Source organism: Mizuhopecten yessoensis, unplaced genomic scaffold (assembly GCF_002113885.1).
Source record: "Mizuhopecten yessoensis strain PY_sf001 unplaced genomic scaffold, ASM211388v2 scaffold9651, whole genome shotgun sequence".
In the NCBI taxonomy this organism is placed as follows: Eukaryota; Metazoa; Mollusca; class Bivalvia; order Pectinida; family Pectinidae; genus Mizuhopecten; species Mizuhopecten yessoensis.
The window spans coordinates 1,108,463-1,252,641 of NW_018408154.1; the positions used below are offsets into that span (position 1 = coordinate 1,108,463).

The window sequence follows — 144,179 nt, forward strand, 5'->3', positions numbered from 1 at the left end:
TTGAACTGATCGATAGCAAATGTAAATTTTACTATTTATTGCTCTTTTGTAATGATGTAAGCAATGTGATGTCTAATAGCAAACGTGTTAACAAATAACTGGCATAATTCATACATCCTTCATACATCCGACATACATCCTTCATACATCCGACATACATCCTTCATACATCCGACATACATCCTTCATACATTCATCATACATCATTCAAACAACCGTCATACATCCGACATACATTCTTTATACCTTCATACATCCTTCATACCTTCATACATCCGACATACATCCGTCATACCTTCATACATCCTTCATACCTTCATACATCCTTACTACCTTCATACATCCTTCATACCTTCATACATCCTTCATACATCCTTCATACCTTGCTACATCCTTCATACATCCTTCATACCTTTATACATCCTTCATACATCCTTCATACATCATTCATACCTTCATACATCCTTCATACCTTCATACATCCTTCATACCTTCAAACATCCTTCAAACCTTCATACATCCTTCATACATCCTTCATACCTTCCTTCATCCTTCATACCTTCCTACATCCTTCCTAAATCCTTCATACATCCTTCATACCTTCGAACATCCTTCATACCTTCCTACATCATTCATACATCTTTCATACCTTCATACATCCTTCATACATCCTCCATACCTGCATACCTTCATACATCCTTCATACATCCTGCATACCTTCATACATCCTTCATACATCCTTCATACCTTCATACATCCGACATACATCCTTCATACCTTCATACATCCTTCATACCTTCATACATCCTTCAAACCTTCATACATCCTTCAAACATCCTTCAAACATCCTTCATACATCTTTCATATATCCTTCATACATCGTCATACATCCGACATACATCCTTCATATATCTTTCATACATCAGTCATAAATCCTTCATACATCCTTCATACATCCGACATACATCCTTCATACATCCTTCATACATCTCATATATCCTTCATACATCCGTCATACATCCTACATATATCCTTCATACATCCTTCATACATCTTTCATACATAACTCATACATCCTTCATACATCCTTCATTCATTGTTCATTCATCCTTCATACATCCGTCATACATCCGTCATACATCCTTCATACATCCTTCATACATCCGACATACATCCGACATACATCCTTCATACATTGTTCATACATCCTTCATACATCCTTCATACATTGTTCATACATCCGACATTCATCCTTCATACATCCTTCATACATACGACATACATCTTTCATACATTGTTCATACATCCTTCATACATCCTTCATACATCTTTCATGCATAATTCATACATCCTTCATAAATCCTTCATACATCTTTCATACATAATTTATACATCCTTCATACATCCTTCATTCATTGTTCATACATCCTTCATACATCCGTCATACATCCGACATACATCCTTCATACATTGTTCATTCATCCGACATACATCTTTCATACATTGTTCATACATCCTTCATAAATCTTTCATACATAATTCATACATCCTTCATACATCCTTCATTCATTGTTCATACATCCTTCATACATCCGTCATACATCCGACATACATCCTTCATACATCTCATATTTCCTTCATACATCCTTCATTCATCCTTCATACATTGTTCATACATCCTTCATACATTGTTCATACATCCTTCATATATCCTTCATACATCCGACATACATCCTTCATACATACTTCATACATTGTTCATACATCCGTCATACATCCGACATACATCCTTCATACATCCTTCATACATCATTCATACATCCTTCATACATCCGTCATACATCCTTCATACATTTTTCATAATCCTTCATACATTGTTCATACATCTTTCATACATTCTTCATACATTGTTCATACATCCTTCATACATCCGACATACATCCTTCATACATCCGTCATACATCCGTCATACATCCTTCATACATTGTTCATAATCCTTCATACATCCTTCATACATTCTTCATACATCCTTCATATCTCCTTCATAAATCCTTCATACATCCGTCATACATCCGACATACATCCTTCATACATCCGTCATACATCCGACATACATCCTTCATACATCCGTCATACATCCGACATACATCCTTCATACATCCTTCATACATCCTTCATACATTGTTCATACATCTTTCATACATTCTTCATATATTGTTCATACATCCTTCATACATCCGACATACATCCGACATACATCCTTCATACATCCTTCATACATCCTTTATACAACATTTATACAACCATTATACATCCTTCATACATCCGTCATACCTCCGACATACATCCTTCATACATTGTTCATACATCCGTCATACATCTGACATACATCCGACATACATCCTTCATACCTCCTTTATACATCCTTCATACATTGTTCATACATCCTTCATACATCCTTCATACATTCTTCATACATTCTTCATACATCCGACATACATCCGACATACATCCTTCATACCTCCTTTATACATCCTTCATACATTGTTCATACATCCTTCATACATTGTTCATACATCCTTCATACATCCTTCATACATTGTTCATACATCCTTCATACATCCGACATACATCCTTCATACATTGTTCATACATCCTTCATACATCCGTCATACATCCTTCATACATTGTTTATAATCCTTCATACATTGTTCATACATCTTTCGTACATCCTTCATACATTGTTCATACATCCTTCATACATCCGTCATACATCCTTCATACATTGTTCATAATCCTTCATACATTGTTCATACATCTTTCGTACATCCTTCATACATTGTTCATACATCCTTCATACATCCGACATACATCCTTCATACATTGTTCATACATCCTTCATACATCCGTCATACATCCTTCATACATTGTTTATAATCCTTCATACATTGTTCATACATCTTTCGTACATCCTTCATACATTGTTCATACATCCTTCATACATCCGTCATACATCCTTCATACATTGTTCATAATCCTTCATACATTGTTCATACATCTTTCGTACATTCTTCATACATTGTTCATACATCCTTCATACATCCGACATACATCCTTCATACATCCGTCATACATCCTTTATACATCCGTCATACATCCTTCATACATTGTTCATAATCCTTCATACATCCTTCATACATTGTTCATACATCCTTCATACATCCTTCATACATTGTTCATACATCCGTCATACATCCGACATACATCCTTCATACCTCCTTCATAAATCCTTCGTACATCCGTCATACATCCGACATACATCCTTCATACCTCCTTAATACAACCTTTATACAACCTTTATACATCCTTCATACATCCGTCATACATCCGACATGCATCCTTCATACATTGTTCATACATCCGTCATACATCTGACATACATCCGACATAAATCCTTCATACCTCCTTTATACAACCTTTATACAACCTTTATACATCCTTCATACATCCGTCATACATCTGACATACATCCGACATACATCCTTCATACATCCGTCATACATCCTTTATACATTGTTCATAATCCTTCATACATTGTTCATACATCTTTCGTACATTCTTCATACATTGTTCATACATCCTTCATACATCTGACATACATCCTTCATACATCCGTCATACATCCTTTATACATCCGTCATACATCCTTCATACATTGTTCATAATCCTTCATACATCCTTCATACATTGTTCATACATCCTTCATACATCCTTCATACATTGTTCATACATCCGTCATACATCCGACATACCTCCTTCATACCTCCTTCATAAATCCTTCGTACATCCGTCATACATCCGACATACATCCTTCATACCTCCTTAATACAACCTTTATACAACCTTTATACATCCTTCATACATCCGTCATACATCCGACATGCATCCTTCATACATTGTTCATACATCCGTCATACATCTGACATACATCCGACATAAATCCTTCATACCTCCTTTATACAACCTTTATACAACCTTTATACATCCTTCATACATCCGTCATACATCTGACATACATCCGACATACATCCTTCATACATCCGTCATACATCCTTTATACATTGTTCATAATCCTTCATACATTGTTCATACATCTTTCATACATTCTTCATACATTGTTCATACATCCTTCATACATCTGACATACATCCTTCATACATCCGTCATACATCCTTCATACATCCGTCATACATCCTTCATACATTGTTCATAATCCTTCATACATCCTTCATACATTGTTCATACATCCTTCATACATCCTTCATACATTGTTCATACATCCGTCATACATCCGACATACTTCCTTCATACCTCCTTCATAAATCCTTCATACATCCGTCATACATCCGACATACATCCTTCATACCTCCTTTATACAACCTTTATACAACCTTTATACATCCTTCATACATCCGTCATACATCCGACATACATCCTTCACACATTGTTCATACATCCGTCATACATCTGACATACATCCGTCATACATTCTTCATGCATCCTTTATACAACCTTTATACAACCTTTATACATCCTTCATACATCCGTCATACATCTGACATACATCCGTCATACATCCTTCATGCATCCTTATACAACCTTTATACAACCTTTATACATCCTTCATACATCCTTCATGCATCCTTCATACATTTCATACATCCTTCATACATCCGAAGCAGTGTTGAATCCTCAGCTCATACTGTGAGCGAGCTAATTCATTGTACATGATAATTTAAAGCTATCAGAAAGTGTTCTCTGCTAATCGAAAAATATTGTCTTTTGTTTGAAAGTATTTTTCTTTCATTAACTTCTTTCATATTTTGATAACGGTTGTTCATGATTTAAGAATGAAGTACTGTGTTCATTGTTTACTTTATAGATATAGATATACCAATACTAACTAAGAGTCCCGTGTAATATTTATTGAAAGAGTCTCACACATTGATAACGATTATTTCTTTATTGTAATGGTATTATAGATAGTGCCCTGATCGTATATTGCCTTTGTTTCAATAGACTATTATGCTATATCTGTACCGGTGTCTATACGACTATTATGCTATATCTGTACCGGTGTCTATACGAACTGCTCTCACTCTCCTAAACTGCGTACAAAACTTCAGGAAAATTACGGGTCAATGATTATTTGCCGTTTAAAAGAAAATTCATCAAATGTATTATTTTTATATATGTGATTTTTTTAGCATTTAAACACTTTCGTTATAGGTCCTTATACAAAGTTATAAAATAGGCTTACTAAGTCAAATAGTCTTATAACATCTCATTCAATGCTGGACCTGTAGAAAATGTCCTCTAGTTTTAGTATATCTATTAAAGTTAAAACATTAAATCTTTTGTTCATGGATGATGATAGTTTACAGCTGAGCTGAACAACCTACCGCTTCATTTCTATTGCTTGAGTCTTTGCGTGATATCAATTCCATTGGCATAATCATTGTGAAGTCTATCATAACATGAAGCCTGAAAACGAATAATTAAATTGTATTAGGATTAAAAGAAACATGTATTGCAGTATGAAAGTGAATTATTTGATAAAGCTGATATTCATTCAGTTTCACTGGATTTAAAGGGCCAACCAACGATAAATCTTATAAATCATTCATGCGTAGATTAACTAGAGTGGCACTTCAACACATTCCCTGACTTTCGTTCCCGTAGTGATATCGAATTTTTGCCATAATTGCTTAGATATCCAGGTGAGCGATACAGGCCCTCTGGGCCTCTTGTTATATTTACAGGCATGTGTTGCTATTTATGATATTTACAGGCATGTGTTGCTATTCATTATATTTACAGGCATGTGTTGCTATTTATTATATTTACAGGTAGAACTTGGTGTCAGCTGACTGGATACTATTCTAACCGATGTCAAAAACTGTTGACATTCCAAGAAGAACAATCAACGTCACAGTCAGAAGGGCAACCCTCAGATTTGGATGATTTGTTAACGGATAGGTCTATAGGATATACAGATGGTAAATAAAACCGGATTATCTCCCTTTACCAAATTACTACCTGTATTCATACAGATTTGATGGTGTTTTCATTCATTCACATTCAAATTGAATTATCCTGAATAAAAGTCTCATAGCACTGGTACAGCTTTTGTATGAATGTTTCAGATATTCCACTTTTCATATTTAAATTAACCAAATCATTTTTGATTCATAGCAACAAGAAAGATTTGAGGATAATGTTTAAAATAGTAATATTCACTCAATGGAAACCCATCTTTAACAAAATTGTCTTTGAAATTGTGTTCCATGTACAACTTCATTATCTAACAATAAAATATCAAATTCTTTATTTTTCTTAATTTGAAGAAACACAACAAGCAAAACTGAAGTTGAATCCTGACCAGCCAGTAAACCCGCACTTGTTGAGGGTGGCCATCATAGGGACCTACAACAGTGGAAAGTCTACCCTCACCAACAGGCTCATGGGCTGGAAAGTAAGCTGTAATCTACAGTTCAGAGCAAACTTAACTTGGTAGCCTAGTGCACTGGAGTTAACAAGAAAAGTGAACTCCAGGTCACTAGCTTGTGCACTGGAGTTAGCACTGAAGTGAACTGGAGTTCACATCAATGTGCACTGGCATTAACACTGAAGTGAACAGGAGTTAACATTGTAGTGAACTGGAGTGCACTTCAATGTTTTGTCAAGTGCACTTCCTTGTTCACTACATGTGCACTATGAAGTGCACTAGATACCAAGTTAAGTTTGCTCCCAACTGCACTCACCTTTCTCATACATTCATATTTGATACTTTTAGCTCACCACACCTGCAATTAGCAGAGTGAACTGTCTATTTTTAGCTCACCTTGTCCATACCGCAGCGTCCGTCGTCCGTCCTTCCGTCAACTTTTCCTTTAAAACGCTACTTGTCCTGAACGGCCAAGCAGATTTTGACTAAATTTGGTCTGGCGCATCCTTAGGCCAAGGGGACTTTGTATAAATGGTGGGTGTGGCCCCCCCCCTGGGGGCAGAGGGGTGGGGCCCAATAGGGGAAATAGAGGTAAAACCTTTAAAATCCTTCTTCTACCGTAGGGATTAAGAGATTTTATCCTAATTTAGTCTGGGGCATCCNGGGGGGGGCAATAGGGGGAATATAGCAAATTCTTTAAAATCCTTCTACTTCTGTAGAAATGAAAGGATTTGTTCCATATTTGGTCAGAACCATCCTTGGGGGAAGGGGAACCAATTTTGTCAGGGCTCAATAGGGGAAACATAGCAAATTATTCTTTAAAATCCTTCTTCTTCTGTAGGAATGAAAGGATTTGTTCTATATTTGGTGTAGAGCATCCTCGGGTAAAGGGGAACCAATTTTGTATAAACAGTAGGTCTGGCCCTCCTGGGGGCTGAGGGGCGGGGCCCAAAAGGCCAAGGTAACTTCTATCGTAAGATTTTTAAGATTGCAAATGAGATTATGGTAAAATAATGTCTATTAGGACACGTGAAAATATTCAGTTATAATATATTTTCTATGAATGACAAACATCATTTGAACAGTATCGTAGGTATATGGGAGTCATCTTTCACAGCTCCGATAGTAATGCACATGTGATTGGTTTAATAATAAACTTATATTTTGTTTACAGTTTTTCAAAAGCTCCCTAATTTGGTTGTAACGTACTCACTCGAAATTACATGGATGCATAGATGATATTACTTAATTCTCCAAGGTATGAATACCGTGGATACTATCCCCTTGTTAAACACTTCCCTTCTGGTTCTACCATATACTACGATATCATGTTTTACTAGTAAGACAGGTTTATGAATATTAATGCAACATTTGTACAGTTACAAAATTATTAGACTTGTAATTTTACTGGTCATGGTGCACTGCTAGTTTACCTTCATTAATAATTTTGTATATTATTAGATAAAAAAGGAGTGGAGTAATATCTAAGTTAGGAGGTTGTGTATCACAACATCTGCCGACTGTGGATCAGGTACAAATGCAAAACACCCGACACACCATTTTAAATCAGTTCCTTACCAGACGGTAACAACCAACGCGTATTTGTCATAATCATACCATTGAGCTAAAACATATTTTTTTAATACATTAATTCTTTTTTTCTTTAAGTATTAAATATCTGAATTTCTTTTGCTGTAACAGCGCGGTGAAGCTAGCTTTACTTTAATTAGATGTTCCCTTGGTTTATAAGTTGATGGTTGGCTAGCTTTGTTAGCTTTATCCATTTAGAGCTGTTTAAGAGTATCTTTTATGTATCACTAATATATGTATCAACTATACATACTATATCAAGGTATTCATCTGAAGCCACAGACCGTAGTAGGAAACCGTGTACATTTTAATTTCTCACTTTTAAACAACATTAACAAGACGTTAAGCTAGCCAGTGTTGTAATGTGTAGACTTGTGTACTTAGGTAAGTCCACCCCGTGCAGACAGTCTATCGCCTCGGTTACTCTCGTCATTATTCTATTTGTCATATACGGATATGTTTAAAGCTTATCGATTAAAAGTTTGCTTGTTATCTATTTTTAATGTCTTACGAAACACAATACTGATTTGTTAGTCACAATGCGTGTTATAAATAGTAGCAGGCGATTTATTCATCGATGTGATTGACGCTGATCTTGTTAGCTTGTCCTCAGTTCATTGTGTTGAAGCAGATACTGATATACAGTTTGGTGTATGATAATGTTTGTGTATAAACTGACCTGAACTACCCGTTACTTATATAGAATAGGTACGGTTGTCAGTTGCAGGAAAGTGTGCCACAATGTCCCTCTCCTGCTGAACAGCAACTGTGGACCCCTTGTCACTCCCCCGGGCCGTATGTTTCTATTATCACGTGTCATCGTTGTGTCCGCACGCGCATCGCCTCTAGACTGTTTATGTTTTGGACTTCTGGGAAGGCAGCTAGGTAACCAGTACAAAGCGACCTACCCGTGACGTAAGGCCGTGTTTGTGTATATATACCAGGACCACGTGGCTTTGTTATCGTCCCGCCAATGACTCGCTCTGTCGATTGTTTTGGGATTTTCCAGTTGAGATTTGAGTTTACGTGTATTAGCTGTAAAGCCGGCTATCACAACTCTGGTGACTTTTACCGATGACTGAGGTGAGAGGGACAAATGTGACCTCCTACATTGATGATGGCGGCTAACGAGGCTATACGGGTGTGTGGGGAGAGGCTGAGATACATAGGGGACAGTATGCACACGGAGTATGGCCAGGCGAATGATCGCTGGACCAAAGGTACGTGTCGCATGGCAAGGGTCTCTCTAATCATCCTCTCCCTTCTCATCAAAATCGCCTCTCATACGGAACACCTCTGAATGGGGACAAAAGGTAACTAATGTAGTAAACTAACTAGACAGATATTACAGCTGTTAACTAGTGTCATACGACATAAACAATACAATACTTATCTCGATCCCTCTATGTTGTAACTACATACTAACTCGCACATAATAAACACCTCCAACTGGAGTTCTCTGTTATTGTTAAAACAAAACCTCATCATAGAGAATTGAAACAAAGGCTATCCTTCATTGAAGGCTTCACAATTATATTATCACATTAATTAATTCTTAAAATGTTTTCATTCAAATATTTGAAACTACCCGCTTTATAATACATTCATTTATGACATGCTATACAATGATGAAGGAGTAAATTTGCATAAAAATGGTAATGAACAAAATTACGATCAACCATTAAGCAACAGGGTAATTGTATTGTATTACACCGTAACACATGATACAATAAGCAGCTATATATAGACGGCACTCCACCCGGTAGCATTACTACGCAGTACGTGTGTAATACGTCCGTGTCGGCCGGTCTTGTTGATCAACATTAGAAATTCTTCACTCGGTAGAGCAAATACAGGTGTTAATATCGATACGAAATACAAAGTCTACTGCAGCGTAATACATTCTTAACTCACCAGCGAGTATTTCGCAATACTGACCCACAGCTAAAGCTCACCTGTCGTGATATTCATGTAACATAACACACATATGGTTTTAGTTCCAGTTTGACAACAGTTATGTCAGAAATAGGTTATCTCTTATGATATTATTCATACGTTATCGTATTGTATACAACCACTCATAACAATAATTGGATACAATCTGGCTCTGGTGGCACAGGAGCTAGACTTATCAACACACAAAAGATTAAATTCAATATCGTATCGCTCGTTTGTAATTACAGTATTTTGATGGCAAACTGAAAACGATTAAACATAGCAGGCTGTATCAAACAAGTTTAAAAGTAATCTTGGATACACATACATCTGATTAAAAATGTCATGTTGGATAACCGATCAACACATCAATCAAGCTTAGTGCCCTTTGACTATGACCATACAGCTTATGATTTGTATTCAGAATAGGTTTGTATTGTGAATAGGTTTACAAACAAACATGACAAGATAATGATATATAACACGTATGTTATACTATCAGTCATCCCTACATTACAGACAGAATGGGTTCACTATATATCAAGAAACACTTTTGTGTTTACTACCAGATTTACTCTCCCAAGATGTTGTTGATTTTAACATAACCGTATTTTATATTATACTTGATGGATTCCGTTATACTAATGTAATGCTTTTTGCCTTGCAGAATTGTCTGTCTACCTCGTCAAAGTCTGTGGAGCCATTCGAGTAAATGTGTACCTGTTTAACAGGCTCCTAGTACTGGCCCTGACCGCCAGTCGTACCAGGTGAGGAGTACTACTGTAGGAACGTCCTTACAATAGCCGTCCATGCAGGCCAGGAGGCGTGTCTGGTGATTCCTCAAAAACAATGAAATATGAGGTGTGCTTTTCTTATGTACGTTTTACAAATTGTATTAATGGATTTGCTTACTTTAACAAATATCTGTCTGCCCGGTCTATAATAAATATCAGATAATGTGACTCGTTACAGAGGGATTATATGTAGAAGTTCAATAACTAAAACTGTTTGGACCGGAAGTATAACCACCGCTAACTATGAAAGGAGTTCGTGATACTAGCACTGTTATACGAATCAAAGGCTTGCAGAGGAGAACGATACAAATAGTAATTGAATAAGGATCTTGTTAAACCTCTGACGGAGAGCAATATGCACGCAGAAAGCCAAAGATTGGAAACAGTTGTTCGTACCTGACTTTCGAGAAACCAGTGTGATTTGATTGGTGTATCAATGTGATTTTGACAACGTAGTAACTTGTGTACAAAACATTATTGTACGGGCACAAGATGAAGGCATTACCTGTACAACGTTTATGTGACGGTTCCAAATGAAGTTAATATGAAGTTACTGCTATACAATTATATAAGTGGCAAGTTGAGGTTAGTGTGTTTGATAGTGACAATATGTGACATAACATAACAACATGAAAGGAATATATACAAAAGTGCTAGTGACAGGATGGAGACACTGTTTGACATTGTGCAAGGTACTGCAGAGGCAATTGTACCCATGACACGATGAAGGTACTGTTTGACAGTTGTACCTGTTGGATGATGAAGGTACTGATGTGACAATTGTACCTGTGGGATGATGAAGGTACCGTTTCACAATTGTACCTGTGCAGCGATGAAGGTACCGTTTGACATTTGTACCTGTGGGATGATGAAGGTACTGATGTGACAATTGTACCTGTGCCGCGATGAAGGTACTGTTTGACAATTGTACCTGTGCTGCGATGAAGGTACTGTTTGACAATTGTACCTGTGGGATGATGAAGGTACCGTTTGACAATTGTACCTGTGCCGTGATGAAGGTACTGTTTGACAATTGTACCTGTGGGATGATGAAGGTACCATTTGACAATTGTACCTGTGGGATGATGAAGGTACCGTTTGACAATTGTACCTGTGCCGTGATGAAGGTACTGTTTGACAATTGTACCTGTGCCGCGATGAAGGTACCGTTTGACAATTGTACCTGTGCCGTGATGAAGGTACCGTTTGACAATTGTACCTGTGCCATGATGAAGGTACCGTTTGACAATTGTACCTGTGCCGTGATGAAGGAACCGTTTGACAATTGTACCTGTGGGATGATGAAGGTACCGTTTGACAATTGTACCTGTGCCGTGCTGAAGGTACCGTTTGACAATTGTACCTGTGCCGTGATGAAGGTACCGTTATGGAATGTTGTCTGTACCAATAACACTTTGAGGCATTACAAACAAATATTTTCAGGAAGGAACTTATATTCGGTAGACTGCATTCAATGCGTCTAACTGAAGTGCGTATTTCCCCAGTCTGGGGTATTCAGGATGTGTTCAGAGAGGTGTTCGTAACGACTTGTTGTCAGGCTGGGTTTTCAGCATTGAGATATTGTATTGGCTTTACATTAAGACAGGCATTTTTTGTTTTTGTTCTTTTGTTTATTTTTTGTTATTTTTTTTAATGTATTTTTTGCTTTAATAACTTTTAGATAGGTACCCCCCTGAATCCGATCCACTTTGATAGGGTAAATCATCGGGCAATACTACCAAATTCAGGGTAAAATCATCACCGGACAATATAATTGTCGACCAAGTTAACCCACAGTCGAAATGTAAATCATCGAACGATACTTCATACATCATATTCACTAATGCGTAATCTAAGTCATATATATTTTTCTACATGACGTATCTACCAATTCAACATCCTGATTCTCTCAATTGTCCAAGGTAACAGAAATCGTTTTGGTGCCAATGTAATAAAGACGTTGTTTACTTGGGTTTGGTACTGCATACAAAGAATACGTACAGACCTCCAAATACCGACAGAGGTAAGGCAGACCTCCAATAAGGCAGACCTCAAAATACCGACAGTGGTATTATAACAGGGACGTATTAAGACAGACCTCCAAATACCGACAGAGGTATTATAACAGGGACGTATTAAGACAGCCCTCCAAATACCGACAGAGGTATTATAACAGGGACGTATTAAGACAGACCTCCAAATACCGACAGAGGTATTATAACAGTGACTTATTAATGCAGACCTCCAAATACCGACAGAGGTATTATAACAGGGACGTATTAAGCCAGACCTCCAAATACCGACAGAGGTAAGGCAGACCTCCAATAAGACAGACCTCAAAATACCGACAGTGGTATTATAACAGGGGCGTAGGAAGACAGACCTCCAAATACCGACAGAGGTAAGGCAGACCTCCAATAAGGCAGACCTCAAAATACCGACAGTGGTATTATAACAGGGACGTATTAAGGCAGACCTCCAAATACCGAAAGAGGTATTATAACAGTGACTTATTAATGCAGACCTCCGAATACCGACAGAGGTATTATAACAGGGAGACCTCCAAATACCGACAGAGGTAAGGCAGACCTCCAATAAGGCAGACCTCAAAATACCGACAGTGGTATTATAACAGGGGCGTAGGAAGACAGACCTCCAAATACCGACAGAGGGATTATAACAGGGACGTATTAAGACAGACCACAAAATACCGACAGAGGTATTATAACAGGGAGACCTACAAATACCGACAGAGGTATTATAACGGGGACGTATTAAGGCAGACCTCCAAATCCCGACAGAGGTATTATAACAGTGACTTATTAATGCAGACCTACAAATACCGACAGAGGAATTATAACAGGGACTTATTAAGACAGACCTCCAAATACCGACAGAAGTAGTACAACAGTGACTTATTAAGGTTATCCACACTTCCAACCTAGGTAACAGTTATCAGGGTCTGACTGTATTCTGTATGTATGTGATACCCACGTTTCTGAATCTCAGCATGGATTTTAGGTTAGAGATTAATGATCGAAGACTGTGAGATGATGCGTAAACAATGATAGAGGTTAGTCATGCTTTGTGAGTGAGGTTATGAGCGGCGGGTGATTCGCGGAAGCTATTGACTGTGATATGTGGTTTGTGATAGATTTTTGGTATGGCAGTATACATGGAAGGTTGTGTTTATACATGCAATGGCGATCGGATAATAAAATAAATTCAAAGGACTTGTGAAGCGTTTGTTTTCTTCTCTTCAGAATTGACCTATCTGCTGTTGATATAAAACTAGTGTTGGTACACAGCGAGTTCCTTCTGCCAGAGACCTATATATATATATTGTATAGATACCTATATATATATATTGTATAGATACCTATATATATATTGTATAGAGACCTATATATATATATTGTATAGAGACCTATATATATATATTGTATAGAGATCTATATATATATATTGTAAGGGTCAAAGAAGTAATATAGACGGTAAAATCCCATATAACACTGGATCCTAATGGAGGTAACCTAAACTTGTCCACACTGTTGGAATTACTTCTTTGCCCCATATATATATTGTAATATATAGGTCTCTGATCCTGTGTCAGTTGTATGGTGGTGCTGAATACGTACTATATACATATCACCAATGTTAAGTTCTATAATTAAGCAATTTACATGAACATATTACCTATGTGTAGTTCATGGTGAAGAAATTCAAAAATATTGAAAGTAACCTATTTTAAACAAATTGGCGGTATTGGTTTGGAGACAATACCTGTATTTTAAGGCTTTGCTTAAAGCGGGTCTGAAAGGTAGGGTATTTAATGTAAATATGGTATTGAGCATATTTATTGATTAATAAAAGGCATTAATTAATCAGGGAACTGCTTAAGTTAGTTTTGAAGCACTCTTTGCTCTTTACACACAATAGTAGGTCAAATGTGTTACCTTGTATCTTACAAACGTTTGTTTCCATATGCATAGTTATCTTGACAATCAGGTCAACGTTTGAGTCTATTCAATTAAAATACTACACGATATAAGATTTATTGATGCTTATGTATGTAAGTTCACATAGATCAGGGTTTACAATAACGTCAACACATAAATAGTATCGGCAAAAATACGAAGAGACATCCACAAAAAAACACCAGAGGAAAGGCACACTTGTTCGTACAAAAAATACGACGGTTATGTAAGCTGCTCCGGGATAAGCATTTTTCTAATTAAAAACATATATCACTTAAACGTTGATTAAATCAACAGCCAAACCGGGTTTCACTTCCGGTTTTAAACAATGGACGCAGGCATTAAGACAAATAGGCCTTAGTATTTTGCTCAATGGATCATATTGATCTGCATTTATACAGAAGCAATTACCATTTATTTTCTAATCTTCTCAATCACGTTTGATCGTTTGTCGACAGCGCGGCTGTTTATTCAAAAATGACCATCGCTACTGATATGGTGAATAAATCGAACATGAAAATTAATAAAATCAGTTTTGTATGCATGTGTAGCATGTAACTAAACGGAGTAAGGAGTTACATGTTAGACATCTGTGTGGATCAAATCGACGATCGAAGTGTCTCGCCATACACAGATCGTGTCAGCAAGGCCTGGTCTGGTGCAGTGTCATTTAACGCTTGGTGAAATCGGATAGGCCAATACAGACATTATTGTTACAAACACAACAGCAACGTTAGGAGGCGACTGTCAATGGACGGTATGTAAATAAACCAAAAGGGCTTACGTCATCACTGTGAATGGTTAGTTTATTACCAATTTATATAGGCCACTCTTTGTTCATGTAATATTTATGATACACATCATATCACTTTACGGGGTTCCACATAGGTTGGATTTAAAAATGTACGGTATTCTTGCTGAAATATGACAGCATTTAAATGTTTTTTATATGCTGTGCATGTCTTTATTTTGGAATAAGATTAATGTTCAGTCGAGTAAACTCAATCAATTAATTTGTTTCGCTCATATTAATTTCATGGACAAGTATTATCAATATTGAAATAACGTTCTTTCATCTCAAATCAAAATGTTCAAGACTGAAAGCTAGACATAGTTCGTTAAAAAACCCACATGGGAAATAAAGGATTTGTTCAACTTCCATACTCGATGGTTGAATGTCAAACATGTACTACTTTTCGTACCAAGGACTATTTTGTAATTATTTATGAACGATTACTGAAACAATCTCTTTTCGTCATTTTGAGTATTACGAAATCAGACATGACGTCTTTTGTGTTGCATCAGACTATCAATGTTCGAATTATATATAGGACCAAATTTAAATAACAAATCTACATACACGTTTGAATGTCTATATATGGCCAGATATATATAAGTAGTACATATGATCATTTGTATATAACATTTTTTTACGTCTGTCACCGCAGCAGTTGTTAACCACTTGCCCACTTTCAAAAACATTTTGACGCACGTTCCTTAACAATAGACTGTTCTGTGCACTGACGTAAAACTGGGAATTGACAACAATATGACAATAATTTAAAAATAGCTTTTCAAAACTGATTCAATTTGGCCTGCATCCATAACACCATATGTTAATCTGTATATATTTGGCGTTGTATCTATATATAGTACAAATGGTCATATTTTTTTAGATATAACAGTCGTTAACAGATTGTCCACTTACAATACAAATTTGACGCAGATAATATTTCCTTAACAATAGAATGTCACCTCTTCTGAACACTGACGTAAAACTAGGCTTTCATCCGGAAATAAATTAACTTACAACAATATGACAATAACTTAAAAAAATATATTTCAAAACTGATTGAATTTTGCCTGCATCCGTAACACCTTATGATAATACGTATATATTTGACAATGTATATCTATATACAGTACATATGATAAAATGTATATAAACATATCTTTGACTGCCACCGTTACAGTCATTAACCTGTTTTCCGCTTACAATACAAAGTTGATGCAGGTAATACGTCCGCATCGTGAGAATGTAAAGTCTTCTGTACACTTACGTAAACATAGATTTTGATCAGGAAATAAATTTATTGACATTTAATTAAAAGTGAATTCCAAAACTGATTTATTTTGACCTGTATCTGTGACACCTGGAATAAGGGATAAATATGAGTATAAGTCACCTTTTGAAGTATAAACATTCAAGTGGACAAGTCTGTTTCGTTCTCATCTCAAGGAAGTTAGTCTTTGCCTTGTTGTTATTAACCCACCCTCGATATCCAGGGGTTAAGCTCACTTTCGCCCTCTACACCGCTGGAATATGTCATATCAAAATTGAAAGTTCGGTGTGCGCCACCTTGTTGATGAGACGATGAGACTAGTTCGATCCTTTGATATACATCAAAAGAATCTCGCGGTCACGTAACGGTAAAGGTTGGCAGGCTTTGAAGTCGGGCGACTCTCCTTTGTAATCTTCAAAGGACATGCATCAGCCTAGCGATTGGTCAATTTTTTCTTTACCTGAGACCAATCAAACATCTGTCTTAATGCCTTCAATTTTGCTATGACATATTCCAGGGGTGTAGAGAGCGAAAGTGAACGTAACCCCTGGATATCGAGGATGTTATTACCCCAATTCTCGCAACGAGGACATGACAGTATTTGGATCTTTCCTTGAAACAGAATACGCTTACCATTGTGGAACTCCTGGTCTTATTTTCCTTCCCACTTTTTCAAAAATATCTCTTTATATATTTCCTTTGTTAATATTATGCCCTAGTTTTATCGTTTTTAAACTCGAATTAAAGTTTTGATGACATTTCGGTATTATCTTGTTGTTTTTCTCTAGGTTCTTAACATTCAAAGGATATCAGCAATTCAAACAACCCCAATCACGAGAGTTTAGGAACAGTCTAAGATATAATCCCCTCAATTACCCCCATATGTGTGCGTACGTGTATGCTGGATGTTGTATACTCTATTTGTTATTGGTTCGAAAGTATAACGGTTCAATTATAATGCTTTTACAGCACAGATACCATAATACCCTACCCGGACTATACTGTGCAACACAGGTGAGGTGTTTTGCTGAAGGTCACAATCACACCCTGCGGTCCGTGTGATACGAACCAACGACCTAGAGTAACGGCTTATATCCTTTTTCACTTTAATACCATTCAGGACGAGTGTACCTTTTTATTACCTTTCTGTATTCAATGGTGCTCCTTTTACACGTATCGTAAGTTGTGCAGACTGTTAGTATGGCTGGTAATTATACACAAAACGTTCATAAGTATACCCCTTAGGTTATAGGTCAATGTCTGCTCATGTTTAGTGGTGAACCGCTGACCACTAACTAGTCCCCTCCACCTTTGCAAATGTATTGAGTCTTATCAACTTAAGTTCAGAATAAAATGTGAATCTCATATGTGTAAACATGACAACTTGACGTCAAATTGTAAATAATTGATGTTTTAAAATGATAACTTGAGGTCAAGATGATAAACACTTATTTAATGATATGACGTTGTGAGGTCAAAGTGTGAATAATTCATGTTTAAATATGACAATTTGAGTTCAAAGTGTGGATCACTTAATATGTTAAAACATGACAATATCAGATCAAAGTGTGAATCCCTTATGTTAAAAAGTGACAACTTGAGGTCACGATGTGAATCACTTATGTTTTTAAGACGCAACTTGAGGTCAAAGTGTGAATATTTTACGTTAAAACATGACAATTTAACGTCAAAGTGTTAATCATACACTTTTGTTAAAAAGTGACAACTTGAGGTCAAGATAAGTATCAATTATGTTCAAAAATGACAAAATCAACGTGTGAATATCTTATGTTTAAAAGTTACAACTTGAGGTCAAAGTGTGAATCACATATAATATTTCAGACTTACACGTTGTATGTTAATAACGACCAGCATGGCAAGAAACGCATGCTTCCATCTTGTAAATATATATATGTGCTATTCATTAACTTATATAAGTAATGGTAAAAGGTCGCTTAAACTTTGTATCACTGAATTTCAGACATTGTCCGTGATTTGGACTGACCTCAGCTGTAAACAAAATCAATACATATTGTTGATATACTGTAAGCAGACTAAGATATAAACGATGGAATAAGCAAGATTCCTATTTTTTAATAGCACTGTGAACTTATTTTTCTATTGCAGTGTCAAGCTGACGAGACAAAGGTGTATCTAAGTACCTGTGGTCAATAGCCGATTTAACGCCTATTAATTACTTCAAATCGTATCTTTATTCAATAAACAAAATAATTATAACAAACATACAATATACGATTAGTAGAGTCTGACTCCTCGAGTAACCCTCATTAACGAGCTTAAGTTCCGATAGAACGACTTACAGCTAAGTTGAATACAATTCCAAAAGTATTATATTAAAATAGATATTGTTCAGCTATTGAATAGGAAATATAAATATTTATCCTGAACGAATGTTTCATTTCCGATTACTCAAAAGGGATTTTTATACATGAATACACATGGAAAAAACAAAAATTGTAGTTTTTAGAAAAGGTGGAAGACTACATAATATTGAAAAATGGTATAACAAAATAAGTAAAGTCGAATGTGTGGATCAATATCCTTAGGTGTTATTCTAAATTACAATAATAAATTCACTTCTATCCAAAAACAATAAGCTATCCAAGGACGAAAAGCTATGTTTGCACTATTTTCAAAGTGTTCATCATTAAACTTAAATGTAAAGACCATGCTCCACCTTTTTGATACATATGTTAGCAGTATCCTTTTTATGCAAGTGAAATTTGGTGCATGTAAATTTACATTTTTTTAAGAAGTTACTAAAAGTGAAGAAATCGGCAAATAACAACATGGTATATCTTGAATTGGGACGATTACCTCTAGTGTGTATGAGAAAAATTAGAATGATAAAATATTGGTTTAAGATCTTAAAATCTTAAAATTGTATCATTTCCACTTCTTATAGATTTTTATTAAAATGTTGTAGTAAAAATGATTTCAACTGGGCTAAAGCAGTAAGAGATGTTTTGAATAATCGAGGTCTTTATGATGTTTGGTTAAATCCATGTATTTCTCAGCAAAATGAGTTATTACCATTGATAAAACAAAGAATTTTTGATCATGGCATACAATCCCTTAGGGCCTCAATGGAAAACTCTCCAAAATGTTAATTGTATAAAAATATCATTGATTTCGGAGAATCATTACAACTTTACCTCACAAAATATACATCTATGAAATATCGTATTTGTTTAACTCGAATCCGTACATCTACACATTCTTTGGCTGTAGAAGTTGGAAGGTATAATAATAAACCTAGAGAACGTAAATATTGTAAACAGTGTGACTCCCCATCTGAAATAGAGGACGAATTTCATTTTTTATTAGTCTGTCCTAAATTCCAAAATCTCAGATCACGTTTTATCAAAAGCTATTATTGGAAAAAACTATCAGTGTTTAAAGCCGTTCAGTTATTGAGTGTCCATAATATTAAAGAATTGTGTATTCTAGGAAAATTCATCTATGAGGCAAACAAATTAAGAGTATGATAATGGAATATGATTGTCTTCATTCTCTGAACATTGTCCATGATTTGTGTATAACATGTATTGTATACTGATGGTCCAATGACCTAAATAAAGTTCGAATAAAACTTGAAAAACTTGAAAAACTTGAAATCAACGCTTTCTGAGGCCAATAATTCCGCCCAGGTCGTTGTTGTCATATCACCTGTGTTTATCATAGACATTTACATATTGGCTGTTAAAAGAGCCACGGCAACACTTCAATTATCATTACTTTCATTTTCAATAATAAACATGACGACTACGGTTTGTTTCCAGTTTTATCATTTTGCCGCTGTATAATTAACTTGAAAGGGTTAGAATTTCCATTATCAGTCGCTTATATATAGTTATATTTAGCAAAATACGAGGCTTACCTCATCTCCTGATAGAACCAAAGGAAGGTCGGCAGTGTGAGCTGTCGATACTGGCAGCACGCCAAACCTACCTTGTTAGGTAGGATATGTGGCAGAGACACACAGCTATAATACTTACTAAATCACATCATGTTATAGGTCCAAGGATCTCACTCATCACAGTGAACATTGGATAACAAAATAACCGATCGTTTTAAAAATTGGAATTAATTATTGATATCACGAATTTGTTTCGGTGGCGTTATCATACAAGCTCATTCAGTTGCTAGTTGTCTTTGTTAAAGCATTCAATAATTAGGATACGGACTAATTCTAATGTCATATTCGGTAGAAATTAGTGTAAAAATGGGCTGCCTGGTGAGCGGCAGAATGACATATAAAATGGGTTCCAAGAATGGAGTAATGTCCTGTGTATAAACCGGAAATTGACAAAAATATTCTTTACTGTAGTTTGACGAAATTGGAGCAATTTTATCTGTGTACATATTGTATGTATGTTGCTCAATAACTCATTTTGTTCAAAATAAAAACGAACTGAATTCCCGGGAATTCACGGTGTTACAACATATTTATACTACTTAGTATTACATCACTTACCATGGAATGAATATTGTTCAAAAGAATAGTTTATGATTTGTTTTAGTTCATTTGCGAATGTCTCAACTTTGACATAGAACTTTTTTTTTTTTTAAATATTGTCAGTTATTTTTAGAAACTGACTGATATTAGTACAATGAGGTGTCCCGTTCTGGTAACCCGCCTTAAACATCCAGGTGAACTTGACTCAAATTAAAACGCTCTATTAATAAATATATTGAAATCTGTAGATCCTAAATTTGTACACGATTCTTCCTTATTCATATAACAATTATTAGAATGAGGAGAGTGGGCTAATAAAAAGTGAAAATAAATAACTCGGTGATACATTTGAATAAACATTAAAATTATGATAATAAAATTGAATACAATTCCATAAGTATTATATGAAAAAAAAAAAATTGTTCAGTTATTGAATAGGAAATATTAATATTTATCGTGAACGAATGTTTCATTTCCGATTACTCAAAAGGGATTTTTATACATGTAAACACCTGGAAACGTTCATGACCTCATGACCTTCACCGAAGCCCTCGTGCAATGTAACACCCGCATCGCGGGTCATATGTTTTGGCTTTACTATAAGGAGGCATTAAATATATGTATACTGTCTTTCTTTCATCATGTATACATTCAGTCTGATAAGTTATAGGCAGTGAGTCATTGGCATCTGTATTTGTCAGTAAAAGGAGGTCAGATTTGTAGAAATCGACGGATATTTCTATACAAATCTCCAAAACTTAAGAAATCATACAGTACGTGGAAAGGACTAAAGTTTAAGTGGTAAATATTATGTTACATAAAACGATATATGTGTAATATATAGAATTCTGGAATAAGTGTGTTTAATTGGAACCTATATAATATTGTTCGATAACATTTGAATAAAAATATTTGATAAATAAAGCACGCAATATATATCACGGCAGTAAATATTGTTTGTACAAAATACACGGTAACGGGACATTTACATGGTTTAAATCAAGTTTATTGTAACTGTGTGAAGTCAACCGGGAGTACGATATTGAATGACTTAGAGCACGGGCAGCGGTCTGAAGTCGGATATTTCCTCTTGTTTCCCCTTCTATTTTTGTATGCTTACGGATACATTCAATGAGTTATGGAGAACAGGACGGAGCCTAAGACAGCAGTATCGGCTGTTCACTGACAGATAATAGATTGTGACGTGATCGCAGTGTCTAGGGAACAGAGATTAGTATTAAAGTGCCAGCAGATTCATCATTAATTACAGGCATATCGTTCACCAACTATAGACAGTTGTAACCAATAGCATACATCATTCACGGTCATAGACATTCTTACACAGAGGAAAAATATATTAATTTTATAACCTACATCGTAGAAAAATATTAAACAAAAAGATGCTAGCATTATAAATGAACGTCTAATACAACTGTTAGTATAATATATAAATATTGTAACACACTTAAACAAAAGGAAGATAACAACATTAAAATTGGGAAAAACAATAGCACAAAAACAAAAGGGAGACAACATAAAAATGGGAAACGACAACCCTAAAACGAAATAGAGACAGTTACATTAAAAAAGGAAACAACAGCACTAAAACAAAGGGGGACAACAACATCCAAATGGGAGACAAAAACATCAAAATGGGAGACAACAACATCAAAATGGGAGACAACAACATCAGAATTGGAGACAAAGACATCAAATGGGAGACAACACCACTAAAAGGATAAAGCAAGAAGGTACATGACACAAAAAGACACCATAACAAAGGGAAAACAGTAGGAGCCGAGGACCCATCAAAACAAACAGATTAATCAACAATAGGAGTCGAGGACCCATCAAAACATTAAAATAAAATACAGACACCGGACCCGAGGAGACATCAAAACAGCAATAGGAACAAACAAAAAACCCAAATCAAATGTAAAAACAAAATCAGGATCAATGATACATCGAAACATAAGGAAAAACAACAACATGAATCAAGGAAACCACGAAACAAAAGAAAAGGCAAGACAGGAAGAGACATCAAAACAAAAGCGAAACAGGAACCAAGAAAACACCAACTCAAAAGGGAAAAGGACATAAAGTAAAGAATCGAGGACAACATCAGAGACTGAGGGCACATCGAAACCAAAATTGATGACAAACGCAGGGACCAATGACACACCGAAACGAAAGACAAGACAACATCAGAGACTGAGGGCACATCGAAACCAAAATTGATGACAAACGCAGGGACCAATGACACACCGAAACGAAAGACAAGACAACATCAGAAACTGAGGACACATCGAAACCAAAATTGATGACAAACGCAGTGACCAAGGAAACACCGAAACGAAAGGCAAGACAACATCAGAAACTGAGGGCACATCGAAACCAAAATTGATGACAAACGCAGGGACCAAGGAGACACCGAAACGAAAGACAAGACAACATCAGAAAATGAGGGCACATCGAAACCAAAATTGAAGTTGAAGACAAAAGCAAGGATCAAGGAGACACCGAAACGAAAGGAAATAAAAAAAAGGAACTAAGGAGACATCTCTAGAAATTATTTAATCAGTTCTTTTCTGAAATCAGATATTTTTTTCCAACGAGATGGCTGAGGTCTCTAGTAAACCGATCTGTCAGCAAAGCACCTCTTATGAACGTCCTATAGTTCGATAGTTATTCATCATTACGACAACGCCTAAGTGTTAACACCCATAAACATAAAAAAAATATGTAATTGGTCGCCGCAGAGAAGCAATTTTAATTTACATCAATATATGCCAAAATTGAAAGGTGAACATGTGACATCCACAGTTAAGACAGAGCCTGTATGACGATTGGGTATCGGTCCTGCTTGTCGCTTTACAGAGGAATATTGGCTAATGTTACCACAATTAATTGTGATTAGGAACTTGATCCAGATGTCTGCCAGATACCCTGATGAAACGGACAGCAACACTTGTTACAATAGGCACGGTGCTACAATTACTGCAATCAACTCATTCTGATGAATAGAGCCAGGAAATGTGACGACAGGTAAGTGGTGTGTCATCCCTATACAATATATACCTTACGGTAGAAGAATAGATCACACTGAAGCCTAGTCATCTTTGACTTTACACAATGAGCTTGAGTATATTAAAAGAGAATATTTAGAGAGAAGATACACCGCACAAGGCCCAATAATGAACCAATGTGAATCGAATACAGCAGAACATGATGACCCCCTCCCCTGGTTTAAGGCGGAGGGAGTCTTGAATAGGTATCATTCGACTTACTATATTAAATCCCTGATAAATACATTTTGACGTTATGTTTTGTTTGCAGCTAGATACATATAAAGAAATATGGATTTCCTGAACCATGGCTCACCTATGTCATGACATAACTGGTATATAATGATCCCTATGAATAGGCGTAGTGCAGTGGTGTGATGTAACTATTGCGTGTGAAGTTCATAGTCGTGAACAACACACCTATTGCAATTATTTGTAAGTGTAAGGCTTAATTAAAAACTTCTAAACATTCGACGATCCTTTAATGTTGAACGTTTGTAAAGCAAAGTCTCTCCTTACTCTTTGATATGCTAACCAAACGTGACACAGGAAACTGATCGAGTGTGTCAAACATTGGCCAGCATTTAATTCCACTAAATTGTAGCATTACTGGCAAATGGAACATGTGCTAAAACAACCTGGATAATTATTACAGATGTCATAACTATAATATTTCTCGAAAGATGCCAGAATCGAAAATGCACGGAAATAACTTGACAAGTAGCGTTTGTCAAGTGTGACACGACTAACATCACCGGAATAGGGTTCTATGATATACGTTCTAATGTTACAGGAAACAGGAGAATGGTTATTGTTCTTATTTCATTTTTCCATTACATTTCATGATGTTTGTATCCGTTCTTTTGACAAGACAATGTACTAACGTATACGTTGCCTTCATTACGGAATCACTTTGACAAGGAAAAGTGGATTTATAAAGAGAATACTAGATGAAGGATGTTTGTAGAAATTCTAGGTAATGTTATTGTAGATCCATATGTTAATATTGAGAGTCGTAGTGCAAGTACAATGGTTGATTTGCTATAATTATCATAATACTTTCAAAACACATCAAACCTTCTATAGCTCATGGTTCATGGTTCACGCGTTCATAATAATGCTTATGTTTAGCTTAGAACATATATGTCAATGATTGAGGTATGCACCTAAACACGAGAAGCCGCTTAGTACCTAGCTTTATCATTAGCACCAGCATGGCCGACTTGTTCAGGGTGTCGTGTATAGTGAGACCCAGCTATATAGACCACCTTATAGAGGGTAAGTAATGTATTAGTAGACAAATTGTGTCTATTAACATGTTATGATTACAAAACTAAACTATTTGGGTACATACTTTATATGGATAGGTGGCCTTTTAAACAAGATTTGATTACATAGAGAAAATATTTGTTATTCTTCGATTAGGCAGGTGGTCGTTATAGACAAGTGATATTTAGGCAGGTTTCAATGCATAAAGGAAAACTTAATGCAATTTCATATTATTTCTTATACGCTGAAATAGATAACTAGTGTGATAATATTTAGTTTTCTTCAGACATAAATTTCTTTTACTGCCGTTGGTAATGTACATATATAAAGCAGATTACGACTTTAAAATAAATAAAGACAAAACCTAAATTCAACACGAGGCCCATCGGCCTTAATGGTCACCTGAGTTCTGATATATTTATACAGAAAGTTGATTTTTGTTTTTAAAATATGAACAGAAATATTATTGAAAGTGACAAAAAAACAATAAAACCACCTAATTCAATGTCTAGCATACAGATTTAAGACTGAAAAGTATTTGAAACTAGTACCTCTGATTCTTAACAAGGAAAATGAAGAAATTTTAGCAAACCGACTCCTTTTGGCCCCGCCCTACAGCCCATGTGGTAAGGGCTGGCTCAAAATTTTCAAAGTATCAAACTGTCAACTCAACAAATGTTGGTTTAAAATGTGATTTCCCTATATATACTTTAGTAAAGTTTACCCCCTCCCCAGGGTCATGAAATTCAGAATTTTGGTAAAGCACCTTAAGACCCTTCCATCTATGAAGAGTATTTGATTGTACAATATCTGGATCTTGAGAAGAAGATTTTTGAAATTTCAGTCAATTTTACCCTTTTTCGCCCCGTCCCGCAGGCCCCTGGGGGCTGGGGACCATATAATTCACAGTTTTGGTTGACCTTTGGCCATGGAAGGTTTCTGCAAAATTTCATTGAAATTTGTTCAGGGGTTTTGGAGAAGAAGTCTAAAATGTAAATTGTTTACGGACGCACGACGGACGACGGACGTCGCACGACGCCGGACAAAAGGCGATCGCAATAGGTCACCTGAGACTCTCAGGTGACCTAAAAATTGAATCAAATATAACATCAGGAACCATGTAAACACAAAACCAAAAGGAAAATATCACGAGCTTCCAAATAAACCGAGGACAAAACTATGTGTCCCGAAAAGGGGACCACCTGCGGCATTTGCAAATGACAAAGGTCAATGCCAGGAAAGTATGACGTTCATTAAAAATCGTATACATATTAAACTATACTGTAATCATGATAGACACTGAAATCGTATCGTTAGATGATGACGTGGACTAAAGCATATCTTTGTTTTGTATTGGTTGAGTAGTTCATTGATAAGTATGTCGCCTCTACAAAATCCTGATACTTACAAGAGGTTGTGGAACTATGACATGTTATCTCCAGAGGCAGGAAAAGCCCGTATGTTACTTCCGAGAAAAGGAAAACTGACGAACATGACATGATGGTCGTCAAGTTTGTTATAGAGTAGGGTTATACAATGCAATACAAACAACAAAAGAATGCCGACATGTCAACAAAAATAAAGTTCGAACTCAAAATCGATAGACTTTAACTTAAACGGAAAGTGGCACAGTATATTTCCAAGCCTACTTATTTACGTTTTGGCCTCTGACATGTTTTTCACAATGTGTGCTCTAAATAGTCTCTAACAATATATTTGTATTATCATTTGCCTTCCTTGGAATAAACAGCTCCTATATCAAGAGAACCAATGCGTTCCTTCGATTTGTGTACAGTAGGGTAAAGAGTGGAAAAGTTAAAAAGCTTTGATTGGAGAAAACATTTTTGAGATGATGCTCATGATTGATCAAAAGATCTCTCGAGTTCTTCAGAATCCACGTTCCATGAATCCAACGTAACGTATGGAGTATACAGTGGCCGAATACGACTGTAACCCAGATGTAATGGTACTAAGGGTGGTAGTGTAGGATTTTCGGATATTGACTTGGTTGAGCAACTACCAGAGCGAGCGAAAAAACTGTTAACTTCATTTGTATAATGATTCTATTACTCTATTTCTTTTACTAGATTGTGTCTAACTGGCTGGCTGGATGTCAATATATTTTAATGCAATTTGTTCAGGTTTTAGCTCACCTGTCCGAAGGGCAAGTGAACTTATGCCGTACCGCGGCGTCCGTCGTCCGTCCGGCGTCTGGCATCAACTTTTCCCTTTTAAAGCCTTTATCTCCTGAACGACTGATTGGATTTTAACTAAAATTTGATATGAAGCATCCTTGGGACCAGGGGCTCAATGGATTTATGAAATAAGGGTGTGGCCCCCTATGGGGTTTTGTTAGGGGCCAAAAAGGGGAAATTTATCTTCTTCTCTTCTTCTCCATTTCCATGAAATTTGTATGAGCCTGACCCCCTAGGGGGCCGAGTTAGGGGCCGAAAAAGGGGGGGGATTTCAATAATTTTGTTCTTTAGTTATAAAAATGCTAGGATCAAATACTACCCATAGCTGTAAAGGCATTTGGATGGTTTATACAATTTGTGATTTTCATGTCTCCCGGGGCCCCCGTTTGCCCCTGAGGAGGGGGTAAAATTTAGTATAGTTTATATAGGAAATAGACATGACGGGCCATATCTTCCATTGTTTTGAAAATAATTTGTTCATATTTGAAATAAATACTTATTAGGGGAGGAGGGTCTGCTGGTATAAATCGTGTGAGCCTGCCCCCCTAGGGGGCTGAGGTTGGGGTGAAAAAGGAGGCGAACTTCAAAAATCTTCTTCTGCAGTTCCAGAAATACTACTCATAGTTATAAAGGCCTTTGAGTGGTTTATATACTTTGTGATTTTCATGTGCCCCAGGTCCCTCGTTTGCCTTTTGGGAGGGGTAAAATTTGGTATTGTTTATATAGACAATTCGACAAATGAACAGCCATCACATACTTTTTATCTCCAACCCAACTAATGTGCTAGTAATAGTAACAACCTTAATTCTTTATGAATTATAAAGTCTCAATAGTAACGCTTCCAAGTTCTTACCCTACATGTCTGAAGTTGTTACAAATTGGCATTACAGAGCAAATGTAAATATTGTGCCATGATTGCTTAAATAACCAGGTGAGTGATATAGGCCCCCTGGGCCTCTTGTTTTATGACTTCTAATGTATTGTGTATACCTGTAATATTGACATGTGACACATGAATAAACTATATTGTATTGTATTCTTGTGAAGTTTCTGAATTCGATACAAACCCATTATGTGGAAAAGTTGCAATACAGAAGCGTGATAAGCTAGCGTAATATAAAGTTAAGAGGTGGAATCTTTAATTTCATGTCCTGGAGGATATACTACCTTAGGACAAAACATCATCATGATATTTGAGATGTTGAACTAAATGACTGGTTCGACATCTATCTCCTTTTGGTAGACCTTGTACGATTTAGGTTCATCAGATCGGCTGGCTAGAAGTGGTACACAAACAGTCCCCATGGGAATACCAAAATATCCCTCTACCAAAGGGGACATTTGGGTTTTTTAAATGTCGACCAAAACATATTGTACAATGAAAATGACTTAGAAAAAATATGAGATAAGGCGATACACTGTAGTTTATCAAACGGTTTTTTGTCGTTAATAATGGCCAATTCTGCAGTTATTTAAAACGAAGAATTCTTTTTAAGATGAGGATATAATTATACAGTAGGAAGTTTAGACGGATTTTATTTTAGAAAAAGAAGGCCATATAATGTAGATACATGTGGTTTAAAATATTATAACTACCAGAAGCAAGAGAGGGAAACACGTTTTACCTGAATAAGGCAAGATTATGTAGTTACAATGGAACTTAATAACGCAACATACTAAAGTTTGTAGATATAAATAAGGTAATTTACTCTTTTTTTCAATTGAGAACAAATTATATCGAAATAATGCAATATAATATAGTTAATTATAACAGTTATATCAAACAAGACATTAAAGTTAAGTAAGTTAAAACAAATTCTGTCAAAATGAAGCAAGACATTGCGTTAAGTACTGACAAATTATATCTAAGTAAGGCAAGATAAAATAGTGCAGTCAAAATAATATCTAAATAAGGTACTACGAAAAACAAATTATATCTAAGTAAGGCAAGATAAAATAATGAAAACAAAAAAATATCTAAATAAGGTACTAAGGAAAACAAATTATATCTTTATAAGACATGATCCTATATAAAACAACACACAGATGTCTAAATGTGAATTAAGGGGTTTTACGTACCTGATCCTATATAGAACACACACAGATGTCTAAATGTGAATTAAGGGGTTTAACGTACCTGATCCTATATAGAACACACATGGATGTCTAAATGTGAATTAAGGGGTTTTACGAACCTGATCCTGTTTCTACAGTAGTTTAGACAATGTTGCTTCCATCTTCCACGAGTCCTAAAAGAACGAAACAGCTGTATGATGTAGTGTAATTCATTTTTGGCATATTGTATATATAACCAACTATTAAATGCACTTATTTGTGTTTTTGTTACGTTAATCTTTAATTGATATCTCTTAAAGAATTCAAGCCACCTTTCCCACAAAGTTAACAATGATACTCACCGTTACACTATTACAGTCCCTCCTCAATAGCCCTCCAGTGCCTTACTCTCTGAATTAGGCTGGTATTGGGTGTTTCCATACTTTAGCATTTACCTGTGCAATTCTGCAAATGTTATCAACAAGAAATTGTTTATATGAGATATAATATTTGCATTTGTGTCACCAGTCAACCATGTATTAATCAGCCTTCTCCATATACAATTTTCTTTGTTTCTATTGTATGGTTCAAACTGGTTTGTTTGTATGCGCTTCCGTATCTCTGTTATTCCGTAATCCAGTGTCACCTTCGACAGTAATACAAAATACATGTCTGAAAAAAGCGAGTATAAGCTTTAAAGATGTTCAGTGATTTCTATGAATATATATATATGTATAATCACTATATATCAAATGTAACCTTTTCACTGTACGAAAGATAGGAAACCACAACCCGAATTGTTTGTCTGAAGAGTATATATAAACAACAATGTCATCATCTGTATGTTCGGGTCAAAAATTGCCCTTCTCTATTCCACTACATGCTCACAAGAGGTGACTTGTGTTGGACCCCTGCATAATCATTGGTTTCATTCATGCCATGTTATTGAGGATACAGAAGACATCAAAACTGATCTGCTGTCTCTATTTCACCGCGTGTTTCCCCTACTCTTTCCCTACCTTGTACTTACGGCAGTTACTCCTTAATCACATCTGGTTAGCCTGTAGCCAAAGTTTCCTCTGATCCTGACACCAGACTTAGATATTTTGACAGATAGATGCCTGTTATGGCCCACACTAGACATATATTTATCAGAATGTCTAAGTTTGGTATCAGGCCCAGAGGAACTCGGGCTAGTTAGCCTGTTTTGTGACCAGACGGGGTGTTATGCTACTGTGACCAGGTGAAGATATATCAGAGGGAAGGTCGAATTGTTGTATGGACCCATCATCTGTGGACACCGTCTGTGTATGATCTCAGCTGTTGTCAGCACGCAAACCCCCTAAATATACTTAAACATTGAGACATAAGACCTCAAACATATAACTAACTATAAATATCAATACATATGATGTACCTTTCGTGTCAGTTATAGGCCTGGCCCGTTGTCAGTATAATATGACCTGGTGGAGTACTGTGCTGAGTGTCTTCGGCTAGATATCTAAGGAAGGTAAAATTCTAAAGTCAGCATCAGTGTCATCGCTAGGAAGCAAATACATCAGCATACCGCCTCAGCACATACGTACACTTGTCACAACTAGGCAGATTCCGTACCTATATCAAACGAGATATTGATGAAGGGTACCGGAATCAGCCGAGGATAGCCGAATGCACATACCAATCAATACACACATCTTAACGGAATGAAAGTAGTTCTTCTGATTATTTACATATTTGAATAAGAAATAAAAGTGTTTGCATTTCAATAAATAATTGATCTCATTTATTGGTGTAAGGCTTAATGAAAAAGACTCACATTCAAAACCGTTTTAAAGTTTCTTTATAAAATGCAGTGTTGACAGACGACTGTTATCAGAATGATACATTAATATAAATGTAATAAATTGACATTCCTAAAACTGGAAAAATGATACATGCATTTCAAATTAGATTATTTTTATTCGTCTCTCACATTTTAATTCATCTGACTAATCAATTATATACAGAGATGAGATAATGCTCGTGTCTAAACGGTGATAACCAGGATGAAGACTTGGGCGCTGTCAAGGGAATGGCAGCCGCGATAATCGATCGCTCGATAGCACACGATTGCGTAAGGTTCTATATATGAAATGATTTCTGTTTTCTACTCCAATTCACACGTTGGAAGGAAATGAAACGGAATTTACGGCAATAAAATGCACAATTGTAATCCTCGCGTTATCATAATGTCGTGAGTCAGGCGGGAATGGATTGTGCCTACAGAGAGGTTTGTGGGGGGTAGGGGGTATTTACCATACACGATGAGCGTTAGCTTGCATTATACAGCGCGTAAAACACGTGAGGGCTATGTATGGTCCATGTCATTCACTCTCGCTTTGATCAGACAATTATGACCCCCGAATACCATGACAACCAAACACCATATGACAACCGAACACTATGACAATCAAACACCATTCGAACCAAACACCATTCCTTCATGAACTTCAACAATTGAAATGGTAAGGAAAAGGAATTTACAAAGGGGCGTTCTTTTCACAAATCGCTCCTCGTTTTGGTAAGACGTGGTTTAGTGTGTACTCCCATCTTGCTCCTCCTTGTCGGCGCCGCTTTCAGCTCCCTCGAGTATTGTCAGATAAGCGTTAACTGGGTAAGATCCTCTTTATTAGGATAGTGACGTCACTGTTGCAGACTGATAGTCTAGACGTCGGAGAGAGAGTTACGTGAAATAAATTTGTGCAACCTTTAAATTCAAAAGTTATAAGTAGATATTTTTTATGTATAAAATTCGGCGAAAGCTTAAAGTTTACGGCACAAGACAAATGCATATTAATTGCATGATTGAATTGTTTTTATTTAGGAAGTTACGATATAGTTTTCAGGATTTTCCCCATTTTTGTAACCTTATATGATGATTGGTCAATAAAAACAGTGCAATTCCAAGAAGCCCTTCAATACGTACATGTGAGTCATTTCATTAAGCCAATGTCAGTTAGGGCAAATAGCACGAAGATAACTAGATGAGTGTGCTCTTAGGTATTGTTCCTGAAATACTATATCGTAATTGTGTTATCCTTTGTTTAATATTCAGGTAGAACTTGACAAGGGTTGAAAAAGTGGAACAGCGATCACTTTTCAACGGTGAAAAATGAAATCCGTTGATAACATTGTTACATAGTATGAAGTAATGGATATTTATTTTGAACTACCTTAACCTTAATTTAGGGTGCTGTGGCACGTACTGTCTATCTGTATATCCGGTAAACAAGCTTTCCCAGAATGCACTACATTCCATACATATTTGTAAATTGAACAGCATTATGTGATTAATTAAGAAAATAGTCTTTTTTCATCTTCCTACATAGAAGGGATAGGATTATTTCCATAAATTTATTACGTCGGATTATATCTGCGGAATATGTTTGTATGCCGACAATAAGTGACACATCTGCTATGCGGGTTTGTTTTCCACATATGGTTTGTTTGTTGACGACCTCTAAAATCACAACGGCAAATGGGTTCTGTTGTATAATATTATAAAGGTTTTTATGTTTCATGATAAAGATGGGCTGTTTTAGGATTAAATTTTACAATTTGCAATTTTAGATGTAAGGAAATCATCTAATGAAGCGCCAACTCCTTCCTAAAGTACTTCGAGATGGCTCGCTTCAATAGTCAGATATTCAAGAATATAACACTGAGGGTTGAGATTCCCTTGACATCCCCGTCGTGGGGGATGATTCTTTTCTCCTATCATTTCCATACCATGTTTGAAAGCAATAGGTTTTCCGCATTTGTAATATCTTCATCCGATCTCTCACAACAAAACTTATTGAGACGTCATATTTTATAGTTCCCGTGACGTCATAATATGGTTACTCCCCACGTGCTATATGTCATGACCAAGGAGGTAACAAAGGAGTTTCCAATTTTTCATTTAAGTGTTTAAGAGTACTAAAAGAAATGAAAACGTCGACATAAGATAATTAAAATGGCCATCATCAGATAGAGAAACAGTAATACCATTCTGCTTTAATTGGGCTCAAACGTCATTGAATCTAAATCAATGTGACATTTACTGATTCGGTGCTTTAGAAAATGGCGAACGGAACAGGTTGTAAAGAGTCTTAGAAGTAATACAGTTTGTACATTTATCAGTATTTGTTTGTGTTAAGTTAGCAATCGACAGACCTTGGAATTAGGTACTATGTACAACATATTGAACGTAAACATCGTCTTTACGCTTGGCACATGCCGTGGGAACAAGAAACCGCAACCTTGATCTGTCTTAGGAACATTGGTCAGTCTTAGGAACTGTTCCAAACAAGTCAGAATCCCACCAGCTTTGTCTCCAGTTCTAGCCAACATGGTCCCGTTTAGTTGGACATTTACCAAACTGTTCCAAAAAAAGCGCGTCTAAACCATGTGGTCACGACTGGCCGGACCTTACCAACACACAGTGACCGGTCTAAGAGGTCAAGATTGATTAGACGTGTGCCACAGCTCGGGCTATACTTGGAACCGGTACCATATGGCGATCGTTGTATCTTCAACGCAAGGATTAGATGATAAAACAACTTAAAGTGGCTAATTAGGAACATGTTTGCGTTATAGAAATCTGCGATTTTTATTTAATCACAATGTATAGTTCCATATGTATACGCCTTGGATACAGTCGAGATCGTAGTGACCGTTAAAATATAAGGTTGTAACAAGGTATGGTGCAAACATATACGGGTTTGGAAAGGCATTCCAGAAGAAAAATAGACATCAAAACCGGAAGTGACATCCCTAGTCTATCCTAACCAGAGTTCGTGATCTCTCCGCGGATCAAACACCTGTCAATAAGAATTATCTGGCCTTTGCCTCGATCCTCTTATGTCTGTGGTTTGTACCACAGCTCTTTGGTCCGACTTATACCTGATTAGCTGGGATTACCTCCCCGGCCGTAACCTTGCTCGGCTGGGATTACCTCCCCGACAGTACCCTTGCTCGGCTGGGATTACCTCCCCGACCGTAACCTTGATCGGCTGCAGTCAATCGAAGTACACAAATGTCTGTTATGAAGCTAGCGAGACGTACCACCAATTAATCACCAGTCTTAAGTCAATGTTATAGTATTCCAGTATATCAACTATCAACAAACTAGCGAGGCGTACCACCAATTAGTCACCAGTCTTTAGTCATTGTTGTAGGAACCCAGTATATCAACTATCAACAAACTAGCGAGACGTACCACCAATTAGTCACCAGTCTTTAGTCAATGTTATAGTAACCCAGTATATCAACTATCAAAAAACTAGCGAGGCGTACCACCAATTAGTCACCAGTCTTCAGTAACTGTTATAGTAACCCAGTATCTCAACTATCAACAAACTAGCGAGACCTACCACCAATTAGTCACCAGTCTTTAGTCAATGTTATAGTAACCCATTATATCAACTATCAACAAACTAGCGAGGCGTACCACCAATTAGTCACAAGTCTTTAGTCATTGTTGTAGGAACCCAGTATATCACCTATCAACAAACTAGCGAGACGTACCACCAATTACTCACCAGTCTTTAGTCAATGTTATAGTAACCCATTATATCAACTATCAACAAACTAGCGAGGCGTACCACCAATAAGTCACCAGTCTTTTGTCAATGTTATAGTAACCCAGTATATCAACTATCAAAAAACTAGCGAGGCGTACCACCAATTAGTCCCCAGTCTTTAGTCATTGTTGTAGGAACCCAGTATATCACCTATCAACAAACTAGCGAGGCGTACCACCAATAAGTCACCAGTCTTTAGTCACTGTTATAGTAACCTAGTATATCAACTATCAACAAACTAGCTAGGCGTACCACCAATTAGTCACCAGTCTTTAGTCACTGTTATAGTAACCTAGTATATCAACTATCAACAAACTAGCGAGGCGTACCACCAATTAGTCACCAGTCTTTAGTAACTCAGTATATCAACTATCAACAACTTTAAAAACTTTCAACCGAAATAAAAGAAGTAGAATTATTACGAAGCCTAATTTTTAATAACTGAACTGATTCAAAATACCACCACAACCACCACCACCAATAAAAGCTACACTTAACTTATACACTTTCCCACATAGGCTTCCATACAAACACTACCGCTCTTTTTGGGGAAAAAACCCATAAACAATATCCTCTTTGACGGCAAAGTGTATTGTATATATAGCGTACTTTTTCTTATTTCATTAACACTTATTCATTTTGTTTAATTCATATACAGTATTTGAACACGAGATGTCACTCATTGGACTAAGTATTCTGAATGTTATAGATGTGTTCGAATATGTGATGTCACTAAACTATATTAGAGTCATACTTCCTACCAATGTAATGTCATTTCATAATGTATTCATTCTGATCCTGTGACGTGCGAGGAAGTCCAGCATAGATGGTGATAAAACGGTCCCCCTACGAGTGTCCTTCACAATTTGAAAATTAACTAACGAGAGTTAGATAAACATGTGAATCAACTATCAGAAGTTTATGGAGCCTTTTCTCTACCAACTTTCTAAAGTTATATATTGAAAATCATGTTTCTTTTGGAATACATTATTCCTATTTCCGTTCGGGGCAACAATTGCCACGAACCTATGACGTCACAATGGAAGATGTCGTCGCAAAACATTGTGACGTCATAGAAGATTGATCAATGAAATAACGTCCACTACTAGTCTAGTGACTAGCCAAAAACATTTACCAACTCCTTGCAAGTTTGTCCAATGAATCGGGAGTGAGGAAACCTTTAATGATTGTTGGAGAAAACAAAAACACCGGCCCATAGAAATCACAGGTTTATAGCTACCACTTGGGGCTTTTTACCTGTTTATTAGCAATCTGACAATAATAATCACTAGAGACATTGGATGTTATAAAATTTCGCTTTTGTAGATAGAGTAATCTCCCCTTTAGTTCTATTTTCTACTATTGAACTGGTAGATCCGTTGGTAAGAGCAACAGTATCATGATCGGGTCCAGGCTTCGACTCTTTGTCTGGTCCGTCATTTATTTTCATTTTTTTTTCATTAAAATTCCGCAAGGTATGTTTCTATTCTTAAACCTTTTATCAAAGTTTTATTCATGCTGGAAAAAAAAATCTTGTATGCATAGTCACAACTTTGTCGTTGGTATGGGAATTCTCAAAGACAATTTTATGGTTTCCCCATTGGAAATTGTCTGCTGAATTCGACTTTTCCACTAGATCTATATCATCCTATATTATTTGTATAAAAAAAAATGAAAAACGTGGTGATTGATGTTGTATAGTGCCATGATAAAACTGTGACGAATATATGATATGTTTGCATATTTCATTGCAACACCAAAGCTTCCTTTTCTGCGGGAATGGCGGTGCAGTAGTTTACACATTCTTACACAGGGCTTTTATAGCGACTGGTCTGAGTACAACCAAGTGACGCCAATACCATTGTGACGTCACAATACAGTCATGGCAACGTTCTGTTTCAAAGACTGTCCGCTGTAACTGCAACATGGCTGATACAGACGAGGGAGATACAGCCAAGACGGAAGATGTGTTTAAGGAGGCCCTGCAGGTGAGCTCTTTGGCACACTACGCACGTATCCAGGCTCACGAGGCAGATCTGAAGGCCCGACATGCCATGGCCCTAGCCGAGCGGGCTATGTGTGAGGCGGCGTCTGTGAAACAAGTTGCCGAGAGTCTCACGCACACTGCGCGCGCTGTGGCCAAGATGGCACTTGAAATTTCACTGGGTCCAAACGGATCGCATAGACTTTTCCCGGACCATCCTTTGTACAACTTCCAGGCAGAGCTGGACCGTCAAGATTCAGAAACCGAACGGCAAAGGAATTATTCCGCCGAGTTTCAAGAAGACATGGAAGATCGTCTATTGGATTCGACAGGGCAGAAAGTCCGGTATTACAAACCGAGGACCTCCAGTTCGTACGGAGTGATCGTGGCCAATACGGCAATACAGCCCCTGGGCACGGTCGGTACAGGGAAAGGTACACAAACACTGGGGACTACCGCCTCCACGCCCATCAAGTACACGGAACCTTTCCCGGCCCAGCGGTCTAACAGCAAGGAAACACTACCGCGAGAGATCGACAGCTCGCATTCCCTGCCAACCGTGTGGGAGGACTCATACCAGGGACCTCGAGAGTTTAAGCGCGTGCCATACACAGAAAAAAAGTCAATTCGCAAAATACAAAGGAAGTTGCAGAATATTGAGGACGAAGAGGGGGATGATAATGAGGGTCAGGCGGGTGGTTCTAGTCTCAGTGACAAGCGGGGAGGTAGCAACAGCAAGGAGAAACTTCTACAGTCCGTCAGGTTCAGCGAAACATTCACTACAGACGGTGGTAAAAAATAGCGGTTTACGCTCCAAGAGTCCATCAAATTCAGCAAAAACATTGAAAAAAGACGACAGCACAAATAGCGGTCTTATTGTCTTCAAATATTAACACCTAGATTGGTCAATATATAACCTTTTAAATCACGCTTCTTTCCAGCATTAGAAGTGAAAAGTCATCGGCTTTTCTCTGATATGTTTCTCTAAGACATCATTTTACGGGAAATAGCAGATTTTCAATAAACTATTGTTAAATCAAACATGCCTAGATCTTCGTCAGGGGTATTATTTTCTAATTGAGTAAATGCACGAGAAATGCTTATTTTTCACTCTAGGCCTATATATAACCATATTGACTTGCAATTGACCTTAACATTCTCCTGACAATATCTGCACTGATCGAATACTAGATATTGAGTTTGGGCCTTAAGTGTACTCTGGTTTCTGAACCAAGCCATTGTCCTCTAAGAACAATATCTTTTGCGTTCTTATAAAGTACATATATTTACATCCATGGAATCAGCACTGACACTAACTGTGCAAGTCGGTATTAAAAAGATGCTCTGTGTATATGCTTAAAAGATACAGGAAATTCCAGATTCCTACCATTGACAAGTTATTAAATATTGCTAATATGCTGGGTCCTTTTCTCTTCATTTCTACTTGAACAAGCACAAATACCTGCACCAAGGGGGTCATAACAGCACGATTTTTTGTGGGTTTGTTTTACACTTTAATTTTCCTATCTATCTAAATCGGGTGGCTCAGTGGATAACGCACTCGCCTTTCACAAAGACGGCCGGGGTTTGATTCCCCGATCGGATGTACAGTGCATGTGGGTTTTCTCCGGGTACTCCAGTTTCCTCCCACATTAAACCCCACGCGCGCTTCCATCCGGGCCAACAAGAGTGATTAACATAAGCAAACTCGTTTCACAATTGTTGTAAAATAAGTAAAGATACAGGATGGATCAAATATTATTAAATGTTCCACACCAAGTTGAATTTAAAGAAAACCGTTTTGGCCCCAAGAATAAGAACAATGGATCAGCACATTGTTTGCACGCCACATACATGCCTAAATCTTATGATAGTCAAAAGCATATTGAGAGTGGTAATCTAACACTGCATAAATATAACTTGCTGAAAAACATTATCAAAGTCCTATTAAGCTTGTATTTTGCTCCTACAGTATGAAGAAAAAGGTTCAGCACCTTGTTTACACTCCGTATAAATGCCTTAGCCCTATATGATCTAACACTGTCTGAACATTCTTGTTCAAACACTTAAACCTGAAGTAGGACCCGACGTCAGGTGGGTGACTACCCCTATTCTCCAAATAGGCAAGCTGAAATATGGAGGACTTTTGGAAAGACAGAGTTGCAGTGGCTTTGGTTTACAGCCTTTAACACCCCTATTTGATGGTGGCTGATGGTCCGTATGTTTCTTATGAACGTGTCAGGTCATTTTTTCGTTAGAGGGAGAACTTGTGTACAGTCGTTGTGTTTTAAGAATGCTTTAGACAAATCAAATAACACTGCCAGGATCTGGTTGCTGTGGCGACCTTGAACAAGATCATCTATGGTGAGAACAAGATGGGCACCGTTGACTACTAACCTCCAAATATAATCGCCAAAAAGATGCATACTGAAAACACTTTTTAGCCCACATCATCTGATGGTGGGCTTTTCAAATCACCCTGCGTCCGTGATCCGTCGTCCGTTGTCCGTCGTCTGTCGTCCGTCCTTAAACCATTCTTGTTATCCGTATTTCTCAAGAAGTGCCAGAGGGATCTTTCTCAAATTTTATATGTAGGTTCCCCTTAGTTCCTTGTTGTGTAGGGCAACTATTGAGGTAGCAGAGTACAGTAGAGATTGCTTGACCCTAAAAATAAAGGGCATGTCTCGGATAAACATGGATAGCGGATTCATCCTGCACAACACACCTACATATATATATATTTATAAACTACATTTTGAATACCTTTTTTTAGAAGAATGTTTTTTTTTCAAAAACTGATTTCCCCAGATTTGGGACTTGTTAAAACCATGGTTACCACATCAAAAAACTCCAAAATATGCAAAAAATATGATTTTTAACCCAAAATTTGACCCCCGCAAGTGGATTTTTTTCTCTTAAAAACCTGTCTGAAACTAAATATCGCCTACTCGATAACAGAAATACTCACGTTTTAGCACAGGTCATTCCGGTGGATTTTTCACAATATTTACACATGTGCTGAGTACGAAAATAGACTACATGAAAAGCTAGCTTTCGTTGGGTAGACACAGATTTGTAAATGCCCAAATCTGTAGTCTCAAACCAAATTCGATTTTTTATTTTGAAAAATTATGAAGCCAACATAGTCCACTTCATCATGTATATGCCAATTTTAGTGCTATTTTTTTATTTTCATTTTGATACATGTTATATTACAGGGGTTATTCATTGTATAAAAAATCCATGGCCACCGTACGCTACTGTTCTCTGCTACCTGAGAATGATCGGATAAACAACATGGCCGACAGGCAGCCATCTTGGATTTTGATAGTGAAGGTTTGTTACCGCTATATCTCGGGAAGTACCTGTGGTATCTTTTTAAAATTTTATATGTAGGTTCCCCTTGGTCCCTAGTTGTGCATGTTTACTTTTGGGACTGATTGGATAAACAACTTGGCCGACAGGCATCCATCTTGGATTTTGATAGTGAAGGTTTGTTACCGCTATATCTCGGGAAGTACCTGTGGTATCTTTTTAAAATTTTATATGTAGGTTCCCCTTGGTACCTAGTTGTGCATGTTTACTTTTGGGACTGATCGGATAAACAACTTGGCCGACAGGCATCCATCTTGGGTTTTGATATTAAAGGTTTGTTATCACTATTTCTCAGGAAGTACTGGAGATATCCATCTCAAATGTTATATGTAGGTTTCCCTTGATCTGTAGTTGTGCGTGTTTATACTGATCGGATGAAGAAAGTGGCCGACAAGCAACCATCTTGGATTGTGACATTGTTATGGCTATTCCTCAGGAAGTACTAGAGGGATCTTTCCCAAATTTGTTATTTAGGCTCCCCTAGGTACGAATTGTGCATATTTTATTTTATTTTGAGAATGATTAGAAAAACAAAATGGCAAACAGGCAGCCATCTTGGATTTTGACATTGAAGGTTGGTTATCGCTATTTCTCAGGAAGTAGCAGAGAGATCTTTCTTACATCTTATATGTAGGTTCCCCTAGGTCCTTACTTGTGTATATAAACTTTTGAGACTGATCAGATAAACAAAATGGCAGACAGTCAGACATCTTGGATTTTGACAGTGAAGGCTTGTTATGGCTTTTACTCATGAAATACTGGGGTTAGTGCTATTTCCCAGGAAGTACTGGAGGGTTCTTTCTCAAATTCTATATGCAGATTCCCCACTATCCTTTATTGTTCATGTTTACTTTCGAAACTGATCAGTTAAACAAAATGGCCTACCGACAGCCATCTTCGATTTTTGACATTGAAGGTTTGTTAGTACTACTTCTCAGGAATAAGTTGAGAGATCTTTCTTAAGTTTGATATGTAGGTTCCCCTTGATCCCTTGTTGGGCATGTTATATTTTGAGACTGATCATAAAAACAAAATGGCTAAAGGAAGAACTGAACAAATCTTTCTCATATTGCAATGATCGATGCTATTTCTTTCACATTAAGTACTGTACTAGTTAAGTACTGTACTAGTAAATATGTGAAATGACAAACTCACTTTGAAGGCTGGCTTTCATACACATCAGTAATAAGTTTAGATCAAAAGTTACCTCAAGGTGCATTTACTGTTAACATGACTCCATCAACCAGATTAGAGGAAAGAAGAGAAAAGATCGAACTGACAAAGAACTAATGAAGATGGTCGATGGTGGGCGCCAAGATCCCTCTGGGATCTCTTGTTGAGATATTCTGATCACAAGCACTTTCATTTTCATTTGATATGACCCAAATTATTTTTTTCATCTGAATAGAGTTTGGAGGTTAGGTATGAAAGGTCACAAGGTCATTTATATGAGATATTGGTCATCTAACAAATCATAAAACAACAACATGTTTGCAACTGATCATTTTAATATCATTCTACTATAATGTAACCTGTCTAAAATGACAGCTGGACAGGATAATCAGACCTTAACATAACTCCCATCTTACATATTTATATGTAAAACAAAATCCAAAAGCCTGCTGTAGTTTTAAAAGAAAAGTCTGGTCCATAGGGTGTTCTGTTCAGCCAAGTTTTCCAGTAGGATGATAATGAAGAGACTGTTACAAGTCAGTAAGCCTCAGTGTTAATATATCAGTGTTCTGTTCAGCCAAGTTTTTCAGTAGGATGATAATGAAGAGACTGTTACAAGTCAGTAAGCCTCAGTGTTAATATGTCAGTGTTCTGTTCAGCCAAGTTTTCCAGTAGGATGATAATGAAGAGACTGTTACAAGTCAGTTAGCCTCAGTGTTTCAGTCCTTTATCCAATTACACACGTCAGTCTTTGGTTTAGCGGTGAGTGAATATTCCCACTTCTGGACTGAACATGTAGGGCTTAGTACGGTTTGGTCCCCTGAAAAAACAGATGTTTAAGTATAGGGCAAACACTGAGCAAAACATACATATAAATCCTTCCTTAGGTTACTTAGATTGTGTAAAGGTCAGCTATTGACAGAGAGATGAATGATTAAACAGGCAAATAGAGTTTTAGTAACTACCAAGTACGTTATCTTTGTAGATCTCCAGAGGATCTTGTGGTTCTACCTGATTACCCTAGTAAATACTCTTTCCTTGAAAATCCCCTCTTGACCCTCATTTTGTGTTTTACCTACCTGATTACCCTAGTAAATACTCTTTCCTTGAAAATCCCCTCTTGACCCTCATTTTGTGTTTTACCTACCTGATTACCCTAGTAAATACTCTTTCCTTGAAAATCCCCTCTTGACCCTCATTTTGTGTTTTACCTACCTGATTACCCTAGTAAATACTCTTTCCTTGAAAATCCCCTCTTGACCCTCATTTTGTGTTTTACCTACCTGATTACCCTAGTAAATACTCTTTCCTTGAAAATCCCCTCTTGACCCTCATTTTGTGTTTTACCTACCTGCTTACCCTAGTAAACACTTTTACCTTGAAAATCCCCTCAGGACCCTCACTTTTTTTTTTACTTACCTGGTAACTCTAGTAAACACCTTTTCCTTGGAGATCTCCATGGGACCCTCACTTTCCATGTTTTGAGCCTCAGTCTCCAGATAGATATCAAAACACATCATTAAACGTTGCATTTGATTGGATAGAATCTGGTCATGTGATTTTTCTTTCATCAATTCGTGGTAATGCAGATTGACCTCTTCCTCCATTGCCTGGGGGATAAGAAAAACCCATTATTGTAGTTTTCTGTATTTGAGAGTTATCCATATAAGTGTTCATGTATATGGTTACCTGTGTAGATGATCTATTGCCAGTAAGTACAAGTTATATTTCATAAAACTTTACCCTGTACACAAGACCTAATACAAAAGCTACCTGCACAAAACTCTTTAAAAACAGTAATTCTTGTTCCCTGCTCAAAGCTTAGCATTTAGGTTAAATGCAACAACTGGTTTACAGGTTGTCAGTATAATGTAATCGGATGAAATACTTTGCTTGGTGCCTTAGGTATGGTATTTCAGTGAGGCAGCACTATAAAGTCAACATCAGAGCCTCACTATTGCCAGGAGGCAAATACACCACATACCGCCTGATACGCAGACATACATTACAGGCACAGAGGAATGTCTTTAAATTTTACCTTAATAGCAGTTAATAGGTCACTAGACCTACAAAAATGTATACACCTGTCTTTGAGTATGTTACCTGCATATGAATGAACAATCCATCTATGAGTGTATTTCCTGTATTAAGTATATCACCTGTATACGATTATATTACCTGTATATTACTTTTGTTTAAAAGGGTATACGTCTGCAAGTATTTTATCTGCATATAAGTATATTACCTGTATACATGTGTATCACCTGTATATAAGTACATTACCTGTTTACAAGTGTATCACCTGTATGTAAGTATATGACCTGTAGTATATTACCTGTATACAAGTGTATCACCTGTATATAAGTATATTACCTGTATACAAGTGTATCACCTGTATATAGGTATATTACCTGTACACAAGTGTATCCCCTGTATATAAGTATATTACCTGTATACAAGTGTTTCACCTGTACATAAGAATATTACCTGTACACAAGTGTATCCCCTGTATATAAGTATATTACCTGTATACAAGAGTATCACCTGTATATAAGTATCACCCCTGTATACAAGTGTATCCCCTGTATATAAGTATATTACCTGTATACAAGTGTTTCACCTGTTCATAAGTATATTACCTGTTTACAAGTGTATCACCTGTATATAAGTATATTACCTGTATACAAGTGTATCACCTGTATACAAGTGTATCCCCTGTATATAAGTATATTACCTGTATACAAGTGAATCACCTGTACATAAGTATAGTACCTGTATATGTGAGTCGTTGAGGGCTGTCCTATTGGTCTGCCAGTGAACACTGACAACAAACCAAGGAACCACCTCTGGGTAGTTAGCTGTGAGAACCACCTGGACTGTCATCTTTGCTGAAAACAAATGTAAGAAGAGTTGTTTAGTTATTGAACAATACAAAACGGATTGATGGACAAACATGATATACAAGACAGGACACACAGGGATGGATGGAGAGACATCACAGATGGATGGATAGACATGAAAAGGGGATGGATGGACAGACATACACATGAATCAATAGACAGATATGCAACACAGGGGAGAACAGACAAAGACATGATTTGCGAATAGACGACACATTACAAAAAGATGATGGACAGACATGAAAAAGGAATGATGGACAGATGTATGACATAAGAATGGATAGACAGACATGAGAGGAATAACGGACAGACGGGACACATGAACGGTATAATCCTTACCTGAACATCTCTCCACTATGGCTGTAAAATACAGATCTGACTCGCCTGCCAGGCCGGCTGTGATGGCAGGACGGGAATGGGGCAACACACTGAAGTCTTCATATGTTGACCGCTTCCATGATACCAGGTGTGCGACCATTTTTGCAGGAAACAATGGGAGGTATTCTCTTATCACTTGTACGGATCCGCGCTCTGTCATACAAATTAATTAAGATATTGGTGACATATATATGATACATATTTAACACTACTGTCTGTTTTATCGTTCTCCATATAAACCTACATAATCCTCATTGTTTCCCATACTAAACTAGAAAGCACATATAACTGTTTCCCATACTAAACTAGAAAGCACAGATAACTCTTTAACATGTTTCTATTCGCACAGATTTTTTTAGCAAGTTTTACTTAAACAGATTTTAAATATTAACTATAAATCCAATACCTAATGATGCGAGCTGTTGCAACAGAGACGTCCTTGATCTGATCCTGCGGCGAAGCAGTCTTACAGTCTGCTGCATGTGAGCTGATGAGATAGAGCTCTGAGCCTTGAGGGGGCTATCATGGTCAAGGAACTGTAGACCACCCAGCCACTGGGCCCAAAGGTATGGACGACCCAGCTCAGGAATATAGTAAGTGAAGTCTCTCAATCTGTATTAAACAAAGCAAATTACACAACTAAAGCTTTCACAAATCATTTCTTAAAAGAAACCGTATGTGCTGTAAGTACATATGAAATTTCAGAAAGATCCATCCAGTACTTGAGATACAGCGGGAACAAACTTCAAACAGAGCCCCACCCATATGCCCCTAGGGGGGTCATACCTACCAATTATACAAAATTGAGACCCCTTGGTCCAAGGATGCTCCTGACTAAATATTGAAAAAATCCCTTAATCTCGATGGTCGAAGAAGGAATTAAAAGGTTTTACCTCAATTTTCCTATTGGGCATCACTCTTCTGCCCCCTGGGAGACCACAACCACTGCATATACAAAATTGAGTCCCCTTGGCCCAGGGATGCTCCAGACTAAATTAGGATAAAATCCCTAAATCCCTATGGTAAAAGAAGGATTTTAAAGGTTTTACCTCTATTTCCCCTATTGGGCCCCGCCTCTCTGCCTCCAGGGGGGTTAGACACACCGTTTATACAAAATTGGTTCTCCTTCACCCAATGATGCTTCATACCAAATTTGGACAAAATCCTGTCATTCGTACAGAAGAGGAAGGTATTTGAAGAATTTAATATGTTTCCCCTATTGGGCCCCTCCCTTCTGTCCCCAGGGGGGGCCACACTCGCTGTTTGTACGAAATAGAGTCCCTTTTGTCCAAGGATGCTCCAGACTAAATTAGGATAAAATCCCTCAATCCAAATGGTAGATGAAGGATTATAAAGGTTTTACTTCTATTTCCCCTATTGGGCCCCACCCCTCAGGTCCCTGAGGGGCCAGACCCACGATTTATACAAAATTGGTTCCCCTTCACCCAAGGATGCTTCAGAACAAATATGGAACAAATCCTTTCATTCCTACAGAAGAAGAAGGATATTAAAGAATTCGCTATATTTCCCCTATTGGGCCCCGCCCCTCAGCCCCAAGGGTGGCCAGACCCACCGTTTATACAAAATTGGTTCTCCTTCACCTAAGGATGCTCCAAACCAAATATGGAACAAATCCTTGCATTCCTACAGAAAATTTTAAAGAATTTGCTATATTTCCCCTATTGGGCCCCGCCCCCAAGCCCCCAGGGGGGCCATACCCACCATTTATAGAAAATTGAGTCCCCTTGGCCAAAGGATGCTCCAGACTAAATTAGGATAAAATCCTTTAATCCCTACGTTAGAAGAAGGATTTTCAAGGTTTTACCTCTATTTCCCCTATTGGGCCCCGCCTCTCTGCCCCCAGGGGGGCCACACCCACTGTTTATACAAAATTGAGTCCCCTTGACCTAAGGATACTCTAGACCAAATTTAGTCAAAATCTACTAGGCCATTCAGGACTAGTAGCGTTTTAAAGGAAAAGTTGACGGACGGACGGACGGACAGAGGGACGACGCAGTATGGCATAAGCTCACCATGGTCCTTTGGACCAGGTGAGATAAAAATAATAAAGATGAAATAAAAAGCTCAACGAACTGTTTTTTGAGTGTAAAATACAACATTCCAATGCTATGTCAGTGTCAGACAGAAACACAACGTGAGTTTTTAGACAACTCCTTAACATCATTTTAAAATGCTCAATTACTGAAAGTCCCATTACTAAGACATATTATGGGTTGTCATAATGTTGATGTGTCCCATAGGAAAAGCATGAATCATTGAGAAATACATACCCCAGTCTGCGAAGCTCATACTGATTGGCTGGGTTGGGTGTTGTGTTTCCATGGTCACCTGGATAGATGTCATTAAGAACCGACTCTGCTGATAGTAGGTCACTGTGATATAAACAGAATTAGGTCGTTGTTATAACAAGTCACTGTGATGTAGATAGAAGAAATGAGAAGGCACAATTGTATGAGATAACATACTCTGATACAGTTTGCAGAATGCACCATTTATCATACTTGTATTATCAGCAACAGAAGTTCTGGTGACCCTTTTTTGGGTAAAGGAAACTGCAAAGATCAGTAAAGATGGAATATTACATGTAATATACCATAGTTGCAAGTAGAAAAGGGGAACTAACTTGTATCATATGAAGTCTGTTTAACAGGCCAAAGAAGATGCTTATATTAATATTAAGAATCAAGTTTACACATTTATGTCCCATTCCCACCTATTCGAAAGAGAATGTTTATTTCAATCCTTATATTTACATTCAAAACAGATAAGAAAAAAATGCTGTTTTTTTTTTTGGTACTTTTTGCACTTTGTACATGTTGTTAACCAAATAATGGAAACACTTAGAGAGAGTATACCAGAAAATCCCAAGCATCTATCGAATACTGATCTGGATTTCCCATCCAAATTTCAAAATTTCAACTTGACGTAATGCACGATTGGACGAACTCTGAAAGTATGACGGCAAGACTGGAACAATTTCCGCTTGAAAACATTTCACTTGACTCAGTTCTTGCTGGTATTAAATCGATACATTTTGAGGTTATATGTTTATCCACAATGTTTACAACAGAAATGTAAATACATGTTGCATACCCAGTACAGATAAGAGATTACTAGAGAGGGAAGGTGATTCTACACAGTTCATGGACATGCCTACCCGCCACTGATGGATGCTGTCACATTGTCAGGGCCAGACTGGAACTTGGTGTTAACCGTGATGATCTCTAATGACATTTGGTAGTGGAATGTGAGGTGGAGGCAACCTCCATCTCGACACTTTATTTCCATGACAACGGAAAGGGGATGGCGTTGTAGGGCACGGTTCTTTCGGTCTGATACACGGCTATCGCTGGTTTTTCTGCGTCGTTTCTGTAACAGCGATCAGACGAGCTTAGGACAAAGTCTATATTGAACTGTTACAAGGAGAATAATACATATATTTACACTACTGCTGAAGGAGATGGTTTGATAAGCTGTCAATTTTTCTTGGCTTCAATTTGTAATACACAAAATAGTAATACACCAAATTAAACCTGGCCTTGTTCGTAGCTTTCTCAATATTCAGGAGATTACTCAAGGCAAGTTAACGATACATATGCAGTATTCATGGCCAATTTTCAATGTCTTTTTTTCTTCCTTTCTTTTATATAATTTTCAGTATCAAAGATAAAGTTTTGTGAGAAAAAGGGATAAAAAAAATGTGTATCTGGTTCTCGAGATGCATTGAGTTTGATTCGTAACTAGAGCCAAATAAAGGAGAATTTCTGAAGGTATATTTCAACTAACTTGTCAAATTTCTTCAAATGAATACTATTCAGTAAAGAGTCTCAGTGCATGTTACTTGACTGAAGAAGACATAATCCAATTTAAACAGAAGAGGAAGAATTGGGTAAAGTTTCCTGATGAGAACTCAAGGCTCATAATACTGTAACTGGGTCTGGTTTCTTATCATGACTGACATGTGTACTTACAGATGATGGCTTTTCTTGGTCCTCCTGATCACTATCACTATCTTCATCTGTAAATCACATAAACAAGGAAAAAATATGAGCAGCAAGCAGATTACATTTATAACTTTATATATTGAATGAATTACCTTAGATATCTGTAACACTATAATTGTGGCTATGACGATATAAGAAATCACATCTTACCAATCTCTGTTACTGAGCTCTTTATGGACTTAGCGGCTTGTAAATCGCCGTCGATCCTGACCTCTAGATGTTTGTCTGTAATGAAGAAACAATATGTTATATATAGTAGGAGTCAAAATAAATATGTTACAGGACATGTATTTTACTAGATCTGTCATATCAGTGTCATCTCTCATAAAATTCTGTCCAATATACTTGCCATGATCTTGATTCTTAAAAACATAAATGTTGACCTTGAAAATGAATGTCTGGAAAAACATGCATTAATTTAGAAAAATAACAATTATCAATACTAGCTTTAACTATGCTCTAAAATATTAGCCACAGTAGTGAAGTACACATGAAACCCAATGTCTATTCAACCATTATATTAAGTGACCTTTGAAGCATTTGATGCCTGATTTAATTTTTTACACTGGTGTTAGGGAGCTCAAAAATATAATGCACCTTCATTCCACTAGCCTATCATACCCCTACACTGAGACTGTATAGCACTAATTCAAGTCAACTTGGTTTATATCAAGCCAATATATATCAACTGAGACTGTATACAATTAACATTGGGTCAACACCCTCCTAAACCAGGTCTATATACCACTATATTAAGTCTACCTACCACTACACCAAGACTGTATACCACTACAATGGGTCTACATATTCCTAAACTGGGTCTATTGACCACTACAGCAAGTACCACTATCCCAAGACTATATACAACCACATTGGGTCTAAATACCACTAAACTGGGTCTAAATACCTGTACACAAAGTCTACATACCACTATACTGCGTCTATATACCACTACATCAAATATACATACCACTATACTGGGTCTATATTCCACTACATCAAATCTACATACCACTATACTGGGTCTTTATACCACTACATCAAATCTACATACCCCTATACTGGGTCTATATACCACTACATCAAATCTACATACCACTATACTAGGTCTATATACCACTACATCAAATCTACACACCACTATACTGGGTCTAAATACCTGTACACAAAGTCTACATACCACTATACTGGGTCTATATACCACTACATCAAATCTACATACCACAGGCCTGTTTGTAGGCACTGGACTGCATATACAGGACGTACAGGGGGTGTGGCAGGTGACATGCTGTCTGATGCTGCTCTCTAATCTGGTCAAAAGGCATCCCAAGGTACTCCTGTACTGGCTTAGTGGACTACAACACACACACAATTGTCAACACCACAGAATGTTTTAGAATTATACCAAAGATAATTTAGGAATGTTTCGGAGACATGAATGCCAAAGTGAGCATGTGCAATTAGTTTCAATGTTTGACAACTTTCTATATCTAATAACTGTGACTGATGACCTTGTCACCCTAAAATGCAAACTCATTCAAAGGTTTTATCATATCAAAATGATAAATTCAGTTCAATATTCTTATTTTTCTGTAGATTCATTGTATAAAACTTTGCTTAAAATCTATTTAGAACTTAAACTAACAGAGCAGTGACAATTTTTTTTATTGACAGTATACGAACGAGACTTTGTGTTGAAAGAAAGAACTATTGATATATTTTCTAGAATAGCTGTAAAATATTTCCATGCACAATTCAGTTCTTGCTTCATTACTCATGTTTGTGCTAAGTTTTGGCTGTACATAACGACAAACCTGTAACACTGTGTTGAGTTTTAGCCACATGGCTGAGTTTTGGCTGTACAAAACGTCAAACCTGTAACACTGTGTTGATTGTTAGCCACAGAGCTGAGTTTTGGCTGTACATAACGACAAACATGTAACACTGTGTTGATTGTTAGCCACAGAGCTGAGTTTTGGCTATACATAATGTCAAACCTGTAACACTGTGTTGAGTGTTAGCCACAGGGCTGAGTTTTGGCTGTACATAACGTCAAACCTGTAACACTGTGTTGGGTTTTAGCCACAGAGCTGAGTTTTGGCTGTACATAACGTCAAACCTGTAACACTGTGTTGAGATTTAGTCACAGAGCTGAGGTTTGGCTGTACATAATGTCAAACATGTCACATTGTGTTGAGTTTTAGTCACAGAGCTGAGGTTTGGCTGTACATAATGACAAACCTGTAACACTGTGTTGAGTTTTAGCCACAGAGTTTTGGCTTTACATAATGTCAAACCTGTCACATTGTGTTGAGTTTTAGCCACAGAGTTTTGGCTGTACATAATGCTATACCTGTAATATTGTGTTGAGCTTCGGCTGTAGATTTTCCAAGTATTCCTGTTTTGTCTTTATTTCCTGTTCCAGCTTTTCCTTGTTGTCCTTGGCCTCCTTCAGCTTCTGGTCCAGACCTTTCCTCTGTTCCAGTTCCCAGTCAAGTCTGGCTAGAGTCCTCTGGTGGCTGTCCGACTGGGTCACCTCCTGGAGACATAAAACATTATCAATTACCTTCCTACAGACTGAAAACGATGAATCGCATTGATCAATTGATCACATATGTGGGCCCACAACTCTTTCAGTAGGTGGCAAGTATCAGGTAAACCTAGTCAAATCTACTTTCTGCATGTGACGCACAAAGGGAAACACTCTGTGTGTGTGGGTATGCAATCATGTACTGTTCATGTCCCCCATGGCAAGTGGTCAAAGGGAGACAACCATGGGTAAAAGGGTAGGCTAGGATAAGTTCAGATTAAATTGCTCCTTACACTAAGGCTGCAATTGTTTATCATGTTCCGAACGGTTGAGCTAATTGGACCAGAGTTGTTTGTTTATGAAATAAGGTCGGACCTAGTAATCTGATGCTGCTTTCAGGCAAGCCTTGACAAAGCCTTGCAAGGCCTGCATAAACATTTGCAGGTCCACCAGGATTTATGCACGAAAATGTGACATTTGAAAACAGACAAACCAGTTGACTTGATACACAAAAGGGGCCCACAACTTACCAGGTAGGATATGAAACTAAGGTAAAGAAGCTGCTAAACACACAACATGACTTACTGGACGGGATATGTCTTTAGGTGCCTCTTTATAAAATTCAGTGGTTGACACAAGCTCTATTTCCTCATCTTTAGATCTAAAATGAAGGAATTTTCACACTTTTATACAACTGTGACATGTGTTATTAAACATAAGCTCTGATTATAGAGAGCAGTTTGTATATTTAACATAAAAGTATCTTATTTAAACTTGAAACAGCACATATTTTTATTGATTAAATGAACTTCTTTGAACTTTATAGTCAAGACAACTCATTTTTCGACTGAATTCTAGGCAGCATTATCATTAAAGAAATGGTCTTACTTGAATTCTAGACAGCGTGTGATCTCCTTCTCTAGGTGCATGGTCTCGTATAGCAGGTTCTGCAGCTGTAGATGATATTGGTCTATCCTCTGTTTGGCCTACAAAACAATTTAATCTGTACAAGGGGCTCTAAAGCTGTAGATGTTATTGGTCTATCCTCAGTTTGGCCTACAAAACAATTTAACCTGTACAAGGAGCTCTAAAGCTGTAGATGATATTGGTCTATCCTCTGTTTGGCCTACAAAACAATTAACTAAAGTTCTGTAGCTGTAGATGATACTTGTCTTTTTTATGTTGGACTACCAATCAACTTAATCAGTACAGGAAGGTCTGTAGCTGTAGATGATACTTTTTTATGTTGGACTACCAATCAACTTAATCAGTACAGGAGGGTCTGTAGCTGTAGATGATACTTGTCTTTTTTATGTTGGACTACCAATCAACTTAATCAGTACAGGAAGGTCTGTAGCTGTAGATGATACTTGTCTTTTTGGATTCGCCATACAATACACATTACGATACCTTTTGTTTTATCATATGACATGTGATACATTCCACCCTCCGCAATTTTTGTTTTTTATAGGCAATTCATGAATTGCGTTATTACCCCAAAATGCCCATAGATATTCTATCTCCGAGTCCTTCCCCTAGACATTCTATCTCCGAGTCCTTCCCATAGACATTCTATCTCCGAGTCTTTCCCATAGACATTCTATGTCCGAGTCCTTCCCATAGATATTCTATCTCCGTGTCCTTCCCATAGATATTCTATCTCCGTGTCCTTCCCATAGATATTCTATCTCAAAGTCCTTCCTATGGATATTCCATCTCAGAGTCCTTCCCATGGATATTCTATCTCCGAGTCCTTCCCATGGATATTCTATCTCCGAGTCCTTCCCATAGATATTCTATCACCGAGTCCTTTCTACTGTTCTAAGCTTGAGATATAAAACTCAACTGAAGCTCTTATTATTATACCTGAGCAATGTGTTTCAAGTAAATTTGGTTAATGTAAATATCAGTCTGTTAAGTAAACCTCATAGATGTGACATTTCACAATTATGATGATCCATGTATTATGATTTATTAATTGTCAAATTGATACATGGATCATCTTTTAAGAACTGTTTCATAATACATCAATTAACCATCCCATATCTGGTATTACATGTTTGGGTATTCAATCCTAAATTAAGACAGATAGCCTTATTTGGTTAAGTGCTACAGTATGGACAACATGTTTTACAAGGATTAGACAATTAAGTTAGTTTTAGTTCCAATATGGTCCCTGGTTTATAGGTGAAATCAACATCTGGGATGTTTATTTCAGATTGAACAGTAATATTTCATTCATACCTGAAATCAGAGAGTTCATAACATATATATATTAAAACAAAATAAATATTGACATCTCCTTTTTTTTCTTATAAGTTTGCTATTTACCTCACTGGTAGCATCCCGTACTTTCTTACATCGCACATGAGCCAAGCGGTTCAGTTTTTTCAGGACAACAAATTGAAGCGTAGCATTTATCTTCTTTTCTTCAATTTCTTCAGACTGCAATAATAGAATGGTTTGCCAGAAATTATGGGTCATAATTCAATTATAAGGCAAAAATAAAAAAATAAAAACTGATATTATCAATCTGATATAAAGGGGAAGAATGAGATTCTTTTCATATTTTATTATATTTTCCTCAACATAGATTCTTTCAAGTCCATCATTACAACCTGATGTGTACGTTTTGCAATCAAATCACTCAAAACCCGAAAGTGTTTACCAAGACTGACATACATTTGGATGAGATTTTCACACTGTATCAATTACCCTTTTTACATGTGATTGTCAGTAAAGAGACCCAAGCTTTCCTGAAACTTTTTTATAGCAAAATAGCTCGTTTTCTGAAGATCAGCTGCACTGAAAAAAACATCAGAGATTTTATTTCACAAGAAGTAATGTAGCTATGCAGCTTGAACTTACATTGTCTTTGCCCTTTTTTTCCTTTAGTTTCCTTATCTCAGTCATTGCTGTTCTTATTTCTTCACATGTTTTGCCGAAGGTTGTAAGGTCATTCTGGGGGTCATGGCTATCAACCTCCTCCTCTTCAGCATAGAAAAGACCACTCTTGCTTTCCTGTAGCAAAACAATAACAACAAAATATTATTAACTGTACACTCACATAACTAACCAATGGAGTAGTAAGGGACTGACATTTTACACAAAATTAGGTTTAACACTTTATAGATATGAAATTGGCTGATAATTGATGATCATGTGTAGCAATAGAGGGTTTCAAAGATTGAGAATAGTTTAACTTACTTATTAAGTACAGTCAAACTTACATAAATCGAACTTCGATAATTCGAACTTCTCGATGTGTCACATTTACGACAAAGTCCAGAATTGTTCCCCTATATAACACTAATAATATTCTTTTTATGTATCAAACTTTATAAGTCAAATTTATCACTGTTCGAAGTAAAATCAAGGCCCAATCTTCATTAAAACATTGAAAATTACAACTAATAAATCAAAGTGAAATGTTCACGTATTCCAAACATTGAAATATCATGTGGCAATTTTAACAAATCAAATTTCTTAGTCTGTGTTTCGTCGCATATTTAAAGAATCATCTTTTGTCTTATTTACAGGATGTCGATGTTCAATATTCTGAGTCGATGTCCTGATGTTTTTCCATATGGTCCCACAAAGTTTGAAACATTGAAGTTTGACTGTATATAAACTGATCAATTTCTTTAAAAGGTTAGAGAATGGCTTTTTCTCTTACCCTTGACAGGTGTATCCGCATTTTTACCGGTGTGAGATTTCCTTTGTCTCACCCTAGGGTTGAGACGGGGGGGGATTCCCCTATTCATAACAATGGTATGACGTCACTTCAACAATACAATGACATCATATCAACCCTAAATTTAGCATGCGACGTTATCATTACACTGTGTTCATGATACACAATGGGAGAACAGGGTAAGAGAAAAAGAATCATTCAGCTCCTTGTGGGTGAGATAGGGAAATCTTCCCCCTCGATTCAATTATTCTTGGTGCTATATACCAACTTTTGCTTAATGCTGTTTACCATTAACATAAGGACTGTAATAAAATTATTCAAAAATTGTGAAATTCACTTGAATTATGAAACTTTAAACAGTCTAAACTTTAGGGTTTAACAGCTACAAACAGTGACTGACAGGCGGTAAACGATGTTGACAGTTCCCTAAGTATGGAAATTTCTTTCAATCACTTCTGGCTTACAGAAAAAAACAAAATCTGCTTGTTTTACTATATCTGTTCTATGTCAGATTAGCTGTCTACTTCTCAGACTCATCTAATCAAACCAAATCTCAAAAACACTCATTTGCTCTACCTTTCAAACACTCATCATCATGTAAAAACTTCCATAAGAAAGAAAAAGTTTTCTGAGAACCAAACCACAAGGGATGTCCTACAGGAGCATATTGGTTGACCAGTTTCTGAGCCCTTACAGCAAAATTGCTGAATAAAAACATCAGAGCAAAATAAAACCTGATAGTGCTTCATGTTGTGTCAACAATGTTTAGTCTACCGTACTTTTACCTGGGGAGTCAGTTTGTAATCACTTCCTTTACATATCTACAATGGTAACTAGTCCATCCTGTCGTCATCAATGAACGAAGCCATTACATGCCTAGTTTCTGTGCCTGTCTTTATGTAGCACAAACTATATGTTCTGCAATACAGTTACTGCTAAAGATTAAGGACATTTATTGGGAAAGAATGTTTACAAAATTAATTCATCTTTTAAATCTACTCTATTTTGAATGATAATGGAATGTTTTACACAGGATATACTTACAATTACTTAGAATAAAGAAGGATATATATGGGGAAAAAACATTTTTGGTGTTGATATATAGGTGGAGGAACCAGACCACTTTTGTTAAGCAGAGGATAATGAATTATGCCATATATAATTTTTATAAAAAAAATTAACATTACCAAGTGTTTTTCTTTTATACACAGATACACAGATTTATTCTGACTGTAGGAAATTGTACAATTTCCTCTGCTGTCAGCTCAATTATAAAAGTTACAATAGTACATATAGTTGGTTAAACATATTAATAACATGATTTCTGAGTTTTTTTTGCGAGTCCATTACAGATAGCTGCACAGTTCCATAGAGAACAGATGTTCATTGATAAGTTATTATATTACAGTAACATTGTGAATTGAATAAGTGTGGTTCAAAAATAAAAATGTTGGTACGTATATGGGTGTCTCTTGTATATTGCAATTTTTAAATGTTCAAATGTGATATTTTCGTTAAAGTTCAATCAATGACCATTAGTATGTGTGACTTCGTTGGGTTCCCTGTGGTTATACGCAAGTGGTCGGTTCTTCCAATGACGGTCAAAGCTATGTTCAAATGCTCAGACTGTTCGTGGCATTACGACCTCCGATGGCAGGCCGTTCCATATATCCACGGTTCGGTGAAGGAATGAATGTTTCCGGATATTCAGGCGCGTTCTTAGTTTGAATAATTTGAGTTTGTGTCCTCTGGTGGTGGTGGTGTTCTTGTTAGGTGTGATGAAAGTCGACACCTCGGGATCATACTTCTCGGTCATGATTTTGTATAGTTCTATCATGTCTCCTCTGGCTCTTCGATATGCCAATGTTGGTAATTTCAGGCGTTGAAGTATCTCGGGGTAGGATAGATGAGCCATTCCAGGTATAAGCTTGGTAGCTCTCCTTTGTACATTTTCTATCGATTCTATCTGTTTAATGAGATGGGGGCTCCAGACTTGGTTGGCATACTCTAGATGTGGTCTCACGAGTCCTTTGTATAAAGCTGTGAATGTTGTCAGATCCATGTATTCCATAGTACGCCTTATTACACCCATTATAGAGTTGGCTTTGTTGATTTTTTCAGATATATGTACATTAAATGCTAATTTATTGTCAATGGTGACTCCAATATCTTTCTCATGTTCTGTATAGGGAAGTTCCTTTCCATCATCTAGGTTGTAGGTGAAGTTGTCAATATCACTGTTGCCAATTCGCATTGCTTTGCATTTGTCTGGGTGGAAAAATAGAATCCACTTTTTGTTCCATGATTGAGCTTTCTGCAGGTCTTCCTGTAGGCCCTCGCAATCTTGGGTGTTAAATATAGCACAGTAAAATTTTGTTACATCTGCGAAAAGGTATGTGTTGGTTTCCGTACTTGTTATATTCGGGAGGTCATTTATGTACAGGACAAATAAGACTGGTCCTAGGACAGGTCCTTGTGGAATACCACTGCTCATGATCACCTCCTTCCAACATGACGTGTCTCCATTTATTGTTACGCATTGTTTGCGATTTAGAAGAAAGGCCTTAATCCAGCTCGTGATTTTACCCGTAAATCTGTACATGCTCATTTTATGGACCAGTCGGTGGTGAGGGACCTTGTCAAATGCTTTCATAAAGTCACAGTACAGCACATCAATGCATTCTCCTGCATCAAGAATTTTCATCCAGTGGTCAATTACTTGAATTAATTGTAATACAGTGGATCTTCCTTGGATAAACCCAAATTGTTTCTTGCTGAATAATTTATTGGTATGCATGTATCTGATTATTGTTTCTCTTACAATCGTTTCTAATACTTTGCAACATATACACGTTAAACTGATGGGTCTATAGTTACTGGCCGATTTACGATCTCCTTCTTGAAAATGGCGGTGACACTTGCTTGTCTCCATTCTTCGGAAACTGTTCCATTGTGTATTGAAATGTTAAAAATAACTGACAATGGCAGACAAATAGCAGAGCTCAGTTCCTTTAGCACTCGCAGGTGAAGGTTGTCTGGGTCTGGGGACTTTGATGTTTTGAGCTTTATTGTATTGTATTCTTATAATGCCCCAAATCCCTCGCAGATTTAAGCTATGTGTGTAGTTTCATTAACCAAGGAATCAATGACGTTAACAAACTTACAAGTGGTACAGAAACAAGTCATTCGACGATACCCCTCCAAACTTTGCCACTAAAATGTGTTTCCACTCCCCTCTTTCAAAACATTTCTGACTAACAAAGCCTGATAGCTTATATTTTCCTCGGCTCTGCTTATTTTTTCAAACATGTAAATTATTCACTTTGTTGATGCAGGTGCAAAATAGAAATGTAAGAGATGATTACCAATCCGTAGTACAGTAACCTTTCCCCTCGCGTTCTAACCAACAATTTATCTAAAGCAGATCGAATACCTTGACAGTAACGTCAGTTTTTATCCTCTTGCTATCTCCTGACGCTGCCAATGACGTGGGCTCCTTTCTTATTGTTCTTTTCCTCTTTATTTCGGGCTTCGTCGGCTCATCTTTGCTGGCCATGGCGCCGGAAGTTGCTAACAAATTTTAAAAGATCACACAAACGCTTTTTGTAGTAAAGCTTTTTCAATTTCCAAGAAAGCGCTCAAATAACAATGATCATCATTCTGTCGTAGTCTGCAATCAAAACCAGCAAATTGCCGTAAAAAGTCATGGATTGCTGCATAAAGAATGAAATTAAAACGAACGCCGAAAATACAAAACTATCAACTATTACATTTATTTTATATACGAGTTAGGTTCCTCACAAAAGTATTCATTTAACCTAACGAGTTATTCCCCTTTATGCACAAGGCCTCTTCTACTTCTACTTTGTATTGTAGTGACCGCCTTCTATTCAACACGCTAAGGTTTATGTCACTTAGACTACGCCTGACTTGGCGGAACAATATTTACAGTAAAAAAAAAATTAAAATAGTTTACCTAGGTGATGCTTTTAACTGCAATTTAATGTCCCCCCAGCGGAATCGTCTTTTCCGGTAGTCTGGGCCGGCACATACTGAAAGTATGGGATCTCACGATTGAAACTGTTAACTGTGCAAAACTGGTACTAGGTGTTTTTATCGATAGTTGTCTCTCATGGAAAGAGCATATTAAATATCTAAGTCCGTGATATTACAAAGAAAATATCCAAAAACATTGGTGTGTTAAGAAGGCTAAGGTCATTTATGTCAAATCAGAGACGTATAATACATTATACGTCTCTGGCCAAATGATGTTATTACGAAAGTGTACAGCAGTATTGTTTTTCCTCATTTTATGCACTGTTCACCTGTCTGGAGTGAACCTAGCAACAAATTATATATATGTAGGATTAAAATTACAGAAAAGAGCAGCCAGGATATTGCTAAATGTTAGAGATACTCCCTCTTTGAAAAATTAAAATGGATGCCAATACATGTTTTTAGAAAAATAGTTTTTTGTTATAATTTTTTACATTGTGAATCACCAGGTATTTTAGCAAATATGTTTCTTATGTGAAAAATGTTAATGGAAGAACAACTAGAGCTTCTGTATCAAACAAACTGTATGTTCCAACTGCCAGCACCAATTATCTCAAACGGTCATTTGTATATGTACATGTTCAATCTTATGGAACGAAGCTAGTGATACATTTAGAGACTCAGGTTTAGTTTTATTATATCCAAATGCAAAACAGCATATAGGTTACAAACATACATAATTAAATTATTCAAAATTCATATGTGATGTACAAGATGGCGGAGGACAATTCCATTCAAATATATATATGTACAGACATGTAATAATGATGTCACTTGCAGTTTTACAGCATGATTTTTCGTAAAGTTGTGAAAAGGACTGTATATAACAATATAATTATATGTGACGTCATGAAAGGATGACATCATAATGAAAACACTACATATAACTTCAAACAGCCAGAAAGAACCATGGGATGTCATTAAAGTACTATTTAACGCGCTATTAACGAATATTAAATAACTGTTATTATACATGTACACTTATAACAAAGTAGTTTCAAATAACGTTTTTATATAATATCACTACTGAGCGAGGAGAATTTTCCTTTTAGCGGTAGCGTGCCACAAATATTCACCCAGACTATTTAAAGATTTAACACTTTTACAGGTAAATAATTTTATTAGTTTATAGACACTTGGATGTCGATAATAATACTGTTTGATGTATGTTTTTCTTAAATCAGAATATGCGAACAAAGAAGTACAAAATGTACTTCATCTTCGACATCATTTTTATCGCAGACTGTACATATTCTCTGACCTCTTGGAATGTTATTATAGCGCCCAGATTCTATGTTAAGACTGTGTGCTTGCATGCGAAACTGACTCAATAACTTTTTTATCCTTATATTAATGGGCCTAGTCAGATAGAACTGGATGCAAAAGGTATCAACAAGATGCTTGTACAAATAACATTTTGAAGATCCATCAAAAGCACTGCGTAATTCTTGAATAAATTCATCATGAACACGTTGAGCATACATTTGCAAAAAAAAGGTTTTCATTTTGTACATATTGGCAAGTCCAAATATAATTAAAACCCAAACTACATAGTTCATGCTTAATTTGATAAACCCAATTAATTTTACAATTAGTTTTTATGATATTCAATTCGACTAATGCGTCGTAACATGATTTTAAAACACAGTTACTAGTATTTAGAAATTTTAACCAATACCTCATTATGGCCATTTTACGTTGCACATATAATGAATATCTCCCAGTTTCAAAGTAAACCATAGAAGTATTGACAGTTTTCCTTTAACATTTAATAGCTAGGTCTTTGAGAAAAAGGAGATGGATTTTTTCAATTTGTGGCGATACATTATGCTCCCAAACTTCACACCCATAATTCAATATACATGCAACATATGTATCGAATAAAGACATTTTAGTTTCCGTGTTAAGGGCAAAATGTTTCATTTTAATTTTTAAGTGGTAATATGCTTTCCGTCCATGACAAGCTAATGTATCTTGTGTTACAGTAAAACTTCCATTATAATTAAAACTAATCCAAGATAACAAAACTTATCAACAATTTCGATATATTTACCATTGAAAGTCAGGTAGTGTTGGGTTTTTTAAAAGCAGATACCTGCAATTTAGCTTAGCTATATACAGCCGTATCTTTTATATATGTACTACAACTAGTCGCAAGTTTCAATTTCTAAACATTTCTTTTATAATATTCAATCTATTGTATGAATAGCATACAGCTGTATCTGTGATTATCTCCCTTATATTGGTATTTTGATATAGGTGTAGAGTTTCCTACATCTTGTTTCTAGCTAAAGGCAAATGTCTAAATTACTTTTACACCACCGACCTCATTGTCTCATTTGAATACACACTATATTAGTGTATATCTTGTCATTATTTACCTTGTGCTATATTAGCGACTATAATAGTGCTTTAACCATGTCATTTAGTAACACTTGTGTGATATGCAAGTGTTCACTATTTAATCATATTTTCAGAATTGCTAAATTTTAAGTTACATTGACTGTGATGTTACTATATTTACTACATTGTTATACTGTTCGTATATTTCATGCAGGGCCATATTGTAAACTAGACATTGTCTAAATATGTAGCCCTGGTTAAATAAAAAAAAAATGAAGAAATATTATACTGTATTTCCTAAAATCCCCTTGTGGACTTAAATAGCGCTATACGCTATAAAGTTTCCTTTCCAACACTTCATAGACATATTGTTGTTTTTAATGGAAAAAGTAAGGTCTATCTTAAATCTGTTCAAACATAGATATTAAAATATTAGGGAAAAGAGAATCATCCAACCGTGAGGGTATGTCGGAGAAATATCAATCCTCGGGGCGAAATTCTGGAATGTCTAACTTTCGGTTCGAAGCAATCGGCCGCTAAGGGTTGATCTTTTCGAAGTGCATACAGTTAAATTGTCTTTTCATTGTTTCTGAATTAATCATGGTGATTGGAATGGGAGAAATATACTGTTTTATGCCCAAGATTGTATGAAAGGGAAAACAGGGCCGCCCTCGGGATTTCCAAATTGGGATAAAACTGTCGAAAAAGCCTCAAGTTTTCTACAACTTTAAACTCCACAAATGGTATCTCCGTATCCTACTACCCCCTGGATATGACTGTAAGATACTTTAAATCTTGGAAATGTGCTATACATTTTTACAATGCATTTTACCTAATCAGGTATACGCGAATTTTGCCAACTTCTAGTAAATTGTTATTTTTAGAGTGTCTGTCAGAGTGATACATTTTCTCTTAAATGTGAATCATAAGGATACAGACTGATAGACCTGTGATGAGAAGTATGTAAATGTGAATCATAAGGATACAGACTGATAGACCTGTAAATGTGGATTGTCAATTGTACCACGGAATTAGATCAGGTCTTGATTGTACAAATCAGACAGCAACGTCCAGCAACTGTAGGTTTCGCGCTATATTTTATAATTACATTTTTTTTTTATGATTCAATCTTTTATTTAAAGCAATTTGTTCCCTTTATAATCAAAGTCGTAAAGTACCTTCTAGGTTGTATGAAGTTGTATGCGTCACCGGAAGTAATCAATCTAAAAGCAAGCCTAAGGCTAGGCCTAATATATCGGAGTCAACACAAAAACAATTTAAATTTCAGGATTTAGGAATTTAAGAATAAGTAAAAGTTGAATAAATTACACGACTTTTGCTAATACCTATATTTTCGTTTTCAAGAACTTTGGGTCATTTAGAATTATAATCTAATTCCGTTGCTGTATAGAAAAGATAGAAGTATTAGCGGCGAACAATCGGAACAAAACGTCGAGGCAGATGAGTCTGGTAGATGATTAACATCTTACGCCATAAGAGGACAGCGCTATTGTTCGTGCGTGGTATTTCAGTAAACTAAATTAAGTCTTTAGCCTAACTATTCGTATTTACAAAATTACACGAACAAATATAATGAAATTCAGATTTTAATGGTTTGGGCAGAGACATAGTAAACATGTATATATATGTCTCTAGTTTGGGAAAACCGGAAATGATTATCCTTCGAGAGACACATTCGGTGACGTAATGTCGACTGTTTGTCAGTTGTCAATAAACTGTTTAATCATTGACTTTTTATTGTGAGTGTATCTGAAATCAAGAAAAGAAAACCTTATATGAAGCTGGGTGGCGCGCACGTTGCCTTACAAGTTAGTTTTACACACAGCTAATGTTAGGTAAAGCTATGGCAATTTGACGCGTGCCACATGACCCGGAAACAATCATAAGCATATCCATCTGTCCCGCGAGCAGCGCGAGGTAAACAGGCGCACATGGTGGGAGCTAGCAGACGGCCCGCCGACCGCCGCCGTGTGTACATATATATATATTACTTATGGTGGTGTACAATGCCAGGCTACACATGGACATTTGTGGACCGCCCTCGGAGAAAGTGTATCTGTCCCTTGTGTCGTCTGCCGGTGAGGGAGGCTGTTAGGGTGTCCTCGTGCGGCCACACCTTCTGTGACATCTGTCTCCAGGAGTTCCTCAGGTAAGTCACAATACCTACACCACTACCTACATAACACACTGGTCTTTATTGGTCTATGTAACACTATATCCTTTTACTCGACAAGACTTATCATTTCTCTGTGACAGCTAACAGCAGACCCAGGTGGCATCATATCGAACCAAAGAACTGACAGAGTCAAAACAGAAGGATTTTTTGTTTTTTTTACTACAGTGAGCAGACAAACACTAATGACATCAGTTTTACCATGGAATTAGATAATCAACGTCTGTGGTTATATTAATAAAACTTCATTCTAATAAAATGATATTTATAATGATTTCCGTGTTGTCACTGTCGGCAATATAGTGTAAAATCAATCAAATTACACTCACGTTTCCCAGTATTAGTACTAACATAGTGTCTGTATCAGCAACAGATCATCTGTATCAGTTTAATTGTGTTTTATCATGTACAACATTATGTACTCTATGACCGACTATTTTGCCAGTACTTTGGGTATGTGAAGGGTGTATATCTGATGACTAGGTTTCAGACACCATACCTGTACAATGTTAACCTGTAACATTGATATAACACCTTAACATTTTTGTGGTTTGGATAGGGTCAAGTCCTTTCTAGGGTTTTATCATGAAATGATAACGTATAATCGTTGACATAGGTATACATATACATGTAGATTTATATAGATATTATAGACATAAATAGGTACTTTGTATATTATCATATAGACAGCTATGTGATATGTGAGGGTATACTTCAGACTTTTATTTTTTAAAGACAGTGACAGCTTGTAGACTGGAAATGTGAGTTTGCTAGCATGAAGATAAAAATATGTCCACTTCTTTCCTTTTAAAGAAAGTAATATTTTGTTTGAACAGAGCCAGGTAAATATACAGGATGACTTCAACACTAGGTCAGACAGACATCTCTCCCTGGGGTACAAAAATAGCCGTGTTGTAATTCCCTGGTGTCAGATGTATGTTGAAGTGACACACATTCTGTTTACATTGCTGGAGATATACAGTAGCTATAGCCTTAAACGATTATAGGTATTTAACACACTGTTATACATATTTTATCGCAGTATCAATTAGGTTTTTGGTTTAGGCTTGTTTACATGGAGTAGTGAATGTATTTTACCAGCTGCAATTACCTGGGATGCAGAATAACGACCATCATTATCTGGGATGCAGAATAACGACCATCATTACCTGATGTTGTGGTGTATTAGAATACTGTGTATCATTCCACTGTATAGGCAGGTTAGATCAATATTATAAGGCTAATACCATCCCTGCATGCATTCCCATTCAGGAATGTTCCCAACCTTCTCTTTTAATGAAAGTTGTTTCCATGGTAACAAAAATTATCCCCAAATGAAATTATTATTGTAATGAAGACCATCTCATTAGAGAGATATATGGTTGCCATGGCCATCTGCCTACAAGAAGCTGCTGCATCTATAGGGAGGGTTGGGGGGTCCGATGTAAGGAAGTGGTATGTTTTCCATCAGTAGAGATAATAAGAAACTTCCTGTTTGCCCAATTAGACAGGTTTGGAAGTGCTTTTTTGTTTCATAAAATAGATGAAAACAAAGAAAAATACACATTTATATCTGCATGTGTCAATTATAAATGAATTCTAGCTAAGATGTAACATATTTTAGTTCCTGATATTAGCCCAAGAGTTTAGAATTGTCTGCTGGATATCATGGCATGATTCTTTAATTTGATTACGGTATAGAGACAACTCTACAAACACTAGGTTAGATTGCTTTGTGAAGGTCCTATAGGTCTACCTAGCTGTAAATGTAGTGGAACATTTCCTTAGATCTTATTAGTCTACCCAGATATAAAATTGGGTACTAGCATGTGTGGGAAATCAGTGGAATAGTGAAAAAAAGGGAGCAGTGTTTGCATGGATACACATCACTGACATCATCATTTCTAACCTGAAGGAGACACAGGACGGTTCAGTAGCTTTACTAACTTATAGCCGAAACTGCAATACTGTGGGATTATTTACGCATTTAAATACCTGAATCATTTTGATTGCTTTTATTAAAAAGAAACACCCAGTGAATTATGGTAGCATTATGATTTGAATGAGATGAAGGTAAGATGTATATGGTGTGCTTGTGAAGTATACAGATGGTATTATCACCCAAACTCAATAACCCTGTGTTTATAGATCCGAGACAGCCACTACTCAACTGATTTTAGTGTCATTATTACGATTGACTGACAAAGAAGATAAGCAAATCAATAAAGATATTTTCATCTCGAAGTGTTGCTAATTCAATCAGCATATTTCTCTTGCTCACAAATTATATTTACTGTGGAAAAAAAGCTTGTTAATTTAGATTAATTAGTTTCTGTGCAAAACAATCAATTTGAAAGATAAAGTTGTCCTATCTAGTTAATTAAATAAGCATCTGTAATTTCTCCAGATATCACTCGGATTCCTGACTTTTGAGGTTCTAGTGTATTGCAATGTTTATAGTATTACATACATATGTTTGCATTGTAAAGAATGTGCAGTGTGACAAGGTGACAACATACTTTATAGATGTTTAGCTGTTATGTTAGGGTTTGCTTTAGACAGGTGTTAATTCATGCCCTTGAGTGATGGTATACTTTACACAAGTTTCTGTGAGTTTGTATGATTTTTAGACAGGTAGTGTGAAGTGGCCTAGGAGATTTTATCCTTTACACTAATTCCCATGTGTGTTAAGGGTTCAGTATACAGGTAGTGCTTTGTGATGTGGGAGGTCAGTGATGTAGGGTTCAGATTGGACAGGTAGTTCTATGTGATGTAGGAATTGGTTTCTTTGTGTGGGTGTGTTTGTCTGTGTAGGATTAAGATTGGACAGGTAGTTCTATGTGATGTAGGAATTGGTTTCTTTGTGTGTGTGTGTGTGTGTGTTTGTCTGTGTAGGGGTCAGATTGGACAGGTAGTTCTATGTGATGTAGGAATTGGTTTCTTTGTGCGGGTGTGTGTGGGTGTGTTTGTCTGTGTAGGGTTCAGATTGGACAGGTACTTCTATGTGATGTAGGAATTGGTTTCTTTGTGTGGGTATGTGTGTGTGTGTTTGTCTGTGTAGGGTTCAGATTGGACAGGTAGTTCTGTGTGATGAGAGAATTATATGGTATTAGTGTCTGTGTGTTTGGAGGGTTCGGTTTAGACAGGTAGTTGTGTGTTACATGGGGAAAAGGTAGGTTTCTTTGTGAGTTCTGTGTGATGTAGGTAGTAGTAGGGTTAGGGTAATTGGTGTAGCGTTCTGTTTAGACAGGTAGTTCTGTTTGTGTAGGATTCTGTTTAGACAGGTTGTTCTGTGTGATGTGTGACAGGTAAGTTTCTGTCTGTGTGAATGATAGGGTTCAATTTTGACAGGCAGTTCTGTGTGATGTGAGAATTATATTTTAAGTGTCTGTGTGTTTGTAATGTTCGGTTTAGACAGGTAATTGTGTGTGATGTGGGAAATGTTAAATTTCTCTGTGTGTTCTGTGTGACATGGGTAATAGTACATTTCTTTATGTGTAGGGTTCAGTTTAGACAGGTACAAAGAAGTGATGTACCTCAGTTATTATACATGGATACAGCTTGAGTATATATCAGGTAGGGCTATATACCCATTGAGAGTCACATATCTGTGATGTTGTAATGATATGTCAGATACCAACTGTGTATAATCCAGGAAAAACCAAAAACTAAAATAAATCAGTTTACTGTCTCTCATTCTTACCAAATTTAAAATGTTGTAATAATCTGAATCCCTTCCTTATTGAATATATCTATAAACAAAATTACCTGTACTTACTTACCTCCTTTGACATACAGCTGTAAATAACCCCTGTTTTGCTGAGGTAATTGTTGACTGTGTATCGGTAATAGGTTTGGGATGTGACCTAGCGTCTGCCATTAATAGTCGTTAGCACTTCAGCAATTCATCGTTTATCTGATTTCACTTTTGATGATTATTTTTTCGGTCAGATTGATTTTAAATGTATAATGTTTTTTTTTGATTCAGTCCTATTATAGAAGTCCTGTATCATCACCCAGATGACAGAAAGAAATCTCTCATTTTTTTCCCGAATATTCATTTTGTGTTTCTCTTTACAAGTTGTCACATTTTCCTGAAATGTAAATATCCTGGGCACATAATGGCCGTAATTAATCAGTTTTATTTATATGGTGGAGACAATTACTCAGGTTTTTCGTTGGGGAAGTCATCACCTTCAACTAATATACAGACACTGCGTATTAGAAAACATGATATATTAAAACCCTTTTCCCTGTACTTAAATAGAATCTTACGTACGTAAATCAAATAACTAGTCCAACTTGGTCTTTGTAGTAGATAATGGATCAGACTTCATCTGGGGATTTCTTAATGTTTGAATTTTATAAATTTACAGTCTGCTTTCATTACAGTATAAGGTACATATATCTTTGACAGAAAAAACACTATTTATGCCTAGTTTTGGAGGAAATTGCGTTACTGTATTATTTTTTTATATGATAACAGGTGTAAACTGAATGTATTGTCATCATACTTCTATATGTTGAGGAGTACAAAGAAATATTTATATATATATATTAATAACAATCTGTAAGCAACACTCATTTTAATCCTCAATGGAGAGGAAGAGAAAACTACTAACAAGCTCTAAGGTCAGATTAGTGTGCACAACTTTCTGTAAAACAAAATATCATTTTATATCGCAGGGAAAATCTGAGGTAACTATTTCTTTCACTGACGGAACAGTTCGTTCCAAGACAATTAACACTTACAATAAAGGACATTATTCTTCATTATCATGTCATCGTTGTTGTGGAGGGGGAGGGGGGGTTATCTGACATACAACACTGCTTTTGTAGAGAGTCACAGAATTTTACCAAATAGATTTGTGCATTATAGATTAGGTGTTGTTTATACTAAACAGACACGGTTACAAGACAAAGAATGGACTTATCGCTGTCAACCTAGTTTCTATTATCTAGAATTTGATGTCAGTGAAATTTTGTCTTCGAATTGTATCTCCTGAGAATGTGAACTTTTCTCCTACACATACAAGTTTTATGTACCTGAGGTATTGATGTCCCGGGGTAAGCATGACTGTACACATTTATTTATTTTTCAAACTTATCCATGTAAGTGGTTACCTAATGAACCGAGTAAGGTGCCACATTTCCTGGTCACTGATCGCCTCCACCAATACTGTGTGTGGTTCCTGACTCAGACAAATGATACCAGATCTAAGGTGGTACATATTACAACAGTGCATTCTATAAGATATCCATCAGTCAAAGGGTTATCTTCAATAAAACCAGTATTTGTGTAGAATGAAGACAGCGACAACAAAGGGGTTATTGATTACGAAGCGTACACATGTCATAGGGCAGATCAATATCTTCTTCTAAAGCCAATTCTTTACCATGTAATGATTAATTTCTCTGATCCCTTCCATTTAAGCAGGGAAAAGTAAAAACTGTGCTTGACAAAACTAATTAGTTATGAGATTTAATTGTGTTTCTTTTAGTCAGTTTTTTTTACAATCGACAAGGTTTGGTTTAGATAGTTTTCCAGTTTGCTAGCTAGGTATGGTTTATATAGACAATTTTTATAGACTATACAAGATTTCGTTTAGACAATTTTTATAGAATACACAAGATTTCGTTTTGATAGTTTCCAGTCCATTCCGTCTTTGCATATTGTAGAGTTATCTTCTCTTGGGAGCAGGTATTGATTGTTACGTCATTGGTTTGTGTGAGAAAATGACGATGTTTTCTCAAAAATTGATGACGTTACTCTCACAAAAAAGTGACGTAACAATCAATACCTGCTCCCAAGAGAAGATAACTCTGCAATACGCAAAGGCGTAATATGCAAGGTGATGTTCAGACAGTTTTTGGAACTATGTAAGGTTTGGTTTAGACAGTTTTAAAGACTCGTCAATGTTTTGTTGAGACAGAATTTTTAGACATACTATGCATACAAAGTTTGGTGTGCACAGTTTTCAGACTTTTCAAGATTTGGTTTATGCAGTTTTTCAGACATTTCAAGGTTTTGTTTATATATTTTTTCAGACTCTACAAGTTTTAGTTTAGGTAGTATTTTTTTCGACTTTACAAAACTTGGTTTGGATACAATTTTCCATACATTCCATATTTTAAACACTTCACACCGTTGATATATACTGTAGAAGTATGTATTTCAGGGTTTTTTCCTCATCTAGATGAATTTGGATATAAAAATGTTGTAAATCTTTAGTGTATAGTTTTATTGAGATGTTAAATTTTGTATACAGAAGCATTTATGGGCGGATTGGTCGAGTGGTTAACACTTCTGCCTTCCACGCAGGCGGCCGGGGTTCGATCCCCGATGTGTCATAAGCATGAAATATCAGAGAAAGTTTTATTCTCCTGCCCGCACAACTCTAACAACCCAGGTGGAGTATAAAATGGTCTGGGGTGGATGTTAGGTATCTGTGATGTAGCATTCAAGTGAGGTGGCACTATAAAAGATGACGTTGGAAGCACAATCCCACTAGGCCAAAAATAAAAAGGTGTCTGTTTAGGGTTCCCGACCGTCCCTAGCTTTTTACCGCTGACCCAAAACGTTTTTTTTTTTTTTTTAAACCCGTTGATTTTCGAATTTTAGAAGTGCAGCTCCGTGTTGGCGCTAAATGTCATTATATGGAGCACAATTTGCCTCCAAATAAACCTTGTTTATGTAATTCTTTGTTTTACATACAATAGTAGGGTAATAATCACATGACCAAAAAGATACAAAAAAAAATAATCTGACCTACCTACCCTCGTTTTTTTGCCAATGCAACCCTAAACAGACTATATTTTTTTGGCCCTATAAACAACACAATACATCTCCAGCACACACGCAGGCATACACATATATGGAGATATTGTGGTGGCATAGGACTAGTAGTATAGCGCCTGATAAGGCAGCTCCTGCGAATTCTTCAAAAATTGTATATCCTAATTGTATTAATTGTATATCTATGTACTGTAAAGCGCTTTAGAGTGGCTTATGTTAGCTAGATAGGGCGCTATATCAAATGTTGTATATTATTATTATTATTGTGATCAGTTAATTTTCGTACAAGTTTTCTCTGAAGTAATAAGTTCCACCCAAAAACGTTAATATTGATATGACAAGTTAGGGCCTGTAATGCTGTATGGGAGCCAGCATTTATGGCTATGTAGATGATAATACATTATTCATGCATCCATAACCAGGTGCCTGGTAGCCTAATGATATAGAGGTATTAGAATTCTATACTCTGTGTGTGCATGGAGTATCATATTGACCTTGTTTTTTTGTACAGCATAGTTCACTTTAATACCTATTAAAATAATTTACATAATTTATGAGAACACAACAACAACTTTGTGGTACAAAATGTTAAAAGGTGTTATTTTTAAACATTCAGTATTGTAATTTTTTGAATATGATTATGAGAAAATTGGTGGAGTCTTGTTTGAGCAAGTTGTGCAATCTTATTACATTGAATTTTAAATTTGTCCAAAATTAGCTAGACAGCAATAAGAACATATAATTAGTGTCAATCTGTTTAATTTTTTTGCAAGTATGTTTATAGTTTGCACACAAAATATAAAGTACACCACAATAAGAACCCAGATGGTCTCTAGGAGTCTGTCAAAGGTACCAAGTTAATGATGACACATACTCTAAACTGGAAATTTGTGCCCAGACTTTTCACCCTTCAACGATAAAATCTGTTTACGCCAACACATAGGGAGATATTAGCCAGGTGGCATAGGACTACTAGTTAGCGCCTGATAAGGCAGCTCCTGCGAATTCCTCTAAGTTGTATTGATTAATATATATGCTAATTATATTGACTGAATAAAATTGTATATCTATGTACTGTAAAGCGCTTTAGAGTGGCTTATGTTAGCTAGATAGGGCGCTATATCAAATGTTGTATATTTATTTATTTATTTGATATTAAAATCGCTCTTAACATTTAATTACTATATACATATCGGTTTATTCTTTTGTTTACAAATGTTAAATTATAAATTTGCCCTCATTTAGGAAGGCGAAAATTAAACTGCAGTGATTTTTTTTTCCAGTTATCACTAATCAGTGTATATATTTATATATAGACATAATTATGAAACATGTATACCCCGGTACTGTAAATACACTCCTAATCTAGATGTTGTTGCTCAATCTTTCCTTTTATATGATTTATCCCTGTAGTGAGATCAGTCAGACTGAGAGGATTGTTTGCTAAACATCACTCCAGTTCACTTCTCAACCTTCAATCTTAACTTAGATATTAATGAAATATTTCACTGAAAATGTTGAGATGATTTTAGTACCGTAACACGCTTGTATGTTAAGGAGATTTTGATGGAGGGTTTGGGTTGTTGTCTTGTGGTTTCTTGAAACCCAAATTTTAATTTAAAGACAAATACATTTTTGATGTATTTTCGATTTAAAACTAATTCCTGACATCAAGTAGCTAGGAACACGAGAATTCCCAGATATAATGTAAAGATATCTCACTGTTTTGCTGTTCCATTTGGCTGCTTTAATTTGCAGTTGTTGGAATAACAAAACTGTATGAATACAATACCTGGAAAAAAACCACTACTGGAAATCTTCAATTATACATATATATATCTATGACATGACAATCACACCCTTTCCACTGAATTTCATGGGTAGTGAGCAAGGAGAAAGGTGATTTAAATATTCATGATGTGTTACATGATTCCAAGGGTAAGGTTACGTTTTCCACATCTGTCACTATGAAGGGGATTTAGCAGGGCAGACTAAAATGATGTAGAGTCCCTCCAGCCCCTTGGGATGACATGGAGGTCTCAGGTTGATATGGCATAGAAACATTTTATGATTTTTCTGTTAAATGCCAAAATTAAATATAGTTTTTAGTTTGATGACAGAAAATATCGACTGTTTTCACTTGTCCTTCACATTCGTGAAAATTATCAGCAATTCTCATGTAATTTATTTGGTAATCAAAGGGAAATCATTATTATTTCCTAATGTTCCTCTTGTACTTCTGATATAGGTACATTATATCAGTATCACTTTCCCTTTTGTGTACCTTAATTACTATGATTAAATCACTTATATGAAACTATAAATACTTTTCTTTAGTCTGGAATTTTAATTTCCTTCAGCAACATATATTTATATATGTATATTGTGTATAAACAGATCTGACCAAGATTAAATTTGATTCCTGAGAAAAAAACCTTAAGAATGTCGTTACATGTTTACAGATATAATGTATTAGTACACATATGACCTTAAGGCTTAGGTAAATCTAGCTGACATGTCAATAGGAGAAAAGTCCTGTTTGGGATACAGATTGGTATTACCTTGATATTTTAGTGTGGCAGGTCAGATTAGTGCTATTATGGTCTTCATTCTCCGGAGACACGTCTTAAGACTGACCACTGATCAGAGTTAGAGACTTGTGTTGCTGAGCGGATTAGACCACAGATCGGGCCATACTTAACCTTCCTGAGCTTAGACTTACACTAATAACAAACAATAAGTACCCACAATAACAATCCTCTGTCAATATTGTTGTTTTGATTGGGGGAATTACAAGTAAAGGTAGAAATCAAGTATGTGACATCACTGATCTAACCTGATGTACGTTTATTGGAATTAATGTAGTAAGTGTACTATGTTCGTTACAGATTACACCTGAGATTTGTGTTTGAGTATTCTTCTTTAAAATATGTGAATAAGCATTATCCTTACTTACCTATACCTTTCAAGATCTTCATTGGAGAAGAAAATGTATGACAAATATAAACCCCAATTTTTTTTTAAGAAAGTACTTAAAATGATCCCTTTTTGACAAATCTGAAATACCGAAGTTTAAGTTGTTCTATGCAATATTACCAGGGTAGTTAAATTAAAAAAAGGCGAAGTCAAAATGTTGGGAATTTCATTGAATTAGAAAAAATGAAAAAAAGATGATGAAAATAAAGTCAACTGTACCAGTGGCAGTACTTCTGGTTACACCAGGATTGACCAGGGTCTCTACTTCATGATCATCCATCCAGTGGCTGCACTTTCTAGGACAGCTTTTATAGCTCAACTGGCCCGAAGGGCCAAGTGAGCTTATGGTAAAGTGCGTCCGTCCGTCAGGCCGGCCGGCATCAATATTTTACTTTAACAACTTCTTCTTAATAACCGCAAGGCCTAGGGTGATGATATTTAGCCAGAAGCAATAAATGACCTTGACCTTTATTCAAGGTCACAGGGTCAAATATGTAAAAAACTTTAAACAACTTCTTCTGAATAACCGAAATGCCCAGGGTGATGATATTTGGCCAGTAGCATGCTGGGATGAAGAGCTACCAAGTTTGTTCAAATGAATGACCTTCATTCATATTCAAGGTCGCAGGGGTCAATTGTCTTAAAAGTTTTTTAAACAACTTCTTCTGTATAACTAAAAGGACCAATAACAACTTCTTCTGTATAACTAAAAGGACCAATATGTTGATATTTGGCCAGAATCATGCTGGGATGAAGGGCTATCAAGTTTGTTCAAATAAATAACCTTCACTGATATTCAAGGTCACAGGGGTCAAAAATGTTAAAAACTTTTAACAACTTCTTCTGAATAACCAAAATGCTCAGGGTGATGATATTGGGCCTATAGTATGCTGGGAGAAAGTGCTACCAAGTGTGTTCAAATGAGTGACCTAGACCATCTTTCAAGGTCACTGGGTTCAAATGTCTTAAAATATTCAAACAATTTCTTCTCAATAACCAAAAGGTCCAGGCTCATGATATTTGACCAGTAGCATGCTGGGATGAAGAGCTACCAAGTTTGTTCAAATGAACGACCTTGACCCACTTTCAAGGTCACATGGGTTAAATGTCGTAAAATCTTCAAACGACTTCTTCTGAATAACCGAAAGGTCCAGGCTACTGATATTGGGCTTGTAGCTTGCTGGGATAAAGGGCTACCAAGTTTGTTCAAATGAATGACCTCGACACACTTTCAACCTAATCTCCTTGTTCGACATTCAAGGTCACAGGCGTCATATGTTTAAATCTTTTAATATGTTCTTATGAATCAAACACTGTTATTCTGCCTGTAGCTGTATTTTAGTCCACTTTTAAGATTAGAAGTTTGCGATTCATAACAGGTGAGCGATGCAGGCCAATTGGGCCTCTTGTTTTCCATTAATTTGGGACTGCAGGACCCTTTGGTTTCATTTTGGGAAAAAACATATATACCAATTAGGAAGGAAAGTTTTAGGAATAAACTGCAAATGTTGAGAACAAGGCTTAGATATGAAATAGTTTCAATTGGGAATGTGGAATGGGGCCCATTATCTGCAGCCCCAAACATGTACAGTCACCAGAAAAAACACTGCAGGATTAATCGGTGGCTGTGCTTATAGGATATACAGGGGCTGTACTTGTAGGATTAACAGGGACAGTACTTTAGGATTAACTAGGGTCTGTACTTGAAGGATTAACCAGGGACTGTACTTTTAGGATTAACTAGGGACTGTACTAATAGGACTAGCCAGGGGCTGTACTTTTAGGATTAACCAGGGACAGTACTTGACGGATAAACCATGGGGCTATACTTTTAGGAATAAATAGGGTTTGTATACTTATAGGACTAACCAGGGGCTGTACTTGTAGGACTAGCCAGGGGCTGTACTTTTAGGACTAGCCAGGGGCTGTACTTTTAGGATTATCCAGGGGCTGTTTTTGTAGGATTAACAGGGGCTGCACTTGAAGAATTAACTAGGGTCTTTACTTGTAGTATTAACTAGGGTCTGTACTTGTAGGACTAACCAGGGGTTGTAGTTCTAGGGTTAACCAGGACCTATACTTTAGGATTATAAGCAGAGGCTGTGTTTCTAGGTTTAACCTGGGGTTTTGTTTTTAGGATTAACCAAGGTTTGTACATCAAGTACACCCCTGGTTAATCAATATCAATACAATCATTTTAGGACCAAATAGAGGTTTGATGCAGTTTTTGCTCCTGTTGTTGGTGCTACTCTCAGAATTAGGAGCAATTAAGCTGTGTCAATCCTGAAGTTGCCATCAAAGTGAGGTTCATCTCTTGTGAAACCTGTTGTAGACCTCAACTCAACTAGAACAAGAACCAGGCCTGGTTCGTCACCCCTGTCCACCTAATTATGATCATTCTTCCTCTTGTCTGTTAATGATGTTGACTGTGTGAAGTATGTCTGTGATATGTATCCTGTAATGTGTCAATGTTGTACCTAGTTACCCCAGATATAGCTATAATGGAGTGTACCTAATTGATTATAGCAGAGTTCACATGACAGTAAAGGTGTGATTAATTCTGCTTCATGTTCCAAATGAGGCAGGTAATTACACTACAGAAACACTGGCCACTTTGATATCTCCTAATGGCCGCTGATTCACTGGACTGGTCAGTTTGATGTGCATGTAATGAGGCCGATGTTTGTGATTAGATCTAGCCTGGGGTGTCTGCACTAAGGATGTACTGATATTTGTGGTGGGTGATACATATATGGGGGATTTATCTTTACCTACGTATCACCAAACAAAACCATACTGAACACCCCCTCCTCACTCCCCATACTGAACACCCCCTCCTCACTCCCCATACTGAACACCCCCTCCTCACTCCCCATACTTAACACCCCCTCCTCACTCCCCATTGATAGAAATAGACTAATACCACTGCCAAAACTGTAACGAAGTTCTAGTGTTAGGAAATCGTTGTTTCCTGGCATGACTATAGCTTTGAGAAATCATCACTGAAGAAAACCATATCTTGTGGGACTTTTATGAGAAATAATAAAGATGAAAAGGTTTTGAGTGAAAATATCAGCAGCAGGGCTATACAGGATTCAATCCTTGGACTTCAGAGATATACAATCAGTTAGAGTGATATTACAAGATGTGCTACCTGGTCAACAGAAGTGTCTTAACGGCTCAATTGTGCTACAGTTATACCCTCACAGAAGTTAAGGGGAGGTAACTATATATAGGGAACACAGAACCCTAACAGAAGTTAAGGGGAGGTAACTATATACAGGGAACACTGAACCATAATAGAAGTTAAGGGGAGGTAACTATATATAGGGAACACAGAACCCTAACAGGCGTTAAGGGGAGGTAACTATATATAGGGAACACAGAACCCTTACAGAAGTTAAGGGGAGGTAACTATATATAGGGAACAGTGGGACAGGGATCCTTAAGTGATTGTTGGACTGCCTATTAATGAGGATTAGAGTAATGAAGCTTAACACAAAGTCTAACCTAGGTGTCACAAGATAGATAGATAGATAAGCACAAACACACACACACATCCTGATGGCTATACTTATCATTGGCTGAAGCTAAGTGAACATCTGTCTATATTACGGTAAACCAATGTTTGCTGAACTTGTGGTATCATGGGAATTCAACTTCAGAACTTCATTTACACTGGAAAAAATTCATTAGTATGTTTTACATCTCTCTGGTAGTTAAACATTGTCAAAATATTGCCAAAAGTTAGCGGGAAATTGCAGTTTTCCCTTCCCTGTTCCTTGTTGAACCATCCAGTCATTTAATTGATCGTGTTAGGAAAGTTATTGGTAGACTTGAGTACTGGATCTTGAGTCTTGATTGGTCACTAACAGAAGCATACTTGTGTGCTAGATATTATAAAGTGAGTTTTATTTCCAGTAAAAGTTCTTATAATATGTTATAATCTTGGTATAAATTATCTGTTTATAACTCGGCTGGTAATTTAAAAATGTGTGTAAGTTTTAAAATTGACCTATTATCTGAATTATCCTGAATTTCGTCTGAATGATCAGGAAATGTTCCACCTGTGTGACCTGATCACGAGATACACTGAGAACGCCCCATTAAATCTGAAAGAATACAGCCCTCCAGTCCTCTTATACACGAAAGTGTGTGAGTGATTCTGAATTTCTGATAGATTCTACGATTTACAAGGTGACAAATAGCTGTTATTATTGTATAATAGATGATGAACGAGTTATTTTTATTGTGAGATGAGTGAAGTTCTGTATTACACAGAATTGTGTGTAGCTGTGTTGGGCTGGAGGCTAATTGAGTTGTTGGCAGGTGCCCTTCCAGTGGTAACCTGATGTAATTTCTGTACACAACACTTTTACCTTATCTCCAAACCAGATACCACAACATCATATATAAAGGGAGCAGCATTTATCTTAATTGGCTATTTGTGCTGTATTTCTTTTTCTTTTGTCATGGTTGGTACTTGTACTATAAAGTGGTACCATGTCCTGAAACACTGGCCCCAAATACTGAGACAAACTTGTGGCATGCCTGTATGCCTTAAAACAGGCACAAAACACTGATATCAACTCAGATAATTTCCTTTCTTATGGAATTTAATGAGATTTACAAAGATAGCTTTCAATTCTATCTGCTGTTGCCTTATAATGTCTTTATTTTTAACAGCCTTACTTTACTGATATGTACAAAGATAAAAAAAAAAATCACTTCCTAGAATAATTTGATTCAACAATAGTTTCATTTATTTTTAGCACTAAACAGTAAAGAAGAATTAATTGCATTTTTTTGGTGTTTTTTTTAATAATAATTTTTGTTTAAATTAGGTCATAAAAGATCTGTATGCATCACAAAGTTTATGTGTTGGTGAAGCATTAGATCATTATTCAATCATTAAAAAGGGGCACATGCCTGAATGATTCTATGTCTTCAACATTTCCAGATACTAGTTTTACATCCTCAAACAGTTGGTTCAAGTCTTTCCTTAGATCACCTTAGAGTTCATGTCCTAAAACATCTTGGAAGCTTTTCCCAGTGGTTCATCCCCTCAAACAGGACCTTAACTTTTCCAAATGTTACATGTCTTCGATCAAAGCCTTAAACTTTCCAAACAGGTAATCCTCAAACAATTGTTTAAGCTAGATTAACAAGATATTTCATATCCTCATACAGGGTCTAGACCTTTCCAGATATTTCATATCCTCGCATAGGGTCTAGACCTTTCCAGATATTTCCTATCCTCATATAGGGTCTAGACCTTTCCAGATATTTCCTATCCTCATACAGGGCCTAAACTTTTCAGGAAAGTTTAATGCATGCCCTCAAACATTTCCTACAAGCCTTTCTAGATATTCTTGTGTTCAAAACTAGCAAAGCCATCAAACACCTTGGCAGGATAAAAGGACCTACACCTTTCCACATTGTTCATATTCTCAAAGAGTGTTCTAGCGTTTCCAGACAGGTTTTTTTCTGAAAGAGCTCGGACTGTAAATTTGCTCTAAGTTTGTGTAAGATGCGATAATAAGATATAAGCTCACATACTTGTATAGGTCTCTGACCTAAAAAGTATTCAGTCAGTATGTTGGAGGTTTTGAGAAGTCTGTCTGCGTAATCAGATTTAATGATTTCGCATGTTTCCAATTCCGTGTACAAGTGTATTTGTCAGCCTTTAGATGATGAGCTGTACATTTGTTTCTTCGGTTTCTTTCATCTCATTCATCTGCATATACTGAGCTGTCTGAGGCCCAGACATCCTATTATACGCCTCCAATACACCGTCCCGTCTGACTGTACCTTTGAGGCCATATATTGAGTCTCTTTATCATTATCATTGTCAATCTTTACCATTCAGAGATATTTTTGTTACAGTTTAGAATGTTGACAGTTACAGAAAAAGAGGCTTAACTGTATACTCGTGAGACTAGGGATGGACAATACAGTATCACAACCAGTGTAAGTAGCAGCCGAGTAGATCACGATCCCGGAGGATCGAAGCTTTGTTTACAAAACACTGTCAGCTCAGGTTTTATTTGTCGGTGTGTAACACATTCTGTACGAAACATGTGTAGGGCTATATTGTTATTAAAAAAGCATCAGAATTCATGTATTATGGCTTCCTCAGTAGCGCACTGGTAATCTGAACTGACAATGACACAACGATACAACCCTAACCTCCAGTGTTTAACAGATGAGAATGAAGCAAATCAATTATTAACCCAAGTGATTTCCTCCTTCTGTAAATGATAACAAAATTTGGCCCATTGGACAATGAGATTTAGATATTTTTTCCAATTTGGTAAAAGGATTAAAGTGAAAAAATTGATGAAGAACATTTTTTTCAGAACTCACAATTTCTTTGAAATTCTTTTTTCTTGTTTGAGTAGAAAGTGTGATGATTAAATTATGTTAGTTCATCACTTATTATTCACTCGCAACGAAAGTTCGAGGGGATATAGGATTCCGACTGTACGTATTTGCGTACGTATGTTTATGTAAAAGATGTGGATTAATTAGGTTGCCTGACAAGCGTCGGCTGTAGGGAATTTCCCTTTAGCTCAGCGGTAAAGCATCGGGCTGGAGAGCCAAGGATCGCGGGTTCGAGCCCCAGCGACGGCACTATCTTTATCACTATTTCTTGTCCTATTACATTTATATGACTTAACTCTTTGTCATCGCTCTAGCGACTTCATTCCTTAAAGTGTTTGGTATGACAATACCTTAAACAAGTTCGTGCTCAGGTTACTGCGTTGAAGGTCAAGGTCTCCAGCGACTTCATTTCCTCTTACATATGTCACAATGTGTGAATGTGAGGGGATTTGTATCACTTGTGATGCCTTGTTTGATAGCTGTTCTGTGTTCATATCGCAGTTAGGTCAAACTCTGAAAGATTATCTGTATGTCTAAAGCATAAAATCATAAAGATTATCTGCATGTCTAAAGCAAAAACCCATAAAGATTATCTGTATCTCTAAAGCATAAAATCATAGAGATTATCTGTATGTCTAAAGTATAAAATCATAAAGATTATCTGAATGTCTAAAGCATAAAATCATAGAGATTATCTGTATGTCTAAAACATAAAATCATAAAGATTATCTGCATGTCTAAAGCAAAAACCCATAAAGATTATCTGTATCTCTAAAGCATAAAATCATAGAGATTATCTGTATGTCTAAAGTATAAAATCATAAAGATTATCTGCATGTCTAAAGCAAAAACCCATAAAGATTATCTGTATGTGTAAAGCATACAATCATAAAGATTATCTGTATGTGTAAAGCATAAAATAATAAAGATTATCTGTATGTGTAAAGCATAAAATAATAAAGATTATCTGTATGTCTAAAGTATAAAATCATAAAGATTATCTGTATATCTAAAGCATAAAATCATAGAGATTATCTGTATGTCTAAAACATAAAATCATAAAGATTATCTGCATGTCTAAAGCATAAAACCATAAAGATTATCTGTATCTCTAAAGCATAAAATCATAGAGATTATCTGTATGTCTAAAGTATAAAATCATAAAGATTATCTGAATGTCTAAAGCATAAAATCATGAAGATTATCTGTATGTCTAAAACATAAAATCATAAAGATTATCTGTATGTGTAAAGCATACAATCATAAAGATTATCTGTATGTGTAAAGCATACAATCATAAAGATTATCTGTATATCTAAAGCATAAAATCATAGAGATTATCTGTATGTCTAAAACATAAAATCATAAAGATTATCTGAATGTCTAAAGCATAAAATCATAGAGATTATCTGTATGTCTAAAGTATAAAATCATAAAGATTATCTGAATGTCTAAAGCATAAAATCATGAAGATTATCTGTAAGTCTAAAGCATAAAATCATGAAGATTATCTGTATGTCTAAAGCATAAAATCATAAAGATGATAGACAAACATTTAGGGACATATATTTAAGTCGAGGTGACTGCCTGGTCATTATAAGCCCCTAGAGAGGACTTTTATCAACCAAGATCAGCACCTCTCCAGGACATCAATAATTGAAATCGGCTGCAGTGGTCATTCACATCAGATATAATCAAGTTGTATTAAAATTTACCCCTCAGGGCAGCTACTGTTATTATCTACTGAATGACTTGCAGAAAATTGATGGCGTTCAAAACATCAAAGGTTTGATAACTGTAAATTGTTACTTTAACTGTGGAATATAAGTAGTGTAATTACCCTGCATGAATGAGGATGTATTATCAGAAATTGGATCAGTCCATGTTATAATGTAGTAGTATGTACATCCATCTGTTTAATAGTGTAAACAGAACATTTATCAGGCTATTATTATAATTTTCTGTAAAAAGTTAAGATATTTTCACCTTTAAATAGGATTTTTTTAGCTATAAATATCATGCAACAGAGTTTGTTTGCACAATTAAGTTATGAGATCAATACAGAAACCATTTCTCAACTCTTTTTTTTCCCTCTTTACTATTAATTGACATTAATGTACATTGTACCACAAATTAAAATTGTAATTTATAGAACAATAATTTGATAATGCAATCACCAAGAATAAACTGTTCATTGATATTTCAACTGTATATAGTTGATACTTAAAGGGGCTGGTCGGGGAAAAAATGTCATATTTGCTAAAATGGCATACACATGTTTAAAATACCTTCTTATGAAATATAGCGATTGAAATTTTTCTGAAATTCACTCCCTAAGAGTAAAAATTATAATTATATGAAGAAATCCTAAATCGTCACCTGACAGTCTAAAACTCTCAATTGACCCAGATCAGTGATGTAATTTTACCGCACGCACGTCATCAAGAAGGCCAAATGTAAACATCGCCGCGAAAGAAAAAGATGCATGCAAAAGTCATGACAGGCACGAGGTATCAATACCGTTATATATAACAACAACTTGTAGGTAGGAATACTACACTTGCATCATACATGACCTTTGAAAACAATTATTTACGTATAGTATTGCAGTCTTGTCCGCTAGTTGAGTCCAACATGGCACATGACGGCGTGCTATTGTTGTTATCTGCACTGCCTCACTTTCGAAACAACCATGTGACATATATAAATAGATCTGCGATAAATTTACGCGGGGCTTCCCCGAGATTTCAGTGGTCAAAACTGGACATTGCAAGCAGATCTCGACCATCATATTGCCGTGGTATAACTTTTGGAAGGCCATAGAACGCATTTAGACCCATTTATTTTGTTATTTTTTCCCCCGACCATGCAGCCCCTTCAAAATATTGTTCAAGTTGCGGAAAATCAGGCAGGTGGTTCTTAATTGTGGTTCAATGTTTCCATCTATAGACATTTTTACTTTCATGGGTAATTTGCAATATTTAACATGATCCTGATCTACATAATGTAAACGAAATACTAAACAATGTCTGGACTCATTCAGGTGGAGATAATCGGCACACGACACTAGACATAATGAGTTTATTGTGTGCCTGTGAAATATAGATCTGTAGCTCAGTGAATTGTGTAGAGCTGTATTGGGAGATAGATGGCTGGTGAAAGTCAGAAGTAACAGGTAACAAAGACACCCAACGCTAACGACAATCACATATGGGACCAAAAACATCAGCGTCTCCTGTCATCTCTGATAAATGTTGTGAATCTACAACTAATCTGTTAATCTGGGGACCTACTTTGATGTCATATATACAAAAGTGCTCAATAAAACAAGCACCTGCTATGTAATGCCCCCTGTTTGCAGCAGATGTGTGAGCTTAAAAAGCTTCACGGTTGAATTATTCCTGATAGATTTTCTGCTTCAATGAACATTCAGTAGCCAAGAGGATACAATTTCCAATGCTACTGACCAATCATAATCTAAGGTCAAAAGGCTATGTTTTGATTGATTCATTAATAGAGAGCTTTGTCCCTAGAATACTCCTTATGTTGGTACTTATGAATATATATGTTAAAATGTCAGGTGTTAGTTATGAAGTCCCACATCTTAGCCTCACACAAAATAGATATACAAACATTCACAGGAGCTGTGTACTTTTATCAAATATTTGCCTAGGCTGGACATTGTGTTACATGTTTTAGAATTACCGTTCTGGACAAGTCCTGCATGATCACAGAAAGAATTTTGGTTTATTAAACCTGAATAATATAATAGCGGCTATATTTGTTTAACTGACTTGGATTAGATTAATATGTTAGTACTGGGATAACAGGTAAATGTTCCTCCGGCTGTATAAATATGATGACTGCTGTATAAATGCTGTCGGGGACCATCAGTTATAAATGGAGGTAGACCACTTATATAGTGGTGTACGGGGACATGCGATCCCTATCATCTTCACAAAGATAAAGAGTTGGAGAAGCAGCCAACAGAGCACCTTGTTATAGAATAAACAAAGCTGGTAGTGTCACCGTTATCATCCTGTACATATAAGGGGGGTAATTAATGGTCTGTTATCACACCTATTAGAGATTAGCTATCCAATATAAGGTACTGATATAAGGGGCTGGTCCAGCACAGAGGTGGGTTATGGATATGTATAGCCCTCCGGGGCATCACTGGTCACTCATTAACATCAGCTGTCCATTCCCACCTGCAAGACTCACCTCAGCCACTAGACTGTATGTACTTCTTACACTTTTAAACCAAAACAAATGTGATTTCATAAAATAGCTACTACCTAATTGATTTTGAAATTGTATTTCTAATTTGAAAACTAATACTCCACAGCTTTTTTTCCAAACCATTATATTTGATACTTCTCTATAATGAAATTTTATCATTACTACCATAACCAATTATGGTTAATGAATGATGACATTGAAATGATTACGTACATGTGTGTAACAGCCAAAGGGGAGAGTGAAGAGATGGGAGGAGTGTCAGGATGTGTACAGGAGGGGTTAGATAGGAAGTGTAAGTATTACAGGGTGGTCTAGTCCCCATGTCATTGAGTAGTGATTGACCACATCCTGTGGGTGTCTATAGCTAATCAACAGCCCAGCATGGGGGCTGACCAGTAGTGGAGATAAAATGGTGTGAAGTCTAGTGGCCAATAGTACTGGACCCCACTTCACTCTTATCACACAGAAACTATGCCATTCCTCAAGTTCTCAGCGATTACAAGAAAATATTGGTAAGAATTTGATCAACTGAAATATATTTTCAATGACGTTTTTATTCAGACATTGATAAGTTGGAATAACTAACAGTGACATCAGATGTGTTTTATAAATAAGAATTTATCAAAAACAACTCTTATCAAAATAATACTGATAAGCATATCTCTTAATCATTTAGAGTAGGATATTGCTTGTGATTTAAAAAAGAAAATACATTTTTCTGAAATGGTTTTACTATGATACAATTCAAGTCTTCATTGCCCTGTTATAATAACATGGTGATTCGATAGCTAGCAAAGAACAAGACAGTCACAAAAAATAATTTGCATGTTCTAATCAATCTGATCAGCATAAAATGTAGATTGTCAATTATATAGAGTACTTAATGGAAACAAATCACAAAAACAAACCATTTTGCATTTATTGTTATCAGACTCCAATGTTCTTGTTTTTTTTTGTGTGAAACATGTGAACAGTATCCTATATCCTCATGCTCCATTACTTGAACATTTTATTTTGGCACAGATGTTGGAAATTTGTGGCAAAAAATTAGAAACATCTGTGTTAAATTACATCTGTTGTTTTCATTTAAAAAAAAAGTTTGTTTAAGGACACAATTAAGTCTTGCCAGGAAAGTCATATGGTGCACAATATTTATCTGTTAGTCCAGCAGGCATGCGAGCTTCAATTATCCATAAAATCTAACAGTTTTATGCTACACCAGTTTTACCCGCACTGAACATTTAATGATACTTCAATTTGCTTTTGATAAAAACCTTGTTTTTTTCTCACAGTTATCTCCAGCAATTAAACAAATGTAGCCCAATAAAATCTGCTGGAATGTGGCTACAGGTATTTGAACAAATTGAAATTATTGATTATTTTGATTTTGGTCATTAACCATCTGCCTGAATAGGTTTGAACTATGCCGTTCTGAGGTGCAGGGTGTATGATGGGACAATATGACAGTTGGTAGACCCAGAATATATTTCACACCTGAGAGAATGATGAATTTCACACCTCTCTCATCATCAACAATATGCTCTACATAAAAGTTTAAAAATGCACAAAAATATCGCTTAATCTCCTCCCTGTAGTTTTGTGAATCCTATCAGATCCCCATCATGGGGGCTCGTGTTCCAGTGATTTTGTTTTCTGAAAGGCTATCAGAGGCTCCGCCTAGAATCTCCGTCCACCTGTTGGTCAGTGCTACGTCCTATTGTGGTCGGATGGCTGAGGACAAACAGGCCGGCCTCCCTACTGCACAAGTTTACTATTTGATCTAAGGTTGTACCCCGCTCTACCATTCAGTCTGTAATCAATACAGATCTTCTTTGTCCACACCTTTATCGAAACTTCAAAAGACAACTCAGGCCAGTTCGGGAGAGTACCACATTGTCGGATCCCTCCAAAGGCGCGTGGCCATGTTCAAATAAACGAGAAATTATAATAGGTCCCATAGAATTAAAGGGAACCCTCCGACCATTCTTGTCAAAAACTGGAGGTACTTAGCAGGTGGAAGTGTGCCTGGAATTTCTTAATTTCAAATGCGTCCAATCAGATTTTAGGGAAAGCCCGTCACCTGGCTCCACCATCTGCCGGCTGAGTTCAGAGACGATTGTCACAAGGTTAACTCTTAAGTGGTGAAAAATTGAGGGAAGTAATTGGAAGAAGTGGAATGTATTGAGCTGAGGAGTATAATCTGTTTAACTTTGGTGCTAACTGTCAGTGTACCGTTAGTGACTGGACAGGTCAGTCTTTACTGTTAGCTGGTCAGTTTTAGTGCGAGGTATACCTGTAGGCGGTGTGAGGGATAACTTCAGGGCGAGTAGAGGTCCACTTCTAAGCTTGTGACTATTACCCAGAGGGATGCCTGCTCTCAGAAAGGATGATATTCTTAGAGCCAGTATTAAGATGCTGAAACAGATGAAAAAGTAAGTGTAATAATAACACACCACATCTTTTCTGTGACTTTTGAGAAATCGACAATGCAACACTTTTCATTGACCTGAGTTGTCTTTTGAATTCAGTATGTGCATGATTACTTTTCTGAAACATATTTTTTTTCTTTTCTGAAAATTTACATCACAAATCAAGAACCTAACAACTATCTGATAATCAAGCCTATATAAACTTTATACCATATTGCACATTGAAATAAAACAAGTCTACTGACTATATTCTTTAACAGGTGTAAGTGTAAAATTTGTATGTGACAAAAAACAGTTATTACTGATACAGAAGAATATACGTTTAATTGTCATATGATGAGAAATACTTGATACGGGGTCGGTTTTAGTGACAATTTAAATGTGTTTCTTCGTCAAAAAGATTTTTCTATTTAACTTAACGGCAATACAAATAGCATGATTGAAAGAAGATTGAAGTTAAAGTATAAAAGTCTGTCTATTAAAAATTAAAGCCCAGGTATAAATGTGATTTATGTAGATTTATTTGTCTAGCGATCTCATACGATTGATCCTGATTTTAAACAGATTGAAGATCAAGTTTCATCCCAGTCACTCATGTTCCCATAACCAATCCATAATTATAGAACACCTTTGTTGAATGTATGTACAGATTTGTCTTTGTGGTGTACAGTTACGATAAAAGTATGTTTGTGTAGCCCAGAGATTAACAGCTGTTGTATTGACAGACTTGGGGAGTCGTATCACAAAAAATACTGTTGTATTAGAATTATACTTCGTGTTGTATCACAGGAACCCTGGTCATCTAATACAGCGGCCGATATCTGTTTCGCCAATTTTGTCACTGATAATGACACTGCCATGCTTGTGACAGAGTGTAGGTGAAAGACTAGCCATTGTTTTACACACCAGAGGGACATAGTTTGGTCCGCATAATTAATTCTGTCATCTGAGATCATTGATTTTGGGAAAGTTATACGAGAGTTCGCTTGACTTGGTCTGATTGAACTTCAAAGATTGATATGTTTTGGTTTAATAATGATCAGCTGATATTCATGTATTAATGATACTGCTCTTTAGTCACTCTAGGGTACAATGACAATGGTGGTCTTAAGTGATTTGTACACATCACTGTCTCATACAGGGAGAAAGTGCTCTCTGTAGACAGTTTTATCCACATCACTGTCACGAACAGTGATATGATGGTCTCTTTAGAACATTTCTTTATACAACACTGTCCCAGTGGTAAAGATTGTTTCTCTAAACACTCCCATAGAGTTGTAAACATGATCTCTCTAGACAAATTTTGTCCACATCACTGTTTTGTACAGTGATATGATGGTCTCTCTAGACAGTTTATTACCACAACACTGTCCCAAACAGTGGCAAAGATGGTCTCTCTAGACAGTTTTCATGTTCATCAATGTTCCATAAAGTGATGCAAGTGGTCTCTCTAGATGGGTTTTAGACAAATCACTGTTGCTAACAGTCTTAAAAATAGTCTCTTTAGACAGTTTCTGTTTTCATCACTGTCCGATACAGTCATGAAGATGATCTCTCTAGACAGGTTTTGCAGACATCACTCTCCCATGCAGTGATGAAGATGGTCTCTTTAGACAGTTTCTACACAGATCTCTGTCTCATACAGTGATGCATGTGGTCACTCTAGACAGTTTTTATCCACGTCACTGTCCCATATAGAGAGAAAGATGTTCTCTCTAGACAGAGCTTTCCCTGTACATATCCCATACTGTGAAGGTCGCAGTGAGATAGACATCTGATGGGAAATTTACAATTTTCTGCTTGCTTCATAAGATGCTATCTGTGTCTGAATTTACTTAAACAGTAAGGAGAGGTGACTAGAGGTACAGAGGCATACTGATACCCATTGATTTATTGGTTCCTGTTTACATTAGAAGTTAAACAGTTATTGGTGTGAGACCTACTGAGACATTCCTACCTATAAGGTGATGTGACATGCCCAAGTCCTTGTGTGTTTGATGTGGACGTCTGTAGTGGTAATAGGAGGGTAGCAATACCTGAGACCGATGATAATGTCTTACCTGTTGTTACCTGTCGGGTATATGAAATATTATAGAGTTATTAATTCCAAATTTTGATAAAGATTTATTTGATGATATGTACTACTTTAAATCTACAACAATAGATAAACACTTTGATTTTAAATTAGACTGCTTTGATATACAATGTATCTATCAACCCTTCGGGTAGGTTAAATTGATGGGGGCTATCTAGGTACTTAAACTGAACAGTTTATAATGCTTCAAAAGGAAAATAGGTCTAGGGACATTCCTGATCCTCTGATACACATAATGGTTGGTATGACTAGTTGAATGTTGATTTTTATAATAAAATGTTAATATATTTAAGCAATATTTGCTGATTGATTCACCTCATACATCAGAGGATTGAATCGTAATTACATTAGATCTAAATCAATGTCTAAGTGAACATAGAATTTAAATATTTGCACCTGTTGATGTGTCCCATCTTAATCCAGGTACCTGGCCCCTCCAGCTAGGGATTACAATAGTAACTGGAGAAGTTTAATTGAAGAATTTCGTGGTTAAAACTTAAAACTCTTTAATAGAGGTGTATTTATTGTTTTATTATTCGCTATTGCATTTCTTTTAAAAATGTGTTACAAACAGGATATTTCACAAAATGAATAATGAAGCTGTTCAGCAATCATCAATGTCATGAATTATTTTATGTAGACTATTAGTTAAACTAGTACAGTAATATTTTAGAAAAAAAATATTTCGCTATGTCCAGAGTTTATTTATAAAGCATCTGATAATTGGAATGAAATGCCAGAAAAACCTGTGACCAAACTACAGGTTTAAATCAGTAAATCAATTGCGCACAAAGGTTGCATAAAAGATCAAATTAAAAAAAATCATCATCCATTGGTGCAGGGATAGTATATACGTCCCTGATTGGTGACAGTTACTTTACTATCTCTGACCAGCAACAAGGAAGAAATGACTTGTTCTTCATAGTTTTAGTAAAGGAAAAATGATGGCCTTGTTTCATAGGGAAGAATCATTGTTCAGGCTTGAGCAATATCACTAAAATGCCAAATTAACTTAATTCTGATATCAATCAACATAAATTGTTAGCTTTGTGTCTAAAATCTACCCAGCCTGGCAAAGTAATTTGGCATCTGTGTGTGATTTCCTAGGCTTATCTGTATATATAGACTGTTAATGATGTATTATATAAGGTAGTGTTTACCAGACATTGTGTTGCACCAGGTATTGTGTGTTCTGTATCCATTATACTGTCTACAGACCCAGTTAACATCCCTCTTGTGTAAAGCTACTCAAATGAGATTAGGTTTATACCCGTTTTATTGGCACAGTTACTCAGAGAACTGTTAAATGATAGAGTGACATGCTCAACTATATCAGGGATCAGGCCACCTAATGGCCACCTAATGTTTGCTGAACTCCCTACTGGCCTTATAGTGTGTGCTAACACTTGTTTTCTGGTACATGATGTATAATTTGTGCTACTGGTATAGAATTGGTTACCTGTATTTGCAGGATTGGTCTATCAAGATATTTGCATGTAATTTACCTTACATCGGTTTCACTGTATTTATGGTAGTAGTGTTATGATGGGCCATGTATTTACTTATGTTTGTTTCTTTGTATTTGCAGTGCTGGTGTGTTCAAATGTCCTGAAGATGATAAGCCCCTGGACTATGCCCAGGTATGTTATATTCATTTGTCTAATACATTAATCCATTAAATATGAAAATCCCTGATCGTGTGTGGAACAGATCATGTGTGTTTGCACCTGCTATGCTAATTTTTACAAACTTCCTATGAATGGAAATCATCTTGTAAATAATTACACGGTAACTTGACCTTTGTAGACATGAAATCTCTCCCTATAGTAAGGAACACATAGAAGACAGGAAATCCCCTTTTCTACTTCTATTTCCTGTTTTGTGTGTGACTCAATTGAACAAGACATTCCGTATCTGGAACAGTCACCCGGAAGGAAGTGACCATGGTATAAAATGACCAGGGATAACAAACATTTACCATTAAATTATTGATTATGCCATGTAGTGATACATTCACTAAAATAAGAACATTCTTCAGCTGTCAGACACATGTAATAGCAGGAAAGGCCTGCTTTACTGTATACCAAGTCTGGATAGTCCCATACATTGTGTACACCATTTAATGCTAGGGAACAGCCATATATCACACACTGCTGACACAGTCAGTCAATGGAGGAGGCTGTGTGTTCTGGACCATGAAGCTGCATTAAACAATGGATAATGTGTCCTCCATCAACTCAGCAAATCATCACTGAGTTAGTCGGACCCATCAAGGGAGTTAATCAGGCTTGTCAAGGGAGGTAATCAGGCATGACAATTAATGGAAGAATAGTTGAACCATGTTCATTACACCCAATGATAGGGGGATACCACAAAGGCACTTGCAAAAGAGTTTGTTAATTGAGAAGGGCTGAGCAGATTTTTTAGCTTTAATTTTTTTTCGTATTTTAAAACCTTTATTAAACATACGGGTGAGCCATTAATTAATTTTGCTGTCAATTGTAAGGCCTAAGAAAGAAAGATACGTAGGTATGTAGGTTCACTGGTTACAAACTCCTTTTGATTAAAACAGTTTTCATGGAGTAAATGAAGAGCAGGGATGCACAGTTTTATTGTGGTTATCAAATTTTGTCAAAAAAGGTCCTGGTTTGCCAAATATTGAAGGGTTGAGAGATAGGAAATCTGCCTATTTATATATTTTTTTCTAATGCAATTTAATTGAAATCAAGTTAAATAAAATACACTATTTTGTACTTTCCCACCATTATTTTGTGGCTCAGCGTCCAGATATAAAGACCGGCTTATCATGACAGGTTACATTTTCTACTAGGTGGAATATTGATTAATTTAGTTAGCTGTTTAAACCTTTGTCTTATATAATATTTGGAAGCCTCTCACAGCTTTGAAGGTTTTACATGTATAAGACTCTTCCTCTTTTTCCTGTTCAATGTCCTCTTCCCTTCCTTATCCTATATCCTTTCTATAAGTCTCTTCCTCCTCCTCCTCCTCCATCCCCCTCCCCTCCTCTATTTCCACATGCTTAGCATTTTCAATAATAAATTGCATGCTTGCTAAATGCTTTTAATCATCATTTATTAGTGTAAAGGATGTGGATATATTGATTTTTTTGTGGTAAGGAGCTTACATTCTTCTGCATGCAACATATCTCATGCATAGAGGATTAAAAGCTGTTAGTGACTAACCTTGTAGCTAACAAGGCATAAATCTTAATGTATTTTCACAGCTTACAAAATTTATGTTTTGTTTTCACCTGATTCCCTTTCCATGTCAGCCACAGTAGATTGGTAAGCCAATATTGACTTAACATGGGAGTACTGTATTTACTTGTCTGTACTAACCACATACTGTACTATATTGTCAGAGTGGAGCTACTATTGGGTCACAGCAGGTGCTTGCTGTTCTGTTGACAGCAGTTGATGTCATACTTGTTGTAATGTTTGAATTAATTTCACAAGATTGGCAGGGTATTGATCGCTTATCGGGAAAATCGATCACCGATTTAATAGAAAAAAATGTAGGGAACATGCCTGTGAGGAGTATAAATCCATTTGGCAGTATTGTGATGACAGATTGTATTGATTGGAACGAAGGGTTTTCATTGGACTATTAAAGGGGACCCGAGGCTGTAGGGAATGTCAGCTGGTGTCCCTTTGTGGGATCTATTTGTCCAGCAATGGTCATTATCCTCTCTACATCTTGTAATGAGTCGGGCCATGTTACTAGACAAACCTTATAACTGGACATGCAGATGATCTTGACCTCAGGGAACCAAGTTATTTAAATCCTTGTTAAGGAGGCACATGGGACTGACCATTGACCATCCCTTGACTTTAAGGGGAAGGGTTGTTTTGGATCCAATTAGTAGACAATGGTTATAGCTGTAGCCTTTAACTGGAGTGAACCAGCGAGGTGATAAGTTAAGGCAGCCCCTATTGTTACTGTGCTCCTGTTATATGTATAACGAGACAACTGAGGACACTGTCATATACATCTGGACACTGGCATGAAAGTGCTGTAACGTCCCATGGACATTAATGATCATTAGTCCAATCATATAACATCACATAACACTAATAATAATACTGGTAGTGTATACTTCTCTCCTGTGATAAGAATATCTGTATCGTCACCTTATTCTGGACTTGCTGAAGTATTGACAAAGGGATTTATTTAATGGACGTTTATGTGGACAGTATGATGTTTACTTTAAAGGAAGTGTGAGAGTATGGTGAACAATCTGGTGACATAGGTAACATCTACTCTATACACTACTCATCAGTCCTGCTGTATACATAGGTAAAACGCGTATCTAGTGGTCAAAGCTACTACAATAGTGGTCACTGGTGTGCTCTGGTCCAGTCGGAGTCTGGTCAGCCGAGGCTAAATAATCGTCCTTTGTACTGTTTATAGACAGAACCTGTACATCATGTGGTGATTCAGACCCAAAACACTTTAAAACCTTAATTATAGACTCGGCTGGTTCTAGTGATATGGTGAATCCGTGAATTACTGACCCGAGGATAATACTCGTAGATTATTGATAGATTGACCATCATCGTGTCAAATCAACCACCACTATTTACAGTTTCACATTCAAATAATCATGATACTGTTGACAACATGATCTGTATATGAGGAATGTTATCTTTTCCGATAGCCATGGAAACAGTGTTATAGTGTGGTATATACGGCCATTTCCATTGATTTTTGACGGTATCAGGGGGATGTTGAATCACTATGACATTGTGATGACTAGGACAGCCGGTACAGGGCTCTAGATATAGGTGTTATTACTGCAGGGCTGGGCTGGCCAGTCACAGGTATATATCAGGTAAGTTCTCCACGCAAACACTCACAGATTAGTCAACTTTTGTTTGGTACAAATTATGTTCTTGCTACAAATTATCTTTGAGATAATTCCTTTCAGTGTTTCAGAAATAGTGCTGTATATGTAATGATCAGTTTATTTGCAAGTTCGTTTCTGCATCACAAGTCACAATTAAACATCACTGTGGTTATAAATGTAAAAGAGTCTGTTTAACATATGTATGTTAGATAATGTTGCAGTCTTCATATAGCCTCATGCATGTGTGACAGATGATAGACTGTAACACGTTCTCATACATGCAAGAAAATGATACAGTTTGTTAAACGTTCTCATACTTGTATGTAAGATAATATTTGTTTTATTAAATGTCTTCATACATGTCGGATAATGTAAGAAGGTGTTAATCAAATTAAACACCTTCATGCAATATATTTATAGATAGCGTTTTTACAGCCTGTTAAACATCCTCATACAAATGTCTTAAGATAATGTTTCAGAGTGTGTTTAACGTCCTCAGACATGTAAGTTAATGTTTCAGAGTGTGTTTAATGTCCTCAGACATGTAAGATAATGTTTCAGAGTGTGTTTAACGTCCTCAGACATGTAAGTTAATGTTTCAGTGGGTTTAACGTCCTCAGACATGTAAGATAATGTTTCAGTGTGTTTAACGTCCTCAGACATGTAAGTTAATGTTTCAGAGTTTGTTTAATGTCCTCAGACATGTAAGATAATGTTTCAGAGTTTGTTTAACGTCCTCAGACATGTAAGATAATGTTTCAGAGTGTGTTTAACGTCCTTCGACATGTAAGATAATGTTTCAGAGTGTGTTTAACGTCCTTCGACATGTAAGATAATGTTTCAGAGTGTGTTTAACGTCCTTAGACATGTAAGATAATGTTTCAGAGAGTGTTTAACGTCCTCAGACATGTAAGTTAATGTTTCAGAGTGTGTTTAACGTCCTCAGACATGTAAGATAATGTTCAAAAGTATCTGTCCTCATACATGCATGTATGTGAGATAATTTGTTTGTTGTAAACATGTTGCACCTGTGACCTCCCGCACAAAGGAGGCGACACCTGTCAGACAGGTTGATGTTCCCAGTAACCACCGCCAAGGGGCTGCAGGATCTCACAATACCATACACTAAACAAAGGATAAACAACTAACACATTACTGTACATCACTAGTGTCAGGTCATCCGGTACAAATGTCCACATTAAAATCAGTGAAACTAAGAAATTTTACCAGAATTTATACGATAAAAATATATAGATACAGGTATTGCTGTATCAAATTATAAGTTTTGCAGTATCAAAATATATAGATACAGGTATTGCTGTATCAAATTGTAGGTTTTGCTTTATCAAATTATATAGATACAGGTTTTGCTGTATCAAATTATATTGATACAGGTTTTGCTGTATCAGGTGGTATAGATTCAGGGTTATCAGATAGTTAAGATACATGTTTTGCTTTATTTAATTATATATAGATACAGGTTTTTTGCTGTAGCAAGTGATAGAGATATATGTTTTGCTGTATCAGATTGTATAGTTACAAATTTCGCTGTATCAAATTGTATAAATACAGGTGTTGCTGTTTCAAATTATAAAAATCTATTTCTCAGCTGTATGAAATTGTATAGTTACGGAATGTAAAAAAAAGTTTTGCAACAACAGTGAATTCCTCAAAGACAGACTTATTAGGATATTAGTGATTGTGACTACAATATAAAATACTGTATTCACAGTTTCCCGTTCCTGTATTTTATTATCACGAAAAGGTCAATTATTGAAGCTGATAGCACTGATATGGCGAGAGACAAAGACACTCAAAGTTCCCTGGGACTTTGACCATATGCTGAAATATCGATAAAAAGTTGTGGTCAATTGTTTCTAGGTCATAGTTCCCGCTAATCTTCCCAATGTGTACAAAAGTACTTATTGTGATAATGTTAGTGATGCCGTTGTGTCCGACACATATCGGTGCCACTAAGATGGATAATATACTCCAACATTGTAATTTAGGTGCATCAAAAACTCAGATCTTTGTCAATTAGATGCTTGGAATATTCAGATAATGTATATCAATAAGCCTTTAAGGTGCACTGAAGTGAAAATACGCGGTAATATTATATATCACTGTTGTCTATTGAATGCATGGATGTGCCCTGAATTGAAAAATAGGTCACCGATTTCAAAATACACAGAATGAAAATCAGAATACACAACATCTGTATGTACCATCATTATGATTGCTGTATTATGTGATTCATTTCTGTCAATATGATACAGGTATAATACGTGCAGAGAACCACATGGTTGTTGTATGTAGATTGGCACATTGATTTTCCATAAATCACTGGTTTATGGTACCTGGGATGATATAAAATAGCTAATTACCATATCTTGTGTTTCATGAATATTGTTAAATAGCTGATACTACAGTAACAGGCCCGCAGTGCAAAGTGGAGGAAGATTCAAGTGTATAATATTTATGGATTTTCTAGGAATTTATTATTCAACAATGTTTGTTAAAGAAAGATAAGCATGGATATAAATGAAAATGTTGATAGTCCTTCTGCGACAATACACCAGAGGTGGTATGCAGATTATTGGAAGAGGAGAGTTTCAATGAAACCAGACTGAGCTTCAAACCCTGGACCCTGAAATTTACACAGCTGTTCTAACTGACTGAGCTATACCTGATAGAGACAAATGTACTTCTACAATGATTGGCCCTTGGGTCAATCTCACCCCTCGAGACTTGGGTCCATGGACCATAACATTGACTCAAATTGTGTAAAGAAGGATGTTGCAGAGTCAAAATTGGTCACCAACTTTCACTGGGCCAGTCCCACTACACAACTCCCTCTTATATTCATTTCAAAATCTTTGATCACGAAAACAGTATTTACAAACTGCAGGTTTGACTATCCACTCGCCAAGCATAAACACACTATTTGAAAGAGTGTGACCATCCCAGTCAAAGGCACAACTGCATTAGGAGAGGAAAATTACATAAGGGTTAGATAGGGATTCAAACACAGGACCTTTAAACTCTAAAGGGATACAATAAGCAACTGAGCTCTGGTCACCCAGGATCATCTGACCCAGTTCCTGTCCAGCTCTGACTCAGTCCCACTAAATTTCTTTTGAAATCTTGCATAACTTCAGAAGTATCCTCATTAGGGCTGCTATATGGGGTGAGATATGGTTATAATCAAGTCTGATCAACTGTGTACAATAGTACCAACAGGTACTTGGAATTCTCCACATCGTTGGTCAGAGAAGCACTTTGATCTGGAATTCTATGTATTGCCCCCAGCTAGTGTTAGTAGCTAATAGGGCTATGGTCCTTATCACTGGCACAAGTTCCAGATAAGGAATCTGCTGACGTTTTATAATTTTAATACCATTGATTTACTCCGGGAGACAATAGTTGGTATTCGTTAGGAATGTTATAACAACACCTGCAAGTCATATACTCCAGTACCATATAGTGTGTCCAATACACTATTATACCTGGCTACACAGGTGTATATACCTACTGACTGACCTACCTGAAAGTTTTCTCTATGACTCACCTTTGTCTGTGGACAGAATAGTTACTATTATCTTATAATAGGGTCTAATTAATGTCGTGTTTACTCCTCATTGTACTCACGGGGCTGGCATCAGCTGGGACACAATATCAATCCAATGCTAATTACTATAGATTTAAATTGTTATTTGAAAGCAGTAACCTTTCTGATAATTTACACATAAGCATATTTGGATTTAAAAGGTATTAGTTGAAGACATGTTGATCAATAATCAATTTGTCAGTCGCGCACTGCTGTAGACAGGAGGGCGAGAGAAATTAACATGACAATGGTAAGTAGGTACTGGTCCGGATCCGTTCTAGAATGAAGTTTCCAAGTGTCATTAAAATTTATGAGATAATTATAGATAAACCTAAAAGAAAAAATCAAAGTGTCTGTCAGTTATTTCAAGCATCATCTATTTTATTTCGGACTTTATACCTGGCTTTTGTTGAACACTAATTGTATTGGGAGTGTAATGCCAGTATTAATTCTGTAAATTAGGAGGCATGTTCAGTTAATTTATTATTTATACTTTATTGCTAGTTTTCAAACACAGACCTGGTTCATGTGTTATATAGCTGACAACCCTCCCTCATAAGGAGGGAGACTCCCTCAGTTTGACCAAAATTTACCAATCTCCATCGAAACTCCCTCATTCAAGTTCAAACTCACACAAACTCAAAATCTACATCCTGTGGTCAAATGATCTCTTAGTTGCTGCAGGGCGTGTGTAATGATCATTACAGGTGTGTGTGTAATGATCATTACAGGTGTGTCTGAATCAAATGAATTCTCTGGGGAGTTATTTTGATACATAAAAAGGGAAAGATAAATTGAGCAAAGCAGTTTTAGTAGCATTTCACACACTTTCTCGGGAATCTCCCTCATTGGAAATGTGGAATGAGGGAGATCTCCCTCATTGTAGGTTTCAGAGGTTGACACCTATATATGTATACTTTGTGTACTCAAAGAAGTGATAAAGTTATATGGGAAGTACAGTTGCTGTATGGTTACATAATATATAACTGATGTAACATTATGATGTATTGTAACTAATTGACTTGTCAGGTTACAGACAAACAAATGGAGTGATAATGTTTCCATTTTCACCTGTAGAAGGAGACATACAAGATAGCTCATCATACACCTGTCAAAGTTCCTAAACCTACAAGATTACACTTAAGATAAACAATACATGATGTTACGGCTTGAGGTTGCATTATCATAGAGTTGTACTTCAGGGGAGATAACCAGGTATCAAATTGGAATGTTTAGGTTACCCCAGGCTCTTGATGTTTCCTTAGTGTGTGTGTGTGACCCTATCATCCGATTATCTTTGTGTTGATATGATCAACCAGTGTTGTAACAATGAGGAAGAGACTAGAACCAATTCATTGCAGTAATTTATACCTAATAGAAACAGGGTGTTTCCTAGAGCTACCCAGGTCCCCCAGCTGAATCAGATCTTTACTGTACAGTATCACAGTCAGCCCCTAGAGCTACCCAGGTCCCCCAGCTGAATCAGATCTTTACTGTACAGTATCAGTCAGCCCCTAGAGCTACCGAGGTCCCCCAGCTGAATCAGATCTTTACTGTACAGTATCACAGTCAGCCCCTAGAGCTACCCAGGTCCCCCAGCTGAATCAGGTCTTTACTGTACAGTATCACAGTCCGCCCCTAGAGCTACCCAGGTCCCCCAGCTGAATCAGATCTTTACTGTACAGTATCACAGTCAGCCCCTGATGTTTCCTACCCCACAAAGTATTGGTTTCTCTTCCTGACTACAAGATGCTTCCCTATACAGAGGGTTTCTACATATCCTGTGTCACCCGACTCCAACACTTGGTGCCACCCTCCTGTCTTGACAGGAGCTTCCACTGAATAAAACATGAAGTCAGATTGATGAACACTGAATGGAAATTCTTTGAATATTTTATGGTGATTGTGATGTAATATTAGAAGATGATGTTTGAGATATTCAGCTCCTGCCATTAGGGATCAAGGATGCATTTATAATGAGACTGTCAGACTGAATACATTTGCTTCCTGTATATTAACAGCCAAGCTGAGGTATTACCTGAGATTTTTGGATACAATCCAGGTTGACATTATCATTATAATGACTTTGCTGATTGGCAACTCTTGTCTCCCTGCTACACCACAGCCTCACCATTGTGCAGTGTTGTCACACTTGAAGTTTTACTTGTCTAGAATATTTCAATTGTCATACCTGGAATTTTTACCTGTCCAGAATGTTGTCATGTCTGGAGTTATGTACAGACACTTCACAGGTACATCGTAATTTTAATTTTAAATTAATGCTACTGTAGAATGTTGTTATTTTCATATCTGTCATTTTCCATCACAGGTACATGATCCTATTAGCATTTTGTGTTCTCTACACGGGAATAACGAGGGATACTACATGTAGATATCACCAACCAACACTTGAGAGACGTTCTATTCTACATAGGCAGTAATCAGTACATGTATTATAGTCTCCATCTATTTAATACCTGTAATTATATATTAGTGGAAAGGCCAGCCTGAATGACATGTAGGCAGTTGTTACAAAGAATTTAATGAGTCTGTGGAAAGGTCAGAATTAAGGACATGATGACATTTGTTATAATTATGTCCTGTGATATGTAAATGCAGATGCTGATTGCGTAATGTCTAAAAGTAATGCCAGATATAACCCTTTATCCGTTCACCACTGTAGACCATAATGAACTCGTCCAGATCAATGTATGGTAGAGTCTACTAAAGTTACATAGGGGTGAAAGGGTTAAAAATTAGCTCCATAAATCTGATTACCAGGACTGTAAAGAGATCACAAACAACAACATGCCTTCTCTGACCTCCCCTGCACCTTCAATGTTACACTTTCAGTAGGCTTCAGTTGTGATGTCACAATGTCCTAACATTATACCTGTTGTCTTATTAATTATCATATCTCAAAAGGTGTTTTTTTTACATGAGGTAATAGCAAAATATAAGACATGGTGTACAGGTATTCACTGCAGAATATCATAGTCATGTGATCAACATAAAATAAAACCACGTAATAAAGAGGTAATATAGTTCAAACTTTTGTTTTTCACACAAAAGTAATACATGGTGAATTTTGATTGGCTGTTACAGATCTACCCGGATGATGACCTTACATCTGAGGTGATGAACAGCCTCATCCGATGTCGCTACAACAAGGATGGGTGCCGTTGGGTAGGCAAACTGCACAACCTTCAGTCTCATCTGGATCAGTGTTGCTATGACAACATAGCTTGCCCTAACAAGTGCCCCGCCCTCCTGTCACGCCTGTCCCTGGAGGACCACCTGGAGTACTCCTGTCCTAATAGACTTGTGGTCTGCGAGTTCTGTAGTCAACAGCTGCCCGGGGACACTTACGAACGGGTAGGTGGTGCACAAACAATTATATTTAAGCAATCAAAATCAATATTTAATCAAAATGGAAATATAAATAATGATTGTTTTAGAAAATGTTGTTATGGTCCTATAACTCGCATTGCTATTGATGACAAACTTAATAAAGTATTTGCCTTCTCAATGCATTGCTATGGAAGGATGTAGAGCAAGTGTAAGTATTACAAGATGTTGTTTAGTTTACATTGTAGATTGGATTTATAGTTAGTTAGTATTGAAACAAGTCTTTGATAGAAGTGTAAATGAATTGATCGCTACTATCTATTTGGAGAGCCTTGCTATAGATACATGATGTATCGGTCAGAACCAGCATGAATGTCTGTAGCTGACACAACCTGCAGCACAACTTTGTTATCAGTTATAAGATAACTCAATTATCCTGCTTGGCTCGAGCTGGATGTTTGCATCAAACTTATCTGTGTTTAATTTTATTTCTTGTAACAGATTACCCAAACATTCCATGTCAGCAGTTACTTCATTACGGTGTAATACTAGGGGGGAATGTTAGAAAAGTTCAAACAAATGTTGTAAAAGCATCCATTTGGGGTTGGCTGATATAGGTTGTTTCATTGGTTATGTCAGATAGCCGTACACTGTGGACAGAAAAGTGACTTTTTCGAACTACAGGAGCCAATTACATTGTCCTGATGTAGTTAAACCTTCTTAATCTTTCCCTAAATATTACTAACAATCTGTCAATGTATTCCAAAATCTTGTTTTAGCATGACTGAAATGAATATTGAAAATGCATGATTTTACAGTTGTTACTTTATAATTGTTGTGCTGAGATGTTCCCAGACGTAACATTAATAAGAAATGATGTTCTATTTTAACAGACACACTCTGGTCAGTGCCCCTGTGAGGTGATGTGGTGTGAAAACAAGTGTGGAGCGCGACTAGAGAGGCGATTCCTCAACAACCACATGAGGAATGAGTGTCACAAACGCACCGTAGAATGCTCCTACTGCAAGAGGGACTTTGTACAGGAAACATTGCAGGTACGTCCTACCCGATATATTGTAGGTACGTCCTACCCGATATATTGTAGGTACGTCCTACCCTATATATTGTAGGTCCAATTAAATATACTACTTGATATATTGTAGGCCCAATTAAAGATACTACCCGATATATTGTAGGTCCGATTAAATATACTACTCGATATATTGTAGGTACGTCCTACCCTATATATTGTAGGTCCAATTAAATATAGTACCCGATATAGTGTAGGTCCAATTAAATATACTACGCGATATAGTTTAGGTCCAATTAAATATACTACTCGACATATTGTAGGCCCAATTAAATATACTACGCGATATAGTTTAGGTCCAATTAAATATACTACTCGACATATTGTAGGCCCAATTAAATATACTACGCGATATATTGTAGGTCCAATTAAATATACTACTCGATATATTGTAGGTACGTCCTACCCGATATATTGTAGGGTCCAATTAAATATATAATACATTGTAAGAAGTATTATTACCTCAAATGTATTACAATCACTATCTCCCCATTAAGCTATAATTACCTCTCCCTATTCATTTTATCATTTTAGTTTTGTGTTAGTGTATGCCATGTTTAACTATGCTTATTTCCCTTGTTTAACTATGATATCTACCTTTTTGGCTGTGATTATCTTTGATTAAGCAACATGTAAGGTCCACTGTTCGGCTTTATCATCTCTGTTTGGAACTATGACTATCCCCTTTAGGATTGTTTCCCTTGTTTATATATGAATATATCCCCTGTACATCCATCATTGTATCCCCAGTTTAGCTATGAATGTCTCCTTTGTTTATATATGAATATATCCCCCGTATATCCATCATTGTATCCCCAGTTTAGCTATGAGTGTCTCCTTTGTTTAGCTATCATTTCTGATACATAACTTCTCCCCTGTTAACCAATGATTATTTCCAATATTGGCTACGATTTTTCCCATTTATCTGTCATTATCAAATTGATTACATATGGTTATCTCCCCTGTTTAGCTGCTGTACCCTCCACTGTTTAACTTTGATTATTACCCCTGTTAAGCATTATCTTCCCTGTTCAGCTATGATTGTGACCCAGCTTTTCTATTTTTTTCATCCTTGTTTAGCTATTATTATTTTCCAGTTCAGGTTTAAGTTTGACCCTTGTTTCAGAATGACTGTCACCATATACTTCAACCATTCTTATCCACTGTTTAACTTTGATTTTTTTCCCTATTTACAATTATCCACCCTATTCAGCTTTATTTGGGACCCAGTTTTCCTATGGTTTCTCCCTTGTTTAACTATTATTATTTTCCATTTAAGATTTAAGTATATCCCCAGTTTCAGAATGACTGTCACCATTTATTTCAACTATTTTTATCCACTGCTTTGCTATTTCAGACCCATCAGTACCAGTGTCCCCGCTACCCAGTCACATGTCCTAACCGCTGTGACCCAACCAAAATTGCACGAGAGGATCTGGATGTTCATGTTCAGGCCCTCTGTCCATCTGCAACTGTTAGCTGTGCCTTCAAAAAGGCGGGCTGTTCTCATAAGGTAAATATTTGTGGTTTATCTATGAAGAATGTTGAGATTATAACTGTCAACGTGTTCCTAATGTTTGACGAAGAAATTGTTAAAGTATTCCTGATGTTTGACCCAGAAATAAATATTATCTTACATTGGAAGCTACACCGACCCCAGACAGGCTGACCATCATTTACAATAATTACATTAACAAATGATTAAAATAAAACATTTTTGGAGCCCTTTATGGTGTATAGTTTAATATTTTATAGTGTATAGCTGAAGATTGTTTTGTCATTTAATACTACAATTTGTGCTGTTTACAGTGCCCCAGATTTAGCATGGACAAACATGTGGAAGAAAACATGAAGCACCACCTACAGTTAATGTGTGACCTGTCTCAGCGTCAACAGGAGGAGATAACCCAGCTGTGCGATGCCCTTTACTCACTGTCACACGTCACAGATGGCACCTTCATATGGCGCATAACAAACTACAAACAAAAGTTCCTTGAGTCTGTGTATAAAAGTGTGGAGATTGTCAGCGAGCCCTTCTACACCTCCCGCTATGGATACAAGATGGTGGCATCTGTGTTTCTGAATGGTAACGGAGCAGGGGAGGGTAAAAACTTGTCGGTGTACATTAAGATCCTCCCCGGTGATTATGACAATATCTTAGACTGGCCATTCTCCCTGCCCATCTCATTCAGTCTGTTTGACCAGTGCTCAAGTCCCGATAAACGCAGCAACATCTGCGAGAGCTTCACTCCCGACCCGACCTGGAAACACTTCCAGAAACCTCTCAAGGACGCAGACAAGGACACACTGGGGTTTGGTTACCCAAAGTTTGTGTCACATGATGTGCTCAAGTCCCGAGATTACATCAAGGACGATTGTATTGTCATCAAGGTCAAGGTGGACAACAACAAATTCATCTGTCCCTGAGTTGTATAACAATGTATTATCACTTAATATGATCTCAGATCTTGACTGGTTCTGTCAGCTAGACAGTATAGTGCTGGGTGATCAGACCCGGTGTGTAACCACACAAGGTATAAATGATGGTCTACTTTTTTCACTCTGGAACCCTGTGATATCACAAGGTAGCCGTTAACCAAACATTGAGGGTCCAAGTCACTATATGGACAACAGTCTTTCTTCACACAAGGAACTGTTGGTGTCTGTGAGTCACTATACACTGTGACGAGTGACCATATACTGGAGCGAAAGACCATCACTATGGGACGTTATGACGTTTGATGTAAATCAATAATGAGTTACCTGACTTTGATAATCTCATAGACAGCAGATTTAGACTGTAGTTTGATAAGTCAATATCAGGGACGGTGGATGTGACGCTTTAACAGTGATGTTTTTGTGATGGATCCATAGTCTATAGGTGAAACAGTCCTACAGATCACTTTGTGTCTTGTTTTCGTGTATCCAATGTGCCATATACCAAAGTGAATAAGTCGGGCTGCTTCAGCAAAACCAATCCAGATACTGTACATACCTGAGCCTCGTTAATCCAGCGACCTCCCATCCTAAGTATCCAACCAGTGTTAACTGTTAGGGAACAGATAGAGTATAAAATTGTCCCATAATCTAGCTGTATAGAAATCCAGCCACTTCGTCTGTTTGTTTTGAAAGTGACTGGAGACTCCACTAGGGTACATTTATGTACTTTTAATTAGCAACAATTTCGTTATATTTTGCACCTTTTTTAACAAAAATGTGTAAATCCATAACATCAACTTTAAAAGAATTCGATGAAAATTTTGTGAAAACCAAGTAAACCGAAATATATTCTTTCATAAAGTGTTATGGAAGCTAGTTGATCATGATCCAGAGTTGTATTGTGATATAGATTTGGAGAGTGAATAAGATATGTGAAAATCCAAGGAGTTCTTGTAATATATTATAAAAAAGTAATAGCTACAGACTCATGAGAGGGTGGGAGAGGCATGTACTGTATTAGATCCATTGAAAGTATATAAAGAGGGATAACTCAATTTGGAGATAAAAAGAGGGATAACTCAATTAGGAGATATAAAGGGGGATAACTCAGCTAGGCGTATATGCAAGCATGATTGTTAAATGTTGCTCCATCAGAAACCAAAAATTGGTACACATTTTGTGAATACACTCACGTCATCATGCATTATAAAACCCACTTACACATGTTAATCATTTCAATGATCTCCACAGGAAGTGTTTTATGTAATGTGAAGATTCTTTCACTATGACGCAAGTCAGTTCTGATATGCATGATAGCAGCTATCTATCTACATGTAGATAATAAATCCAGGTCCTGACTATAATACTCAGCTGATAAAGATATTGCATCTGTCTGCATTCCTATGTACCCATACTGATGACTGTTGGGTTATATCAGAGCATTTCAGTATTAAAAACCTAGTATACAGATATGTTGAACTTAAGTTGTATTCTTTGTCATCATTGTAAAATTATCACGTACTGACCATTGTTATTGACCTTATGTTAGCTGTGGCAAAGATGTAAAATTCTAAACAAGTAAACATCATATGAAGAAATTTTGTGCCTCAAATTCTTCTGTAATGAGTTATTCCCCTTGGATTCATAATATTCATAAATGACTCGCACCGAAGACTCTCCTAGTTTTTAAATCACGAGACTGATGGCACAGTGCTATATACCTCTACTTGCCTAGTGCTATAGGGATAATTATGTTGTTGATATTGTTATTGTTACTGATGTTAATTATGTAATCCCAATTTGTTTTAAGGGATGCCTTTACACAACAGGACAAAATCATGAAAACGAACTTTTAACTCTATTATTATTAGACAAATTATAATGTCCTTTACTACAGCATCAATTCAAGTTAAAAGAAACATTTTATTTAAATTCTTTGTAATAAATTTTGGAGGTTGTAGTACTTCAGTTGCAGAAATCTGCATTGTTTTGAGATTTTAAGAAAGCTAGTTTGAAAACCTCCACTGGGAAGAAAGTTCACACTTTGTTACTTCAATATCATGTCACCAACTCTGTGTAAGGTAACCATGCTCTTTTTTGTGATTGTGTATTCAGTATGGAAATGAACCTCATCTCACGGAAAATAGATGCAACTGTTATCTTGCTTCCGTGGATATGCACTGATATAGGGGATTCCATTGACTCACTCTTGTACACATATGTTTACATACTGATATACATTCTTTGTATAAATTGTTTACTATGAAGAATGTATTCTGCAATGTCGGAGCAATCAACGTTATTTCATAATTTATTTTACATATTTCTCTGTCTTTTTTACCTTCTACTGTCTTTGTGACCTTTGTTCTGTCATTGTTCACCCTAGCTCTCAGTGTGATCCGACCTTGTGACCCTCCTCCGGTCTTATACTATATGTTACGTCTCTATTTGTGTGCGTTAACCAAATGGGTTCCTTTCCCCCTACCTACTCCTGCTGTCTACACGTGTGGAGTTATTGTTTTATGGACACGGTTTCCTGTCTCTACTTTATTACTCCCGTCGAACGCGACGTGTTTAGGTTATACTCCGACTGAAGACACTATATCCCGACAATATGTATAGAACGTCAATCTCTTGTGTCCTGTCCCCACAATTATACTCATTCATCTACATCACATCCATAATTACACATTTGTACAAATATTCGTTCTAGTCAGTTTTCGCCATTGTATGAACATGTACTGGTGTATCTCGTATGCCCATATTTATTGATGTATCGTTTAAGAATAATAAACTTATGATTAAACCTACAACGTTCTTTGTATTTTTTATGATCACTCAAATGTCTAGTTTTTAGCAAAATTTAAGATACAGAGCTTTAAGCATCGAAGTTTTGCTTGGCAACATTATTTTGTTCCAACGATCGGCAGTTTGAATATCTCCTGGGAGGGATCATCACCACCACTTTAAATCAATATCTCTTGTAAGGTTTGTACATGTTTAGACAGAACAGCTAAAACGTGAACAAAAGGGGTGGAACAGGCGTATCACAACTCCTAAAGGTCATTTAGAACAGTAGCGGATCGTATTTGGCCTGATCTGACGGGTTCAAAGTGAAGTAACCGAACAACTGCGGAAAACAGGTGACCTGAAAGAATATTTCCAGAAGCGTATTTCTCTGATTCCACTACCGAAGAACTAGAAGTAGAACAAGTCACAATACCACAATGTCACCACATAACGACAAAGTAAAGCACAATCTTCTCATAAACACACCAGAGCGTCAAACGTCGAACAAAATATATAAAATGCCATCGCAAAAGATCAAAATAAGCCACAGAGGTTCTTATATACCGCTTTATCACAACCTAGTTCGTAGGTCGTCTCAAAGCGGTTCACAAATTGTTATCTGTGGTTAAAGGGCCTTTACAACCAGCCAATATCTTTCTCAACTCCCTGGGGAGCATACAGACGGTGCTGCAGTTTCGGCGCTCACAGCAAGCATTCATCAATTCTAGCACTGCCCAACCACGTACTCATTTACAGCTGTGTAGACTGGAACAAGCAGAGTAAAGTATCTTGTTCAAAGATACAACACAATACCGTGACGCGACTCCAACCCGCCACCCTTCGGCCACGAGCCCGGCGTCTTACCACTAGACAACCGTGCCTCCTAATAGGTCCAATACGCCAAAAATGAATGGCACTGCACCATGTAGCTGTTTCGTCCTTCGAGGACTTGTCGTGTCGCTCAAAATGTCGAGATCCAAGTTAGTCCAAACTACTTTGGAAACAAAAGGAGAGCTGCGATTATTTATGAGTTGGTAATTTCAAACAGGTCTGTCATTTTCTAATGACATGATATTATGGTGAGATAACGGTCATCGCTTCATGTTTGGTTACACTTGGCACACTGACTTGTGAAAAAGCAAGTCACTGGACTGACCATATTATTGCGTTCATATGTCCTATTCTTTCACAAGATATAGTAATGTAGCGATACATATAGACGAGCACGATTTTTTACAATGATATATGGTGGCGAGATAATGTAACAATACCTCAAACAAACCCTTGTAAGTACAGGGATATATAGCAGATAGCATGTACATACATTTTATATAAAGCATATTACTCAGACAACATTGATAGAAAAGCAAAATTTATTTGAAAGTCTATAATGAATGTACATTTCGATATATTCTCATTAAAACTATAGAATTCCATGCTAGTGGACCACTACTATCTGTGCTCATTGAACGCCATCAAGGCAAATTTACACACCATACTATTTAAATCTGACAGTTGCGGGTCAATAAACAGTCACTAGTCAATGGCCAAACACTCTTACTGTCAATTACGTATATATAATTTGATTTGTATTTTTGTTGTTCTTTACGAGGATGGTCTATAAAATAATAACCAATGTTTGCTTCAAACACACACATACATTTAAAGTTATCAATTTCTATTGCATTTAGCGTGATTTGTATTTTGGCATTTATTCACGGAGATAGTCTATAAACATGAAAATGTCTTGCTTCAAAACACACTCATACATATACATTTCCTAATTTTTCCTGACGCAAATTTAAAAACATTCCTGAAATAATTATTAACAATTATCAACATACTGTAACAGGGCCGACTTTTCTAAGCCCCAATTATTTTAACGATTTAAAAATGGGATATTTAAGAAATATCAAGAAATTTTCGACGATTTTTGCATATTTTATTTTGCCTGCAGACCATTATATTCAATCCATTAACATCTGATTTACCTTCAATATTTGTGTAAATACATAGTTAATTTTTAAATTTTTGTCTGCAGATTATTCTTAATCCCTCTACATCTTATTTGAAATCAATATTTGTGATTACACAAAATTCTAACTAATTTGTTCAACTTTTTAAAACTCGTATTTAATCTCGTCTGAAAATTAGAGTTTGCGCAGTCTGTCAACTCAAGTATCTGGCTTCTCTCTGAAAAATAAAATAAAAGTATTTAGAATGGTCCTCCAGACTTCATCCAATGTGTTATAAGGGACACGTTCATGTAAAATCATACATTACACTGTTTAAGGTACATATCTTTTATCAATATTATTAATATATATAAGCAATATGATAAATCGAAACTATTAGAAAACTATATCAGTATCTGCCTTCGATGTATCCCTCTAATTATGTATACAAATACTAATTATTATTATTATTCCGTCTATGCGTATTGCATAGTTATCTTCTCTTGTGAGCAGGTATTGATTGTTACGTCATTGGTTTGTGTGAGAAAATTACGTCTTTTTCTCAAAAATTGATGACGTTACTCTCACAAACAAATGACGTAACAATCAATACCTGCTCACAAGAGAAGATAACTCTGCAATACGCATAGACGGAATAGGACTATCTAGATATAATTTCTGTCATCCTTTTATTTCACAACGTCGAGGTCCCAGGAAGTTACACACATATCTTATAATACTAATATTTGAAGTAAAATCCGCCATTCATGACTCGTAAAACTTTGTGAATGACATCATCAATACCGTAAGAGGGAATTTCTTTGAATTTAAAATGTATTTATTTGAAAACTCGGCAACATAGGCAAACTAATATAAGGATTAGGAAAATCGGCTTGGTATTTCATAATTTAAAATTGGTTGTAAGATGATATATTTTATTAGATTTACTTTCACTTTGATATTGCATCATAGAAGCAGATCGAGCGGATTGGTAAATATTAGTGAAAAATATCAAAATAACAGTCAAGATATAACGGTGCCGTTTGTAGAAGAAAAAAAATCAAAAATAAATAAAACACATATTGACGATTGTGTACATACATTATATCACTGGTCTTAACTTACTGAATCTCGGTCTTTTTAATTTTTTGACCTTTGGCCATCAACTCAGCAGCTTGGGATACCAATGGGTCAAAGCTCAAACTTGCTACTGCAACCACGTCGTCGTCCCTGAAATAAAGCGATTTCTTTTACAGACGACTAGTAGCCATCAGGGGACAGTGGACTTAATCTAATGACTTTTTTCGTTGATATTTCGCCGAAAACATTACCGTTAATCCGTTAGTGACAGAATACTAACCAATGATAATCTTTCACATACATATACAACTGAAATTTGGATAGCAACATTGATTGGTGAGTCTGCCAGTGTTACCTGATTTGGATAACAACATTGATTGGTGAGGCTGCCAGTGTTACCTGATTTGGATAACAACATTAATTGGTGAGGCTGCCAGTGTTACCTGATTTGATTAAATGTACATGTTAATGAAAACACCAAAATACCTTGCCTATTTGACATTGTTTTAAGGGCCCGTATCAAACATTAATTCCCAGTATGTACCTGACAATATTAAAATTGCCCAATAGGTATGTGCCAAACGGTATCCATTATATATACATGACTACGGTGATGAAAATTGTTGCGTCTTCGTTGTCAGCATGCCCATACCAACGATAGTCACGCTACATGCATGGTTTTCATTATTATCTTTTTGATGACACATTTCCCAAATTACCGAATCAATGTTTCATTAAGTTTAGGACATTTATAGCTTACCTGGTATAGACAGCTACGACCTTCAAGGCTCTACATCCCGTGGAATATTATTACCGAATCAATGTTTCATTAAGTTTAAGATACTCATATCTTACCTGGTATAGAAAGCTACGACCTTCAAGGCCACTACATCCCCATGGAATATTATTACCGAATCAATATTTCATTAAGTTTAAGATATTCATAGCTAACCTGGTATAGAAAGCTACGAACTTCAATGCCTCAACATCCCCGTGGAACACGATATCGTCGTAACCGACACCATAGCCTGTGACAGAGTTTAATACAATTAAATAGTAGCTCGAGGCGTTCCATGTGACGAACAATTACCACTAGAAAAATGACCGTAATACACAAATGGAATTGCACTTAAATAAATTGGTAATATATTCAGTATACCAGAAAAAGAATTCCTGAACAATACGAAGTATGGCAATACCTATTGAAAATTTAGTTTGTTGCTGCAAAAAGCCAAATAAAGTAAATATCTACTGCACTATATGGCTATTTCGTTCATTTAGAACACACCAGGCGTACTTTTGAGGTCAAAGGAATGAAAATTCTTGTCAATATGTAGAAACATAGCACAAGGGAAAGGTTCCTATACAAACCTTTATTACGTTATCATGTCACAACTTTTGGGGTCAGTAGATGCTTTTATTTTCTCCCACCCTTCACAGATGTTTCTCCCGTTTTAGTTGGGAAAGATCCGCTTAGCACGTGTTCAATTGTGACGTCATTAAAATGTGTGATATTCATACCCCACATGTGGTTTTGTTTACAAGCATGGTAGACTACTGTCGGTAGAGTTGTGACTGAAATAATAGGATGGGGAAAAACTAATCATCCCCTACCTTGAGGACAGTGTAACAGGGAAATCTCCCACCCTCGGGCTGATGCTTTTGGTTGTCTTAACCATCGGCATAGCCTCGGGTTAGACAACAAAAAAACATCACCCCTCGGATAGGAGATTTCCCTGTGATACCCTCAAGGTAGGGGAAGATTCTATTATCATTAACTATTATTTCATGTAAACAGTATCAGAATAAATTTCAGAAAAGATGCATTTTGAATAATAGTTACTTTTCATATGACCACACTGAGCATATAATACCTTTTATGTTATTAATCTTCAACTTGTTCAATGACTTTATACTAACTTTTGAAGTCACCCCTCAATAATTAAACAGTAAAATCATTGAAATATTCAGAGCTGCCTCAGCTATTACCTATGTATGATGTTCTACCCTTACCTATGTCTGATGTTCTACCCTTACCTATGTATGATGTTCTACCCTTACCTATGTGTCTGAGGTTCTTCCTTACCTGTGTATCTGACGCCCAGTTATTACCTATGTGTCTGGGGTCCTTCCTTACCTATGTGTCTGAGGTTCTTCCTTACCTATGTATTTGACGCCCAGTTATTACCTATGTGTCTGAGGTTCTTCCTTACCTGTGTATTTGACGCCCAGTTATTATCTATGTGTCTGAGGTTCTTCCTTACCTGTGTATCAGGCGCCCAGTTATTATCTATGTGTCTGAGGTACTTCCTTACCTGTGTATCTGACGCCCAGTTATTACCTATGTGTCTGGGGTCCTTCCTTACCTATGTGTCTGAGGTTCTTCCTTACCTATGTATTTGACGCCCAGTTATTATCTATGTGTCTGAGGTACTTCCTTACCTGTGTATCTGACGCCCTGATATTACCTATGTGTCTGGGGTCCTTCCTTACCTATGTGTCTGAGGTTCTAACCTTACCTGTGTATCTGACGCTCTTTGAGTACATGACTGTCCAGAAGTACGGCACACTAGATATCTCGGTCTTCTTACCCACGATACTCAGGGCTGCCGTCCGTCCTGTAAAATAAACACACAAGTACAAGTTATGACCAGAAAGTAGTTACCGAGGATACTCGAAAAATCATCCTTGAATTCGGAGGCAAGCAGGTGGTCTGGAAGGATAGGTTTACTGCACAGTATTAACAAAGGAAGTATGTATATCACCAACGAAATACAACAATATATGAAACTCTTTAACATGGGCATTTCCGGCAATACTGTAAAAGTACAATAGACTAGCAATGTCCTAGTGGGTATGTTTGATGCGGTGCGTCACAATTAAACAAGTTTGAATAATCAATTTTGTATATGATACTCAATGTCATTGGCACGCCCACAATATTTCTTTTGTATAACCAACGTTTTGTTATGTAAATGCAAAATCCTAAGTATGCAATGCTCAAACGGTTTGAAACATAGACAAGGGAGATCACAATGACTTACAGTGCCCTTAATACGAAATTCTCATGTTTCAACCTAGTTCAGTATCATTTCAGCACGGTCAGAATGGGCATTTCCGGCAAAATCAATGTGCAGGATTGATATCGTTTTTAGAATGAATACATTTTAGTAGTTTTGTTAGGCTTCAATGCTATTTTGGACCTACCTCATTGACAGGAATGAAGCCCCTGTTCATTGTTAGACCGGAGGACTTGAGGAAATCTGTTGAAGGTACCACGCCTGTATATCAAGAAAGTGGAATAACCGTAATTTGTACTTCTAATTACCACAAAATAACCATTTAAATGACAATCATAGACGCTTTTAGGGTAACGACTTCAAATCCAGGACAACGATTATAAAGTTTGCTACTTAACTATGCCACGTATCTCAAATTATTAAGAGTTCCATTGTAATGAAATCTGCAAAATATCTTCATGAATAGTAATTTGGACCAATTGATGAAAGGTTTGCAAAATACTTATCTGAAAGGGATATTCTTGTTTAATTTGAATAATACCATGCATCATTAACCCTTACTGACAACCCACCAAAGAATAGGTATCGAACCATTCTAATTATCTATATACAAGAACTCCCTTTCACCCACACATACTCACCCACTCCAAGAACGCAGAGGTCAGTGGGCAGCCTGGTGTCGTCAGAGAGAACTGCTTCAGTCACGTGACCGTCTTCTCCAGAAAACTCTTTGATCCCCCTTTCTAGGTAAAACTTTACTCCATGCTCTTCATGCATCTGGGAACATGCGACACCATACAGTGTTTTTCTTTGTTAATCATATATGGTTGTAGTTCCTGATAAATGTAATATATGATCTTTATTTGGAAACAATGATCTTAACTTGAAAAGAAATCGTTATCACGGTTTATTAAAATTATCATACAAGAAAGTTAAATCAAATCATAATTTAGTCAAATTAATATGAACAAAGAAAACTTATTAGGAAAAACAAATCAGTCACTACATATTTGTCAACACAACAAACACACAACCTCTATTAAGTGTTACCTTAAGGAGAACAGATCCAATTGTTTGACCTAGTACATGTTCAAAAGGGGCACATCCTCTCACGACTACTGTCACAGAGCTCGCCACTTTCACCAAACATGTTCTCAGCCCAGTTATAAATTTTAACTTTTACTAAGTAGAATTTAAATCTGTAGCTGTAATTATTTATTCTTCGCTTTAGCAAAGGTTATCCTATCAAGAGTCAAATTACCCACGATTTCGAAAACTAAATATTGTTTAACCAAAATGACCATTGTTCCCACAAAAGTCATACATAATCAACTATAATCTAACTAAATTTTCTATGTAAAAAATCCAAAATACTTCCATATAGATCAAGCACTACGTTCACACTAATACTTGCATACAAAGAGAAACTGGCAATACAGAAGATAAAGGAATTTATTCCACACGCACCTGTACATTTGTTATGAACTGTTTTGAGGTTTTTCTTACAAGCAATTTATTAAAATCCCTTTTTTTTTAATTTCTTGGGATTTTGCTGTTTGCGCTCGCCAGAATTGTAAGGCATTCGTCTCAAATGGTTTATCAGTACACATTTGCCTACTTGTGTTTCAAGAACAAATATCATATTACATTAAGAAATTATACAAAAGTAATATATACTGTAACTCAGTTCTATATAACGGTTAGACATAATATGTTTGTTCTATAATGCGATCTGGTATAATTATGTATGTGTAATACCGTGTAATATAACCGAATGGGTCTGGTTAATATGACTGGTTGCCTTGTCTTACCCGGTTAAAACTTTAGGTCTAGTCTATTGACATGATCTAGGTCCGTCTGGTCTATTGGCGAAGTCATTAAACAGCAAAACAATCGTGGCTGATGAATGACTAGATGATGTCGTTACTTTCCCCGTTAGCTTGTATATTTACGATGCTGTCATAAAACACCCAACAAACATCATACACACAACAATAATGCAAATATAATTTCATAATCTCAGTATTTTAAAACCATACCCACATGTATGCTATCTTACACCTTCAGTCATACACTATATATAGCTGACATCCAGCTCACACATACCGCACACCCTGTCTTCAATCTACTTGTACAAATTATCCGACATACTGACACATATCATTTCCATACTAACACATCATCTTACATATCTGATATAAGTGATACACAACACCCTAAAACCTGTATTTTCCTGCACAACAGTGCATCAGTAGTTACACATTCAAACCTCACACTTATAACAGCATAGTTCACACGAGTAAACAGCATGTTACTACATTAAAGCTCTCGATATAGTTAAGCACATGTTAAAGTACTAGATCACACTGATTGGTTAAGTAAATGTTATTATATTCGGTTACTATACTGAATCCCACTGATTCGTAAAATAAAGGCTATTATATTCGGTTACTATACTGAATCCCACTGACTCGTAAATTAAAGGTTATTACATTCCGGTTACTATACTGAATCCCCCTGATTCGTAAAGTAAAGGTTATTACATTCCGGTTACTATACTGAATCTCACTGATTCGTAAAGTAAAGGCTATTACATTTCGGTTACAATACTGAATCTCACCGATTCGTAAAGTAAAGGCTATTACATTTCGGTTACAATACTGAATCTCACTGATTCGTAAAGTAAAGGCTATTACATTCCGGTTACTATACTGAATCTCACCGATTCGTCAAGTAAAGGTTGTTACATTCTGGTTTTTTTTCTCAAAGGGGTTTTTGTTTCACTATATTCGTGTTTATTGGCACTTTTCACATTTACAGTATTTCGACAAATGCTTCGGGAAATTTTGACATTGGTTTTCATTGACTGGCGATTCCTTAATGAATCAAGTGAACATTGAAAAATGTTAAAATAAGAATTTTTGTATCGATTTAATACTTTTAAGGTAATTAATTATTTTAAATCACAAAGTGGTTGACCTTGCTTGTCGATGATCAGTCAGTCAGTTGTGCCATAACCTTGTTGCTAGACTATATTCTGACACGGTTTACATGTAATACTAATTTATCTGTAGCAGGAGAAAGTTGCATATTGGTAAGGTTATTGAACGTGTTATAGGCACCTTTTTCGTTAAGCTGTATTTCTACATGGTTCGGAACACTTTTGACACACTTTCTCTCTAGTAGTAGTAGTGATGCATCCTAAATGGACACAATAGTAATCTGATACATTAATTTATCTTACTTTGCTTGGCTTTCTGCATTGACGTACAAGGAAATAGATGATTCCATATCTTATATTTCTAGTAATAAACCCACGATTCCATTCAAAACGTATTTGAAAAAAAATAAAACCAATCAGAAAAGTATGTTGTAGAGGGAAAAAGACCTACAATGGTCCTAGTGCGAGACTGCGAAATGTATATCCCACAAAATCATGCAAAGCTCTACATACAATCAGGTCGATTACAGACACGTGCTTATACCATAGTGCAGTATTACATCTTCTCTGATACGTGACAACAATAACATCCCAATGCTGAAGATTCTCTCTGTACGTGAACAAGGCTAGATGCCCATACCGAATCCACACATGCCTTAAACCTTTACCTGTTTAAGCAGTGCGCCTACTTTGTCCCCCAAGACCAGTTGGAATGGTGTTTTTATGATGTCTACAACCGACACGCTGGCTGCTTTGTCTGCCAGGTAAGCAGCCACTTCCATGCCTGGGTACAGATAATACCTCTACAGACATCACTACATAATAACACAGCTAATGTGTTGAAACACAGAGGAGAATAATGCTGTTGTAAACTTATGTTTACGGAACCTGAAAAAATGTAGGTCAAACATTATCTCATTAACTATATTTTGTTCTTTCATTAAGTTGATAACTGATGATGGAACATAATTGATATGTCAGCGCAGACGACAGACAGCAAAACACAAAAATAGGCATTCCTTAAGTTCCATGCATGATCATAACAAAGATTCACTAGATTTAAGGATCCCTGTCCCACTGCAGGCAAATCAATGAAGAGTTCCAATGCCAATATTCATACAGCAGCCTCTATTTGATTTCGTTTTTGATATAACAGCAGTGGAAATGAAACGGTCGGTTTTGATGTATCAACAGTGGAAATGAAACGGTCGTTTTAAATGTAACAGCAGTAGAAATGAAACGGTCGTTTTTGGTGTAACAGCAGTGGAAATGAAACGATCGTTTTTGATGTAACAGCAGTGGAAATGAAACGGTCGTTTTTGACGTAACAGCAGTGGAAATGAAACGGTCGTTTTTGATGTAACAGCAGTGGAAATGAAACGGTCGTTTTGATGTAACAGCAGTGGAAATGAAACGGTCGTTTTTGATGTATCAGCAGTGGAAATGAAACGGTCGTTTTTGATGTAACAGCAGAGGAAATGAAACGGTCGTTTTTGATGTAACAGCAGTGGAAATGAAAGGTCCTATTTGATGTAACAACAGTGGAAATGAAACGGTCGTTTTTGATGTAAAAACAGTGGAAATGAAACGGTCGTTTTTGATGTAAAAACAGTGGAAATGAAACGGTCGTTTTTGATGTATCAACAGTGGAAATGAAACTGTCGTTTTTGATGTATCAACAGTGGAAATGAAACGGTCGTTTTTGATGTAACAGCAGTGGAAATGAAACGGTCGTTTTTGATGTAACAGCAGTGGAAATGAAACGGTCGTTTTTGATGTAACAGCAGTGGAAATGAAACGGTCGTTTTTGATGTAACAGCAGTGGAAATGAAACGGTCGTTTTTGATGTAACAGCAGTGGAAATGAAACGGTCGTTTTTGATGTAACAGCAGTGGAAATGAAACGGTCGTTTTTGATGTAACAGCAGTGGAAATGAAACGGTCGTTTTCGATGTAACAACAGTGGAAATGAAACGGTCGTTTTTGATGTAACAACAGTTACTATATTGTCTATTGGTGAAGTGTACTTGCCCACAACACAAATTACTGATGGGGGAACGTACTACATTGTATATTGGTGAAGTGTACTTGCCCACAACACAAATCACTGATTGGGAGAACGTACTGTATTGTATATGTGTGAAGTGCACCTGCCCACAACACAATTCACTGATAGGGAGAACGTACTACATTGTCTATGTTTGAAGTGTACTTGCCCACAACACAAATCACTGATGGGGATGACGTACTACATTGTATATGGGTGAAGTACAATACTGAATCTCACCGATTCTTGATGGGGGGAACGTACTATATTGTCTATGTGTTAAGTGTACTTGCCCACAACACAAATCACTTGTACTTGCCCACAACACAAATCACTGATGGGGGGAACGTACTAAATTGTCTATGTGTTAAGTGTACTTGCCCATAACACAAATCACTAATGGGGAGAACGTTCTACATTGTATATGTGTTAAGTGTACTTGGCCATAACACAAATCACTGATGGGGAGAACGTTCTACATTGTATATGTGTTAAGTGTACTTGCCCACAACACAAATCACTGATGGGGAGAACGTACTATATTGTCTATGGGTGAAGTGTACTTGCCCACAACACAATCACTGATGGGGAGAACGTACTATATTGTCTTTTGGTGAAGTATACTTGCCCACAACACAAATCACTGATGGGGGAACGTACTACATTGTCTATGTGTGAAGTGTACTTGCCCACAACACAAATCACTGATGGGGAGAACGTACTATATTGTATATGGATGAAGTGTACTTGCCCACAACGCAATCACTGATGGGGAGAACGTACTATATTGTCTATGAGTGAAGTGTACTTGCCCCCAACACAAATCACTGATGGGGAGAACGTACTACATTGTCTATGGATGAAGTGTACTTGCCCACAACACAAATCACTGATGGGGGAACGTACTACATTGTCTATGTGTGAAGTGTACTTGCCCCCAACACAAATCACTGATGGGGAGAATGTACTAAATTGTATATTGGTGAAGTGTACTTGCCCACAACACAACTCACTGATGGGGAGAACGTACTATATTGTATATGGATGAAGTGTACTTGCCCACAACACAATCACTGATGGGGAGAACGTACTACATTGTCTATGTGTAAAGTGTACTTGCCCACAACACAAATCTCTGATGGGGGGAACGTACTAAATTGTCTATGTGTTAAGTGTACTTGCCCCCAACACAAATCACTGATGGGGAGAACGTACTAAATTGTATATGGGTGAAGTGTACTTGCCCACAACACAACTCACTGATGGGGAGAACGTACTATATTGTCTATGGGTGAAGTGCACCTGCCCACAACACAAGTGTTTGATGGGGGGAACGTACTATATTGTCTATGTGTTAAGTGTACTTGCCCACAACACAAATCACTGATGGGGGGAACGTCCTAAATTGTCTATGTGTTAAGTGTACTTGCCCATAACACAAATCACTGCTGGGGAGAACGTTATACATTGTATATGTGTTAAGTGTACTTGCCCATAACACAAATCACTGATGGGGAGAACGTTCTTCATTGTATATGTGTTAAGTGTACTTGCCCCCAACACAAATCACTGATGGGGAGAACGTACTAAATTGTCTATGGGTGAAGTGTACTTGCCCACAACACAAATCACTGATGGGGAGAACGTACTATATTGTCTATTGGTGAAGTGTACTTGCCCACAACACAATCACTGATGGGGAGAACGTACTATATTGTCTTTTGGTGAAGTGTACTTGCCCACAATACAAATCACTGATGGGGAGAACGTTCTATATTGTCTATGCGTGAAGTGTACTTGCCCACAACGCAAATCGCTGATGGGGGAGAACGTACTACATTGTCTATGTGTGAAGTGTACTTGCCCACAACACAAATCACTGATGGGGAGAACGTACTATATTGTCTATGGGTGAAGTGTACTTTGCCCACAACACAAATCACTGATGGGTAGAACGTACTATATTGTCTATGTGTGAAGTATACTTCCCCACAACACAAATCACTGATGGGGAGAACGTACTATATTGTCTATGCGTGAAGTGTACCTCCCCACAACACAAATCACTGATGGGTGGAACGTACTAAATTGTCTATGTGTTAAGTGTACTTGCCCACAACACAAATCACTGATGGAGAGAACGTACTATATTGTCTAAGGATGAAGTGTACTTGCCCACCACACAAATCACTGATGGAGAGAACGTACTATATTGTCTATGGGTGAAGTGTACTTGCCCACAACAAAAATCACTGATGGAGAGAACGTACTATATTGTCTAAGGATGAAGTGTACTTGCCCAACTTGCCCACCACACAAATCACTGATGGAGAATATTGTCTATGGGTGAAGTGTACTTGCCCACAACAAAAATCACTGATGGAAAGTGTACTTGCCCACAACACAAATCACTGATGGGGGAACGTACTACATTGTATATTGGTGAAGTGTACTTGCCCACAACACAAATCACTGATGGGGAGAACATACTTAATTGTATATGTGTGAAGTGTACTTGCCCACAACACAAATCACTGATGGGGGAACGTATTACATGGCCTATGGGTGATGTGTACTCGTCCATAATACAAATCACTGATGGGGAGAACGTATTACATGGCCTATGGGTAAAGTGTACTTGCCCCCAACACAAACCATTGATGGGGAGAACGTACTATATTTTCTATGGGTGAAGTTTACTTGCCCACAACACAAATCAATGATGGGGAGAACGTACTATATTGTCTATGGGTGAAGTGTACTTGCACACAACACAATTCACTGATGGGGAGAACGTAATATATTGTCTACGGGTGAAGTGTACTTGCCCACAACACAAATCACTGATAGGGGAGAACGTACTACATTGTATATTGGTGAAGTGTACTTGCCCACAACACAAATCACTGATGGGGAGAACGTAATATATTGTCTACGGGTGAATTGTACTTGCCCACAACACAAATCACTGATGGGGAGAACGTACTGTATTGTCTATGTGTGAAGTGCACCTGCCCACAACACAATTCATTGATGGGGAGAACGTACTATATTGTCTATGGGTGAAGTGTACTTGCACACAACACAAATCACTGATGGGGAGAACGTACTATATTGTCTATGAGTGAAGTGTACTTGCCCCCAACACAAATCACTGATGGGGAGAACGAACTATATTGTCTATGGGTGAAGTGTACTTGCACACAACACAATTCACTGATGGGGAGAACGTAATATATTGTCTACGGGTGCAGTGTACTTGCCCACAACACAAATCACTGATTGGGAGAACGTACTGTATTGTTTATGTGTGAAGTGGACTTGCCCACAACACAAATCACTGATGGGGAGAACGTACTAAATTGTATATGGGTGAAGTGTACTTGCCCACTACACAAATCACTGATGGAGAGAACGTACTATATTGTCTATGTGTGAAGTGTACTTCCCAACAACACAAATCATTGATGGGGAGATCGTACTACATTGTCTATGGATGAAATGTACTTGCCCACAACACAAATCACTGATGGAGAGAACGTACTATATTGTCTATGTGTGAAGTGTACTTGCCCACAACACAATTCATTGATGGGGAGAACGTACTACATTGTCTATGTGTGAAGTGTACTTGCCCTAAACACAAATCACTGATGGGGAGAACATACTATATTGTCTATGGGTGAAGTGTTCTTCCCCAAAACACAAATCACTGATGGGGAGAACATACTATATTGTCTATGGGTGAAGTGTTCTTCCCCAAAACACAAATCACTGATGGGGAGAACGTACTAAATTGTATATGGGTGAAGTGTACCTGCCCACAACACAAATCACTGATGGGTAGAATGTACTAAATTGTATATGGGTGAAATGTACTTGCCCACAACACAAATCATTGATGGGGAGATCGTACTACATTGTCTATGGATGAAGTGTACTCGCCCACAACACAAATCACTGATGGGGAGAATGTACTAAATTGTATATGGGTGAAGTGTACTTGCCCACAACACAAATCACTGATGGGGAGAACGTACTATATTGTCTATGTGTGAAGTGTACTTCCCCACAACACAAATCACTGATGGGGAGAACGTACTTCATTGTCTGTAAATCACTGATGGGGAGAACGTACTATATTGTCTATGGGTGAAGTGTTCTTCCCCAAAACACAAATCACTGATGGGGAGAACGTACTTCATTGTCTGTAAATCACTGATGGGGAGAACGTACTATATTGTCTATGGGTGAAGTGTTCTTCCCCAAAACACAAATCACTGATGGGGAGAACGTACTTCATTGTCTATGGGTGCAATGTACTTCGTCTTCCCCACAACACAAATCACTGATGGGGAGAACATACTATATTGTCTATGGATGAAGTGTACTTGCCAATTTTGTGTATGGATGTACAATTTAAGCCGATCAGAATTCTAAAAAACAGGTGTTGCTTTACAAATGTTCAATTAGCTTCAAAAGCATGCATGGTCCTGCAGTTTTCTTATTTAAAACGTTCCCTGTGAGTGTGAAGTCAGAAAAGGTCTTTGATGAAGAGAATGTATTATATTGTGTACGAGTCATACGTCGCAAGACATAGACCTTGGAGCGTTGTGTTACGTAAGTAAGTTGACCCTTGTAACTGATCGAAAACCTTTTACGTTTCGTAAGACTTACTATGAAAATGCAAAGCCTTAAAGAGCGTAGCTTTTGTTGATCTCTGATATCTACTGATTCAGAATACTGCTTTCAGAGAGAGATCAGATAAACTTTATTTAAAGTCGGCTAGTCGAGGAATAACAATAAAACATCAGCTCTAATGATATTAAGACCGACATAACAATAGAGGAGATCGGAGCAAGTCCGTTCTGGGAAGTATGGCAGCACATCCGTTTTTGAACATTATTAAATCTTTCCTGTGTCTCAAATTCTTCTGCAGTGAGTTATTCCCCTTGGCTTCATAATAGTCATAAATGACTCCTATTTCAGAACCGAAAACTTTATTCTACTCTCCTAGTTTTTAAATCACGAGACTGATGGTATCTAGCACAGTGCTATAATGATATCCTGAGTAGGTTTGATAATACCTCTACTTGCCTAGTGCTATAGGGATAATGATGTTGTTGATATTGTTATTGTTACTGATGATATTAATGTAATCCCAATTTGTTTTAAGGGATGCCTTTACACAACAGGACAAAATCATGAAAACGAACTTTTAACTCTATTATTATTAGACAAACTATAATGTCCTTTACTACAGCATCAATTCAAGTTAAAAGAGACGTTCTATTTAAATTCTTTGTAACAAGTTTTGGAAGTTGTGGTACTTCAGTTGCAGAAATCTGCATTGTTTTGAGATTTTAAGAAAGGTTCATGTATGTAGTTTGAAAACTTCCACTGGGAAGAAAGTTCACACTTTGTTACTTCAATCTCATGTCACCTAACCATGCTCATTATTGTGATTGTATATTCGGTATGGAAATGTACCTCATCTCACGGAAAATAGATGTAAATGTTATCTTGCTTCATTGGATATGGACTGATTAAGATATAGGGTTTCCATTGACTCACTCTTGTACACATATGTTTACATACTGATATACATTCTTTGTATAAATTGTTTACTATAAAGAATGTATTCTGTAATGTAGGAGCAATTAACGTTATTTTATAATTTATTTTATATATTTCTGTCTTTGTCACCTTCTACCATCCTTGTTTCGCCCTAGCTCTCAGTGTGATCCGACCTTGTGACCCTCCTCCGGTCTTATACTATATTATACACCATTTCCTGTCTCTACTTTATTACTCCCGTCGAACGCGACGTGTTTAGGTTATACTCCGACTGAAGACACTATATCCCGACAATATGTATAGAACGTCAATCTCTTGTGTCCTGTCCCCACAATTATACTCATTCATCTACATCACATCCATAATTACACATTTGTACAAATATCCGTTCTAGTCAGTTTTCGCCATTGTATTAACATGTACTGGTGTATCTCGTATGATGTATCGTTTAAGAATAATAAACTTTAATAAAACCTACAATGTTCTTTGTATTTCTTATGGTAGCTCGAATATCTTGTTAATTGCAAAACTTCATATACAGAGCTCTAAGCATTGTGGTTTTGGTTGGCATCCTTTTGAATGTTATGTTACAACAACACAATGACGGAAAGTTACATTAGATGATATCGTATGCTATCACAAAAGAACGAAATGTACAAAAGGCAACAACAGGAGCCTATGAGACACCCAGAACAATATATAATGAAAATGAACGCAAGACACACATGATTGCACCTGTAAAATTGGATACTGCAACATGCAGCTGTTTCGTCCTCCCAGGACTCGTTGCTGATGCTAAGAGCCAAAATGTTGAGATCCAAATTAGTCCGCACTACTTTGGAAACAAAAGGAGAGCTGCGATTATTTATGAGTTGGTAATTTCAAACAGGTTTGTCATTTGCTAATGACATAACATTATGATGAGATAACGGTCATCGCTTCATTTTTGGTTACACTTTGCACACTGGCTTGTGAAAGCAAGTCACTGGACTGACTGTATTATTGCGTTCATATGTCAACCACGAGAATAGAGTAATAATAGCGAACATATAGAAGAACAGAGATAATGTGGTGAGATAATGTGACAGACACTCAATTCCCCAAACAAACCCATGTAAGTACAGGGATATCTAGTAGATAGCATGAACATAAATTGTATATAAAGCATATTACTCAGACAACATTGATAGAAAAGCAAAATTTATTTGAAAGTCTATAATGAATGTACATTTCGATTTGCTCGCGTTAAAACTACAGAATTCTTTATTCTAATGGACCACTACCATCTTTGCTCACTCAAGGCAGATTAACACATCATATTATTTAAATCTAACAGTTAGGGGTAAATGACCAAACACTCTTACTGTCAATTGCGTATATATAACGTGATTTGTATTTTTGTTGTTCTTTACGAAGATGGTTTATACAAAAATAACCAATCTCTGCTTCAAACACACACATACATTTAAAATTATCAATGTTCATGTCGAAAATTTCAAATCATTCGAATTTGTTGTTTATTTATATTCCTGAAAATAATTATCCACATACTGTAACAGGGACAACTTTTGTTAGTCCGATGATTTCAACAATTTAAAATATTTTAAAATTTCGACAATTTTTGCATGTTTCTTTTGTCTTCAATCCATTAACATCTGATTTACATTCAATATTTGTGTAAATACACAGTTAATTGTGAAGTTTTTGTTTGCAGATCATTTTCAATCAAAATTTACAGTTTGCACAGTCTGTCAACCCAAGTATCTGGCTTTTCTCTGAAAATAAAAGAACAGAAAAGGTATTTAGAATGATCCTCAAGACTTTATCCATATACCCATTAGAGAAACGTTCTGTTTCCTGGATAATTATACACTACACTATTAAAGCTACAAGTGTCTTATTAATATTATTATTAATATAAGCAATATGATAAATTAAAACAATTCAGGTAAGGTCTGTGTATGGAAATTAGAAAACTATATCAGTGATCTGCCCTTGATGCAGATGTCTCCAAATTGTTTATACCAACACTTATTATTATTATAGGACTATTTAAGATAGAATTTTCACAATCCTTACATCGTTTTATTTCACAACGTGAAGTCCTAGGAAATTACACACATATCTTATAATACTAGTATTTGAATAAATATCTGCCATTCATGACTCGTTAAACGTTGTGGATCTATCTATCGATATGTTATACTCCACAGAGACCAAAAGGGCTTTAATGCAGAAGCGTCATCAATAACGTAAGAGGGAAATTAGTTTTTGAATTCAAAATATATTTCTTTGAAAACTCGGCAACATAGGAAAATAAAAAAAAGGATTGCAAAAATCGTCTGGGTATTTCATAATTCAAAAAAAACCAAAGAACCAAATTAGGTTCCATTGGCTGTAGAATGATATACTTTATTGAATTTACTTTCACTATGATATTGCATCATAGAAGCAGATGGAGTGAATAAGTAAATATTAGTGAAACATATCAAAATGCCAGTTAAAAATATAACGAAGTTGTAGTAAAAATATGAATAGAAAATGAATAAATAAAACACATATTGACGATTGTGCGCATACATTATATCTCTGGTCTTATACAATGTTTACTTACTGAATCTCGCTCTTTTTAATTTTTTGACCTTTGGCCATCAACTCGGCAGCTTGGGATACCAAGGGGTCAAAGTTCAAACTTGCTACTGCAACGACGTCATCGTCCCTGAAACAAAGCGATTTCTCTTACAGACGACTAGTAACAATCAGGGTACAGTGGACTTTATGTATTGACTTTTTGTTGATATATAACAGGTGAACCTTTACTGACAGTACACTAGTAATGCTCTTTTACATGAATATAAACCAAAATTTGGATAATAACATTGATTGGTGAGGCTGCCTGTGTTATCTGATTTAATTAAATTTACATGTTAACGAATGCACCAGAACACTTCAAAATTCATTGTCAGCATACCCATACCAACGATATTCATGTTACATGCATGATTTTCATTATAATTTAATGTTACAATTTGTATGACATATTACCGAATCAATGTTTCATTAATTTTAAGATATTCATCGTTTACCTAGTTAGGAAAGCTACGATCTTCAAGGCCTCTACATCTCAGTGGAATATTATTACCGAATGAATGTTTCATTAAGTTTAGGACATTCATAGCTTACCTGGCATAGAAAGCTACGAACTTCAAGGCCTCTACATCCCAGTGGAATATTATTACCGAATGAATGTTTCATTAAGTTTAGGACATTCATAGATTACCTGGTATAGAAAGCTACGACCTTCAAGGCCTCTACATCCCCGTGGAATAGTATTACCGAATGAATGTTTCATTAAGTTTAGGACATTCATAGCTTACCTGGTATAGAAAGCTACGAACTTCAAGGCCTCAACATCCCCATGGAACACGATATCGTCGTAACCGACACCATAGCCTGTAAACACATGGAATTGCACATAAATAAGTTGATATATTCAGTATGCCAAAAAATGAATTCCTGAACAATACAAAGTATGGAAATACATATTGAAAATTTAGTTTGTTGCTGCAAAAAGCCAAATTAAGTAAATATCTACTGCACTATATGGTTATTTCGTTCATTTAAGACACACCAGGCGTACTTAGGTCAAAGGAATGAAGTTTCTTGTCAATATGTAGAAACATAGCACAAGGGAAAGGTTCTTTCACAAACCTTTATTACGTTATCATGTCACAACTTTTGGGGAAAGTAGATGATTTATTCTTCCACCCTTCACAGGTGTGTCCCGTTTTAGCCGGGAAAGATCAGCTTATCATCCCCTAGGGAGAGAAAGCCTCGTGCCGATTACGATTAGCACGTGTTCAATTGTGACGTTATTAAAATGTGTCACCGGTAGTTGTGACGTTACCGAAGTGAATGACATAATCATACCCCAAATGTGTTTTTGTTTACAAGCATTGCAGATTACTGCCGTTGGAGTTGTGACTGAAATAATAGGATGGGAGAAAAATAATAATCCCCTACCTTGAGAGTGTAACGGAGAAATCTCGAACCCTCGGGATGATATTTTTGGTTGTCTTAACCCTTGGTAGAGTTTCGATTTAGACAACAAAAAACATCACCCCTCGGGTAGGAGATTTCTCTGTGATACCCTCAAGGTAGGGGAAGATTCTATTATCATTAACTGTTATTTCATGTAAACCGTATCAGAATAAATTCTAGAAAAGATGCATTTTGAATAATAGTTACTTTTCATATGACATCACTGCGCATATCATACCTTTTATGTTATTAATCTTCAACTTGTTCAATGACTTTATATCAACTTTTTACCTATATGTCTGATGTTCTAACCTTACCTGTGTATCATGCGCCCAGTTATTACCTGTGTGTCTAAGGTTCTTCCTTACCTGTGTATCTGACGCTCTTTGAGTACATGACTGTCCAGAAGTATGGCACACTAGATATCTCGGTCTTCTTACCCACGATACTCAGGGCTGCCGTCCGTCCTGAAAAATTAACACACAAGTACAAGTTATGACCAGAAAGTAGTTACCGCGGATACTCGAAAAATCATCCTTGAATTCGGAGGCAACAGGTGGCCTGGAAAGATAGGTTTACTGCACAGCATTAACAAAGAAATATGTATATCACCAACGAAATAGAACAATATATGAAACTCTTTAACGTTGTTTACATTAGACTAACATAGTTGAAAACCAGTAGGTAATGATAACATCGATTGACCTTTTCCGATAGCAAACCAAGACGAAGTACTGATCAACATGATACAGCTAAATGTGACAAGCCAGCAAAGGAGGTAAGTAACGTTACTGCTGATGTACAGAAAGATACCATGACAAGCCAGCAAGGAAGGTAAGTAACGTTACTGCTGATGTACAGAAAGATACCGTGACAAGCAAGCAAGGGAAGTAAGTAACGTTACTGCTGATGTACAGAAAGTTACCGTGACAAGCCAGCAAGGGAGGTAAGTAACGTTACTGCTGATGTACAGAAAGTTACCGCGACAGGCCAGCAAGGGAGGTAAGTAACGTTACTGCTGATGTACCGAAAGTTACCGATGGTGAAAAGCCGTCACGTTTGTAGCAGGCTTTAGTACTAAGATCACCATTATTGACATACTGTTGAAGATGGCTAGATTTGAAGATGGCGGAGTAATAAGAGTCATAACAATAATAATAAAAACCGTGTTTTGAAATATGACAAAAGGAAAACTAAATTACACCTCTAAATATAAGTGTGCTCTAGTCATAAATCAAAATTAGCGTGTCTTCGAAGCAATGTACCATGATCTTTAATTGTAATACTAGTGTTATTGCATAAGGTCCAAATTGATCTTTTCTCAAAAAGATTTCTACACTTTTGTCGAGACAATTTTCTTATAGAATCCATTTTACATTTGAATTATAAGCAATATTCTATATTATTCGTTTAAAAGTAATTTAGTACAGATTTCCTATGACTTTTCTAAAATAAGATTGAATTGGAATCATAAATCAACGCAGGAGTTAATTGTTTTAGTTCCTGATAAATCAGGACCAGTCGCATTATACTATTTTTGTAATATTCAATACTCACCATGAGCATGCGCCATTTGCCAGTGCTGTACATTGACACTCTTGTTACCCTCAGTAAACAGAGGAAACTCCACGATGTCACCAGCAGCGTACACACCTGGATGGCTAGTCTCCATATACTGTAAAAGTACAATAGACTAGCAATGTCCTAGTGGGTATGTTTGATGCGGTGCGTCACAATTAAACAAGTTTGAATAATTAATTTTGTATAGGATACCCAATGTCATTGGCACGCCTACAATATTTCTTTTGTATAACCAACGTCACAATGACTTACAGTGCTCTTAATATGAAAGTCGCACGTTTTTTGTATTCAACCAAGTTAATTTTCATTTCAGCTCGGTCAGAATGGGCATTTCCGGCAAAATCAATGTGCAGGATTGATTTCGTTTTTAGAATGAATACATTTTAGTAGTTTTGTAAAGCTTCAATACTATTTTGGACCTACCTCATTGACAGGAATGAAGCCCCTGTTCATTGTTAAACCGGAGGACTTTAGGAAATCTGTTGTAGGTACCACGCCTGTATATCAAGAAAGTGGAATAACCGTTATTTGTACTTCTAATTACAACAAAATAACCATTTAAATGACAATTATAGACGCTTTTAGGGTGACGAATTCAAATCCAGGACAACGGAAATTAAAGTTTGCTACTTAATTATGTCATGTATCTCATATTATTAGGAGTTCCACTGCAATGATATCTGCAATGAATAATAATTTAGACCAATTTATCAAAGGTTTGCAAAAATGCTCATGATTATCTGAAAGGGATATTCTTGTTTAATTTGAATAATATCATGCATCACTGACTCTTACTGACAACCCACCAAGGAATAGGTATCGAACCATTTTAATTATCTATATACAAGAACTCCCTTTCACGCACGCACACTCACCCACTCCAAGAACGCAGAGGTCAGCGGGCAGCCTAGTGTCGTCAGAGAGTACTGCTTCAGTCACGTGACCGTCTTCTCCAGAAAACTCTTTGATCCCCCTTTCTAGGTAAAACTTTACTCCATGCTCTTCATGCATCTGGGAACATGCGACAACATACCGTGTTTTTCTTTGTTAATCATATATTGTTGTAGTTCCTGATAAATGTAATATATGATCGTTTACTTGGAAACAATGATCTTAACTTGAAAAGAAATCGGAATCACGGTTTATTTAAATTATCATACAAGAAAGCTAAATTAAATCATTGTTTATTCAAATTAATATGAACAAAGAAAACTTATTAGGAAAAGTAAATCGGCCAGCTAAATAATTGCCAACACAACAAATACACAACCTCTATTAAGTGTTACCTTAAGGAGAACAGATCCAATTTTTTGGCCTAGTACATTTTCAAAAGGGACACATCCTCTCACGACTACTGTCACAGAGCTCGCCACTTTCACCAAACATGCCGCCACTTCCATTCCTGGTCGGTAAACATTGTCAACATCCAATACAGATTCGTGTAGGTCCTTACACTTTACACGTCCATATACACATGTTAAACTGCTTAGTAACAACGTTAATCTAGTGTTTACGTGTATGAAGCTGTGCACTGCCATCTTGATTATACGTTGCCTATGCGCTTGAACAAAATGCAGTAAAAGCGGATGTTTCTTGTTACGAATGCACGGTTATGGAGCTTACCAAGCATGCAACATGCAGGGATTATATATCTAGAACAACAACTATAATGATTTATTGTACAATCTGAAAATAGATCAATAAGAATTCTGTTCTCAGCCCAGTTAGAAATTTTAACTTTTACTAAGTAGAATTTAAATCTGTAGCTGTAATTATTTATATTTCACTTTAGCAAAGTATAACCTATTGCTCCTTATCAAGAGCCAAATTGCTCGATTTCCAAAACTATATATTTTTAAACTGAAATGACCATTGTTCCCACAATAGTCATAAATAATCAACTATAGTTCTAACTAAAATCTGCTTTATAAAAATTAAATGGTGTTTTTTTTTTGTATATATATCAAGCACTACGTCCACACAAATACCTGCATACAAAGAGAGACTGGCAATACAGATCACAAATAGGCTTATTCTATATGATCCTGTTAATTTGTAATGAAATTGAGGAGTTTCCTAAATGAAATTTAATAAAATCCAATAAATATCTTGTCTTAATTATCTTAGGGTTTTCCTGTTTGGGTTCGCCAGAATTTCAAAGGATTTGTCAAGTTTGGATGACCTTTAGATGTCGTTACCTTCCGTTACTCTGTATATTTACGATATTTCCATAACCTTAGTAGTTTAAACCCATACCCACATGTATGCTATCTTACACCTTCAGTTATACACTATATATAGCTGACATCCAGCTCACACATACCGCACACGCTGTCTTCAACCTACACCCTTTTAACCCTTTACATCCAGCTCACACATACCGCACACGCTGTCACCAACCTACACCCTTTTAACCCCTTCAACCCTTTTAACCTACTTGTACAAAGGATCCGACGTACTGACACATACCATTTCCTTACTAAAGGATCATCCTACATCTTAAGTACATACCATACACAACGTCATGCTGATAGAAGTGATACACCACACCCTTAAACCTGTATTTTTCCTGAACAAAAGTGCACCAGTAGTTGCCCAAATTCCCATTCAACTCGCACACATATAGCAACATAATACACACATTTAGTAATTAAGGATATTAATTTGAAAAAAGAATAAATTCGAAAGAATAAAATGTGAAGAAAATTACTTTCGGAAGCTGACGATTGTTTTAAAATTACTAATACTTTAAGCACTTGTTACAATATTGGATCACATTGATTGGTTAAGTAAAGGTTATTACATTCCGGTTACTATACTGAATCCCCCAGATTCGTGAAGTAAAGGTTGTTACATTCCGGTTACTATACCGAATCCCACTGATTCGTGAAGTAAATGTTATTACATTCCGGTTACTATACTGAATCCCACTGATTTGTAAAGTAAAGTTTATTACATTCCGGTTAACATACTGAATACCCCTGATTCGTGAAGTAAATGTGATTACATTCCGGTTATTATACTGAATCTCACTAATTCGTAAAGTAAAGGCTATTACATTTCGGTTATTATACTGAATCCCCCTGATTCGTGAAGTAAAGGTTATTACATTTCGGTTACTATACTGAATCCCACTGATTCGTGAAGTAAAGGTTATTACATTTCGGTTACTATACTGAATCCCACTGATTTGTAAAGTAAAGTTTATTACATTCCGGTTATTATACTGAATCCCCCAGATTCGTGAAGTAAAGGCTATTACATTCCAGTTACTATAATGATTCTCACTGACTCGTAAAGTAAATGTTATTACATTCCGGTTATTATACTGAATCCCACTGATTCGTGAAGTAAAGGTTATTACATCCGGTTACTATACTGAATCCCACTGATTCGTAAAGTAAAGGTTATTACATTTCGGTTATTATACTGAATCCCACTGATTCATAAAATAAGGGTTCTTACATTCCGGTTACTATACTGAATCCCTCTGATTCGTGAAATAAAGGCTATTACATTCCGGTTACTATACTGAATCCCACTGATTCGTAAAGTAAAGGTTATTACATTCCGGTTATTCTGAATCCCACTGATTCGTGAAGTAAATGTAATTACATTTCGGTTATTATACTGAATCCCACTGATTCGTGAAGTTAAGGTTATTTCATTCCGGTTACTATAATGATTCTCACTGACTCGTAAAGTAAATGTTATTACATTCGGTTACTATACTGATTTCCACTAATTCATGAAGTTAAGGTTATTTCATTCCGGTTACTTTACTGAATCCAACTGATTCGTCAAGTAAAGTGTTTTACATTACGGTTACTAGACTGAATCCCACCGATTCGTCAAGTAAAGGTTATTACATTCTGGTTTTATTTCTCATGGGTGTTCGTTTCACTTAATTCGTGTTTATTGACACTTTTCACATTTACAGTATTTCCACACAGGTTTCGGTAAATTTTGACATTGGTTTTCATTGACTGACGATACCTTAATGAAACAAGAATTTTTGTATCGATTTAATATTTTTAAAAGGTAATTAGTTATTTTAAATCACAAAGTGGTTGACCCTGCTTGTCGATGATCAGTCAGTCAGGTTGGCCATAACCTTGTTGCTAGACTATATTCTGACACGGTTTACACATAATGCTAATTTATCTGTAGCAGGAGAAAGTAGCATATTTGTAACTTTATTGATCGTTTTATACGCATCTTTCTCGTTCAGCTGTATTTCTACCTGGTTCGGAACACTTTTGACTTTTTTTCTGTCTCTCTCTCTTTAGTACCACCAGTATTATTGCGTCCTAAATGGACGCAAAAGTAATCTGATACATTAATGTATTTTACTTTGCTTGGCTTTCTGCTTTGACGTACCAGGAAATAGATGATTCCATATCTAATATTTCTAGTGATAATCCCACGATTCCATTCAAAACGTATTTGAAAATAATAGAACCAATCAGAAGAGTATGTTGTAGCGGGAGAAAGACCTACAATGGTCCTAATGCGACACTGCGAAATGTATATCCCACAAAATCATGCAAAGCTCTACATACAATCAGGTTGATTACAGAAACGTGTTTATACCTTAGTGCAGTGTTAAATCTTCTCTGATACGTGACAACAATAACATCCCAATGCTGAAGATTCTCTCTGTACGTGAACAAGGCTAGATGCCCATACCGAATCCACACATGCCTTAAACCTTTACCTGTTTAAGCAGTGCGCCTACTTTGTCCCCCAAGACCAGTTGGAATGGTGTTTTTATGATGTCTACAACCGACACGCTGGCTGCTTTGTCTGCCAGGTAGGCCGCCACTTCCATGCCTGGGTACAGATAATACCTCTACAGACTTCACTACATAATAACACAGCTAATGTGTTGAAACACAGAGGAGAATAATACTGTAAACAGTTTTGTTATTTTACGTTAACGGGACGTGATTAAAAGTCGATTGTTAAAATGATCTCATTGATTAAAATATTCTGCCATTATAATCGATAACTGATGATGGAACATAAATGATAGGTCAGAGCAGCCAATAGACAGCAAAACACAAAGACATCATTCCTTAAGTTCCATGCATGATCATAACAAAGATTCACTACGTTTAAGGATCGCTGTCCCACGGCAGACAAATCACTGAAGAGTTCCAATGTAAAAATAATTTCGTTTTTGATCACTGAAGAGTTCCAATGTAAAAATAATTTCGTTTTTGATGTAACAGCAGTGGAAATGAAACGTGAACGACCGCTGTTCATACCGCTCTCTTGGTATGAGCCACCATATTGTGAATACGCCGCATTTTCACTCTCAGAGAACTGTTGATTTAGTTTTAGTCTGTTTATTTTGTCGACATATTTTCATAGACCGTTCGAAATGTATGGCATTGTTTTGAGAAATGATTGATCAAAGGTATTGCCTTGCCGGTAAAACATTTAAATTCATTATTTTAGCAGTTTTCGGCAGTGGTACGGGGATCCTTAAAAAGCAAAAGAAACAAGATTTACACGAATTCCTTAATACCACCAGAAAACACTACAGAATTAAACCAGTTATATTTTTTACAATAGAGTAATAACACAGAGATGAAATAGGATACATACTTAAATACCAATCGTGAAAATCATATTAACTTTTATGATATTGATCAGTACTATATCTATAGAAACTATGTACAATATAGGCTGTATAATAATGGATACAATATGAGAATGGGAACGAAAGAGGCATCATGCCGTTGCGTATAATATTGATAAGTAATAAAATATTATAATACTTTTAAACTGCAAGAAAAAAGTCATGTTGTTAACACTAGTATGCTGTGAAACAAAAGAGTAATTATTCATCATTATGTAGCAAACAAATTTAAAACGTACGTATTGAATATATTTATATATAAGAAAAGAAAAACCTTTTTTCGCCCTTCTAGAGAAACTGTTTAAGGTGGGTTTTTAAAGAAGAAATAGGTATTCTGGAAATAAAACATTCGTTTAAATTTGAAGATTTTCCGACTAATTCCAGTTAGAGAAAATCATATAATATACTTCTATAATGCGTATGAACACAACTGACCAAGTATATCATAATATATCAACTGAATAACAACGATACCGGTCAAATAGAATATTATCACTCAAGCTATATATCCATATTAGTATACAAAGGATCTCAAACGAGGTGGTAGGAGAACGAGTTTCATATTTTTTTTATCATATGCTCAATCAAATATTGTGTAACCACTTATGTTCGTGTGGTTTTGAATTTCGTTGATTTCGTGGGTCCACTAAATAATTACAGGTTTGTTATAACGCTAGTCTTCGTTTAAGTGGGTACTCGTTATCTACATGTTCTCACAAAATGGTGTTGTCGTGAAATCACAAAATTTAGGCCCCACGAAAATATCTGATTTCACAATATTGCATAAAAAATGTCAAACAAAACAGCCAACAAATGTTATCAATGTCTAACCCTGCTTTCAGTTTGTATAAATTGTAAAACACTGATGCCACCAGTTAAGGTTGATGGATAAAATCGAGCCTCGCACTTATCTGCACGTTAAATATAAGTTATAAAGTTAAATATATATATAAAAAATACAAAACAAAAAATGAAATTCACACAATAACCACCCTCCTTTTCTGGTTCAATAGTAGTTAAGACCAATTGGGTGTGCCGGCTTTTTTGCCCCTAACATAACGAATTCTAACTTTTAACAATAAATAAGATCGATCTCGTCCTAATACATACCAATGAACGATGATCCTATAATCACAACATTCTTGCCCACAGCATTTTCAGCGATAAAGTTAGCATCCGCGGGTGTTCGGAGCATTCGCACGTTTCCAAGGTCTATACCGGGAATGGGCAGGACTCGGGGACTGGCAGAGAGACACATAACTGTTACATCGCAGAAATACCAATCAAAGTAATGCAATTTTAGGGTCAACATATGTCAACTTCTATTTTTAGGATAAAAATGATAGAATCGACCTACACCGGTACTCATACCTTCCTCCAGTAGCCAATACCAGTGAGCCGTATGTCTGCGTGCTCCCATCTTTGAACTGAACAGACTTTTTCTCTGTGTCCACGGCTTCAGCCTAAAGTGCACAAATTTTACACTTGTACGCAGTCATTATTTTTTTTTGTTTTTATTTTATTCACAAGAAACTATCCAAACACCACTAAAAATAGCAATTATTATTTCTGAATTTCTACTTAAAATTGTATATACGTTGTTTATGCAAACAATTTGTAAAATAACATGATGGCTGACTATTTTCCATATTATGTGATTCTCCATTTATGTTTTAAAGATAATTACTTAGCTGAGTGAGAAAGTCAAATGCCCTGGCCAAGTTCAAGAGGGACATCAAAACTCACCTCTTCATGTCTGCATTTTCGAATCGTCGCCATGTAAATACCACCCTTTTATTTGTTCAATTATGTGCACATTGCTTGCTTAAATGTATAAAAGTGATTGTAAGCCTTTGTTTTTTGTTTTCGCAATTATAACCATTACTATTATCCATATGTTGTAAAGCGCTTTAGAGTAATTTTACAAATTATATAGGGCGCTATATAAATGTTGTATATTATCATAACTACGCTGTTCAAATCAGTGTAACTAAAGTAATATTGAAAATGCAACGAAGGTTTACATATGAAAAAAGTAATACCTATAAAAAAGCATATAAAAGGAACCAGGAATGGACTGGAAGTGTATGGAAATTGTATGGAAAGACAGCACGACCCCCATACTGTTATAGTATGTCTTAATAGCTTGTACTCTTTGTGTCCAAAATAGATTCTATATGTAATATTGATTGTGCCTACCTCTTTTTGAGTGAGGATGTTGATGTCCGCATTTTTGTAGAAATCTTCATCGCGGAGAGCTATGGCTGCTGGCTTCACATCCATTGCCTGTTTAAAATTGTATTCAGTTATTTCTTATTTCTTCTATTTGAGGACTAAAATTATTTTCTTACAGTATGCTATATATCAGTGCTATGGGTATATATTCAATTTTTACATAAAAACGCAAATTAAGGGATTTTGAATTGTTCTCCATAAAGTATAGTAAATCCTTTATGACAGCATGTAGGATGTTTGGTGTAATCGTCCGGTTTATAAAGAATGCTAAATTTAAACTAAACAATAAACGCCTTGATTGCTGCACATCTTGAAATATTTATACTGAGTAATGCAATACTTTGAAACATTTATCCTTGTTTTACAACGGAAGAAAACTTTTTCTTACGAAAACAACTGTCTATATTATTTGCAAATACACAATAAAATAACATATCAGTTGGCATTCACGTGAATGTATGACGCTTACATATACACATATTTATTTGAATACGGTTGTACCAACATGTCTCTGACAGGTCGCTGGGGACGTGGCCCTACCTTACTCAGTTTGACTCGGTCGTATGGTAAGTGTTCCTCTTTGGTTGCTATGGATACCTGGCCTGTAAATCCCTCCTGTCGGAGAGTCTGCGCACAGACCACAGAGGCCGGACCTGTAACTCGTGCGAATGTCAAAATATAACGATGTATATAAATAAATAAGGCATATTTAAAATATCATTTATTTAGATAGGAATTTCCATCTAAGGGGCTTAGAATTTGACTTCATTTTCCTAACCATTGCAGAGAAAAACTTCTCAATTATGATATAACGAATGATTACATGTTCTTTGTTACAACATATAAGTACAACACAAGTTTTAGTCAGTGTCTATTTACTATTGTGACATTATATGTTTACGAACAGTATCCTACATGGAACTTTTCTATTTTACACTGATATGGGTGCAATCTATATTTCATATATTTCTGTACGCATACTACATGCTATTTACAAGTATGTATAATTATTTTTCCAACAGTCTCGCTCATAAAACTTCAACAAATCATTGTAGCAAGAATTGCGAGATAAATCGTTTTAAACAGGCGACCGATCAGAACGGGAATCACTAGAGCTCTTCTTACCGCCTCCTATGATGAGGACACTGTCGGTACTGTCTTCCTTCGCCTTACACATGTTGCGTTGACGACGGAAGGTTTTTAAGGCTGCCTTACTGCCCTTGACCTTAACCTTTCCTTCAGCTACTGATACCTGTTAGTAAAAGACATTATAGCTTACTGGTACTGAAGATGCTGATTAAAATAAGGGCAATGTAATGAAGAAAACAAACGAAACTTAAGTGGACATTGTAGTACAATAAACATGGTAAGAGCCGATGCACGTTTTGTTTTTAAAATAAAATTTTAAATAAATGAATATATATACATGATAAACGACTCTTAACACAGAACATATATTGTAGACGCATCCGTCTTTAACATGTATATAATTCACTATATTGCTAAACTTTCTATTAACAAATATAGATTTGAAATGCATTGTAAACTTACATCAAAAGTGTGAATACTGTCAAGCCCTGGGTAGTCCTCAATGTCTCCAGTTCGCACGTTAAAGCACGCGCCGTGCCAGGGACAACGCACTCGACCCTTACAGTAGGCACCTAGACAAAAATTAAAACACCATGTTTACAGAATTTGTACTATTTAAATAAATCATCTTTATGTATCGTCGTGTTCATTGTCAACAACAAATATAAGCTCTGTAGAGCTTGTTGGTTTTTCTCGGTGGAGGAAAATCCGTGCCATCGGAGGGATAACAACTAACTCTATCAGACATCATATCTTTTCCCGCCACCGCTTGGGACAGAACCGAAATTCATGGGAGAGTAAGCGGTCTGAAGCTCACGCTTGATTGCACACAGTAGTAATGATTGTGCACGTTAGCGACCGTGGCTACCACAGTTTTCTCCCTTTATGAATATTCCTGATAACCGCAATATTACATGATACCTTAAAGAAGTAACAGTAAGAGATGAAATAAAGGTATGAATTATTTATTGTTATTGTGAATCAAAACACCTGTTGTATTGTTTAAATATTTCATTGTATTTTATGTTGTCTATGCTAATATAAACTTCACAACAGCATTTCCTACAGATCAATAAGACACCTACGTGTAACCACGCGTTAGTGACTGGTACTTTAACATTGGAATGATGTGTACGAACAGTCGACCTTGACATTACTGATAGTAACTTAACGCCAGTAACATTGACGTGATGTGTACGAACAGTCAGCCTTGACATTACTAATAGAAACTTAACGCCAGTAACATTGTCGTGATGTGTACGAACAGTCGGGCTTGGCATTACTAATAGTATCTTAACGCCAGTCACATTGACGTGATGTGTACGAACAGTGGGCCTTGACATTACTAATAGAAACGTAACGCCAATAAGATCGACGTGATGTGTATGAACAGTCGGCCCTGGCATTACTAATAGTAACTTATCGCCAGTCACATTGACGTGATGTGTACGCGACGTGATGTGTACGAACAGACGGCCTTGACATTACTGATAGGAACTTAACGCCAGTAACATTGACGTGATTTATACGAACGGTCGGCCTCGACATTACTAATAGTAACTTATCGCCAGTCACATTGACGTGATGTGTACGAACAGTCAGCCTTGACATTACTAATAGAAACTTAACGCCAGTAACATTGACGTGATGTGTACGAAGAGTCGGCCTTGACATTACTAGAAGTAACTTAACGCCGGTAACATTGACGTGATTTATACGAACGGTCGGCCTTGACATTCCTAATAGTAAATTAACGCCAGTAACATTGACGTGATTTGTATGAACAGTCGGCCTTGACATGACTAATAGTATCTTAACGCCAGTAACATCGACATGATGCTAACATTGGAATGATGTGTACCAACAGTCGACCTTGACATTACTAATAGTAACATAACGCCAGTAACATCGACCTGATTTATACGAACAGTCGGCCTTTACATTACTGATAGTAACTTAACTCAAGTAACATTGACGTGATGTGTACGAACAGTAGGCCTTGACATTACTGATGGTAACTTAACGCAAGTAACATTGACGTGATTTGTACGAACAGTGGGCCTTGACATTCCTAATACTAACTTAACGCCAGTAACATTGTCGTGATGTGTACGAACAGTCAGCCTTGACATTACTAATAGAAACGTAACGCCAATAAGATCGACGTGATGTGTACGAACAGTGGGCCTTGACATTCCTAATAGTAACTAAACGCCGGTAACATTGGCGTGATTTATACGAACAGTCGGCCTTGTCATTCCTAATAGTAACTTAACGCCTGTCACATTGACGTGGTGTGTACGAACAGTCGGCCATTGACATTACTAATAGTAACATAACGCCAGTAACATCGACGTGATGGTAACATTGGAATGATGTGTACGAACAGTCGTCCTTGACATTACTGATAGTAACTTAACTCAAGTAACATTGACGTGATGTGTACGAAGAGTCGGCCTTGACATTACTGATAGGAACTTAACGCCAGTAACATGGACGTGATGTGTACGAACAGTCGGGCTTGGCATTACTAATAGTATCTTAACGCCAGTCACATTGACGTGATGTGTACGAACAGACGGCCTTGACATTACTAAAAGTAACTGAGCGCCAGTAACATACTAATAGTAACTTAACGCCTGTCACATTGACGTGGTGTGTACGAACAGTCGGCCTCGACATTACTGATAGTAACTTAACTCAAGTAACATTGACGTGATGTCTACGAACAGTCGGCCTTGACCTTACTAATAGTAACTTAACGCAAGTAACATTGACGTGATTTATAAGAACAGTCGGCCTTGACATCACTAAAAGTAACTTAACGCAAGTAACATTGACGTGATGTGTACGCACAGTCGGCCTTGACATTACTGATAGGAACTTAACGCCAGTAACATTGTCGTGATGTGTACGAACAGTCAGCCTTGACATTACTAATAGAAACTTAACGCCAGTAACATGGACGTGATGTGTACGAACAGTAGGCCTTGACATTACTGATGGTAACTTAACGCAAGTAACATTGACGTGATGTATACGAACAGTCGGCCTTGACCTTACTAATAGTAACTTAACGACAGTCACATTGACGTGATGTGTACGAAGAGTCGGCCTTGACATTACTGATAGTAACTTAAAGCCAGTAACATCGACGTGATGTGTATGAACAGTCGGCCTTGGCATTACTAATAGTAACTTAACGCCAGTCACATTGACGTGATGTGTACGAACAGTCGGCCTTGACATTACTAAAAGTAACTTAACGCCAGTAACATCGACGTGATGTGTACGAACAGTCGGCCTTGACATTACTGATAGGAACTTAACGCCAGTAACATCGACGTGATGTGTACGAACAGTCGGCCATTGAAATTACTAATAGTAACTTAACGCCAGTAACATCGTCGTGATGTGTACGAACAGTCGGCCTTGACATCACTAAAAGTAACTTAACGCCAGTAACATCGACGTGATTTGTACGAACAGTCGGCCTTGGCATTACTAATAGTAACTTAACGCCTGTCACATTGACGTGGTGTGTACGAACAGTCGGCCTTGACATTACTGATAGGAACTTAACGCCAGTAACATCGACGTGATGTGTATGAACAGTCGGCCTTGGCATTACTAATTGTAACTTAACGCCAGTCACATTGACGTGATGGGTACGAACAGTCGGCCTTGACATTACTAATAGTAACTTAACGCCTGTAACATCGACGTGATGTGTACGAACAGTCGGCCATTGACATTACTAATAGTAACTTAACTCCAGTAACATCGACGTGATGTGTACGAACAGTCAGCCTTGACATTACTAACAGTAACTTAACGCCAGTAACATTGACGTGATTTGTGTGAACAGTCGGCCATTGACATTACTAATATTAACTTAACGCCAGTAACATCGACGTGATGTGTATGAACAGTCGGCCTTGGCATTACTAATAGTAACTTAACGCCTGTCACATTGACGTGGTGTGTACGAACAGTCGGCCTTGACATTACTGATAGTAACTTAAAGCCAGTAACATCGACGTGATGTGTATGAACAGTCGGCGTTGGCTTTACTAATAGTAACTTAACGCCAGTCACATTGACGTGATGGGTACGAACAGTCGGCCTTGACATTACTAATAGTAACTTAACTCCAGTAACATCGACGTGATGTGTACGAACCGTCGGCCTTGACATTACTAACAGTAACTTAACGCCAGTAACATTGACGTGATTTGACCTGACGTTACCTTTAACATTGACATGACCTAGAGTAACTCCATACCACGACTACTAACATTGACATGACCTAGAGTAACTCCATACCGCGACTACTAACTTTGACTTGATTTGTACTGACCTCTGAATACCTGGCCTTTGACACACCTTACAGTATTACTCTGAACAGTAATAACCTGGTCGTGGTTGGTACTGACCTTTGGCTAGCGGGGCCCCGTAATGAGTACACTGTGCCCCCAACGCATGGATGTCGTCACCTTCCTTAACTAAGAGTATCTTGCCGTCACCTAGTGCCACCTCTTTCATCCTACAAGAAAAGAAGATGGACTTACCAATGAGATACTTTAGAACAACAGAACAATTAATTAACGGTTCATGCTTTTCATTTAAGTAGGATTTCTTTGGTAAAAGGGTAGGATTTTATTTGGTAAAAGGGTTTTTTAAACCTTTATTAGTATATCCTTGAAAATTCCTCGCCATTAATTGGTCGGATCCTATACACGTGACCAGTCCTCAAAAACTCATGGGCTGCCTTCGACTCGCAACTCTCGAGTTTCCTAAAATCAGATTTCAGACGCAAGGTGAAGGTCGTATAAGGAACTTTCGATTTCGGAGAGTTTGGCGGGAGTTAAGATGGCGGACGAAGGAAAGGAATGCGACATGTGAGTTTAGATAATTTTGTATTGTGATGAGTTGGAACAAATTGGAAAATTCCCTCATATTTTCTTGGTTACTCATGTACCATTTGAATGCGAGTAACATTTTCTAAGGCTCGACATGCTCCGTACCACCACCGTGATCACTGATGAGACTTGGTCCAACTATTTCAAGTATTTTCTCAAAAGTTTCTCTTTGTAGTCTAAAGCGTGTCTTAAAATCATCAATGGAATAACGAGGCACAAGTGTCTCTGCAAACATTCCAATTCTTGGCACCTGCTCCCTCATGTGGATCTTCTTAGGGTGAAGTAAAATTGCGAGGTTTTGGCGCTGTATGCACCATATTACTTCGTCGGCAGTCAAAATTTCATCCAGCACATGAAATAATAAAACTTTTGCCGCCATATTAACTCGAGAGTAAAGCATTAGATTGGCGGCGAGTTTGGCGTTACTATAAATAACCCAACCCTTACACGATAGTTGCGAGTCGAAGGCAGCCATGTAGACTGGTTTTCCGGTGAATATTGATTTCTAAATATAGCCTATTTGGTAATTCCCGGAACCCGTCGTAGCGCATGCGCAGTTAGAACCGAACGTGATCTGTCAGACGCCAATTCCAACAGAGGATGGCTGCTGGCGAACACTTCGTCTCCATTACATCCGAAAATTTCCAAAATCTACTCGAAGATAAAGATGCTGTTAACACAACCAAGAGGCCCAGGAACCTTAGCGGTCACCTGAGTTATATCATAGGTACTGGTAGCTTTATTTTATTGTTTAGATGTGATGTGGAAATCAGCATGTAAACTAAGTGAAATACAA

General features: G+C 36.7%; 3 protein-coding genes and 1 long non-coding RNA gene across 7 annotated transcripts in view; 2 read left to right on the plus strand and 2 right to left on the minus strand.

The window, feature by feature from the left end:
• The first annotated feature begins 8,686 nt into the window (after nt 1-8,686).
• On the plus strand, nt 8,687-13,371 carry LOC110458599. The gene is made up of 3 exons (XR_002463811.1): nt 8,687-9,411; nt 10,701-13,135; nt 13,322-13,371. It is a non-coding gene; the product is annotated as an uncharacterized LOC110458599 (long non-coding RNA).
• Nucleotides 13,372-42,381: 29,010 nt separating this feature from the next.
• LOC110458565 (THO complex subunit 5 homolog) lies at nt 42,382-59,177 on the minus strand. Its single transcript, XM_021510321.1, has 16 exons — nt 59,027-59,177; nt 54,768-54,920; nt 54,231-54,344; nt 52,788-52,885; nt 52,485-52,560; nt 51,723-51,908; nt 50,592-50,724; nt 49,520-49,594; nt 49,337-49,383; nt 48,523-48,734; nt 47,636-47,737; nt 45,751-45,956; nt 45,306-45,497; nt 44,839-44,954; nt 43,486-43,676; nt 42,382-42,886 (listed from the first exon to the last, which is right to left on the minus strand). Exons 1-16 carry the CDS (start codon nt 59,147-59,149, stop codon nt 42,823-42,825), a joined length of 2,088 nt encoding a protein of 695 aa, XP_021365996.1. The 5' UTR covers nt 59,150-59,177; the 3' UTR covers nt 42,382-42,822.
• A 4,583-nt stretch (nt 59,178-63,760) lies between these two features.
• Nucleotides 63,761-107,263, plus strand: LOC110458603 (TNF receptor-associated factor 4-like). Of its 3 annotated transcripts, none has more exons than XM_021510378.1 (6): nt 63,761-64,162; nt 90,697-90,748; nt 100,688-100,957; nt 101,824-101,985; nt 103,378-103,533; nt 103,830-107,263. In XM_021510378.1, the coding sequence occupies exons 1-6, from the start codon at nt 63,945-63,947 to the stop codon at nt 104,445-104,447; spliced, it is 1,476 nt and encodes a 491-aa protein (XP_021366053.1). In that variant the 5' UTR covers nt 63,761-63,944; the 3' UTR covers nt 104,448-107,263. The 3 variants fall into 3 exon arrangements, with proteins under 3 accessions (XP_021366053.1, XP_021366054.1, XP_021366055.1); XM_021510379.1 differs by lacking the exon at nt 63,761-64,162 and adding an exon at nt 86,757-87,016; XM_021510380.1 differs by lacking the exon at nt 63,761-64,162 and adding an exon at nt 88,894-89,090.
• A 17,792-nt stretch (nt 107,264-125,055) lies between these two features.
• LOC110458602 (apoptosis-inducing factor 3-like) overlaps nt 125,056-144,179 on the minus strand; it is a 39,754-nt gene continuing 20,630 nt past the window's right edge. Inside the window, exons 5-19 of one of the 2 annotated variants that reach the window (XM_021510377.1) lie at nt 142,898-143,007; nt 138,924-139,033; nt 138,498-138,624; nt 137,913-138,025; nt 137,337-137,423; nt 136,509-136,600; nt 136,248-136,378; nt 130,777-130,892; nt 130,366-130,501; nt 129,914-129,987; nt 129,467-129,584; nt 128,278-128,376; nt 127,246-127,321; nt 126,483-126,587; nt 125,056-125,643 (exon numbers count right to left, since the gene is read on the minus strand). In XM_021510377.1, the coding sequence (XP_021366052.1) occupies nt 125,601-125,643; nt 126,483-126,587; nt 127,246-127,321; nt 128,278-128,376; nt 129,467-129,584; nt 129,914-129,987; nt 130,366-130,501; nt 130,777-130,892; nt 136,248-136,378; nt 136,509-136,600; nt 137,337-137,423; nt 137,913-138,025; nt 138,498-138,624; nt 138,924-139,033; nt 142,898-143,007 (1,537 nt within the window). In that variant the 3' untranslated portion in view covers nt 125,056-125,600. Of the gene's footprint in view, nt 125,644-126,482; nt 126,588-127,245; nt 127,322-128,277; nt 128,377-129,466; nt 129,585-129,913; nt 129,988-130,365; nt 130,502-130,776; nt 130,893-134,207; nt 134,324-136,247; nt 136,379-136,508; nt 136,601-137,336; nt 137,424-137,912; nt 138,026-138,497; nt 138,625-138,923; nt 139,034-142,897; nt 143,008-144,179 lie in introns of both variants that reach the window. The other variant, XM_021510376.1, reaches the window with a different exon arrangement.

Excerpts from the sequence above, each read along its gene's own strand:
- LOC110458565 (XM_021510321.1), bottom strand. The coding sequence starts at position 59,149 with ATGGCCAGCAAAGATGAGCCGACGAAGCCCGAAATAAAGAGGAAAAGA. Across the intron at positions 49,384-49,519 it reads GAGCTCAGTAACAGAGATTG|ATGAAGATAGTGATAGTGAT; the intron begins GTAAGATGTGAT and ends TGTGATTTACAG. Across the intron at positions 47,738-48,522 it reads ACAGCATCCATCAGTGGCGG|TGACCTACTATCAGCAGAGT; the intron begins GTAGGCATGTCC and ends TTTATATCACAG.
- LOC110458603 (XM_021510378.1), top strand. The coding sequence starts at position 63,945 with ATGGTGGGAGCTAGCAGACGGCCCGCCGACCGCCGCCGTGTGTACATA. Across the intron at positions 64,163-90,696 it reads TGTCTCCAGGAGTTCCTCAG|TGCTGGTGTGTTCAAATGTC; the intron begins GTAAGTCACAAT and ends TTGTATTTGCAG. Across the intron at positions 90,749-100,687 it reads AGCCCCTGGACTATGCCCAG|ATCTACCCGGATGATGACCT; the intron begins GTATGTTATATT and ends TGGCTGTTACAG.